At 40.8% G+C, this 133747-nt stretch overlaps 1 protein-coding gene across 3 annotated transcripts; it reads right to left on the reverse strand.

Moving 5' to 3' along the window:
• Positions 1-1358: 1358 nt before the first annotated feature.
• On the reverse strand, positions 1359-75316 carry ARHGAP29 (Rho GTPase activating protein 29). 3 transcript variants are annotated; one of them, XM_063135996.1, is made up of 24 exons: positions 75194-75316; positions 71539-71880; positions 42457-42600; positions 30651-30747; positions 29898-29970; positions 25401-25467; positions 24782-24919; positions 24459-24523; positions 23906-24016; positions 23721-23801; positions 22637-22822; positions 22269-22406; positions 20569-20759; positions 16696-16883; positions 13434-13562; positions 13211-13309; positions 11432-11595; positions 11017-11205; positions 10762-10899; positions 6253-6485; positions 5634-5958; positions 5415-5523; positions 5086-5181; positions 1359-3371 (listed from the first exon to the last, which is right to left on the reverse strand). In XM_063135996.1, the coding sequence occupies exons 2-24, from the start codon at positions 71798-71800 to the stop codon at positions 2482-2484; spliced, it is 4113 nt and encodes a 1370-aa protein (XP_062992066.1). In that variant the 5' UTR covers positions 71801-71880; positions 75194-75316; the 3' UTR covers positions 1359-2481. The 3 variants fall into 3 exon arrangements, with proteins under 3 accessions (XP_062992066.1, XP_062992075.1, XP_062992084.1); XM_063136005.1 differs by having other exon boundaries at positions 75129-75208; XM_063136014.1 differs by lacking the exon at positions 75194-75316 and adding an exon at positions 74946-74967.
• Between the last annotated feature and the right edge of the window lie 58431 nt (positions 75317-133747).

Raw genomic sequence — 133747 nt, forward strand, 5'->3', positions numbered from 1 at the left:
GTTTATCCTGGGATCATCCAGGGTTCGCCCCTGCCTGAGCACTGGATCCCCTGTGTGTCACCTAGATGAACAGGTTTGACCCCTGGACGATCCAGGGATAAACCTTAGGTCTAGCTATGGCCTTTGTTGATGTGCAGTAAATGGGGGCTGCTTTTGGAAAGTGTCTTAGAAGTATCCACTTGTGCTGCATGTGATAGCCAAATTGTTCAATGGAGCTAATTGCCACACATATGCTACACCAATATTAAACTAGCAGGTTAACTTCTGGCTCAATTCCAAGCCCTTTCTTTGATTTTGAAAACAGCTAAACAGCCTGGGTATCTAAAGGACTGTCTTTTCCCACCTGAAGTGCCCATCAATTAAAAAATTCCTGAGAGGCTCTTGTCTAGGTGCTGCCACCATCAAAGTATAGGCATGTGTTCCTGTAGTGACATCTAAACTATGGAACTTCTTTCCCAGATATGTTTGCTTGGCACCATTATTGCCATCTTTTAGATATCTGGTGAAGTCTGTCCTGTTCGCATATGCCTTGTAATAGCATAGAAGTCTGAGCTATTTGCCATTTATCTGTTATTTTCTTTCAGTTTTTGCTGGATTTGTCTATTGTTTTTTTTTTAAAAAAAACCCTGCTGTTTTTTACTTTTTTATTGTTGTGTCTGTTGCATTTTAATGTAGGCATTTAACTGAAGTATTTTGCAAAGGGTGGGGTAGAATTATCCTCAATAACTAAATATAAATGGAGACTGGTAGACCAATTCCATTGGGCTACTAACTTTCTGTCTAGCTCTCAAGCAATGATTATCAGATTAGGGCTTTACAGGGCCACTATGCACACTCTCCTAAGGTCACGTCACTCTTGAGTGTACTGGCTTTTTACTTGCCAGTACACTCAATTTACAATAAAGTAAGTTACACTATGTAATACCTCTTATAATTCATATGACGCGTTAGCAGTGGCAGCGGCAGCCTGTTTCACCACACAACTGCGGCAATGGCCACAAGCATAACCAAGCTGTAATGTTAAGAGTTTCTCCCCTCTGGTAGGAGACTATTTTTCAACGTGTCAAAAAACCTTCAGCCCTCTTCAGCCAAACTATTTCCAATTCTGATGATGTTGCAGTCTTTGCAATATAAAGTGACCCTCTGTCTGCTATAATGTCTGCAAGTAGATTTTCTGCAAACATTAACGCAGAATAGAAAGTTTAGGCAGTATGAATATTCATGAATCCTATGGGATAAGATAGATTTTATACCCACTTGATATGGTACTGACATTTCCCATTCCTATTTTGAAATGACCAGTAAAAGCAGATTTAAAGGAACACTTTCCCATTATTTTCTGTTCTCCTTTTAAAAATTCCTCATAATATTAATACCATTTTAATGTTCAATGAAAACAAATCCTTCTATACAGAATAATTTTCAAGAAACAAATGTATTAATATACAATATATTATATTAATGTATAAGCAGTTCTATATTGAATAAGATGAAGGGCTTTGTAGAATACATGGAGTCAGTGAAATGTTAACATATTAATGTACGTTTTTAAAGCAAACAGTGTACATATAAAAGCAATTTCATATAAAGTGAAAAATCACTTGATGCCCTTACTAAATGCTGACTTTTGGATTATTTTTACCTATTTCAGCATGCCTCAGATCTATGTTCTTCATCTACACCAAGCAATAAAAGGAGCTAACCTCAGCAATGGGGAAATGCTAGCTTATTAGTAATTAGGAATGGCTGTACCACTTCCACAAGTTATCCTTTTTTTACTGAAAGGCAACTGAATCAGCTAGCTTTTGTGCATTTAAACCACTTGATAACTGGATGAGAAAGCTTTTTAAATATTTTTGTAGTAAAGCGCAATAAAGCATCTTTTCTGTACAAGTAACTCAAGTGACAACATAAATTGTAAAAAAAAATGGACAGAAATAAAATGTATTGTATACCTGTCACACACAATATACAAAGGCCATGTTGTCCAGTGCTCAATCTATTCAGGAGTATTTCATTGCACAAAGTAGGGAAAAACTGAATACACACACTTAGAGCATGCTTCAAGCTTTGGTTTATTCTTAAATTAAGTAGCTGTATTTCATAACCTGCAGTCTTAGTAAATCATTTATTCTGAATAAGCAGCTCCTTTCATTGCTCCACCCAAACATAAGTTGGCTTCCACAAGCAAGAGTACAATTCCATAAATGGAATTAGGTTTATAGGGTTTTTTGACCTCCTATTAGCTGGTTCTATATTTGGAATGCTTTTAAATACTCTTGAGAAAAATCTAATGAATTAAAACAGAACAAAACTTAACTTCATTATTCTTCACAGCTTTTTTTTTTTTATATCCCATAGTTTAAAAAGTCTGTACAGGTATATATAAAAATAATTCCAATATGGCACAAATGTGAAAGTCTCTACAAAAGTAGTCCCCCTTGAAAAGTTCTGTAACAGTTCCAGAAAAGTTCCACTGCCCTATACAAAGTGAGCTTCCCTGTGTTCCAGTTCTTGCATCCGCTTTGGCCTTAATCTCTGGTAAGTGGGTTTCAAGTCCGTTGGGGAAAGGGTTTCAGAGCTGGCTTTTTGTTGTTTTACATGCTGGCTAGAGGATCCCAGGGAGCATTGGGCAAGCCCAGGGTTTGCCACTAGCTTTGGAATCTCATCTTTGATTACTGGTGCACAGGGTTTGGGTGCAGAACCGTCATCATTTGGTTTGGCCTTACTGTTGGGTGGCGGTTTATAAAATGTCCCTGGTGGTGGTTGCAACGTTCTCGGTGTTCTGAAAGCAGCAAGAGGATTAGAGTCTGGGGAATGCCCTTCTACTGTTGTCCTTGCAGCCCTGACAGGTACTGTATATGGCTTATTGGGAAGTATGGCATTTACTGAATTGTTAACAAGACCGCTAGATGTAGGTAAGGCACATGTGTTGACAGACTCTTGTGTCCGATTTTCTTGGGGTATATTAGTCACAATCATTGCTGTCCTTGCAGTCATATCATACTGTTTATACTGCTTGTCCCAAGTTTTTTTCAGAATCTGTGGATCATAACAAGAAAGCCTGCAGCCAGGATTAACCGCTGGTAGTGATTGAGTCTCAGAAACTTCTTCAATAACAGGACTTTTCCCAAGCTTTTCTGGATTTCGACCTGCACTTCGGGAGTTTCTTTCATTCAAAACACAGGGAGGAAGCATTTGGCCAAGAGGTAAACTCACAGGACGAACAACTGGCTTTGTCCTTTGAGAGCGTAACTGAACTTTGGCTATTTGACGATTTGGTCTTAATAATTGACTAACTTTAACACCATCTTCAATTTGAGGGAGAGATTGCTCATTGTCTTGAACCAAAACTGAAGCCACAGTGTTGCCTAGGAAGGAAACAGATTGGTTTTGACTGACAGTTTGACATCAGAAAACATCAGCTTTGAATAAAATCAGCTAGAAACCAAGCCAATCTCTAGACAGCAGCTAAAGGAAGCAAAGTATGTTTTAGGGGGCCATATCTCCAAGAGGGCAGGCAGGCTTGCATATCTCAACAAAAGCACCGATAACTGCTCTAAGATCATATTCGTTTAAGGCAACTGGAGCAGCACATGGATTAAAAGGGAATTTAACTTCACCTTTCAGCAGGGTCCACATCACAATCATTCTCAAGTGCATTGTCATTAGATGCGAAAAGTATTAATATCATTTGGGAGCTCACTGTCTGATTTTGGCATAATGAAAATCAAATGCATCTCTCTCTTGAATAGGACTGTTCCTGACCATGTGCAAAAAATGCTCCTCAGACGGGTGCAGCGGCAAGTTACCAATGTATTGCAGAAAATAGTGTTGGAGGAAAATGAGACAAAAAACAGAAAGAAACAGAAAAAAGAAGCCCTTTATACACCATAGCACAACCTGATACTTTGTCATACAACGTGTCATTAAAACAAATGGTTGTGCTCCATCCGGAAGGAAGCTGAAGGCTATCATTCTTAAACTATTGTGTTGAGAATTATGTTTTGTTGTTTTAACTGCTGGACATACTGGTTTTTAAAGCATCAAACAGCTGAAGGCCCACTGAGAAACTATTCTTCACCATGCTGATTATCATTAGTCCAAAGGCAGGCCTGCAGAATCAACACATGCAGAAATGTTCAGATAAGTGACTGTAGCACCCAATCTCTGTGCTAGCTTTGGACTTGTACCCTTATTTCCAGTTTAGCACTATGCTGCTATATGGGGGAGGCTGTAATCTAAACAATTCTAGATACCAATTATTCAATGAATAAAACCCAATAACTATGATAAATCAGCCTGGGAAGAATCAGATGGCTCTTCTGGGAAAGGAAGCTTTTTACAGACATAGACAAGACCTACACTACTGCTTTATAGCGGTACTGACAACTGTTGGGGCCCATGACACATTCCATATACCATTTTCAAACCACTTTCAAAGTTATATCCTGCTTGGAATAGATCTAGCCATAGAAAAAGGCTAAGAAGTAATATAAATAAATCTGGCCAGGCTGTAAAAATAAGTATTGCTTGAAGCAACTGCTCTGACATTCTCTTGCCCCTCTCCACATCCATTCTCTTAAAGAAAAAGTGACCAACAAGTCATATATGTGCACAGGATTATTTACATTATTTTAGAGATATCCAATATAATGCAAGTGGGTCATTTGACAATTTTCTCTTGGTATAGGCCTATATATGCTTTTGAATTGCACAGTTCTCAAAAGGGTAGCTAATTATTAGCTATATGTATACAGAACAAAAATAGCTATAAGTTTAAGTCACTTGAGATATGTCAATCACAAAGCATTGCTTCACTGAACTACAGGAGTTACTGACTCTTGCAATGAGTTAATAACCCAAAAAGCATCTTTTAAAGGTTTCATAACTATTTTAAATGCAGGGATGTTCTTTCTGATTAAAAATTATAATTTGTGACAGTTCTGAGCCTATAAGCAACTGAGAATATTTTTCATGGAGAACTTACACCAGGTATTGACTTCTAGGTTGTATCTGAACATACAGAAACTAGTAGACTAGCAGGATTGACTTTATAAAACTGTTGTAATTAAGAAAACTGACCTGTTTCTTTTGTAGGTGTACTGTGGTTTTCCAGAATTGCAGCAGGAGAATTTCTCCTTCCAAGATTCTGTTTAATTCCACGTTCACAGTTACATTCTAGGAAAGAATAGGAAAGTAGCAAACAATGTAAGCAGTTAGACCTCAATGGGAAACTCTAGTACAATGGTCATTTCAGGCTGGACGCATTTTAATACTGCTCTGTAGTTTCCATAGGAAGCATCAATATTTGTCCCATTAACACAGTGCGATATGTAATGAACATCTGAATCAGAGTTCTGCTTCATTTGTACACCTACCTATTGTAATGTACCAAAACCACAAACACTAACCTGTCACAAGTGCATCAGAATTTCTGTAGGTGTCTTTGCTACCATCTGGTTCGTCAAGCAACACACCTATTTCTGAATCTTTCCTCTCATTTTGGACTAGCTGGATGCTCTGTCAATAGCAGAAAGATTAGAAATGAAACTTGAGGTTAAAAAATCTGAATAAAATAGTGCAAATACAATGCTATTAATAAAAGTTATTGTTCCACACCAAGCACTCACTTCTTTTACAGCAACTTCCTTCACACCACAGGGTGGTGTTTTTCTTTGCTGACAGGGTTCTCTGTCTTCCGCTGATAAAATATTTTTAGCAGAAGGAGCATTGTCTTCTGACCGTGATGCAGCCGATAGAGGCTGCAGTGAAATGTCAAAGATTTTCTCATAGTATGTAATGAGGAGCTCCACCACCCGTGCCTGATATGGATAGTCCACAAGTGAAGAGAGAGAAAGTGTAGCATCTGTCTGACGTGGTCTGATCAGAGTTGGACCAAATATAATGCCAAGGTTGCTCGCAGACATCTTATTTTCATCAGATTGTTCGGAAACCCTATATAAAAGAACAGCAAATCCAGAGAAGTTTTGAGTGTCTCAAATATTACTGTCAACAAAAATGGTATTATTAACTACAAACCAACACAAATCAAATTTCCACATTAATTTTAAAATTAATATGCTGAAAATGAGAAGAGATCGAATTAAGTCAGTGGATTCACACCACCAGCTAGGAAAAGAACAGAAATACTGCTCACTGTAAGAAATGCACAAATATTTATTGTTAATAAATAAATGTATAAAACGTATTTTTTGAATGTATGTGTAAGTTGACTTGAAGTTTCCTTACCTGTGTAGATGTCCTAAAAGAAACTGGAGTGTGTTATAGTTCGGTGCAGGCAGCAGTTTCAGGAGATCTTTGATTTTAAGAATGATCCTATTCAGTTCAATACATACTGATTGCCTTTTTTTTGATCTGGGGCTCATTTTTTTCATATCCATTTCCTCATTAATATTTTGGCTCTCTTTTGCAAGCCCAATGAATTCATTATAAAGCCGAAACAAAATCAAAGGTTCAGGGAGCTGAGGAAAGAACACCAGATATTTAAGTCTGCAATTTTAGCTAAATTCAACTTATTTCCTTCCTATCACCTGCTGCTATCTAATCTAGTTCCTTTTGTTTCTGGAAGGCTTCTGAGCCTTATTCTTACTGATCTAATCCAACCTCTGCATAATTAGCACACTGCAAGCAAACCACATAGCATTTATTGGTAAAGTAAGAACCCCCGGTTGTTGTGGATTCTTAAAACTGCACTATATAAAACAGTACAGAAACAAGACCGCTAAAGGTTTTGATATTAGTAGTAGTTTTTTTACAATGCCAAATTTGGTCTTTGAATATCTTGTTAAAAAACACCTTAAGAGTTTCATTTGATTTTCAAATGAAAGGATAGTTAATCATTAATTAGTTAAATCACAGAGCAAGAGAACTGTGAGCCTCAAAAGTAGTTAGAGTTTAGACTGAGCAGAGAAACCCATGCTCAGCTTCGAACACAGCTGACTGAGTGACCTTCTTAGTGCCTACCCAGCAGCCTTGTTGTGAGAATGCGCAATGTTGCCCTCACCTCCTTGAAGGGTAGTATAAAAATGAAATATACATAAAATAAAAATAAAGCTCCGAGTGTGTAAAAACATTCATTGTCATTTTTTTCATATAAGAAAAACCTAAGAGTTTAATTTTGCTACTTTCCTAGAACTGCAACAACACAGCTAAAAGATTATGAGCTTTGTTGGTGAGAAAGGTACAGAAGCTTGTTAAAAGGGAACTTGTTTTGTCCATTTGCAATAGTGCTGTGAGGAAACTTGCTGTCCTAATGTTCTACAATTGTTTTGGACAGAGGGCTTGATTTGCCCCCTCTCCAAATGTCCAAAGTACTGTGTAGGAATTTTAGTTGTATTTTAAAAGGCCCTTTGTACTATAAAAGGGTTCTGGCAGCTGTACAAAAAAGCATTTAAAGATCAATTCAGGACTCAGACTAGCCCCGTGCTACTACATGTAAATGCAGACTAGTGACAGAAGAGTTGAAAATGATTACTACTTTCAAATTTGAATTCTGGTTAAACAGTCTAACCCAAATCATTGTCAAATACCATGCAATTTCTTAAGAGACACAAACAAACTTGTTTAATTGTGCATTCAATCTGGTTTCCTCTATAAACCCCCAGAATTCTGAAGTGAATTCTGCACACCTGCCACTAACTCACAAATAGGGTATATGTTCCTAAGCTATTAATTTCTCTGTCCCTATAACATATTTTCAGTATGCTTCCTACTTAATTTAAGACAGTACATCAAAGATGACCCTCGTGGATTTTTCAAGAATATAAAATGCTACCATCAGACAGTATACTGAGTACGCGCATACATCACACCCGCTTGGCCTTTAGCAAGTTAGGTGTTATTTCTTACCTATACAACTTCTCAAAGAACAGCTTCAGTAAACAAACAGCAAGTGCTTTTTAACCTACAACAACTTGCCCCACAAGTAACATTTCCTTAAGTATGCTTCTTGGGTGGTGGAAGTCACTCTGCCTCAGCAATTCAGTTATGTTAAATCTCTCCAAAATCCAGAGCCAGTCAGATGTGTTGCCTTATTTTAATGGTTAGCTGTGACCCAGCAAATGCAATTTAAGACAATATTTCTCATAGTGGCCAGAAAGATCTTAATTACAGGTTACAAGCCTCTGTCTGACACCAGACACACAAGAATCAGCATTCTTTCTGCACAGACCTAAACAAATCTCTGCTAAATTGGTAGCAAAACAGGAAATAGAAGTGCCTATATTTAAACAGGCATTCTAGATTTTCATTTATTTTGTTTTTAAGTAATGCACTTGCATATCCTGCTTCGACATGGGACCTCTCATCCAAATAAATGGTCAGGTCCAGATTGCCTGCTTAGCTTTAGCAATAATGTATTTCCAGCTATGCTCACTGGTATGTTTTACGTTTTCATTGAAAAGAAGCTCTATGTTTGTTTGTTTATTACATTTCCATATTGCCTAATAACTGAAGCTCTCTGGGCAGTTCACAACAATTAAAGCCATAGAATACAACATGGTAAAATATAAAAGTTTAAAAGTACAGATCCTGGATTCAATCTGGTTTCCTCTATAAAGCCCCTGATTTCTACAGTATAAAATAAACATAAGAACCAAAATAAAACCTAGCAGCAGTGCAAATATTTAAAATAAAGTAACAAATTTAAAACAACAGAAACTGAGAGACTAATACACCTGGGAAAATAAGGTCTTCATCTGGTGCCAAAAAGAGCACAATGTAGGCATCAGATGAGCCTCCCTGGGAAGCTGATTCCACAATCGGGGTGCCACAACAGGAAATTCCCTCTACTGAATGAACAGAGTGCTGAACTAGATGGACCCTTGGTCTGAGCCAGCATCAGCATCTGATGTTTTTATGTTCTTACCCACCAGCATTTCTGCATTCTCAGATGGCTCTTAGTTTCTAAAGACATGGCCAAAAATGGCACAGGACTGAAAAGAACAACCTTCTCCAACCTACAGGGGAGACATTGTAGCGCAGTGATAGATGCACAAGGTCCCCGGTTTGATCCCCGGCAGTATCTCCAGGTAAGGCTGGGAAAACTCCTGCTGGAAACCCTGGAAAGCCACTGCTGCCAATCAGTGTCTACAATACTGGGCTAGTATTGTAGACACCCACTCACTTCCTTTGGGAGGGGGGGGCTCCCAGAGAAGGATGGCTGAAGATGATCATATGGTCCAGGCAGGTATATAGGGGAGGAGCAATTTGGACTTTGAATGCTAATACCAGTACTTTAAAGTGGGCCTGGAAATGGACTGGAAACCAGTACACATGGAAAAGTACTAGCGTAAAATGATCACGTTGGCCAGTCCCTGTTAACAATCCTTGCTAACAATCTTGTTAAAATACAACTCAGATTTTGAAAGTGAAGCTAATTTGAAATCAAGCATTGATGCAAGCTATATTGCAACTCTGAGACTGGTACACTGGAACCACCAGCATTAGCCCAGGATCCACTTCCATGCCCCACTGCAAGGTAATAGGGGAGTGATCTTTTTGGCCCATAGACCAAAAATCTAAATCAGTTTAGGAGTATTACCTGGCCCTCCCCCATCCTTTAGTTAAGTGTAACAAGGCAGCAACAGTTTCAAGGATGAACCATTTATTAAAGTATTATCAAACAATGAAACGGAACAGAACAAAACAGAACACTGCCAGTTCTAAAGTTATTTTTGGCATATAGTGGGGAATTCAACACAAGTAAAAATAAAATTATGAAAATCCAGTTATTTCAGCAATAATGCTTTTTATAGGGCTTCTTTAAATGAATGATCTATAGTACACTTGTGACTGGCCACTCAGAAGTTTGCGGGTCATTTTGATGACGCTATGAGCCTCCTGTGCGTCTCCTGCTCCATTTCCCGGTTTTAGCAATAAAAAATAATCCAACAATATGTCGGGATTTGTCAGAATTTCCTGCTTTGTGCAGGCAAAGTGCGCTATAAAATGCCCACTAGAGGGTGCTTTCCCATTGAAGTGCATTGAACTTTTCAGTTGCAAGTAAACACAGAATTGTAAATTGCTTCAAGCTTAACCATTGTTCATTTTTCAGTTTCTCCCAATAGTGACAATTCTGTGCATAAATAAGGTATGGCATTTGGCACAATTATTGAAAATTAGTGAGTTCATAAGCAATGGTGAACAGCAGAATCTTAAATTTGTAATAAAGTGGGGTGCTTTTATTGATTACTGGAATATTTTTTTTAACAGAAATTAACATGTAACCATGCTTTCCTATAATGTCATTATAGGCTAAAGGCATTTGATATGTTGCACATTGCTTTTGATATGAATTTTATATTTATTTATTAAAACATTTGTATCCCATCCTATTATCACTGGGATCTCAGGGTGGCGTACAGATAAAATCAGAACATATTTTATTTATTAAAACATTTGATATGTTGTGGACCGATTATGATGTCTATTTATATTAATAAAAATGATAATCAAATAATTACAAATAATAATATGGCTAATCCTTTCGTATTAGCCCAGGCCCCATCCCTATGCTGCCCACAAAGTAGTAGGGTAGCAATCGTTTTAGCCCACAGACCAAAAGTGTAATGTTTCAGGAGTATTACCTGTCCTTTGAGTGTAAGCAACAAGACAGCAAGGATGAACTCTCCCACCAAATGCCTCAACACTAAGTGTCATACAATCATCACTTCAATAAGTTTCTCAACTACACTGTCTAATTTGCTAGTCAGAGTTAAGAGCATTATGCATATTTACCTGACGAAGATATAATTTAAGGACATTACTTATATCATGTGCATAGAGTTCAGATAATTCCACCAAGTCCTTTCCATTTTCAAATGCTTGACAAAGCTTTTCAACCCTCGATTTGGCTCCATTCACACGGTATATACCCTTAAACACGAGAAATAGTCATAAGTAATTGCAAAACACAAGAAATACTCATGAGTAATTGCAAAGCCAAGTAGTATTTTTTTAGAGATGGCTGTAATAATGTTACTGCATCTTTACCTTTACATTCAGGGCTCTGCTTTCAATTTCAGATGTGCACTTTTTTATGATGAAGGGGATGCCATCCGGGGTATTTTTAGCAGCTTGAGTGAATTCTACTCCAAATAGATGAAGTCTTCCATGAAGCTTTTTGTGCCCGCACTGAATAGCTAAAGTCTCCAAGCATTTCTTGTGACAGGCAAGTGAACACTAAAAGAGACACAACAGAAAATAAATTTCAGAAAGGGCAAGGCTATCGAACCTCTACTGTTCATATAATCACATCTCCAGAGCACCTCACAGTGACAGAGCCCTTTAAACAACAGGGAAATGAGAGCAAGTCATACTATTAATTAGTTTTCATATAATGTGACTGCAGTAACAGAGCCTCCCACAAGGCTTTATAAGGAAATAAGATGGTGCTTGTATTTCCTACCTCTTCACATTCTGCTCCATGGAATACTACCAGACTATCACATTCTCTGCATTTAGATGGAGCCCTCAGCTTCCGCAGTTTATGTGTTTGTGCTGCCTTAGACAGAAGAGTGTTTCGAAAAGGTCCAGGTGAGCTGGCAATTTCGGATGCTAGATCGTTTAAACCTTGGAACACAAAATTTTGCTATTAGTTCTTTAATGTACTATGAAAAAATGTTGTAACAGTAAAATAAGTTTTTTCATGCACTGAGACATATGATTATATGTTCCATAAAATGTCATTGAGATCTCTGTTATAATAACAAATCATAGGTTGCCAAGTCAAATCAAGCCACCTACAATTTTTGTTCATATGTTAATATCCAAATCACCTGTTCAAAAAGATTATCTGAGCTGGTTTCCACACAGCTTAAAGGCTATCATGAGATAAACGTTTGTGTAGATTCGAGTCTGCTTCATTAGATGCAAAGGTGTTATCCTGAGCTGCAAGTATATGGTGTGTGTTTGTGGGCGTGGTGGTGGTGGTGGAGAAGGAAACAACCCTTGCCTTCTCCTGCAAACACATGCACTGTGTGTCTATATACCCGTAGCTCAGAATTACACATTAAGCATTGGACGAAGGGGACTCTGTTGTTTTTGCTGCAACAGACTAACATTAGGTTAACATAATGTTTCAGAATGCAAAATGCTCACTGCACAGAGAAAGCAAGCATGTCAGGAAAACAGTAGCCTATAACTTTTTTCTGACACTGTGTCCAAGTTCAAACATTCCAATAAATCACACTAAACTTAGTGTGCTGAGAAAGATCTGCAGTGAGCCTTGGGGCTTGCTCATCCCTTCCTAACCTATTTTCCTTTTGCACAGCTATGAGAAGCTTTCACTTTGACAGCAGCAGCTCTCATATAATTCAATTAAGTGACATATAAAGCTTAAGAAAACCAAAGCAAGGACTTTGCCTTGGCCCAAAGCAAAGTACGTCTTGCCTGAAGTTGCTTGAAGTGGACTGAAGCAAAGTGCTCCCCCTGCCCCCCCCCCATGCACACCCACCAACACCTGAAGGACCTAAGTGAGTTCCAAAGCATTTTTTTCCCTGTGTACTCTCCTGCTAAACAGCACCAGTCCGACACTATTTCAATATTTTAAGAGAGGCTTAAAAAACTAGGTATGTACACATACACGTCCGCATGCATGCACACAGCCCTATCTCCAAAAGTATCTTGCAAGTCTCCACTCACATGCTCTGGAGAAAGGCCTGGACATGAGACCATAATCCTGAGCAAGCATGTGGAAGAATGCAACCTTAGAAGGATTGTGGAACAACTGTATCATTTAATAATTCTTTGGAATCGCTCACAATTTTGTACTCCTGCTTTTGGAAAAGTTAATCTTTAGTTAAGTCATGCATTTCTACATGCTTAAACATCATTGTAGGCTTTGAAGTCTTCTGCCAACACATTACCCAAGCCAGAAGGGAAGCTGCTTACTTCTTTTTACCCTGTTATCAAACAGGTGTTTAGCAGATGCATTAGCATTATGCCTGATCAGCTAAGCTTCAATTTTTCTAAATTGCAGAAGAAAGTTCCAGCCCCTACTGAAATGTATTCTCTAAGCTTAACATAATCTACTTCTTTGATCCAACAAGGCAAACATTCCAGTTATCTCATCTGTCCTCCTGTCTCATCTAAACAAAATTCAAGGAGCGCATTCTAATATGATTATCACTGCAAAGTCTACTTATGACAAATGTTGAGTTCAGCTTAGAACTCTAAGGTACATTACCACAGTCTGAAGGTGAGGGTGGTTCTCTCTCATCAAGATCATCTGCAGATGACATGGTACCGGTAGATGGTGTTCGGGGAAGCCTTCTTTTAAAGTCACCTAAACAAAGAGACAAAATGTTTCAAGCTTTTAAAAAGTCCACCTATCCAATTCCATTTAATACAAGCATAATCCAAAAGCTTGATACTGATTATTAGTGTTTAAAGAGGAATGTCCTTTATACCTGGACTTGCAGATGGAGAGTCTACAGATCGTGATTCACTGCTTCCTCCTGCACTTTCAGAATCACTGCACATTCCTCCACTTTGATTACCAACTGACCATGATCTGAAAGGCGGTGGCCCTCGCACAGCTTTAAGGAGAAATAAAGATTGTGGGTTTAATGACTTCAGGATCCTCTTCAGATAAAAAGCATCTCCCCACCATCACTTCTTGTAGCTAAGACACTTTCCCCCAACCTTTTATTAAAATTGGAGGCATTCTTCACTGTTAACATCCAAAGAGGTTTATTAGAGAATGTAGAAGAGTAATAACATGTTCCCTCTCTTTATGTGAGCCACTAAATGGACTTTCTGGCAGCAGATGATATTGCTGCATCTGTTCATTGGAATGAATTGAATTGTATCTAAAGCAGCTACATGGCAAATTGAACTGCAAGGCCAGAGTAGTGAATCATTCAGAGATGCAGCTATGGATACTTTGGCTCACAGGAGACTTCCATTGTTGGGTTTGTTTTCCACAGCACAGAAGCAGTTCTCTTGTGGCATAATAGTGTGCCCAATAACACAGTTTGGGAATGACTAAACTGATGTCTAAACAAAAGACATACAAACCTAAGAAGTGCCCTGATGCTGGATCAGACCAAGGCTCCAGCTAGTCCAGCACTCTGTTCACACAGGGGCCAACCAGCCATCGACCAGGGACCAACAAGGCAGGACATGGTGCAACAGCACCCTCCCACCCATGTTATTATTATTATTATAATTATTATTATTATTATTTATATAGCACCATCAATGTACATGGTGCTGTACAGAGTAAAACAGTAAATAGCAAGACTCTGCCGCATAGGCTTACATTCTAATAAAATCATAGTAAAACAATAAGGAGGGGAAGAGAATGCAAACAGGCACAGGGTAGGGTAAGCAGGCACAGCAACTGGTGCACGCACCAACCCCTTTTTAAAGCCATCCAAATTGGTGGCCATCACTACATCTTGTGGTAGTGAGTTCCATAATTTAACTATGTGCTGTGTGAAGAAATACTTCTTATTTGCCCTGGATCTCCCACCAGTCAGCTTCATGGGATGACCCTGGGTTCTAGTATTTTGAGAGAGGGAGAAAAATGTCTCCCTATCCACATTCTCCATACTATGCATAATTTTGTACACCTCTATCATGTCTCCCCTTAGCCTCCTTTTTTCCAAGCAAAACAATCCCAGTTAATGTAACCTTCCCTCATAGGGGAGATGCTCCAGCCCCTTAATCATTTTAGTTGCCCCCTTTCCAGTTCTAGAATATCCTTTTTTAGGTGTGGTGACCGGAACTGTATACAGTATTCTAAGTGTGGTCGCACCATAAATTTGTATAAAGGCAGTATGATACTGGCAGTTTTATTTTCAATTCCTTTTCTTATAATGCCTAACGTGGAGTTTGCCTTCTTTACAGTGGCTACACACTAGGTGGACATTTTCATTGAGCTGTCCACCAAAATCCCAAGATCTTTCTTGTTCAGCCACCGCCAGCTCAGATCCCATTAGGTTATACTTGAAGTTGGGTTCTCCCCCCCAACGTGCATCATCTTACACTTGCTTACATTGAACTGCATCTGCCATTTGGATGCCCACTCTCCCAGCTTGGAGAGATCCCTTTGTGTTTTAACAATCTTAAATAATTTGGTGTTGTCAGCAAACTTGGCCACCTCACTGCTCACTCCTAATTCCAGATCATTTATGAATAAGTTGAAAAGAATTGGCCCCAATACCGATCCCTGTGGGACCCCACTATTTACTTCCCTCCATCGGGAGAATTGACCATTTCTTCCTACTCTCTGTTTTCTGTTCTCTAACCAGTTACTGATTCCATGACTACTAAGTTTGTTCAGGAGTCTGGTGGGGGACTTTATCAAAAGCCTTTTGGAAGTCCAAGTAAACAATATCTACTGTCTACATGTTTGTTGACACTCTGAAAGAATTCTAGTAGATTAGTGAGACAGGACTTGCCTTTGCGGAAGCCATGTTGATTCTTCTTCAGCAGGACCTGCCCTTCTATATGCTTACTAATTTTGTCTTTAATAATGCTTTCGACAAATTTACTTGGAACAGATGTCAAGCTAACCGGCCTATAATTTCCTGGACCCCCCTGGATCCCTTTTTGAAAACTGTTGTTACATTGGCCATCTTCCAGTCTTCTGGTACAGAGGCTGGACATGTTGCATATTTTTGTGAGGAGGTCCACATTTTCATATTTGAGTTCTTTGAGAACTCTAGGATGGATACCATCTAGGCCTGGTGGTTTATTTGCTTTCAGTTTGTGAATAAGGTTGATAACTTCATCTTTAGTCACCACTATTTGCCTCAGTTCTTCAGACTCCCTTCCTGAAAACATCAGTTCAGGCACAGGCATCTGTCCTGTATCTTCTGCAGTGAACACCGATGCAAAGAATTCATTCAGCTTCTCTGCAATTTTCCTGTCCTCCTTTAGTACTCCCTTAACTCCATTGGCATCCAACAGTCCAACTGCTTCCCTGCTTCTGATATATTTAAACAATTCTTTATTGTTGCACTTGATATTATTAGTGATGTGCTCTTCAAAATGTTTTTTTGCATCTCTTATTATTTGCTTGCATCTCCTTTGTGCCAGCTTGTGCTCCCTTTTATTTTCCAAGACTTCCATCAGACCACACATATAAAAAGTCACATAAAAAAATTGAAGCCTAAGAACATAAAAAGAGCCCTGTTAGATCAGACCAAAGGTCCATCAAGTCCAGCATCCAGCTTCACACAATTTCCAACTAGATGCTTCCAGAAATCCCACAAGGGGGGGGGGGGGGACTTGATATTCTTTTCCAGAAACTGCTAGTCTGAGGCAAATTTCTTCTGAACTGGGAGGCTCCAAATGTAGCCATCATGTCTAATAGCCATCAGTAGACCCAACCTCCATGAAAGAACCCAAATATAAACAAAATATTCTATTATTAAAATATGAACCTCTCAACGTTTTCTACATTTACTGCTTGACTTTTTGCCTCATTTGATGACATTAGAACGAAGGTATTCAGCTTCTAGTCATACTTGTATCTGGTTTGCTGACATAGCGATTGTTAAAACTAAAAAGCATTAAATTGTCAAATGGCAACGTCTAAAATTAAATTAAATTATGAGCCTTTATCCATTATGATATATCTGAGTGTTGGCAAGAGGTTACTGTAGTGTATGGTTAAAGATAACTACTTAACCATGCAGATTTTGATTTTAAGTTTCTTACCAGAGATATCTATGCTGCTTGAAGATCTTTTTTCTCCAATCTTTTGAGAGCGATGACAGTTTGGACTTGCAATGTCTTCTAGTGACTGAGTAGGAAAATCTCCTGAACACTGAGATAGGTTTCCTTGTGATGCATGGATATTGTTTCCTTGTGATGTACGGATATTGTTTGCTCTTTTACTGAAAACCCTGCAGAGGGGAAAAAGCAATCCTTTGGAACTCGCAATGTACTCGCAAAAATGAAAACACAACCTACATTCCCTTCAAGACACGGTAATCATAAATATAAAGACACTAGTAAGGCACACTGAAGTCAGTGATTTAGTTCTAAGTAAGCAATGTAGGACAAGGCCATTAGTCATAATTTATTAAGATCCAGACTACAAAGTCAGATGCATCAGAGAACATGGTGGTGATGCATCAATATGAATACTGAAGGCTGTACGGTTGTTGCTGCTTTTTGTTTTGTCTCCGAATATTAAGGCAATTACAACAACATTGGTAAAAAAAAAACCACAAACACTGCATTACATCAAAGAACAAGAGCAGAAAATATTTATTAGTTTTGGACATGAAGATTCTTTGCAATGGGGGGGGACAATTTTTCCTCCAATATTTTATTCTTGAACGTAAGTTTTTTAAGCTTACAGCATTTAACCATGAGCATAGCAATTTATTGTTACAGGTTGATTAAATCAGTGTTTGAAGTACAAGATATTCCAATTCTTCATGATACATGTATATTTTGGTTATCAAACGTGATCTCAAATATGACATTTGTATCTTAACATTAGATTAAAATAATACAACATCCTGAAAACAGGTAACATACTTTCAGTCTATTCATGAATATATTACAGAGGTTTAGCAGTGGAAGAGCTCATCAAGTGTTAATGAAACTGGAACTGTTTGAAAAACATGTTTAAATAAACTGAACTTATAACTTGGGACAAGGCTATTTGAAAAACTACAACTAGAAACTAAATTCTTCCATTATGAGCTTGCATGGTTTTGAGATTCTCAGGATAGATTCTTCTTTTGTTCCACCACCATCAGAGCTACATTTGGTGGGAATGTGAGAGAGAGCTTTCTTCTCATTGGTTGCTCTCAGGCAATAGAGCTCCCTACCAAGGCAGGCCAGGCTAGCTCCATCTTTGTTGCCCTTCTCCTGGCAAAGGCATTTTTATTCAGACAGGCTTTGGATTTTAAAATGACTTGTTTTAATGGGTGGGTGCTGTTTATTTCTTTGTTCATTTATGTGCTTCGTTGATTTGCATTTGTTTAATTATAATTGCATATTTCATCTTAATTTTAATGTTGTTAGACATCTGAGCATTATTATTAGTGGAAAGGTGGGAAATAAATGCCATAATTAAATACATTAGGTAAATACAGTTTGCAGATCAAGTCATTTATATCTGATAAAACCTTATACTTATACTTTGAATGTTTTTAATTTTTGTGAACCGCCAAGAGAGCTCTGGCTATTGGGCGGTATAGAAATGTAATAAATAAATAAATAAATAATAGATGTAACTGTTGAATCATGGTACAATAATGTTGTTACAGTCTTAAGTGTTCTGTCATTTTATCAAAGGCATTTCCCCATAACCATTGACCCCAGAGTGTTTGACATTGCCTTATTTACTTTTGGGTCGCTATGTAGCTCTGTGTCATAATTGCAAAGTGTGCTACACTAATCTGTGCCACCTTAACTTGTTTTCAGGATATTTATTCATATGGTTAACAAACATGAGAAAAGAAAGGATTCAAAGCTGTCAGTAATTCACTGCCCCTGCTCCCCACTTTCCCCTAGATTTCAGTGTTTGTTCTATTCCTTGATTATGACAACAAATCCAATGTTGAAACTTGTGAAAGGATTATAATCTTGTTGCCAAAGCTACTCAACAGTAAACTGCAGTAATTTGAATATATCAGGATGTATTAACACATGGTAGCACAGGATTATCAACACATGGTAATACCTCAGCAAAATCTGGGAAATGTTGGATAGAAAATAATGTGTACACACACACAGAGAGAGACAGAGAGAGAGTGAGTGTCAGGATGTTCATCATTATCTGCCTGAAATTTTCTTCTCATTCTAGAGAAGTCTTGCAAAACATGAAAGCCTGCATCTTCCTTTCTCAAGAAAAAATGAACTTCTGCTTTCATTATATACTAATAGTGATCTCAATTCTGTGGGTACCAGAAAAAGAGCCAATGAGGACTGATCACACTCATTGGTCATAGAATGTTGATTAATGGTTAGAGTGAGGAGCTGGAAAGCTGGGAGAAATGGAGCATGGAATAGAGTATCCTGAACATAAACACTCCACACTACAATATTTTGCTTCAGTTACCACTTATATCAAACTATTGTGCTAGTTAAGCATTAATGAACAGAAAATGATTTTGGAAACCTCTACATTGACCTCATCTCCTACATAAATTTGCCAACACTGAAGTATAACGTATTTGCATGAGTACAATACCTGGCAATACCCAACAAGCGACTGTTATGTATTTCATCCTGGTATAATCAAAATTTCATTGCTGACAAAGCTGCTCATGCGCAATGCAGTCTTACTCCACTGATACTGGGAATGAGGAGAACAGCAGCATAAAAAATACAATTACTGTTGACCAATATGCTTAGGTCAGGAGTGATAGCGAACAGGGCAACTATTATCCATACCTGAATGTGCCCTGAGCAAAGGGCACCTAGCTATACAAATGGTATTCCAACCACCTAAAAGGAAAGCTTGTGGTTCTGTGTTCCAGCCAATCAGCAACACTCTCCTCCAGGATAATGTAAGATTTAAGGGGATAAATGAAGACCTTCCACTCACCCATCTCAATTTTCCATTTCTTTTCCAACCAACACTCAATATTACATGACTACTGACCATGCTCAGTCCTCATTGGACTGTCTTTGTTTTTGTCCCTTTAATTTTTTTAAATATATATTTGTACTTTTTCAACCTTGAGGGTTATATGCTGATAATTCAGTGTGAGTGTGTGTGAGTGTGTGTGTGTGTGTGTGTGTGTGTGTGTGTGAGAGAGAGAGAGAGAGAGAGAGAGAGAGAGAGAGAGAGAGAGAGAGAGAGAGACTCTGCTTTGGCTTCAATCCTGTCCCTCAACTAAAATTTGCTATTTGAGAGAGTGATTTTAATCCATTAAAGAATTTGTGGTGATTGCAGTGTTGAAGACTTTGGTACTACACCCACCAGAAGGCCATCTGGCAGTTACTAGCTTACTTTGCCTGCCTGTCACAGAAGAGCCTCTGGTCGTGATTGGCTAAGCAGCCCTGATCAGGGCAGGCAGAAAATCTTAGGAAAAGAGCAGACAAACAAGGGCCTAGGAAAACTAGGAGTACTTCTCCATGAGAAAGAGGAAGGCATTTGAGGCAGGGAGTGAAAAACTAGGAGAGAAGAACAGACAGGAGAAGTGCATATTTGGCTTCAGGCCTACCTGTGTTGTTTATATAGCACCTGTATACATAAAACCTAACATATCAGCATAATGATTTCTAGGCATAAGACATGGAGAAGATTGTTCAGCAACAGGCATAGGAACAGTGGTAAGCTACTGACTGGAGATCCAACTTGAGTGGCAGTTGAGATAATGTGTCCGCATTTTCATTAGATACACAAAATTCTGAACTCTGCTCTTTGTTATGCAAGCTCACCTGTCTTTCGGCCCCATTTCCATTCATTTCCCACCATTTATTGGGCATCCCACCAGTAGTTCAACAATGCTTAACTTATTAAAATGACAAGTTCTTTTTCTTTTCTTTTCGACTATCTACATTCCTCTGGCATTTTGTTCACATTTACTGTCAAATAAGCAAAGATCATATCTGAGTTCTCACCCTCCAACCTGGGAGCTCTGCATTTCAAAGGAGCCAGATTCAATGGGAACATCATCTTTTGGCAATTTCTTCACAAATTCAGAGAACTTCTGTCCTGGATCATACAGCTTGGCACTCTCACAGAGGGATTGACAGTTAACTGGTAGAGACACAACTTGGGCATGCTGCATCTGGAACAGGTTAACTGTTGCCTGTGTGGAAGATAGTTAAGGTATTTAAAGAATATATGTTTTAAATATCCCCTGCCTGCATCTCTAAATACTTACAAAATATAGTTCATAACTGATCTAGGCAGGTATTCAAACCCAAACTAAACTGCATGCTACCAATCACATTTACAGCTTTCGTCTGTCATAAGTTGCTCAACTTTTAATGACATATACCCATTCCTATTTGAATAATTTTTAAAAAAACATACTTCTATTATTTGAGAAAGCATATAGATGAAATATATATATTATCTTTATATAGCCTCTTTTGTGGAAATGGAGGAATTGTGAATTCTGCCAGTGTTGGCATTGGCTTAGATCCAAAGAAGTACGAATGAAACTCTGTTCAGAAAACAAATCATTCTCATCTCCTACAAGTTAACTCAATTTGCATGTCCAGAAATCTTAAGTAAGAAGAGTTGGCTATTTTTGCTACTTCGATTAGAGGAATAGCAAAAAACCCATAGTGTCCCATAAGATATTATCGTTCTTTTTAATGGAGTGCTATTCAAGCATTCAGTAGCCTAAGTCATACATAAAGGAAACCATGATTTCCCATTAAGTGTACAAGCTGCTTTAACTTTCAGACTTGTGCACACCATCCTCTTTCGCATACCAGGAGGCGATAGGAATTCTAATTTTAAACTACCTGTTATTATGTCTGGTTTAAATGTTGGTTTGAGAGCCAGCCATGATCTCAAAGAATGGCTTGGTCTTGGCTTGTTCTCCCCTGCAACCACACAATTCCAAGTACAGTGTCACAGAGAACTCTAGATTGTCCAAACAGGTGCAGACAAGGAGAGTGAAGGACAATGCTTGTTGCAGTTTATTCCCATTATAGGAAACCATGGTTTCCCATTACCTCTAAACTGGGCCAGTGGCTGATAAAACAATCAGATATGCACCAGACAGTTCTCCAAATACTAGAGTAGAGGATGAACAAGCCATTGACTTTGTATTCTGACACCCTGTCCCTGCAAAGCTTCCCTTTACATTTCCTGTTTAGCATAAACCATCCCTTTGCCATGGCATCTCAATTGGCAACCTATAGCTAGGGCTTACCTTCCAAACCAGAATCTGAAACCATGGTTTAAAGAGGCTTTCTAATATTGGTTTCGAGAACATACACTAATCCCAGTTTGCCAATTCAAATGCTATGTCAAACTATAATTAGCGCTAAAATAAAAAAAGGAGAAAGAATTAAGTAAGAGAGGAAGGAGTGCACAATTCTATTGATTGTTTATGATCTATTATACAATGATTTGGAAGTTTGTCAGAGGGTTGCATCCAATGTTAATCCTATTTAGGGTAGACCTATTGAAATGAATGAAACTTAAGTTAAACTAAGATTGGATACAACCCAATATAATTGTCTTATTCAATGTACTTGAAGTTTTGACAGTAAGCCTTCATAGAGAAATATACCAAATAGTCATCACAATGCTATGGTATTCCAACCTTAATAGTTAAAGAGTGATGAAGCATTCTTACAGCTTTAAGCGTGAGGTCACACTGATAAACTAGTTCCCGGAGCTGTGTTAAAATATCACTTTTGAAATTTTCTAGATCATTTCTTTTTTCTTCAACTTCAGCCATGCTGGCTTTGAAATGTTCATTGGCTTCTTCAACCTACAAAAATTAAATATGTAGAAGATGAGTGATGGCAGAAATAGTTTCTATTAAGTCATCCCCCTCTGAAAAAAAAGCATCATATCTTAAGTAGCCCTTAATAAAAGGACTTCGTAAAGCATACGACTCAGATAACAACGATCAGCAAATATTACCTACATAGCAAATCTTTACAAGAACTAGCGTAAGAATGTCTCTCTCTGCTGACTTATATAAAGAGGTTTTCTTACTTTTTGGAGAGCCTCCTCTTCCAGTTTTCGTTTCTTCTCTAGTTTGCTGGCATCTTTAATAGTACCTCCATTGGAGGTCAGATGCTCCTCCTCAGCACGAACAGCTGATGATTTTGCTTTTTCATATTCATCTTGCCGCTGAATATATAATAGCTTTGCTTTTTTTACAGCAGATTCCAGTTCTTGCTATTCATTCCAAAAGAATATATCTTTATATTAGCATTTCCATGTTGTAGCACAAACTAATATTTAATATTATCATACTTCTCTAACTCTAAACTTTTTTTAAAAAAATGTTATTAATGATATATGGCAGGGGTCACCAATGCGACACCCGCGGGTACCATGACATCCACAGAGACTTCCAACAGTGCCCACAAAGCTCTCTACTCCCTGCCTACTTCAAAAAAATAGTTTTTAATACAAACCTTGAAAAACATTAGGGTGCCAAGTTCTCCTTTGTGTTCCTTCACCTGCTGCGGATCTGCTGGTGGCAGGCAAGCAGAGAAGGAAAGAGCTGCTTTCCAGCCCTGTCCAATCTTCTTCTGCCCACACTGACCTTTCCTTTTTGCTCTCTCCCCCTACTCCCAGCCTCTAGCTTTGCTATTTCTCTCCCTCTAACCCTTTTCCTCGCTATTTCTCTGCTTTACTAGTCTCTAGCTTTGCTCTCTTTTTCTCCTACCCCTTTGCCTTGCTATTCTCCCCTCCCTCCCAGCTTCTAGCATCGCTAATTCCCTCCTCTTTAGCTCACCTTTAACTACTGCGCCCCCCTCAGCAGCCATTATGTGACTAGCCACATCCACCACGGAAGCCATTTTGTGGAGGCACCCACCACAGTTTCTCAAATTCCCAAATGGGGCCACAGGTCCAAAAATGTTGGGGACCCATGATGTATGGGAAGGATAAGACAATGTGATCTTTATGCCATGAAAGGAAAAGAGAATGGGTATGTAGGATTTTGTTATAAACATGTAAACTTTTTCATGTTGAACATATCCATAATGAATACTCTGTAGGCAAGTTTTAAAGGCTCTTTAGAATTCTTGATCGTTATACAAGATATATAATATGCACAGACACCAACCATTTTCTTTTGTTCTCGTTGCCAGAGGTCCTTGATCTCCTTCCTTTGTTTATCCAATTCACTTTTTCTTCCAAGGAGAGGCTAAAGAAGAGAAATCCAAAGAGTGTTTGTGGAAGGAAAAGAAAATGGCTAAAATATGCCTGCAAGCTATGCATCTAAAAACACTTCTATACATTTTTCTTTACCTGAACAAATTTATTTGTTTGTAGAGCTGATGCTGTTTGTTGCCAAAGCTGACTGTTCTCTATGTCGTTTTGAAATGCATTTATGAATATTGACTGGAATGGCATGTAATCCTAAAATGGAAGACAAGAAAACCAGTAAGTTTCTAGATTAGTGCATTATCCATCTATATCAAAATTCTACCCACCGCTGATTTAAATGAAGTGGTATTCTAAAAAAGATCCATGCCATAACATTGTAATGTTAAATACTTTAACCATCCTTCTTTCTATTAAAAACATGCTTAGTTTTTTTTTAAAAAGAGACAGAATTGTACTTGCAAATTCAACTCAATTATAGAACATAAAACTGTTGCTATTTCAAACAAGATTGCCTACACTTTGTCATGTTCACATATCAAAATATTCTCCAGAATCAAAGAAAATGCAAAGGAATTTAATCTAATTCTACTTGAGAAAATAGCAGCGAGGCAAGATTCAATAAGATTTTTAGCATTAACAAAAATAAAGTCTGTGCATAATGTTTTTACTGCATTTCCGTTAACTGAACACTCACCTGGGGTCCAACAATAGCCTTAGTCGTTTCTGCTATTTTTGCCAGGCTTTTAGCACACTCCATTTCTGTAGGGAAAGACCAGTTTCACATAGTTAGTGAAAGCAGTGACAGCAAATACAAACTTATCTGTAATCTTCATTTAGTAAGATGGACGCTATTTTACTGCAATCTTTCAGTCACAGGAAACAGGCTATGGTTCCATTCATTTCAGTGAACAGCTTCTAATTTAGAAATCACATTACTGACAGTCTGTAGCACAACCCTGACAAGAGATTTAATTCCATCATGACAAAGCTCATTAGGTGCCAGAAAGAACCACTCACCCAAGTTAAGCTTTTTCTCTACCCATGCAACTATGTCCTTCGTATATTTTGACCACGCTTTAGCATAGGATAGAGCCGATTCAATTCCATTATCATTTCTTCGGAGAACATTATCAATTTCTTCAGCTCTAAGATGACCTGAAAATAAAGTGTCAAATGCGAAAAAGTGAATTTTAGACATGACCACACAGCAACAGCAAAGCCAGTATCGGCCAACTGTGAAGACTAAAGCAGCTCTGATCTTGAGATTCTCTTTAATGCTGGTTGACAATAAACAGAACTGACAGGGCTTTAAGAACAAATTAAAGGGTCATAGAACTATATCTTAGCAAATGATACAGCCATAATAAAACTTCCATAACGACCTAATAGGCAACAAAATCTGTTTGAACAGCTGAAGTTCATTCTACCACTATTGTACACATGTTTTGTGATTTCAGCGATACTTAATTCAATCCTAAACTGACAACTTTGAAATTCCAGTAATTTCCTCTTTTAATATATTATGATTAGCTCAAACGTAGTATTTACAGCTATTTTAATATTTTATTAGCCTTGATCATTTCAAATCTAAAATAATAACATGATACAAAATCTCTGTACGTGTAAGAATGCTTACCTGTCCCTTGATCATCATCCCTTTCATGCAGTGATCCTCCAGAATCCACAGAAAGGTTTTCAAAAGACTGGCATGCAATAAAATACAGCCTGTTACCATCAACTAAACAAACATATAATTAAACACTTAACATATGCTACATGGCTCCTCCCCGCTGGCCTCCCATACTTAATCAGTCATTCTGACACAGCAAGAGAATGGAGTGGAATGCACTCATGCCTAATAACTTCAATCCCCTTTTACATTCACAATGGTTGAAGAGGCCAAGATAATTTAGATACCAGAGAACCCTTTACATGTGTCAAACATTTTCAAACAGCCTTTTAAAGCTTTGATGGAACTGGTTACTTGACAAAAGGAGGTAACGTTTCCCCCACAGAAAAATGGTTAATTTATGAATGGACTTTATGCACAGACAAAGCATGACCCCAAATACATTTTAGACTTTACACAATAAGCCTGAAAGTGGCTTTCAACACCAAAAGCATAATATCCTGCTTGTGCAAAGTCGATGGTGTTCTGGCCATTTATCTCTGCTTAGTGAGAAAGATGTCCAAATGTCCATTACAATGCAACAGAGGAGAATACAGCCTCACAAAAATTAGGAATACACAAAACTGGACAAAACCACTCATGAAGAAGTGACTCGCTGCTAGTACTCATTACTTTAAGAAAAATGCTAGATAATCAATGCTACATGGAGATGGACAGTGAGGAAGAGCAAAACCTATTAAGCATAAAAATAAGCTTTTTAAAAAATCAGAAAATAATAGAGGCACTGAGGATGAGGTTAATTGTGCCAATTGCAACTAAACTTCAACAGGTGGTTGTGGCACTTGGGCAAACAAATTATATGCAGAAATCCCAGTAGCAATAAATAGACTTTCTAATGAAAGTATTATATTTCCCTGGCAACAATATAATGCTTGTCAAATATAATATCCCCACAATAGAAGCTAATCTTGATGGAAAGATGCGTGTGCACTATAAACAAATACAACATGAATGCATGTTTATTATTTCAGTAGAAAGATAGAGTCCGGTTAACACACAAGGTCCCAAACACCTGCGAGTTAAGCTCATTATGAATACTTATCAGTTGCATACACCTTTCAGTCAATCAGGGAAATTCTCAGTGTGACAGTAGGTAAAAAGATTAGCTTCTTTCCCAACCAGTACACTAGAAAACTGCCTCTGGATGGAGACAGGTAATATTTTCAGCGCTGAAGGTGGCAGAGCATTGTTGCTCACAGTGTGTACATTCAACCTGTCATCAGTTCTGTTTGGATGTAATGGCAGCGACCAGCAGCAAATTGTAGGTTAATTAACTCATGAATTGCGGGAATGTGTGCCGTACCTAAGGCATGTGTGAGCAGTTTCTTGTTTGTATTAATAACCCTTGAATGCTGCATTAGTGAGAAAAATGTCCAAATGTCCATTACAGTGCAACAGCACATTTAAGGATTATTTCTATGGTGTCCAAACAGAGGTACATGGGGTTGATCATGGGTGAAGCAACCCCAAATTAACCCAAGAACAAGCCACTGTTAATGTAAATAGGAAGTGGCTCAGGTATGGCTCATGTCCCTGCAATTTGTGCGTTAATTAACCCACGATTTGCTGCCGGACACCATTACATTCAAACAGGATCATTGACAGCTTCATATGTCCTTTGTAGTACTTTGAAACAACAACAACACCTATTTGATTAGAGACAGCAGTTACAAAAGGAACAAAACTATGCCTATATTAATATTACCTTCAACTACCAAAAAATATTGTCTGTCTCCAGTCTATCTTGTCAAGTTGACTTGAACTCTGTGCCTAGATGACTTCCCAACAAAACAGTAATGCTACACTGTAAAAAGACTAGCACACTATAATTCATTGCCATTATATGTGAAGCCAGAACATTTAACTGAATGAATTCAGTATTAAATATTGAAATATCAGGTACTATCACACAGGAATACCCTTGATAGTGCAATATTGTATCCTGTGTAAGATACATAAGGGTTTCTTGACTTCTACCCTGAAAGACAGCCGATGATGATGATGATATAAGGGGCATTAAGGAGAGCATGTGCCGGAAACATAGCACCACTGTCTAGACATGGAGACATAGTTCATGTCCTATTTGTTCCCTTAAGTGTCTCCATAAACTACTAATCACCTGTCAAGAGTTATGATAATGTAACTATAGATACACCGTCTATATGTTTTGGATGGTCGACTTCACATACTGAAGTGTTTATATATCCAAGCAATATTAGCAGCAAGGCTTAGACATAAGCTACTTTTAAATGGTTCTGATGTAGGTGTATCAAATGTACCCTGTGAGTCCTTTCAGGGCCCCACTTTAGATTAAATATAAAATAGGGCAAAATTAGAGTAAATTTAATGCAGCTGTGTACTGTTCAGCAGCACCACATACAAAACAAACTATGCAGAACAGGACACAGTCTCAAAACAGATCTTCCAAATCATATGCAAACTGCAAAATTCCTCATACTTTTATAGTAGTACTTTCTACACTTTTATTGAAATATCATTAAGTTGTGATCACGTTTTAGAAAAAGTTTAATATATATGCAAATATAGGGAGAATTATTTCTTATATCTCCTATAATGGCAGAACTCTCATTCATTATTTCTGGTTTGGGTGATAAATAGCAACAATTTTAAAAAATGCTTTCTGGATTTATTTCACCCTGAATTGTTTGGCCTGCTGCCAAGGAAGAAGCCTCGGAAGTCCATGATTCTTGATATTCACTTGTTTCATATTGTGCTCTCTTACAATGTCCCTTGAAAAAGACACACCTCTTACAACTGTTTAGTCAATGAAGTTTGGTTTTGTCTGTTGTTTGCTGCCCAACTTAAGGATACTTCTTTGGGTCTATGTCCAGTGCATGCAAAAACATGCATGGTGGCTGTGGGAAGCTTGTACCCTGATCATATGGCCCATGTGTCCTTTGCTACGCTCCGGCTTAAAATTACACAGTGTGAGCCCTTCAGCTGCTGCTATTTTCCTAAGAGTTTTGTAGTGCAGTGTGTATCATATACATATTGGTGAATATGTATATGATACCCAGCATTCTCTCTTTTTCATCAGATTCCAAGAAAATTGTGAAGGAAACTCAGTTGTTGTCTGGAAGCAGTGACCTACTGGGGCTTGACAAACTGAAGCTTAATTCAGACAAGATGGAGGCACAGTGAACTAACCAATTCAGAATTAATTGCACTACCTGTATTGAATAGGGCTTTATGCCTCCTCAAGAATTAGATCTTTAGCTTGTGAGTGCTATTGGACCCACCACTGTTCCAGGATGCACAGATGGCAGCTGAGGCCAGGTGTGTTTCCACACAACTTTGGCTAGTGTGCCAGCTGCAGCCATTCCTGGAAAAGGCAGTTCTTGCTAATGTTAGACTTGTCTTTGTCAAATCCAGATTAGATCACTGCAATGTGCTATACAGACAGGGCTGACTTTAAAGAGTGCCACATTCTGCACCAATTAAAACTTCAGGAACTGGCTGAGGCCTATTGGATTTTTTTTTCACATTATGTCTTTATCATATCATCTTCACTGGATGCTGGCCATTCTTACAGCTTTAGGCAAAGTGTTATTTTTGACCTTTCAAACCCTAATCTGTTTCAGATCTGAATATCTGAAGAGCTACCGCCTCCCCTCAAACCCACTGATACTTAAACCTTTACTGGAGACACTACCCTGAATCCCAACCAAAATTAAGCAATGTTATGTCCCACTGAGCTCAATAAGAGAGATTTAAATACATTCTTAACTCTATTGACATGGATGGGTTAATGGACCTAAGCCGTGCTGGCTAGGGCATGTTGGGAATTTTGGGACTGTTTTCTGTCTAAACATACATAGGATTGCACCCTTAATCACTTTTCTGCATGTACTAGATTTTAGATTCTGGCTGCGTGAATCACTTAAAACAGTAAGACTTTCCTTATACTTTCAGTATTGTTCTAGAAAGAAATTTCAGTACTGAATCTACGAATCATCAATGTGATCCTATCTTCAAGTCATTTATTTATTAGAATTATTTATATCATGCCTTTCAGGATTTATCAAGAACTGCTAAGACAGTCAAAGCTTAATGAGGGCTTGCAAGTAAACATTTCTCTTGCTTTGAAGATCCCTTTTAAATTCAACACAATTTGACATGACAAGTTATTTACAGCTTCTTACTTTAGGTCTACTTGGCCCAAACACCTTAACTACTGTAGCATAACATAATAAAGACACCCCTGCAAAGTAAAGTACAGTAATTTAGCCCTTACATACATTTATATCTGGGTCCTTTCACACATTTACATCCCACAAAATAGGATGTATATGCTATGCATTAGCTTATTTCTACAACACATTTTTTTTCATTTTTAAACTAACCCTGCTGGATATTCTAGTGATGCTATCTGCTTTAACAGTATCACTAAAAACAAAACATATTTAACATTTTTCATCGTACCTGGCTTTGTCGAGATACAGGAAGACCCAATGCTGAGCCATTGTCCACATCTCCCATAAGGAAGTCGGAAACACTACAGTGAGAACCAGAAAAGAATTAAGTTATGCTCTGGCTTCTTATACAAGAACAAAATGTCTGTATCAAACACTCAGATCAGAAAACCATATGGGAATGATTCAGTGTCTAGTTTAAGCAGACTTCAGTTTGTAATGATAGGTGCTCTATCTATTCTTTACTTACTTGCTGAACTACTTTGCTACTAATGAGAACTACTTTGACAGTTAGGTAAGTTCCAAGATGTGGTTCACTGATGTCTGAGTCAAACAAACCTGGCTTTGAATGAAAAAAAAAGTTACATTTTCCCAGCCACCGGCTAGCCATGACCTCCTTTTGGAAAAGAGCAGGACACCTATGCAATTTTTAGAGAAAAATGGAAAGAGCTCTGATACTATTTCAAGGAGGAGCCAGTCAGAAATAATTGTGAGGAAGCACTTTGCAAGAAACAACTAGGAAGAGACTGAAATGGAGTTCCTCAACCAGACAGCTTTACGAATGCCCTTTCCCCCCCAGTATCATAACATCATCTACAGTAAGTGGCTCAAAACATGATTGGTGGGAGAGAGGGAGATTAAAGACCAACCAATAAGCAGTAAAGATAAAATTCAGAAGGGTCAGGTCACAGAAGGGGTTTGGATAAGGTGAGACTGGGGTTTTTCCAGAAACAAACGACACTGTCAAATCTCTTTTACTTACATGTTGCCAAAAGTGAATGCCAATGTTTCAATAGAAGAGAATATTTCACTTAAGACTTCTCGTTTGTTTTCTTCATTAACTTCCTTGAAGTTCACAGCTAAAAGAGCAAACAAAGAAGTATTGTACATCTATCAGACTGTACTTTCACAGGGCATGAAACTGCTCCCATAGTCGACCACAGAGTCATTTATATGACCTATTAAAATAATAAATAAGGGACATGATGGTAATTATCCAGTTGATGACTGGAGGATCTTGGGTGCCTAATTTCCTAGAATGTCTATAAATCCTAGTGGATTTATAGGACAGTGGATCCTAGGCATCTAAATATTGTTTTCGACATGGTTTGGCATGAATCTGCCTCAATATTTCCTGGAGATTGCTATCTATGCTTTATAGCTGTATTTAAACAACATGAGACTCTCTCCAGGAGTGCTCCCATGTCAAGATAAACATATTTGAAAATACCAAGTGCACAACAAAATGAGTCTTAGCACTTATGAAACACTTATAACTACTTAACACAAATGACTTAAGAACTGTCTATATCATATGACAAGGTAAAGAAAATACACAAAAAGATCTATCCACAGTAGCACTTTCAAGAGACAGGAAAATATACTACAATCAATATGAAGGAATAAGGCCCCAAACCCTTTTTCCATGTGGCAAAGTACTGAGCAGTTGTGTCCCTCTCCAGTTGCTATTGGCCCAAAATTATAGACACATAGGAGATCCAGCCCAAGATCTGTCATCTCATCTACATTGTATTCAGTAAAGTTTTGCTACTTAGAAAGAAAGACACATATTTGGACTAAATACATAAAGGAAACTAATGTTAAAATAATGTGCATTTAGCATTCCTCAAAAAGAAGGTGTGTTTTATTTATTTCAGCATTTTTATCCCACCCTTTAGCCGAAAAGGCTCTCAAGGCGGCTTACAAAAATATTTCTTAAGACAGTCCCTGCCCACAGGCTTACAATCTAAAAAACATGACGCAAAAGGAAAGAGGATTGGGAGGGAGGGGAGGAAAAGCAAATTCAGGCACTAGATTCTTAGTTGATTAGTAAATGTGCACAAAATTATTCAACAGACAGGTCGTTACTATAAAATTTGTGTTCTTCCATAAATCAGGAACTTCATGACTGGATTGAAATTTTAACTGCTCATAGTTTGCTATATAAGAGGAAGGAAAGTTTGAAGATTACATGTCAGTCTGAACAGCAGGTGGTGATTGGGCTACAACAGTCTTGGTGTTATGGTATTACAGAGGATAGTCCCCTACTTGACATTCTGTCAGAGGACACTCCATGGATTTAAAGGCAACCTCTGTTTGAAGTTTAAAGATGAAAAGGCATACAAAGGCAGAACAGGGGCCTTGAAGATGCCCCATCAACATTTCGCAACTGGGGAGAGCAGACTGAGCAGCCACACCACAGAGATGATCTGGTCACAGTTTTCCCCAGTAGGGTGAGATGTATTGTATTTATTTCTATTTAAATTCTAGTAGTATTTCTAAATTTGAATCTATACATATAAATTAGCACATGCAAATATATGCAAACCTGCACCTTTTATCCTCTTTTTGAGTGATGCATAAATGTCCACCCTATATGGTATGCCCCCTCTCTGCCTTGGAGAGTTTTGCGAAGGGTTCTTAGTGATTTAGGAGGTTGGCTGGAAAAACCAGTTCTAGTCTCCTCAATCTCCAAGGGAACTCTTCTTCACCAATTTCCCTTTACAAAGTCCCTTCCCAAAAAAATGCAGCCTCCATTTTTTCACAGATATCTGCTTGAAAATAACCATTTCATCCTTTGCATAACCTCTTCTCTCTCCCAGACACTAAGACAATAGAAGTTTAATTCTAATATGTCAATAAAAATATTGAAATGGGCAAGAAATATTGTTTAATTTAAGTAGAGGTTTGATAGCCCTTGAAATGTGAAATTTGTTAGGAATAAATTTACTTCAAACAAGATCACATCATTAATTGTGCAAAACTGAGCTTCCTGCCAGGTGTATAAACACAAATAGATAACCAAAGCAATGCATATAGTAATCCGGATATTCCAGATTTCCTCTGTGAAAGGAAAAGTTTTTCTAGTAAATTGATACGAATTAACTCCCTAGTATTATATAATACCATGGTAGGTTAATAAGCTGCTCAAACTATATAGATATGGGCAGATATTCTAACTGTGGTGTTAGAAGTTTCACGACTCATTCTCTGCCTTGAAAACAAATCCTTCAGAATTCAGTGAAACCACTGAAACCATTTCCGTTAAACTTTAAATTCTAATATTTAGTATCTAAACATTAGGGTGTAGTCATGAACTCTATTGAACTGACCGGTGTTTTCAGAAAGACTAGCAAATGCAAAATTATCAAACAAGCCATATATCATTAATGACTTTATCGAGTACTACTAGACCTAGATCATATGCTTATCCTGTACAATATGAAAACAATGTACTCCCCTAGAGAAAATTATAACTGCACATCGCAATAGTCTCAGAACAAATACATAAGATCTGAATTTATAATTTGATATTTGTAAATGAATTTCCAGGAACAATTGTTTTACGCAAACTTAATGATTAGGTAAACAATTAACTGAGGAATTTAAGAGGAGGAAAAGAAAAAGCATATTATACAATTCGTTTTGTATTGTTTCATCCTCATGACATGCAACAAGTAGAAAAATAACACTATTCTATTCTAGGAACAATTCTTTGTTTGTTATACACTGATGAACCATTTTTGGAAATAAATGCTAGTGATTCCAATAGAAGTTGATTCCAGTAAATGTATTTGGACTGAATTACTATGCTTATATGAAATATCAGAAGTGAATTTCCTTCCAAGTGATGTGAAAATTGTGCGTTTATATTTTATATAGTCTAATACAACACACACACAAACGTACAATCATCTATATCAAAAATAAAGTACAAAATCCCTACCTTCTTTCCAAAACACTTCCATCCAAAGACTCCTAAAGTCTTCCTCTCAGCCATTACTGGCATACTGATATTACTTAACATCAGCTTTGAGCAGTCTTTCCCCAGGACATCCTGGCTGCACACAATAGCCCTGACAACAATGAGCAGTAGTATTGTTTCCATGTCTGGAAATGGCAACTATCTATACAGTTACATTTTCAACTGAGCACACAACTTAATGGAAATGGGAAGGATTAATGTAAACACATGGCTCCAACCACCACCAATAAAACAAAACCATCATTTTTGGACTTATAACAATGTATCTCATCAGTCTAAAAGGAATATCTACCATCCTATGAAATATGTTTTCTAACTGGAATTACAAATATTCATGGATTTAAAATTATGCAATGAAGTACATTTCTAGGTTAGACAGAATTCTTTCCAGGGCCAAGGATCTCAGAAGCTTGATCTTACAGCATTCTGCAATTGTAATTTGATTACTGCTTGTTAGAAAAGCAAATTTGTTTTCCTTCGCTGGCATTCTAAAGGTTTCTTAGTAGCTTCAAATTTTGTAAACCAAGATGTTAAACATGACTGGATTCTCCCTAATTACATAAAATGTTTTTGAATATGTGTAACAGGATGTTTTGGAGGAAAAAGTAGATACAAGTAGAACATAACGAAAGGGGAATATAGAAGGGAGCGGCAGGGCAGTGGAATTACTAATTTTGGAACAAGCCACAAGCCACAAGCCTCATATTCCTTCCCTAAGACCCCTACGTCAAATTCTTCACTGAAGTTTTGTTTTGTGATTTTTAAGCCTTGGATCTTATGCCAGTCACCTGAAACATTTACCTCCTCACAATGTTGCAAAGTAAATGTTCTCAGGAGTTGCAATTTAGTTCACAATCAATATCTTAACTCTCCCAAGTCTCTCTATTTTTATGCAGTAACCACAACATACACGTAGGTAACCAAATGAAAACATAAACTCTCTTTTCCATGCGATGTGTTTTATATTTTATTTCTGCAACACTTCTTAGTTCAGGAGAATACTCTTAAATGCAAATGTCACTTGAAAGTTGTTAAGAAGTATCATCTGGTGCTGACAGGGCCAGATAATTAGCTACATTTTATTTGGCTAAATTAAGTTTTATTATCACGTGGAGCTGATACAAAGATGTCTACTTGCACCCAAATCCTAAACACATTGTTTGAAAATAGACCCTGACTTCAGTGGGCCTAATTGCAAAGTAACACTTTTAAGACTACAGGTTCAGTATGTGGACAGTATTCTACAAGCTTGTATGCATGAATAAAAACTGTTAATTGATTCTTCAAGCAATGCGCTAGCACTGAGCAACATGCATAACTTTCTAGAGCTAGGCAAAAGAGTTTTAGTGGGAAGCTCATTTCCAGTCTTCTTCCCACACAATTCCTCACAGAATGCCACACTGGCTATATAAGAAAGCAACAGAACAAGAGTAAATCAACAATGGCACCTGCACTAGGGAAGGTAGATGTGTTGTGTGACTGTACTGGGAAAATGGGTGTGTCGTTTAACTGCATTGTAGAATGTGCATAGAAATCCATTAGTACTGAGCCAGTTTGCAGCAGAGATTGATTAATTGATGAAAGTAAACACAAAAAGTGCTGAGTTGACACCAGTAGACTCTTCTTGGGATCAGATAAGACGAGGGTCTTGCAGTGGGCTCCCCACCCGATGAGAGAAGCATCGGTAGTAATGGTCACCGACGGTGCTTCTTGTAGAAAGGGAACTCCTTCCAGGAGGTTTCCCATCGAGAGCCACCATTTCAAGGATGCTCGCACCTGCCTCGGTATCGAGAGGTAGGTCTTGCGGGCGTTGCGTCGAAGGTCGAACGTCCTCAGGAACCACCCCTGAAGGACTCTCATTCGCAGCCTCGCGAATCTGATGACAGCAGTAGTAGCTGCCATCAGGCCCAGCAATCTCTGAATTGTCCATGCCGAGGGTTTTGCTTGGGTCTCGATATCGAGGATAAGATCTCGAATAGTCCTTGCTCTTGCCATAGGAAGGTATGCTCTTCCGTCCCGAGACGTTAGAGTCACCCCTATAAAGTCTATTGTCCTTTGAGGAGTTAGTGTGGATTTCTCCTCGTTGACCCATAGTCCTAAGGAGTCTAGAAGGTTGACAGTCGTGACTATGCTGTCCTGGAGCGTGTAGCTGTTCTCCGCCACCAGAAGCCAGTCGTCTATGTATGGATAAATGTGGATTTCTTTTTGTCGTAGATGCGCGCATACAACCGCCATCACCTTCGTGAAGACCCTCGGTGCTGTCGCGAGGCCGAAGGGAAGAACGGTAAACTGGAACTGTTAGGCGCCGATGGCGAAACGCAGGTAAGCTTGATGCGACTTCCTGATGGAGATAAGGAAGTACGCATCCTTCAGGCCTACCACCGCAAACCACACCCCCGTATGCAACAGCTGAAGAATAGAGGCAACTGTTGTCATACGGAACTTCTTCGGGGTGATGTACTTGTTCAATTGCCTTAAGTCCATGATCGGTCGAAGACCCCCCATCCTTCTTCAGGACCGTGAAGTAGCGCGAAAAGAACCCCTGGTTGATGTCGTCTGCGGGTAGGGGCGAGATGGCTCCCTTCGCTAGCAAAGTTTGTACCTCGATTAGCAGAGGAGGGGATGGCGCTGTTACTTTCACCCCCGAAGAAGGAGGAAGGGTATCGAACTCGATGGCATACCCCGTCTCGATGATGGTGAGCACCCAGGAGTCAGATGTTATGGACTCCCACTGATGGTACATGGGTGCTAGACGGTTGGTAAAGGGTAGTAGGCCTGGGGCAGGGAAGTCAAAGGCGCTGCCTTTTGGTAAAGTCCGGCTGACGTCTGTTCTGTTGGTAACGGCCTTGATAGGGCCTCTTTCTTTGAAGCTGCTGCTGCTTGGGCGGCTGCTTGTCATATTGGGGTCGCTGCTGTAACTGCTGGTAAGGCTGCCTTGTCCAACGCCTCTGTTTGTATTGGGGCTGAGGTTGCAAAAACCCCATCTTTCTAGCCATTGTGTGGGCTTTGTATATTGAGTCCAAGGACTCATCAGTCTTGGTGTTAAAGAGGCCCTTGCCATCGAAGGGCAGACTCTCTATCCTTGTTTTAGTTTCATTCGCCAAGTTGGCCGACCTCAGCCAAGCATGGCGTCGAAGTGCTACTGAGCTCATCATAGACTTTGAATGTGAGTCTGTCTGATGCCTTGCGGAATTCAGCTGTAACCTCGCTATGGCTGTGGCCTCGGATTGAAAAATCCTCGCCAGCTCGTGTTTGTCATCGGGGAGATGGTCACAAAGTGTGCCTATTTTTTCCCATAGAAAAATCTGATATCGCGCCATGGTAGCTTCATAAGCTGAGGTGCGTATTCCTAGTGATGAAGAGGCGTAGACTCTTCTGCCAAGGTAGTCTAATTTCCTACCTTCCCTGTCAACAGGGGCTGAATGTATTTTCTGAGATCTGCCCTGAGCAGACTCGACGATTACGGAGTTTGGTTTAGGGTGTTGGAACAAAAACTCTGCGTTTGTCTCTTGAATCTTATACATTGCCTCCAACCTCTTAGAAGTTGGTTGAGCAGCGCATGGTGTCTTCCAAGAAATTTGTGCCATGCGTTTCAAGGTAGGAGGAAAGGGAATAGCGATGGTAGAGCTCGCCTCCGTTTTCAATACGTCGTAAATCGGATCATCTTCCACTTCCTCAGGTTGATCGATGTCGAGGCACAGGGACTGCGCCATCCTGAGGACGTGATCTGAAAAACTACCCATGTCCTCCGACGGGGAAGCGGGATCATGGGTGTTCACTATGTCCTCTGGTGACGGCATCGATGGTGCGACCGACACCAACGAGTCTGAATCAGATCGGTACTCTTCATCAGGTGAGTTCGAAGTGGTAGGTTGCATTGCTACCTGGATTGGCTGCAATGCCTGTTCGTGGTGCGGTACCGAAGATGCCGCCGTAACCCTCGGTATCGACGTCTCCGTTATAGCACGATGCCTTGATGGTGTCGGGGCCCGAGGTGAGGAGACTTGAATGACCCTGGTAGGTGGAGGAGGGTAAGCGTAGTGTTCCTCCTGTCTGCATTCATCTGGAAAGTATTCCTGGGGCCGGTAATACTCCCAGTCGTAAAGGTCTTGTCTATGGTATCCCGAGAACTGGGAAACTCAATTGTAGTCCGGTTGAGCGGGTGCAGGCCTCTGTCGATAAGCTGGTGGCGCTGGTACCGTGGGTTGAGCTCCTCGTTCTTGAGAGGTAGCACATGGTACCGAAATGGCCGACGTCAAGTTGCGGATCTCCCCCTCCGACATAGAGCTTATTGAGGTCGGTATGGGGTTCGGTATTGGTATATTTTCTGGTACTGAGGCTTGCGCCGGTACCATAGTCGATATCGATGCGGTAAGAGGCCTGGGCGATACCGTTGTTACGGTCGCGGCCTTAGAGGATGAACCTTTTTCGGCGTCCTTCCTCCTCTTCTTCTTCTTTTTAGTTTGTTCTGCCGATTTTGGGGTCCGAGCCTTTTTTGCAATCTTTTTGGCTGTGGACACCGCTAGGGATCGGCCTAGCGTCAGGGGTATGGCCCTGTTTTCTGCCATCATCTCCTCGGTTATAACAAAGGACTGAATTTCAGGGGTGCGGTCCCTGCTCATTGTCCTCGAGGAGGATTTTTGTATGTGCTTCTGAGGCGCGGGTTCCGTAGCCTTCAGGGCTTTTTCCCAAAGCACAGAACGAAGTCTATCCGCTCTATTTTTGCGGGTTTGCTTCGTGAATGCCATGCAGTGGTGGCACTGCTGGACCTTGTGACCTTCTCCTAGACACACCACACAAAGAGAGTGCCCATCTTTTGGTGGTAATTTAGCGCTGCACTTGACGCATTTTCTGAAAGGGGCCTTCACGGCCATGCGCCTGAGGATCGCTCAGAGGAAAAGAGAAAGAAAGATATATATATAATAGAATTATATATATATATATATATATATATATATATATATGGAGAAGAGAAAAAGAGAAAGAAGAAAATATCTAAAAGGGTCCAAGAGAATAGCAGAAGAAAGGATTTTAAAGAGAAAACGCTAGAGGCACGGTTTCTAGGTCAGCGCACAATGGCGGACGACGAAGAACTGAGGTAAGGGCAGGAACCCCAGGGACATGCGCGGTAGCGTGGGGGAGGGGTTCCCGCCAAAAACGTTTCCCTAAGCTATAGTAGGTTCCGGTTCAGGTCTCCGCGCAGGCGTAGAGCCCATATGTGTGATGCATAGAGACCACGATGAAGAACTGAGATGTGCGGAACCTCTGGCCTGTGGGTCTAATCTAGCTTGTGGAGTTTCCCTATCCAGTTTGTGAAGGCTTGGGCTCCCTTTCAAAGCTCCAGCCACTGGAGACTAGTGGGGAGAGGAATCCCCACTGTTATCTCAGATTAATAGGAGGAGGTTACAGCAGGGATTTCCCTGCATGCCACTCCCTGCCAATTAGGAGGGAGGCAGCATGCCAAATTCTTTGCCCACTCTGCATCCTCCCTAATGGGAGAAGTCATGGGGCAGGTGACACCGCTCTGACTAAGTACTAGACTAGATGGACCCTTGGTCTGATCTAGCATGGCTCTTATGGGTTTTGCTATGACTTTCCCAGAGCAATTTCCAAAATGATGGAATTTGGGGCTGGAAGGAAAAAAAGGGCACAATTTTCCAACTACAGCCAATATAAATTATCTAGCAGTTTAGACAGGGACAGAAACTTATATAGCTCCCTGGATTTGGTGTCCCAGGGATGTAGTCGTGGCTGTAATAGTAATAGCCTCTGGGTGACCAATGCCCAGGGGAAGACTTTCTCGATCCTGAGGAGATATGAACAAAGTGTACTTAGGGACTATGCTATGGAGAGGTCCGACCCCAATTCCTAGGACAACAAGATGTGTAATCACTGTTCGGGAGGGATGTAGCCCCTCCTTCAGATGTCAACCCAATAACCTGAAACTCACTTGAATTCTTTACCACTACCCATCTGGGACCAGGTGCCAAACCAAAAAAAGAGAAGAAATGGCTTGGTTTTTCAGGACTGGCTGAAGGGAAAACAAATCCTGGGTATCTAGTACAGGTTGGGTTTGACGGGTTTCAAGTAGAGGTCTGAGACAAAGGCTTATGCATGATCATCTACCTTATGAAAATGTCAAACAAGTGTGCAGCTGCTGTAAGATGGCATATTCCATGTTGTGATCATCAGGAAAGGATAATTAGGAAAGAAATTGAAAATAAAACTGCCATTACCATAATGCCCTTATACAAACTTGGTATGCTATGTACAATTCTGATCAGCATCTCAAACATTGTATTGTAGAGCTGGGAAAAGTGCAGAAAAGGACAACCAAAATGAACAAGTTGGAGTAATTTTCCTAAGTTTACCATGTCTGAGGTGTTTTAGCTCAGAAAAAAAAATGTGAGTAAGGGAGTACGTAAGAGGTATGGAGAAAAACTAGAATCCAGGGTCACCAATAAAGCTAAAGTAGAAGATTCTGGACAGAGAAAAGGAAGTTCTTCACAAGGTGCATAGTTAAACTATAGAATTCACTACCACAAGATGTAGTAATAGCCATGAACATGAATGGTTTTTTTAAAAGAGGATTAGACAAATTCATGAGGCATAAGTCTATTGATGGCTACTTGTCACAATGGCTATATATTAATTCTAGTCTCAGAAGTGTATACCTCTTTATACCAGTTGCTGGGGAATACGAGCAGATGGCCTGCTATTGTATTCATGTCCTGCTTGTGTAATTCCCATAGGCATCTGTGAGAACAGAATGGTGGACTAGATAGGCCTTTGGTTTGATCCAACACAATTGTTTTTATGTTTTTTCTTCTTTTGAGATTCTGAAGCAACAGAAGAAAAACAATGCTTAACTTCAGATTTCTGACTGACAGGTCAGGTCAGGATTCTTGCCCAATGTTGAGGGAATCACCTGCACAGAGAAGTCTGAAGCAGACTTAGATACTAAACCTGTTGGTATTTATTATGGTAAGAGCCATGTCTGATAGCAAGAGTGCACTTACTTCCATGAAGAGGTGTGTGTCTTAACCCTGCTCTTGTAGCAATGCTTGTAGCTGAGATTAGTGGTTTTGGCATACCTGCTGGATGAAACACTGACACATTTCCATTACGTAACCCTTACCAAGGCAGAGGCCATGCCTGTCAGGGGGAGTGGGATAACTTGCTACCAAAAGGGGAACATCATAAGCAATCACTTGCTAGTGGTGAAGGAGACCATGGCAGACAATGGACCCAAAACACAAACATACAAAGAAGACTGGAGTAGAAAAGAGAACCAAGAAAGAAATAAAGAAAAAAAGGGTTGAGCTCTCTCAGAGGAAAAGGAAAGCAAAATTTCCTCCTGATACTACTACTGTGGCACTCAACAGGGAGCTGAGCTGGAGATGGGAGCCATGCCATTTGAGCATGCCTACCAAGGGCTTGAGTAGGGTTCCCACCAAAACCTTTCTGCCTAGTTCTAGAAAGTTCCAAATGTTGCTCTGCATAGGCGCAGAACTTTATCTGGGACTGTCCTGAGACCATGAAAAACCTTCTAATTATTTTGAAACAACTCATTTTAGCCTTATTAGAACCAGGGACTGTGCTTGAGTCTAGTAACTCTTGCTTAGATCAAACTTAGTAAAACTGGGCATTCCTATACATGCATATTAAAAACCCTTGAAAACTGGCTGATACAGGAAGATCCTTGAGTAGTAGTACCTGTTGATAATACTAGTTTCACAACTCAGTTACACAACATACAGTTGTTTTTGCACTTGTGGTTTCACTTTCTCACTGAAGTTATGCAATAACTGTTCCTCCAATAAGCTGACATAAGTGCATACATCTACCTTCAAACTAACTCAATACTGTACATACAAGTTATCAACATATCAACTGAATCAAGTATGGTAAAATCTATTTGAAATGCATAGATAATACTCACAACTTTTAATGACAACATGTACACAAATGGACTGGTTGCTTTAATTTTTAACTGTAAATGCATTTTTTTAAAAAAATCGAACAATTCATGTGTATTGATTCTGAACATGGCTGTGAACGTAGAACTAGTAGGTTGAGACATTAAATACAGTGCCCTTGAGAATGTATGTAAACAAGCTAAACCTTGCACTAGAGAGCTGTTAAAACTAAGGCCACAGCTAGACCTAAGGTTTATCCTGGGATTATCCAGGGTTCGCCCCTGCCTGAGCACTGGACCCCGTGTGTGTCACCTAGATAAACAAGTTTGACCCCTGGACGATCCAGGCATAAACTTTAGGTCTAGCTATGGCCAAAGTTAAGAGAATGAGCTGTAAAGTCCCTAGTTCTAAAATCAGCTCAGCTATGAACTTATTGGATAGCTTTAAATATGAAACTTCCAATCTGTAACACAGGGATAATACTGGTATATATCATAGAGTAGTTGTTTGATTTTTGAGAATATTATATATGAAGCATCTTGGCCATCAAGGGAAAGTGTTATATAAATGTTAAATATTATTACTATTACAAAGCAGCTTGGTGAATGAACAAGTTGGAAGAAAATTCCACATGGACTTTTGCTAAAAGTATTCAATGGGTTGACATGCATATACGCTGGAGAACATAAGGAGTCAGATTACTCAGGATATCTGTGACGAAGGGGTTTACATCATTTCTTTCTTTCTTTTTTATTTGAGGTTTTATGAAGGGTGGGGGGGGGAACCAGCAGCACCATCTTCATTATTTGCTCTTGCATCACAGATCAACTATTCTTTCCAGTTTATATCTAGTTCCAAAAATCCAATGTGCTCCTTTTCCTTACCTTTCACTTTTGCGATGACTGTTCCTGCAGCACTTAGAATATCAACTGAATTGAGACTCTGGTGTTTGTTAATTATGGCCTTTAGCACACGCAGTAACTCGCCCAAACGTTCGTGAACAACATGATGAAGACAACCTTGATTTTCTGAAAGGAAAATTGTAAACTATTTAGAAGCTATAAACATTATCTGTATAAAGTTCCACAAATATGACAGATATTTCTTCAATTAGACTTATTTATTTCCATAGGATTTTAATGCATCTAATTTGTTTGAATTGCACCTGAATTATTTATTATTAAGCACTTAATTATTTATACAACATGGTATGGTGTATTGGCTAGTGTTGGATTGAAAGTCAGGAGATCTGGGTTCTAGTCCCTACTCAGCCATGGAAACCTACTGGGTGACTTTGGACCAGACACAGATTCTCAGCCCAACCTACCTCACAGGGTTGTTGTTGTTGTGAGGATAAAATGGAGAGAAGGAAGATTGTGTACAACACCTTGAGTTCTTTGGAGGAAAAAAGGCGGGATATTAATGCAATAAATAAATTTAATCAAAAGCATCACTAAAGGGGAATTTATCTGGATATACTGCTGGAAACAACCAGTGGATATATCTTGCTTTAGCTGCTGTGTTTAAGGTAGTTTCCAAAAACTAATCTGTCCCAATTAAATATGCATAGAGTTATTTATATTCAATATCTTTGAAATGGATAAAAAATTCAATTTAGCACCCAACTAAGAAACTTAGTTGATGTGAAGCTAGAATAGCACAATCAATCAGTTCAAATCTTAGCTCAACTAGACAAGTCACTTTCCCATCCTCATATGGCTGTGAGGATTAATGAAGAATTCTGATAGAAGTAATAATATAATGAGTGGTAGCCATTCTGAGATAAAATATGATGGCTTGGATCCAAAGGGCCACCCATGGTATTCCAGGTACGTGCTGGGTTCTTCCTACAGCCCTTCCCCGTGCCCCTGAAATGTATTGCTGAAGGGCAATGCCATTGCTGAAGAGAATAGACAATGAGCAAGTTCACATGTCATGCTAAACCACCCTGCAAATAAACCATGGTGGGTTCGTTGTTCATGGAACAATGCATGGTACCCCTGGCAGATGATCAGGCTTGCCAAAGCTTGTTCTCCCCTTCCTTCCCCCTCAGTCCTCCAGCCGACTCTGGCATGTATCCCAGGCGCCTTTGCAGCAGAACCTGTCTTGTCTCCTTGTCTGGCCCCCTCCCCTCTCCAATTGCTACACCTTTTCATTCCCCAGGGTATTTTTTTCAATGTCTCAAAAATGCGCAAATGGAGGTCATAATTCTCCCCCCCCTTACTTCTTCTGTCAGTCTTTTGCAAGTGCACACTTATGGCTGTCTGATAAGTGTAGTCTTGGCTGGCTGATTTCCTTGTTTGTTTCAGCTGTCAAAGGCAGCAGGGAACTGAAGTAGGTAACATACAAGGAAAATGACAGGACACAAATGCATAGAGGTTAGGTAAGTTTGTACACAGTTGCAAAGGATTGGGGGAGAAATAATAGTAAGAGAAGAGAGAGACCAAGTAGCGCAATTCAGAAGCACTGAAAAGGGGGGGGGATCCAAAGGAGTAAGTACATCAAAAGCAGTTTGGGGACAGTATCTCCCCCTTGGCAAAGTTATCTTCTTGCTTTTAAGTGTTGAATTGACACTTCTCATGTCTTCCACTTTTTCAACACTTCCCCAACTTTCCAGCTAGTCCAGAAAAGAGAAATATTAACACCCCCTTTTTCATAGTTCCTTTTCAGAGCAGTTATGCTTCAGCATCAGTAGAAGAACAGTCACTGGTGAGAGTGCAAAGAGCAAGCGGCAAGGGCTTTTTTTTGTCACTCCTACCAAGTGGCTCTGTAGCCCATCCCCATAACCCATGATAAAATTGGAATCCCAGGATCAAACAACACAATGACCATAGGCATGATAAACCCTACAACAAGCCATGGCTTGTTTGCAAAAAATAAGCCACTCTACAGAAAACGTGCCAAGCTCAGACAACACGACAAACCATTATGGCTAACTGCCCATGGTGGGTTGTGTCATGTGAACCCATTCAATATTGGGGCTAGAAGGATCCACAGTCTGACTATATGGACATATAATAAGGCAGCATTATATATCCATGCAGGATGATATATGAATAAAAGATTTGTGGTAAAATCCTACGCAGAAGTCAGTTGTATTGAAATCTATGTGAATTACTCCCAGGTCAGTGTGTTTAGGACAGCAGCCTTAATGAATTTCTAAAATAATTGGCAGTGTAACTACACAGAAAACATTTTAACACTCTGTAAATTTAAAATATTGGTTTTAGTCTTTTAGTTCCACAAATTACTAATCAGTTACATATACAACACGACTTATAATTTAGTCTAAACTTTATTAAAGGAAGTTAGAGTTTCATGACAGGAACGTAAAGGTGAGACAGTCCAAATCCTGACATAATGTAGATCCATTATATTCAAAGCACCCTGATGACCTAATTCTCTTTCCCATTTGTGTATCACAAAAGACAGGAAAGAACATGGTATGCTGTACTGGAAGTTTCTGTCAGTGCTGCAGAGACTGAAGTACATGCTCATCTATTGTTTTCTACAAAACATATCTTCAAAATTTAAATCTGGCAAGCACTAGAAGGATGATCATATTATGTTAAAGGGGGAAGGCAAAAAGAATACAATTACTAACCCAGCCCATAGAAAAGGAAGCATGTAAGTACTGAGATATTTGCACATGTCCAGAACAGTCAATATACTTAAGTATCCAATCATAATAGCTTTGGTTAGGTACGAAGGGATCTAACAGAATTCACGAAGTGCACTCCCTCATATTCTTGTGATGTGAAGGTAGGACAACAGTACAACATGGTGTAGAATAATTAGATCAGTGAAATTTTAAATCATATTTTTAAACTGCAGTCCTAGATTAAAGTTATATACAAACCAGCACTTCATTTCATGCATGTCTCACACTATTCCAACATACACCTTTCATCTTTTTTGAAAATAGATGTTCTTTCAACATTCAGGGCTTGTGTTTCAGGCTATTACCTTAACGAATGCTGAATTCTGACAATTACACCCCATACCACTTATGCTGTCCCAAAGGAGTCAGGGAGAAGTAGAGATCTTGAGATTGGACTATGAAGCAGCCAGGTTTAATTTCTGGTGAAAAGTTGAAAAAGTTTGGCAGGCTCTTTAAGCCTTTACACACCTATAAAATGATACAAATTCATTTAAAATAAAACAAATCTCTAATAAGAAAAAATGGGACAGAGTATGCAACTTCTGTCCTGTCAGTCATGCAAAACCTTGTAGCAGTACTTTATCAACTGTAGGCTTCTGAGACTATGAGATGTCAAACATGGAATAACATGAAAGTAAGATATATAGGGAGGACCAACATTCAGCTTTAGGATTTCTGTACAGCAGCTGTCTAGAAGTGGGGATGTTGACAGGTACAGACTATAATGTTACTATATTGAGGGAGTTTTAATTAGCTGTGCTTGACAAAATGTCCACATTACACAGTGATTAAAAGGAGTTCCAATGTTGAAACTGTAGCTATCCCAAAATACAAGTTTTTGTATATTGAGATGCCAGTGACGTTCACTGTGCTAAGACCCAGAAGTCAGATTCTAAAGCCCATAATGCTGAAAAATGAGATGAACATTAAAAGCTCCAGAATTCTTCTGCAGTTCAGTTTAAAATCAAAGTTGGAGAAGAACCCATGGTTTAAGTCCTGCCTTGAAGAGCTACTCCCAGGAAAGCTGCTGCTCAGGAATCAAAAGCACACCTCCTGCTGGTATCCCACTTGACTCAAGGGTCCTCTGCGTGGCAGGGGGTATTTTCCTTAGGTAGCACTTTCCCAGAGTGCTCAGCTCTCTTGAAATAGCATTGCATCGTATTCAAAGGAAGATTTTAAAAAATTCTAGTAAAACAGATAAGTGGATCAGAAAGACCTTCACAAAACTGGTTCAAAACAGTTTTTCTACAAACTTACTCAACAGCCTTTGTTTAAAAGAACATATGGAAAATATTCACTTTCTTTGGTAGCAAAAGCAAAGTGTAAAAGAGGTAATGCCAAGAGGAAAAAAGTCATAAAAACTAAAGTTGTATTGCTTTCCAATTTGCCTTGCCAGCTTACCTCTTCCTTTATTCAACAAACTAGATTTAGCACAAAATGAAGCCACTCCTGAATGATTCTTGAAAATAAAAACAAAGAGCAACATAATAGGCACAAAACAACCTTACAATTTAAGAGATTAAAGCAAGAGTCTGGGAAGAAAATAGTAAAATATTAACATCCACCTCTAAATAGAGATATTTAGCTCTCATAACTCTTGTTTCCAGCATCTGAAGTTGGAATGTTATATAACACATCTACATAAAATATTGCCCATGTGGAAATTTACCATGGGGAAGACAGAAAAAAAATGTTTATCACAAACAGATTAAAGAGTATTAGAAGGGTTTGACTTTTTCCATTAACATGTCACAAATGTTTCAGCAGGCTTTTACCTCAAAAAACAATGATCAAATGGCACTAAATGGCATCTTCAAAAGCTGTTAAGATTCACTACTTATTTTTCAGTTCCAGACACAGAAGCCCCAAATTTCCCACTGTTTAATCTATCCATTCATTTTTGGTGTCAAAGACATAATTTATGTCTTTTCTAATTTAAAACATTTTCTCAAGGGAATCTCTTTCCCACTTATAATAATGGTCTCGGTTATAGATTCTGCCCATCCAAACACAAAATAATGTTCCATAATCAAGCTTGTCAGTTTCAATACAACTTCCTGCCAAGTCAGTTTCAATTACATTACATACAGTTGAGAAAGGCACTGTTGTGTCAACTGGGTCTTCTTTTGTTAGGCCATTTATGAGACCCAAATATTCCATGAGAAAGTATGTTCTAATTATTTTTAAGGAACTGGTTATAAAACCAATTAGATGTATAAGTTACATATCTGATGTCAGTAAGTCAAAAAAAGCCACCACATTTATTAATCTTCCATTAGTTATATCCATTCCATTATTTGTCTTTATAATGTGCCATTTTTTATTAACTGCTCTCCACTTTTGCCTAAAGGAAGATCGATATACATTCTTACATTTTTAGTTTAGTTTCAAAATTAATTTTACATATCTTTCTGGTTTCAGCTCCATGAGAAGGATATCCATGTGTAGCTTTTTGACAGCTGAGAACATTCTCCATATGTAATTGTAACTGGAAGGAAACCACAAAGCAAAGCACAACTACCTAGAAAAGTGTGGCATCTACAAAGCGATCTGAAATACATCTGCTTAATTTTCTCTTTTAAAAAATATTTCTTATATCTCACTCTTATATCAGGCTCCCAGTGGTCTCCCATTCAAGGAATGAATCAGATCCAAACATTCTTAACTTCAACAATACTGCAGCATCAGGCACTCCCAGACCATTTAGCCCTCATTATTCATTTTCCTTAATTTGCCTCCTTGTTATGCCTTACAATAGTAATAATCTGTAAATCAGTTTAATGCATTAGTCTTATATACTATACCAGCCTTCACTAACCTAGTGACCTCTAGATGTTTTGCACTACAACTCCCATCACCTACAGCCAGCATGCCAAAGGACACCTTAGGGAAGGCTGCACTATATCAACAAAATAAATTCCATCCCAGCAGAATTCCAGCCAGATTCTGTATCAGTTTCTGCCCACTTCAGCTAAATGCCTACTATGTAAGGCCTCTACGTGTTTCAAAGCACTAATGCCTTATTATCTATTTAAAATATTTCTATGCTCCATTTAAGGAGGAAAACCCTTATTGCATAAGGCAGCTTATGCAATAAAGTCCCATAACAATGACAAGCACCCTAAATTAATAAAAACTACATATATCAACAGTAAAACGTATAGTTCAGATAGTAATAGAATCTAAAACAGAATTGAAGTTAAAGACCCAGAACTAAGATACACTCAGGTCAGAGGGGAAAAAAGTAAGTTTTCAGGGAAGTTCTGGCCTGGACAGCATTGACTGGGCTTACTCTAGCATCAGGTGTTGGGGAATGCTGGCAGGGTCTGATCAACCTGGCACAGCGGCACCAAGGGCCCCTGTGTAGACCACAGCAGGAACAGTTTAGATCCCTCCTAACCTCTCCAGGTGAAAGGGAGGGTCCGCCCTTCTCCACAGAATCATAGCATATGCAGATAACATATCAACACACAGCAGTGTTAAAGTCCTTTGGCCAAGTTCACTCCAGTTGGGGCCCCAGTATTTCATAGATATATGTCCCCCTCCCAAATGTGGGGTCCTGGATAATCTGTGGAACATCCCCACTGGATTTTACTCAATCCTAATGAAAAGCATAGTATAGGAACACTCCCTTCCTTCCTGTACTCCAGCAACTCAGAAAGCATTCTGTGATCAGTGAGCTAGCAATCAAGTTAAATAAAACCTTTCACGGTAAACCGCCCAGAGAGCTCCGGCTGTGGGGCGGTATATAAATGTAATAAAAATAAATAAATAAATAAATATAGTTCAGTTCTGAAGCTTCTGGTCAGTTGGACATTTCGCCTTAAAAGTTAAGAATTGTTTTTATGTTGAACCTATGAATTTCAGTTCACCTACTTTTTAGAATGCACCATCCCTAATTTCCTTGAAATTGCACTCATCTCCACTTGAGTCTTAATTACCATAGGCTCAGCACACCTTAAATCATTCCCCACAGAATTTGCATTCTAGATGCTTTAGCATATCTGTGACATTCGTCAATATTTTTCAACATCCAGTCATCTAGCCTCTGGGTTGTTGTGTTTGAGAATTGTACGTGACCATTCCACGTTTAATTCAAAGCTCGGAGTTACTACAAAATTGCCAATTTTAGTATATTCCAAGTCTCAGCACCTTAACTATCATGTCACCCCTTATTCACAAAGCTAGACATGAAGAAGTTCGAATTCAGAAATTATAAGTAATTATTAAAAAGGAATCAGAAACAGACAGCTGAAACTGGGTTCTTGGAAATATTAGAAAATTAATATTTCAATATAACTGAAATATCAGCACCGGAGCAAACAAAACTCAAAGTAGACCACTTTTACTTGAAATAGAAATTGCATAAAAAAACATTTAGGATGGTTCTATGTTTGTATTATGAAACTCCCCAATGAGCATCGCAGACTAAGCAAAATTGATGAATTGTGTTGCTGCTGTCTGACACTGATCTGCCACTACTGGAAAAAATCCAAGTTTTAACTCATCACACACTATTTCCATAATGACAGCATACATACACACTACTGAATATTCTCTTGAAGATCAGGGAACATGAACTTATAACATACATTGCTAGTCTAAAGCCACCTACACTGTTCCTGTATGGTTACTTAGAGGAGGAAAGTACATTAACTGTTTTGTTTACTCAAAGTTTATAAAGGCTGAAAGATAGTTTTCCAGCACATAGCAAGTTATTATATCATGGAAAAGGCTGGGCTGAATATATTTCTTTAACATGCTATTTTTGTGTGTATAGGGAAAATTTATATGGGGAAGGGCAAAAACATGACCCTCCCCCCACTTGATATGGAACAGTCCAGAAAAAGCTTCAACTGATTCTGCTAAATATTTGCAATGACCCTCAGAAAGTAAGGCTGGCAAAGAACTATGCCCAAAACCCTCAACAAGTACTAACATATACTGATCCAACTCAGTTAATACACAGAGACAAGAGGCTAAGACCGAAGGGGAAGATCTCATAAAGCTAGAGTAGCACATCTAGAGCACAGAAGACATGACTACAGGGTTTCTGAAATCATGAGACTTCTATATTTCCCCCCCTAAAATAAAATTTGTTATTCTTTCTACATAACATTTTCATTTATCTTAAGATACCTTCAACATTTAAAGATTTTTGGATATATCTGATCACTTCTTTGATTGTCCAAAACTTGGGAGGTGGAAGGAGAGAGAAAAAGTTCTGCCATAGCATAGTCACAAATCTAAGACAACCCACACAAGCCATGGACTAGCCAATGCTATACCCTGCTACAGACACAAAGGGCTTTCTGTATGAGGCACTTGTTGTCAGAGTTGTTTATAGGCTCTTTAAAAGATGTAATAATCCTGAATCTTTTGATTCTGGGGCTAATGAGCACTTTCACCAAGTTGTTTTTCCCCAAACAGGGAAAACGAGGCATTTAATTGAGAAAGTAAAAGAAACCGCTTTTTAAAAACTTATTTGCACTATTCCACTATATACTACATTGCCACCTAGAGGTCATGTAGCAGAAAAGTAGGAAACGAAACATTATTTGTGTAGTGTCCAATTCTGTGACAAAACCAAAAATAGGGTTGATAAAAATCAATGATTTGAATTTTAAAAAAATGGATTTTAAAAAATTTAAATCAGATTTCAAAATTTTCTTAAAACAATTTGCAAAAAAGAGCCTAGATCAAAGATATCATGAATACTAATTATAAAACTTCTAATTATATTCTATGAATATGTTAACAGAAGTTTATAGAAATAGGAGGTAATCTAATCAGTCCTATTCTGCACTGCGGGTGGTGTACAGAAGTGCATGCCCATGTTCACTCTCTGTATCTCAGCCTTGCCCCTCTCTAAGTGCAAAGATAGAGAAGGTCAATGAATAGAGAATTTGTGGAGATGGAGTAGATCTTAATAAGGACAAGTCTGGATATAAATGAAAGGGATAGGTGAGGGGGAATAGAAAGTGAAACAAAAATGAACATATTCATGCAGTCCTGACTCCTGAGGGAACTTCTGCTGCATGCATCCTCCACTATAGAAGGGAAATACCTAGCATAGCAGCAGCAGGCCATAAGAGAGACCCCAACTGGGAATATTTTATTTCTGTACCCGCTATTGGTTGAAATTCTCTATATTTTTAAGGAACTTTACATTTTTCTAAAAACTAAAATAATTAACCATTCAGATCCATATGCATATTCTGTTTATGTTGTTTACTGAAGACAACTAACTAGAAGAGTAATTATTAATACAATTCAAAAGCCTTTTGGGTGGTGATAATTCTGACACATCATGACAAAAATATTACGATTAATTGAACAGTTGATGCAATTATCATCCCATTTTTTTTACAAAAATTAACATGAAAACAATTCAGAATAATTGCTTAGTGTGTACCTACCTTCTAATGAAACCTACATCTAAAAAAAGTATTCAGGTTATGTTATATTAAACAATAAAGTACTACTAAAAATAATGATTAAATAGACTCTTTCTCACTGGTGATTATCCTGTGAGTTGAATAATTAATATTAAGTCATTCAAAGGAGCAGTTTAAATAATGATTTAAATCAAATCAACCCTAACCAAAACCAATACAGCAGATTAACAGTCTCATGTAGAAAAGCTCAAAGTATTTCATTTATTATTAGCATGGCCAATATACTTCTTCATGCTCTTCCCATCCCTGCCTGGTTGAAATAGAGAGAATCAGCTATAGCAGGAAAAGAAGGGAGAGCAACACCAATCGTAGGCCAACAATTAATGTTTAGTCATTTGGTTGGATTATGTCTTATATAATTTTAAAAAATCAAAGAGTGTTAATAAAAATTATGGGTGGGAGGTTCTATGCTACAAGTGGCACTCTCCCTTCTCTGACAGAAGAGGGAAAGCCTCTTCTAAGGCAGTGCCTGCTGCAAAACATGTGGACATTTGCATGTTTTGCAAACATGCAAAACATACAAAGAAATGTATGCACATTTAAAGTCATACAGTTAATCCTTCTTCCCCCACCACAGCTGTGATGCAATAGTCAGATCTAAGAAGTTCTACCACGCATTTGTTTTAAGCAGCTGATTACAAAGAAAAAACAACACACCAAAGTCAGTGTAATTACTTCAAAAGCATATCATCTTGTATTCTATTTCTGGTCTTCAGGGGAGACTGCCTGTGCTTATGTAGCCAAAACAGCAACAGACTCACACAAGAGATACAGTAGACTCTAGGGAACTCTGATGTTTGCAGAAATACAAAAATCATTAGGAAAAAACATGATGGCAGGACCATCTCCACAAAAAAGCCCAATGATGACTGAGCATACTTAGCGGACATGGAATTCTGATTGACTATTAAAGGAGGAAAGTCCAGAAAGCTGTGCATGGGAGGCAATGGAATGGAGTGGCAGGAAAAGGAAGTTGGAAGAAGACATGAACAAATATCGAAAAGGTAAGAGAAAAACATCTCATTGTTAGTAATTTCCTATTTCACGCTGAGAAGTCCAGGGATGGAACAAGAGCTGACCACAGAAACCAATGGAGAAATCCAAGACTTTCATGCAGCTGGGATTGGGCATTAATATGTCCACCCCCTGCAAAACCAAAGGAAGCAACAAAAGAATTTTCCTGCTCCTTCTAATGCAGTTCTATTATTAATTATTATTATTATTATTATTATTAATAATAATAATAATAATAATACGTAACCTTAAGCAAATTTCAAAGCAAATGCTGTTAATCGTCTCTATACTGCAAGTTAGAAGGGGCTGGGAGAAAGTGGCTTATGACAGTCTTGTACTGTATTTCACACTAAATGCTACTGTGCCCAGTAGAGCAACACTGACTTGCATGAAGATTCACTAGAACATTTAAATGTTCAAAACCGAGAAATGACAAATGAAGTAAGGCCCAAGTTAGAGCACAGATAGTCTTTGACATTAATTTTTGTTTTTTTTTCCAACCCCCTGGCTACAGGCTCAGGTAACACAGCAAGGGATACACTGCAATCTTATATGGTGAAGCCCTGTTTGTTCCTTTTGTTCCCAAAGTTCAGAGTTGAGTGTGGATCCTTACATAGCCATAACCGTCCATGCACAAGGCGGTGATGCAGCTTTAGGTGAATTCCATGGTTGGCAGAAGAACAAAAACATTTTTTTAGGAAGAAACTCTAATGGGGGTAAAAACCTCCAAATCTGCCAAATGAAGACTGAGTATCCTGGGGTCAGCTGGGGGATGAAAAACCAAGGGGAAGGAGAAGTGAAATTGAGTATCCTGAAAGAGGGCATGGTGAGCTGGCACCCAGAACAGGAACACTTCACATTGCAACGTTTTGCTGCAGGGACCACTTGTTAATATACCTAGATTGCAAATTAGAACGCTAGAAATTTGAATAAATGCTACTAAAATAGAACAATGCCAGTATTAGATTATTCAATTCAGGTATGTTGTAAATTCTTCTTTAACAGGAATTTTGCTATATTTCCAAAGATTCAGTGAAATAGGTTTCATAGATTAGTATCCAACAGGACGCTCCTGCACCTGCAGATTCCCTTTCACTAGTGGTAGATCCCACTGATTCTGCTGTGCAAGTGGGATCCACCGCCTATGCAATGGAGGTTCAGCGTTTCCAAGAGGAAGCCCCGAAATGAGTGGAAAGACACACATCTGGATCGGAACATGTTGGCGGAACTCCCTTATGCAAGCTTCCCTTCTAGAAACAAGTGTTTCTGCTCATGTCAGGTTTGCCCCAGAAGCACAAAATTGCCATTTGTGAAGTGGTGGGGGCCACTTGTGCAATGGAATTGGCAGGGCACAAAAGTATTGGCAGTGGTGTAAGCATCTGGCTGGATGTTGCCCATATTGTTTTGAAATTTGAAAACATTTTAAGTGAACTCTCGGGTTTTATTCAATACCCATGTTATAGTTTGCTATGAATTAATATAAGCTACCCAACCACTTTGATTCCTTAAGGAAGTTCTGTACTTTAAACCTTAAAAAGAGGACTTTATTTTCTTTTGCATTAAAATCCCTCTCATGCATATAAAAAGTATTACTGAACACCAGGCAAACAAACTTTACCAGAAAAACAGGGCTTTTTTTTATTTACAAAAATACAGATAGTGAGTTAGGACAAAAGGAAAGAATTTTCTCACTAACTGTAAAAAAACACAACTGAAAGCTGCCTTGTAGTAATGTTACCGGAACATCCAAACAGCCAAAGTCTTACGCAGTAAGTGCCCTATTGTCAGAAAGAAATAGTCAGGAAGCTCAGCTGATCTAGCATGAAATTTTTACTGCTCTTTGTTTCTGTAATCCCTTTATTTACTTGAATTGTCAATTACTGGAACATATTTTACTTAAGTAGTGAGGGAACAATTTTGCAAGTATTCTACCTCTCCAGAGTACACAAGAATGCAAGACATCAATTCATCAATTGTTTACTTTGCTTTCCAGCATTTGCTGGCAGAGGAAGTACTATAAAATGAGAATCATTTCATAATACACTTAAATGTAGTAGCCATTTGAAACAGACGTTTTATTTCTATAAGTGGTGCTTTCTGGTGCATTTAAATTCTTAATGGACCTTTTCAAGTTTATATCTTTATTTGCAATTACATTTCAGAAGGGAAATCACGTACTTTGTTTAACTTGTAAACTTACTACAGATTTGTTTAGATGCCTGAACATGTTAAAGGTTTGATAACTTCAACTTATTTATTTATTCAGTTACTTATAGATTTCAGTGTGCCCTGCACAAAAGTAATTAGCCAATGAAGCTATACCTCATGAGAAATCATCCAATCATGAAACTGCTTTAAGAACTGGATCAAAGGATGACCTAGTCCAGCAATTTCCTTTCAGCAGTAGCCAAACAGATGCCTTTAGATCAGCCTTCCCCAACCAGGTGCCCTCCAGATGGCACTGTACTGCAACTCCCATCAAGAACACCCAATGAGACTCAAAATGTGCTTCACAAATCTGCTGAAGCTGCTTGGAACTGCCATGCTTATTTCTTTTACTGATATAAAAAAATCATCATACCGCACTATTCACGTGGGAACATCTACATAGGCTGACAGATTTGTAAAGTTCAATATGTCAATCCTACAGATTTGTGAGTACACATTCATGAATTCAGTTGTCAGAAGCAATTTTCAAATATAGAAATCAGTGATGATCTGACTGCACTGGATCAACAAGTGTTTCCGTACTTCAGCCAAAATATTATGACTATAACTTAAAAAATTTTTAAAGGTGCAGCAACAAGTGATACTCTAAAATTGCGCATAGGTATCTTTAACACTTGTAAAAGTAGTTCTTAGTTTTCCGCTAGAAAGTTAGCATTCCAAGCAAGGCAACTTGCAAAAATCAGCAAGCCAGTTCTTTCATATTCACATTTAAATTTATGGAGTAATTCTCAGCTGGGAGGAAAAACATCTTTGAAAAAAAAACATTGCCACAAAGCAGCTTTTCATCAATCTATTTCAATATGCTCTATGCCTCATTCCTTCAGCTTCTTGCATTTTATAAGCCTTGAAATTCTAGTCTCATCTAACCAACATGCATTTGTGCAAGCTAAGCAATATAATCCACCATTTAATTGCTGTTGTTGCTTTTTAAAGTCTGGTTAAAAATACTATTACTACTAAGGAGTCATTACTGGAGGTTCGTTTACCTGGTATGTAGTTCAATATACCATGCATGACAAGAATTCTAATGAAAAAGAAAACAAAGCCCCCCTTTTCAAGGTTTAAAGTACAGAACTTGCTTAAGGAATTAAAGTAGTTGGGTAGCTTATATTAATTCATAGCAAACTAAAATTAGTTGTTCACTTTGACTCCTAAACCTTAGGAGTTGCATATTAGACACATTTTTATAGTAGAATCAGTATTATGAGCACTGTGTGGTAGTAGCTCAGCACCAATTGTCATATGTTATACACCATGATGTAAGACTATTTTTCCTCTTTCCTTTCCATCCCTTTTTCTTGTGTGCTGTGTCATTTTAGATGGCAAATGTGGGGGTAGGGACTAATTACATGTAAGCTGCTCCGAGATCCTTTTTGGCTGAGGAGCAGGATAAAAATACTTTGTTGATGATGATAATCATAATAATAATGTCCCATTTCTGTAGCGTTACTTCCAAGCTGCAAATATAGGGCATAATCCAGTCAATTATGCATGGAAGATTCCCAAGGTCTCAACAGAGTCTTGCTTTCCCTGCTTAAGCAGGCACAGGAAGCAAAATGATATGTTAGATGAATGGGAGGTCTGTGCCTGCCTCCCATATCCCCAATTCTATCCTCCCTCCCTGTATCCCTCTCTGATACAAGTTACCCAGACATTGCATTAATGTACACCAAGCAGAGTGGAAGGACTGCATGGGGATATGAGAGGAGTGAGCAGTCTTTCAATTGACTCTACCACTGTACTGCACTCACTATAGACACTAAATTTTACCCGTATATTTGAAACACTTGCTTAGATTACAAATACTATTTGATATTCCTTTTATTTCAGTATAGTTTAAAAGCTTTTAAGTGTTAACGAACTTTACCAAAAGCCTGCCAAAATCTGAACACACTGCTAGGCTGAATGGCCAATATAAAACTGCAAAAAAAAAGCAATATGGCTTCTAGTGCCATATTGCTTAAGTATGTGTTTCATTTTTAAGGGTAAAAACAGATGTTCAAGATCCATTGGTTTCAAAGGCAGAGTTAAGTACATGTTTAACTGTCAGCTATAGAAATCAATGGCAAAAGTTCTAATATTTAGCTGGATAGAGTTCAAAGTTCTTTTAATTTTTTTAGATTGGGATCCAAAGACCTTCATGTGCAAGCAGAAAACACTTCCACTTGATGAGAAGGGGCTCCAAATTCTCCTTTCCAAATGCTGCCCTTTGTGCCACACTGAATTCCATTCCAGATGAACTGTCTCTCTACCTTCAGGAATATTTTTTTTCAGTACTGCAATTGAAAGGGATCATGGCCAAAGGATGGCAATTCCCGTTTGGATTATGGCCAAAATTTGTTTTTTAAATTTATATGCCAAAGTACACATGTATCTTAACAAAAACATACATACATAACAAAACAATAATGCAACTACATAATTAGTTTAATAATTTAATAATAATTTATTCTTAGATAATCAAAGAACATCCATTTACTTTTAGATTGATCATCACATTCAAGATATTAAAATAAGGCAAAGTAGAAAAATAGATGTTTCAGTCAGAACATTTGAATCCAAAGTTGCAGACTTTGCTTTCAAATGCGGTATATAGTGTTAGATGCAGTATATGGCATGGGATTCACACATATAAAACTAATAAATGTTGACCAATTAACAGTACAACTTTTCCACTTTTGCCTTTTTCTCACATTCCTATGTAATAAGACATTTAAGCTATTATGGCACAATCCCAAATTTTGTCATCCATTCTTTTATGTTGGGTATATCTAGTATCTCCCAATATCTTGTGTTAAGAAGTCTAGCAACCACAGTCATAACCAACAAGTTCATCATTCTTCCTATGGTGGAATGACAAAAGGTGGTGGTGGGGGAACCAAAGTGATCCCTAGATTCTTTTCATCAATATTTTATATTCTAGTTTGTAGGGGGTGTGTGTTGTTTTTTGATTTGGGTAATCGACAAAGTCTGGTTCGGAAGCTGACCTAGCCACAGTGCGACATTCCCTGGTTACTGTAATGCGCTCTGTGCAGCTGTCCTTGAAAATGATTCAGAAACTGCAATTGACAGAAAATGTAACCACTAAAATGTTTGTGAGTGCTAGGCACTTGGATCTATTCTGTATCACTTATATTGACTACCTGTCAGTGACTGGGCCAAATTCATGGTGCTGGTTTTGGTCTTTATTTATTTATTTATTTATTTATTTATAATATTTTTATCCCGCACCTCAGCCAAAAGGCTCTCGGAGAGGCTTACAATGTATCAATAAAGAAGACAGTCCCTACCCTCAGGCTTACATTCTAAAAAAAGACATGACACACAAGGAAAAGTGGATGGGGAGGGAAGAGGGAGAAAATAAAAAGAAATGAAGGAGACTGTTTAAAGCCCTAAATGGTTTGGGACCACATTATCTGAAGGCACGGCCGGTGCCAGACTATCTTGTGCTCTAGGCAAGGCGAGCTACTTGCACCTCCCCCCCAAAATTGCCAACTTCAATTCAGCTGTTCAAGAAGAGTTTCTGAACTATTATATTTTCCTTTTATTATGTTTTTTTCTTAAAACAGCTAATTTGTATGAAACTGTGATCCTTAAAGGGCAGCACTGCTCCCCTCTGAGGTCTGCGCTCTAGGTGGCTGCCTAGTTGGCCTAATGGCAGCGCCAGCCCTGTCTGAAGGACCATCTACTCCTGGATGAGCTTGGCCAAGCATTAAGACAGCATCAGATGCTCAATTCTGGTTCATCAGCAAGAGCCATCAAGGCTGGCAGGTACTTTCTGAGAGCTTTTTGAGTGGTGGCCACACACCTTTGGAACTCTGCCCCTAGGGAGATATGGATGGCCTCCTCACTGCTGGCTTTTTAAAAAACAACCCTGGAGAAATTTATTCCAGTCTGCATTTGGTGCTTAAAAAACAGCTGCTATTCCTGCGATTGTTATATTAACGTCTTTGCAATATTGTATGCTGCCTTGCGAGGGCAGTGTGCCCTGAAAGGCAAGTTAAGAGTCTTTGAAATAAACAAATCCATCTCTTATGATAAATCCCCAGTTATTTTTACATTTTTAACACACCATCAGGCTATAAACATTGTTTATTCTATGACTCTTATCGGTATGATAAACCATTTTATTTTTAAGTGATTATCTCAAATATTCAGGACAATGTTAAACCACGATGACCATAAATATTCGTAGACTGACAATTCAGTGTTAATTTCAGTATCTCAAGCCCAATTAATCACGATTCCTTGAACTATCCCATTTCACATTCATAATGTAGAAAAAGCCTAAATATTTAGACAACAATGTGCAATTAATGTACAGCCACGCTAATTCAAATCCAAAATCTACAGGATTTTATTTGCAGAATCTGTTCTAGTTTTGATAAGATTGCAGGATGCATCTTTTCAGGATACAAGATACAAACGTAATTATCTTCCAAAATTACTTAAACCTTTCACACACTTTATTTTTAGCCATTTTTCCTGTATGCTTTTCCATTTTCGGCCTAAGCAACTGAATAAATGAAGAAGCTATTTTCTGACAGCCCACCTAAGCACAGACCACACAAAGCAAGGATTATTGGATTACAGAATGTTAATAAAGAAGTGGACTTTGCCTTGTGAACCTTTTAAAGTATTATCTCACTGCCAAAGGTGGCCCAGGATATTTTGGTGCCTGAAGTAAAAAAAAACCAAAGCTGATAAAAAATAAGCTAAACAATTGAAGACTTGAAATCACATAATGGTATTCTATCATTTGCTGGTTGAGGATGTCCCACCCTGCCTAATAGCAAGGTCAGCCCTTTTTACTGTTTTCGCAGTAATAATTTTCAGAAACTGTGCATAATCCTTTATTTTTAGAGGATGGCTGATATTTTCAAATCTACATGTGTAATACCCATGATATATGAACAAAATATATGAACAAATAGTAACTGGAATAGTAACATAGTAATAGGTCCAGCATGATGGAATTAGTTCACAAATTACTAGTTGATATTTCAAGCCAAACTACACTTTACATGCAAATATGTTTAACTGTGTATTGGTGAAGCCCTGCTACATGAACCAAAATTTCATCCGGTCTAGAGATACAAGACTCCGGCTGCATAATAATAATAATAATAATAATAATAATAATAATAATAATTTTTTATTTATTACCCGCCTCTCCACTTGGATCGAGGCTGGGAACAACAGTGGATATAAAACACATAAAAACTGATTAATTTCTGCATTCAGACATCATGATAGCCCATGATGGGTTAATAAGCTACTCACAGTAGTTTGTTTTTTAAATAGCCCATGATCCCCAGCTACACAAGCAGACTTATTAAGCTACTGTGTGTAGTCTGACTCAACACACACACACACCGTCCTGTGAGTCCTCCCACACAAGCAGTAGCACTGTTTCACCTCTGAAGCACTGGAAGTTTGCAGGATTGGGACAAAAGTTCTTTCATAGCTTCCCCCAGTCAGGAGGCCCCCAATCCACCATCAAAACTCTGTGGCATCACTCACCAAGGAGGGAAAACCCTGAGTGGCCAGAAAACCTTGTGGGTTTGAAGGATCAGGACCAAGTTCCACCCACACCATCTCCTAGTCAGGAGACATCCAATCCACCATCAAACCCCTGTGCATTTACTCCAGAGGAACAAAAAAAAACCAGGTGAACCAAAAAACAGGAGACAGTTAAGATGGCACATGGTTTTAACTGTTTTTAAATTATATATTGTTTTAACTTGGTTCATGGTTTAATTTGTTTTTAACTGTGCATATTTATTGTTTTATACTGTATGCTTTTATCTGTAAGCTGCCCTGCTATCTTAATGATATAGGGCGGGATACAAACGTTTTAAATAAATACCATGGATGGAGGTTTGCAGGATTGCGACCAAACCTCATAGCCAGCAGCCTCTACTAAGGAGGCATCTAATGTATTAGGGAAGTCAGCACACTAACTGCAAAATCAGCAAAAATCCCAGATTCACGTGAACAAGAAATCTTCCCATTTCAGTTTCTGTATTGGTAAAATTATAATACCTGGCATGGTATACCTTACAAATGTAAAATAATCTCCATCTGATTCTAAACCCATTGACTCTGATTCTGGGTTTCTTGAATGATAACTTTTTTGTTTTTTGAAAATAGCATCGGCTATTGGGCAGTATAAAAATGTAATAAATAAAGTAAATAAAATAAACTCACTTTTATGAGTTGACTACAATCAGAGAAGCTGTTCAATATATAAACAGTTTCAAAGTGATTTCTCGCCTCTTAAGTCCTAACTATACATTACATAGAAATGTGCGTAACTGCAGCCTAATGGCACTAAAAAAATTAAAATGTGAAACATGGGCTATCAAACTTTTCCCCTTAACTGGTCCTGCATGGCTTCTCTTCCTATAGAGTTTCAAATACACATTTGAAACCTAAGAATGAAAAGCTACTAGAGAAAAGCAATTTCAAGCAGGGAAACAAAAAGTAGGGAGGAGCTGAGACCTCCAATTTTCTGCTTTGAATCATCTCCTTATGAAACAGCAACCTTAGGGTATAGCTGCCTACATTTGTGGTTAGGCTGTAGAGAGGAGACAAATTCCACTGTTGATAATGAATTGTCTTTCGCCAGTTGAAAGAGATCTACTTGAGCCTTCAAGCTAAATTATTTAAAAATAAGGCTGTTTTATCTTTATGCCTACAATTTAATGCCACGTATCTCAACATTGAGAACTCAAATTCAAGACTTTTTAACATGTGTATCCCATCCTTTTCCAAAGGTTCTGAGTTCCAAATTTCATTGTAAAAACAGAATTGAAATACAGATCTCAGGCCTACAATATTGCACAGATTACCCAAATGTTAACACTTGTCAGCAGTAAAGTATCCATGTAGAATTTTAACTAGCTAAGTATCAGAAGACAAGCTAAAAACCTATCAAATTTAAAAGGAAGGGGAGATATGAATTCCAATCATTTCCCCAACTTAACACTCGTAAAGCCCTTGCAAACCAGGGTTAGGCAATCTTTTTAGGCCATGAGCACATTCAGCAATTTGATAAAGTGTCCTGGGAACCACTACAAAATAGCTCCCATGGAAGGGGTGGCAAAGGACAAGTAACCTGGCCAAAAGAATGAGTACAAGGCAGAGGTGGAATCTGCAATAGTGATGTGGGTTTTCCAGAAATTCTTCCAATGAAAATTACTTGATTTGCGTATGGTCAATTGCAAAGGAAAAATTTCTATTTGACACTCTAGAGCATGGGTGGACAACTTGCACTCACAGCACCACATTGCCTACTCCTGTTGTAAACAATGCAAGAGCATTGCAGGAGTTGCTTTCCTATAACTTCATCCAACAGGCTCCTATAACATTCAAACTTGATTGGCCTTTCTCATGTGGTTGCAATCCTTTTAAACTTTACAGGACAACAGTGGGATGAACCCACAGAAAAGTGCCTCCTATGGCACTAAAGTTCAAAAGGACTCCAAAACATTTACTCTTCACAAAGCATTTTCCAGAATAACTACATTTTAACAGCTGATTAAATGTTCAGCTGTTTTACATTACATTTTAACAACTGAAATGTTCAGTAACAGGCAATATCAACTTCCAAGAGATCTTCCAGGCAGAATTGGGCAAATGAGACTTTGATGACTTAGATTATAAAGCTAAAAATCCCACAAGGCTTAAGGTAACAATTGTTCCTCTAATTAACTATATAAATTTAGTTATGACAACTTAAATCACTAAATCTGTAGGTATAAAATGATTATAATTCTTTTAAACGATACCTAAAATGCTGAAAGTGGCATGGAGAAATGTAATGGCTTGAGAACCCTGCAATCAAATTCCATTCAAGAATTACAGTCATTTGGCCAGTCACATGCCATGGTGGCAAATTGTGGTTTAATTAACTGGCTCAATGACTTAAGCCATGATGTTTCTCTACACCACTTACAAGTCCTTTCAGCACTTAGGAATTACTTTAAAGAACTATATTCATTTTATATATACACATTAACACATGATTTGCCAGTCTGCAGATCAGGTGCAGCTTGTTTCTGTAAACAACCTCCAATTGGGGCAATCAAAGGTTGTGAGCATGATGTGTAAACCCAGACCACTGAGTCATTTAAGGGCTATACAACACAGTGGTTAACACAACAACAAACTATTGGTTAACTGCTGGGTTGTTTAGCCCATAAACAACCCAGCGGTTCAGGTTCAAATGCCATGCTAACTTACAGAAACCAGAAGCAGCTTATACATGGTGCACATCCCTGTGAATCGTTGGTTAAATAGCCTACAATTTGCTGCCATGATGTGCAAACTGGGTCATTAGATGACCTTGGGCCAATCACTCTTTTAGCTTAATTTACCTCATAGGACCAACCATCTGAATGGAAATTTTTCAGTGGACTTTCACACATGATGCAGCGATATTGCATCATATTTCTATGGACAACCAACATTTATTTACTCAATGTATTTATAAACCACCCTTCAATATGAGTGCACAATTAAAATAACAGGTACAATAACTCACACAAATCAATAAGAGGAAGGAACAGCAGCCACAATATAGTAAAGCATTTAAACCTCTTTTATTAAATAAAACTATGTAGTTAAATAAAACAATTTTTATTTGTTCAGACCAAACCTTTGTGGAACACAGAAAAATCTGAGCTAGTTTTACAATATCACTCTTTACATTGCTTGTCTCTTAGACAGCATGTATCTTAGTTTTGCATACTACTCCCCAGTGTGAGTTGGCCAGTGCAATGTAAATATCATAACAGGCCTTGATGAGTTATGTTTAGTAAAGGCCTTAATCTGGACTCACTCTACTTTCCAGGCCCATTGGACCCACAGGATGTTCTATCACTTCCCCTGTTTTCAAATTGATATCTTGTGATTTCTTGAAGGGTCATGACAGGTAGTGTGTTAAGACAAATTATATACATTCACTGAAATAACCCTGGACATCAAATGCCAGTCCAAATATTTAGCCCAGAACTCTTCCCTCATTTAATGAAACTGGCTGCTTGGTCACTGTCAGGTTGAGTACACATTTAGACTACATGCAACATAGACCTACTTACAGTTTTAATTAACGAAGCCTAGAAGTAGCAAGATTGAAGATCTCAGTTCTCCAAAACAGATTTTACATTCTTTGAATAAATGTTGCACAATAATCAAAATGAAAGTGAGTAAAAAATGATGTCACTCCTCTGCCATGATTCAGAACTCATAGGCATAATCCAGCTAAAACTAAATAGGGGTGTGCTCCGCTCCGTTTCGGATCCCCGAATCCGAAGGGGGCCAATCTGGACCTCCTAAACCCAGTTCAAGAGTGAATCGGGGGAGGTCCAGATCGATCCAAAGCTGCCCAGCGCGGAGGCAGGTAAGTGGGAAAGGGGGGCAAAATGGCATCCGAATATTGCTCTGGACCTCTGGATCTCGCTCTGGATCCAGAGTGGGGCGGGGACAGGCATGCACAGCCCTACTTCTAAATCATTCTAAAGGGGAATTAGAAGTGTTTTTATTTCTCCTGAAACAGTAGAATTTAAAAATACTTAGTTTCAGCTTGATTATTCCCTAACAGCACAATCCAATGTGTCTACTTAGAAGTGAACTCAATTCAGTTTAATGGGGTTTGCTCCCAAGTCAGTTAACCTAAGTGTCTAAGTGTGTATTTATATTTGAAGAGAAGTTAAACAGAGATTATTTCAGAGAGATATCATCCTTAGTAAAAGTGCATAAAAATTGTCTTAAAGCCATGACTTTAAGACTTTGCATAAGGTCTTTGCATAGATAACATCCAGAGTTCCTCAATCGAGTTGAAAATGCCTTATAACTACTACAGACACAAATAAAAACAAATCCACTCCTCAGAGTGCACCATGTTTCAGATGTCTAACTGACAACTTTTGGGGGGTGGGTGGCGTGGGAGCTAAAGACTATAAACTTTTAATGTAATTCTCAGTTCTATTTAATTCATCTTAAAAAAAATAAAGAGAAAGGACCAGTATTTGCTGCAATGTAAAAGTGATAATACAATGGAGTAATGAGACTTAAAATATAAGTGTTTCTTCCAATAATAAAACTGTTTAAAAACAAACTTAAGTCAACAAAAATTAAAGCTCTTCCGTAGGAGCTGATTTTGAACACTCTCATGCACTTGCTCAAGAAACATATCCCTACCAACTGTTGATCTTTGACACTATAGCAACAAATGAACATTTGTTCTGAAGGAATGCAGAGTATGTGAAGGGGGAAGGGATGTGGTCACAACTTTAAGTCAGCCAGCTAGACTTAACAAAAAAGTTAATTGGAACTACAGGTTATCAGCTACATTACATGTAATTTGCAAGTAATTTTGATAGATTTAAGCACAAAATTTGAGTCACTGAAACAATTACATAAATTTTACTGGAAACAGAATTTGATTATAGATTATAATTTAAAATTATGATAGAGATTGTATTCTGTGTAGTTTAGACATCTGAACTTAAAAGATTGTGCAGACCTTGACATTTTACTAACATGTACATGAACATATGGTATCCACAGGCAATTCTCCAGCTGACTATATAGGGAACCACTAATGTTTGATAGGCTTGTGAGCCAACCATTGTTTCTAATAGCTAGCAAGGTTCAACATTCATGCTTTCTGTTCAACAGCTGCAATTTATGGCCCTTTGGATCCATTGCATGGTGACGGGGTTTATAGAGGAATGGTGGGCAGGGGATGTATGTATTTGTAGTAAGCCTTCAACCCATCACATTGTTCCTGCATCCCAGCCCAAGATTGCTGCCATTTTGAAAGAGGCACACACTATCTCCCTATGTTGCTCTCTGCTGATTAAAATTACATTTTTGGCTATCACTAGCAACCATATTTGTGGACCATGGATAGATCTAGTAGGCTTGACTTTCTTTATCAAGATTGATATAATTGATATAGTAAATTAGATGTGTGTGATGCATCTGTCCGGCGAGGTGATGTTTGCCCTGTCTTGGACGGGGTTGCACTCTCCCTAAAGGATCGGGTCCGTAGTCTGGGGGTGCTCTTGGATCCAGAACTGTCACTTGAGGCACAAAGAGCACCTTTTATCAGCTTGGGCTGATATACCAACTGCGCCCTTATCTGGACAGAGATAGCCTAGCTACAGTTATCCAATGCTTTATACATGGGGCTGCCTTTGAAAACGGTCTGGAAACGTCAACTGGTACAAAACAGGGCAGCCCGTTTACTAACAGGGACTGGCCGTCGAGACCACATCACACCAGTCCTTTTCCAGCTTCATTGGCTACCAGTCCAGGTCCCGGCCCGATTCAAAGTGCTGGTATTAACATTTAAAGCCCTAAACAGCTTGGGGCCAGGCTAGCTGAAGGAACGCCTCCTCCCATATGTATCTGCCCGGACCCTAAGGTCATCCTCAGGGGTCCTTCTCCGCGTGTCCCTGCCAAAGGAAGTGAGGCAGGTGGCTACCAGGAGGAGGGCCTTCTCTGCTGTGGCACCCCAGCTGTGGAATGAGCTCCCTAAGGAGGTTCGCTTGGCACCTACGTTATATTCTCTCAGATGCCAGGTGAAGACCTTTTTATTCTCCCAGCATTTTAACAGTCCATAAATAACTTTTAACTTGGTGTTTTAAATTTGTAATTTTGCATTGCTGCTGTTTTTATCTGGTTGAGCTTTTATATTATGGTTTTATACTGTTGTTTTATACTTTGAATGGTTTTAATTTCTGTGTACCACCCAGAGCGCTCCAGCTATTGGGCAGTATAGAAATGCAATAAAGAAATAAATAAACTATACCAGGAGTGGGCAACCTGGCACTCTCCAGATATTTTGGCCTACAACTCCCATCATTCTTTACCACTGGTTATGCTGGCTAAGACTGATGGGAGTTGCACTCCAACAACATCTGGAGTGCCTCACATTCCCTACCCTATATATTTTACCTAGAATATTGGTAGGCAATCCACAGCTGCATACAGCACTTGGAGGCCCTCAGACTGGCCAACATAGATGCCCAATCTCCTGCCACCAAATTTTGCCTGTCACTCCAAGCCCGCCGTTCAGCAGGCTGGGAAAAGTGCAGTTTTCACAGGTTCAGCCTTCTTATACATTGGCCTCCCCATGCAAATCACGCTTCACCAGTCCAAATAGCTGAGCAAAGGGTTTGGGGGAACATGACTGAGATGGGGAAGATGGCATATAGGGAAGACTAATCCTTCTGATGAATGAACAATTGTGTGTGTGTGAATGAATGAATGAATGCGGGAAAGGTATACGTGACACAGTCTGTGTGTACCAGAGACAGAGAAAGAAAAGTGTTATGTGTATGTATGAAAAGGGGAGGAAAGGCTGTAAGGAGTGTGTATGAACAGGAGGCAGGGGAACTATGCCTACCACATGTGTCCCTTGGGGGCAAATAGATTGCCAACCCCTACCTAGAAGATACAAGCGAACAAAAACAAGGCTTTACAGGCTTCTGCAGGGGAAATTACAGGAGGGCACACCCCACATCTTAGAAACAGCCCTTCAAGGGCAGATACCAGCATCATAAGAAGGGATGGAAACAGAAATATTTTGATAACGTTCGTAAAAACATACAATTCAGGAAACAGTGTATGTACTCCTCCTTTTTCCTTGCTTTAATGCTTCTCTATGCCCGGATTAATATTACCGAGGTAATATTTTGAGTGACATGAAGCATACCAAAAAGCTGTATAGTCTGACTGTATTACACAACCTCGGTATCTTATAAAGCTCCAACAACATGGGGTTTGCCTCATCAAATCACTATTTCCAATGCTATAGCCATAGGAAAGCAGAACAGGACAACATTACAATTTTGCTAAACTGCAAAATTGATTATTATTTATGGTAACATCAGGTCACATCCAAGCACAGTGATCAGTAGGTTTACCTTCTACCCTTTTTAGTGGGGAATATTAACACGACTAAAGAAACCCAGTTAATAAACTGATCATGAGAAACATGTTGATCAGCATATAAATCCATTGGATGCACTTGTATACACCATTCAGCAGCATTAGACCACAGTGAATAAGATTTTTTACCTGCTTCATACCGAAAAGCTGAGGACAAACAACATTTAACCTAATTTCACTAGACTAGAATTAAAAAACATAAAACCATTGAAGTTAATAGTTAAACTCGTTGGAACTTCCTGTCCCTATTTTTCCACCACTACTCAGTTTATTCAAGAGCCTTCAGCACCAGTAAAATACATAAAGCACAGTAGTAAGCTTGAATGAGGAAAAACAATACTCAAATCCCTATTTTGGTATTAAGTTCACTAAATGAAGTCACTACCTTTCACTCTAAATTTACCTCACTATATTGTTATACTACAACACTGATTAGAGCTACCTGGAAGAAGGGTGGAATATAAATATAACTAACGAAAACTTTAGAAGTACTTTTTCCAGCTACAGGGAATATTGCCATTCATAAAGGCACAAGGAAACAAAAATTTTCATTAATTTAAAATACATATTTTTAAATGAATATTTCAGAGGAATTGTGTACAAGTGTATTTTAAGGGAAATGGTATACAATTTAAAAGACAGAATGGACTTATGGTTGGATTTCATTGCGGATTGCTGAAAAGTCAGAATGGATCGAATACATGTAAAATGTAAGAACAGAAATAGATTGATCCATCCATTCCTATAATTGCCATCATCCCTGACCATTGGCTAGTGCTGATGAGAAATGGAGTCCAAAACATTTGAAAGGACCAAGGATGGGGAAGGCTGTCCTTAAACTATAGTTTAGCATAAGAACAAGCCACAGCAAGCTTTTAGCTTGTCTACTCCAGCCCTTTCTGTGCAGCCACAAGGAAGATTCACAACTTTTGACATCTGCTTGTGCTTAAACACAACTTATGTCCTCTGCATCAACAAACTGCAATTAGTGTTAACTATGGGTTGTTTAAAACAAGCCAACTTGAACCAGTGGTTTCAAACAGACCATATTTACCATTTAACACAGTTTGTCAGTTTGGATGACACCACAAGCTGTGATTAAGCAAAAGCTGAGGTGAAAGCTTCCAAACTTCTCACCGTCACTGTACAAGAGGAACGACGAGCACAAGAACCTCCCCACCTGCAGCTCTCTCTTATGACACTTGAACCAGGCAATGTCCCATATGTATCGCTCTAATTCAACACTTGAGCTTACACCAGTACTAGACAAAGCAGGTAATTCAATTTATTTTATACTATGCAGTTGCTGGAATTGTAGCTGTTGAGAAATAATAGGCTTATAAACTAAGCTTCATGAAAACCAATACACAGATAAGCAGAGAATGTGAGTATAGCTGCAAGTATAGCAGAGAATGCATGTATAGCTGACTCAGATATGCTAAGAGGCTGAAACTTGTCTCTATGGATAGTTTGCATTCTAATGACATGACTCTCACTTTAATAGTAGGTTATTATTGGTGTGAACACTGTTTCAGGATACAAGATGGAGAATTTATTATGGTAGTACTATTTTTGCCCACAGCACAGATGTCCCCAGGATAGTAAGGTATGCACTAATTATAAGCTCTGAAGTCCTACAAAAGGAAAGAAGTGCACCAGGACGTAGTATTTATGTTAGGATATTATAATTCAAATAAATCTTGTTCTTTATCCAGTAGGATAGTATTAGAGTCATTCAACTGTTTCACGCAGCCCAACTACAGCTATTTAGAAATTGAAGTAGTTGGTTACTTTAAGATACACCGCTCAGAAGCATGATTCTGATTTTAGAAGTTATTTACAAGGTTAAGTATGCCTAATTTAGTGTAACAGGCAAAAACACTAACCATACCTTGACACGAAAGTAGGATTTTAACATATAAAATCAAAACTTTAAGGCTACACTTATTGACAGTGTGAGAAGTGAAAATATACTATGATTGCTCAAAAGCAAACTCACTGGGCATTTTCTTCTGTGGAACTACAGCTCTAAAATGCACAATGCTTGCTTCAAATCTGCTTCACAAGCAGAAAAAGAAGAAATATTCCTAGAAAGGAATTTATGCCAGGTTAGGGGTTACCAGCTTATTTACCCATGTTATGAATATTATATTCCATGAAGTATTTGAGACTGCTCTGTAATTTTCTAAAAGATGCAGTTATTACTCTGCAAAGAATACAATAAAGAATCAGTATTCCCACCTGGAAGCCACAACTGAAATATTGTAGAGGTGACATTTATTCCTATCTCAATTTGTTTTCTCTTTGCATATGAAGACCGCACTTAACTGATCATCCATCTTCACTCATTTTTCTGGACAACTGCTTAACATTGCATGAAAAATACAAATTTCTTCAAAATCTGTTTTCTAAGAACCAACACTGCTTAATTCAATTTGAAAAAGGAAAATAACTGATATTTAGTTGGTTACCACAGATATGGTCACCACAGATTTGTCTTACAGATTAAGTCACACAATCTAAATCATTGATACTACTGCATGACATGAGCAGAAGGAAATATAACCAGCTTCCTCATTACAAACTTACATCAGAATTCAAAGAATGGAAGCAACTAGTGATAAATGCTTTATGTATCCTTCAAAACAATGGGAAGATAAACCTCATCATGGTCCAATTTGGACATAATGCTAAACCACAGGTTAGTGTTATGAGAATGAGCTGCAGTGAGCCTCAGGCTCTCATGCCGTACCTTCCCCTTCCAGCACAGCTGCAAGTAGATTTGAAGCTTCCACTTCCATTTTAGATTAGCCAGTTGCCAGAACCTCAGTAACCATTGTCTTAACTATGGCTACTGGAAACAAGCCAGTTTTGTAAATCACGGTTTGAAGTTGGCTTTTCCCTACTAACCATAGTTAAGATTAAGTTTCCATGTTGTCCAAACCTGATGAACTGTGCTCAATGTCTTCCTCACAGCTGCATCAGAGGCAGTGTGAAGAGTGTGATTCATTTTTGTAACGCTAAACTATAGTTTAGCAGTACACCTGAACCAGCCCAATGTAATTTAGTTCAGATGTTAGAAAACCTTCTCTGCTGTTTAACAAAAGATTGTGCTACTTCCTCCCTATGAGAAAATCAAAGTCTAGGACCCAAAAGAATGGTTGCGAATCTGAGCAAACAAATTTGCTGTTTCCACCTGCTGGTAGTAAGTAGCAAAATAGTATTGCTCAGGTGTCTTTTAGTAGTAGTTCAGGCAATTAACACTAGCCAACTAAACTGCCAGAACTACGGTAATAAGGGAAACCTATTCACATATAAAACACTACTGAACTACAAAAGTTAGTTGGTGAAAAAACACTAGTGGTATAGTCTAATACAATCTATTTCAAAGACAGCCCTTGTTGTTTTTACGTAGAAACTCATCATTGCGGAGTTTTAATTTAACATATGTGCCAATTTGCAAAACAACTTGCACAATGCTTCACAGAGGAAGTTAGCAAAGTGAAAACCACCACTTCCTGTATACAACAAACATACCCAAGAAAAGTTTCCCACTGTTCCTACTATGCATTTTTGTCTCACATTTTACAGAGTAAGAAATTTGCTACAAGTGTACATTTCAAACCAGAGGAACACACCTTCTGAAAAAATGGCTTCTTTCAAGTAAAGTAGAACGTCTGCAAATTTTCTGACATCATTCACCAACTGCATGATGTACTCTGGATCCACAACAGTGCTGTCATAGCAGTCAGAGTTGGAGCTAATGCTGCTCAGAGAACTGCTCTTGGTGCTGCGCCCCATCCCCCAGTTTCCTGAATTAGAGATGGTGAAGAAATTGGAGGTAGACAGCTTGGTTAATCCTAAACCACGCTTGTTGCCGCCACCGTTCTGTCGCAACATCCCAGCCACTGCAGAGCTTATGAAATTTCCAGAGTTAACATTCAGTGTTACTTAGGGTCCATCTGCCAAGCAAAATTGTTCTGAGGAAAGAAAAACAAATACAAATATGATTCAGCTGGGGAAAAAACAGGAATGGAAGTAAGCATGAATTTTAAACATTAATCAAATGCTAAATTGCTGGACTCATTTTATTATTAAACAAGTTCATCAATTAAGAGAATGAGAATAGCCCACATTCACAAAATGTCTTAAAAGAACATGTTTGAAAATCTATTCCCCAAGACGTTACCCTAAAAATTTACACCTTATCAAGCCATTTTCTTCTAAGCGTTATTTCAAGTTACAATTTTAAAAGGTATACATTGGAGTCACATTGTTATCTGCTGAAACTGTTAACATCTAAAGCATACACCCTTCTTTTTCCACAGCAACTGGTCTGGGCTCATACTTCCATGGAATACACAAAGTAAAAATGCACGTGCTTCAGACTTAACAGCTTTAGCAGGTACATTACATGACTTAATATATACCTGTTAAAATGGTAACATGTGTAGCAACTGCAATAACCTAAAATTGTGGGTTTCAATTAAGGAGAAGGGAAACAGATCTTTGAGGGAGCAAGTCCTATGGCCCCTAGACACGAGATACTGGGGGTTCCCTCTCCAAAGTCAGAGACAGTGTTCTGACCTCAGAAGGGGGAAAGAAGAAGACTGGAGAAGTCAGGATACGAGCTATCCTGAGGCCTCTCCAGTCCCCTTTCCTGCACCTCTGAAGAACTGCTGCTAGATGGGGGGAAAAACCTGTCTAGTGAAAAATGCAGGGAAGGAGGATGGAAAGGCAATGATCAGAAGCCTCCAAGTTCAGGGGGTTCTGATCATCAAGGCTGCAATCAATAGGAATGTGCCCTAAACCAAACTATTATGAACTTTGCTTACACATGTTTCAATTAATTGGTGCATATGTCACAATCATTTCAATACTGTTTTCTTCTAGGAACATTTTAATACATACTGTGAAGTATTTAAGATGAACTAGTCTTGCTTTTAAAACATTTTTTATTCTTGAAATGTGAAGTAAAATATAAACCTCATTTGTATTTTAAGGAGATGCTAAGATTGAGTTATCAGCAGGTAAATAACAAATTGGTCAATGCTGCAATGTGTGCATCTCCCACAGTTTTACAAACAAGGCAATACTTGAAAACTATGATCTTGTTGAAAAACAACTAATTTTGGTTTACATACAGAGATCTTATTAATATTCTGAAGAAATACGGTTAAACAAATAATTTTGATTGCTTTTCTTTTACAGTTAATATTTGAAAATGTGTGTCGCCTTCCTCCTACTCAAAAATTGGAAGTGTTCCAGATAATGGAATATTTCCACTCAGCATTATACTATAAATATCTTTGCAGCTACTTAATCTTTGCTTAAAAGCAACATGCATAATACTGCACACTGAGAAATGTCCAGAAAGTATGAAAACAAGCCATGTCAACAAGGTAAAGTGGTTCATTGAACCCTATGGGAAGATCATCCCAGGTGAAGTTTTCTTTAAACTGGGTTATGCAAAAGCTTTGTGCAACCTCTCGAAGTTCCCATATGCATTTTTGCAGCCAGAAAGCTGTTCTGCAATCTTATTCTTCCACTTAACCATTTCCTTCTTTTAAAATATAATGAGTATAAGTGACACAAGCAGAACTTGCTAAACACAGGGATCTTTTGTAGCTTTGTATCCTGAAGCCTTGATAGCTTGTAGTTAGAGCCACATTCATCTTCAAATATTTAAAATGCTTCCTCTCATGAACAAGAACCATGCTGGATCAGACCAAGGGTCCATCTAGTCTAGCACTCTGTTCACACAATTGGAAATCACTCTCACAGACAACATTAAAAATAGCAGCTATTCAGTTTTGAGATTTTGAAACTTGTTTTACAATCAATCACCTTCAGGGTCTACACTACATTAACTATCTTTCCCAGAACCACACAGCAGAAACAGCCCTGGGCATTACTGCAGCTATTACCTCAGATTTGAGATATAGATGGTTTATTCAATTCAAAACTTTCATCTAGATTTTGTTAAAACACTTCAATCTCACTGGTCATACACTTTATCAGACAACCTTTGCCTAGACAATTAAGTATTTCATGATTTCCCCAAAGGAGATAGGCTCTATAGTTAATATTGGACTGATCTTCTACAATGTAAAGTTCCCATGTTCAATCAGAAGTCAGTCCCCCTGGCTTCAGTGCACTCGTTCTCCCCCCGCAGAACCCACCAAATGCCTACAGAGTTACTGCCCAGTTCTCATAACCCATGTTCAGAGTTACTTTATTAGAAGCAGAACTCAGGACAGGTGTTGGAAGGAACTGAGGTTTTCCCCATGAGTCTAAAGCAAGTAAGGTAGAAGGAATTGGCAATGTTTTTATTAAAAGAGAAAGGAGGTGACAAAACTCATAGGAGTACAGAAATTGTTGATAAACATATGCTTGAGAGAGAGAAAAACCCTCCCGATTTGAGCGAGAGAGGTGCCTGAGCGCCCCCCCCCGCCCCCTTCAGAGGAATATCTGGCATTCCTAGCAAGGCGCGCGCGCTCTGCCCCCACCCTCCCCTCCCTCTAAGCTACAACAGGCAGTCAAGGGCCCCCTTCAACGGCCCATGCATGTGCAGCCAGCTGCCAAATCGCACGTCCTCCTCCTCCCACTGCTGCTCATACCCAGGATTTAAATACAATCGAAAGGAGACGCTCGGGCTACAAACACAGAGACAGAGGAAAGCCCGGGGGGGGGGGGGAGAACGCAATGGACTAAGTAGCAGCTAAGCGAAAAGACGATGGGGTGTAAGAAACTGGGGGGGGGAGAAAAGGGGAGGTGGAAATAGGCCTCCCCTTGCTAGCCAAGGCCCCCTCCCTCCCCAAAATATAATCTGAGAAGACTCTGAGGGGCACAAATCGAGGAGGCGTTCCGTTTGGGAACAACAAAACACCCACATCCCAAACTACCGAGGATAGGTGGAGGAGAAAGTTGTCAAGAATGACCCCATGCCCCACAGAACGACGCACTCCGACCCAGAGGTTGGCGTTTGGGGTGGGAGCAGCTCCTCTCCTCACCCGCAGCCACTCGCTCCCAGCCCGTGGTTTACCTCACGGCGCGCAACTACAGCTCCATGTGGGAGTTGTGCGCCCTGAAGAGAAACACCGAAGGAAGGACGGCGAGAGGGGTGTGTGTGTGTGTGTGTGTGTTGGGTGTGTGGGGGAGAATGAAGGCTGAGGGAGGGGTGGGGAGGGGAGGAAAGGGACGCGAAGGGGTTGACAGACGTCGTTACCTGACTCTCCAGACCCAACCCCCGCCAAACGCGCGCCGTTCACAGCTGAATTCAGTTGTCCTTACCCGACTGGCCGAAAGTGAGGAGGGGGGGAGAGAGAGAGAGAAAAGAAAACGCAGCCCTATAGCCGGCCCGAGGACGCTCTCGGCGGCTCCGAATCCTCGGGCGCCAGGAGCCGCAGCAGCCGCCACATCCCCTCCGCCCATTGAACCCTCCCCTTCCCCTCTCTCTCTCTCTCTCACACACACACAACACACTGCTAGAGTGGCCAACGCCGTCGCCACCCGCACAACCCAACCCCTCCCCAGCCCCGCCCCGCAGCAGCCCTGCCCGCCCCTCTCGAAGCGCCGACTTCCATTGGGCAGCTTCGCGCACCCGGGGCGTGGCTGAAGCTGAGGAGGCGGCAGGTACGGGCGGAGAGGAGAGGGGATGGGTGAATTCCCTGGCTTCTTGAGGCGCCCTCGCGTACCGCTCAGACGGTGCCGAGTGTAGTTGGCCTGGGTTTGTTTTATCTACGTCGCCCCCACGTGTGAACGCGAACGCCTAGCACGCGTCTTTGTTCTCCAGATCTATTATAGACAACTCTGAGGGTGGGGGTGGAAAGGGGTGGAGCCACACACTCCAGTGGTTGCAGCTGACCCGATTTTCTGGTGCCTGTCTTTGGTATGGTAAGCCACGCCCTTGGTTTGTCCCGTTTCAATTTGGGTGGAAGATTTTCGATTAGGTGCCTTTTTGAAAATTTCCTTCCGAAGATTAAATCTATGAGTGGTTGCATGTGTAGGGCACAAGCATGCAAATGCAGATGTACTTCGCTCGCTTGTACTGTACGACACACAAGTGCCTAGCACATGTGTTGTAGAATCAAAGAACTATATAATCTATTCCCTGCTCCTGGCAGGAAATCCAGAGACAGCATCTTCAAAAAGCTGTCCAGAAGGCCCCCAGCAAGAGAGAGCCCACTAACCCTTCTGGAACACTAAAACATAGCATTTTAGTGCATAGCTTGCACTTCACATATGGCAGATGAGGATCATTGTGACCAGATACCGTATTATAGAACTATTCTGTTTCTCTAACAGACCTATGACATAAATACCTTCTTTACATTTAAATCAGGGTGGGATGGGCAAATGAATAGGGTAAAATACAGCCTTCCCCAATCTGGGGTCTCCCAGATGCCTTGGCTTATAACTCCCATTAACTCTGATCATTGGCCTTGTTGAGTGGGGCTGATGAGAATTGGAGTCCAACAACAACAGGGAGGATGCTGGTCCGAGAAGGCCTGTAAATGAACGCAGCTAGGTGAAGAGATTTCTACAACATGCAATGGTTGGGCACTTTGGGGTGGGCCTAGGAATATTACAAGTAACCAAGCCTGTTCCAATGCATTTTTCAGTGTAATGTTAAGAAAATGGAGTGATCTCCTATATTCTCGTTGCACCATAGCTTACCATGGTACCCAAAGATTCAGCTATTCTATTGCAGCTGTATGCTCTAGGCTAGAAGTGGCTCACTATGTGTATTTGTGGTGTTGGATGAGCTCAAATGATAAGAAATTATTTGGGGGCTAGAATTTTATTTTGCCACACAAACTGAGCCTCTTGTTGAGTGGCCAGGCTCCATAGTTCCATAATAAATCTGTTACATAGGATGCTGGTACATGTCAGGTCAGGCAATTTGTTCATCTATTAAAATTAAGGTGTTGTACTAATAAATATGGACATTTACATGCATGTTATATTTAAAAAAACAATAAAACAAGTTATGTAGCATTGAAGAGTGGAGGTGTTTTTTTTCCAACCCTATGCAAGATGTACTTTGGGTTGTGAAGCATTTTGATTAAAAGTTGGGAGACCTCCAGAAGCTACACAACATTGCCTCTGGGCCTGAGATCAGCTTGTGAAGGTTAACACCTGATTTTAAATCATGTAAGCTTCCTAGCCATCTTGGGAGGCCATCTTTGGATTCCCCTTACAATTGTACAATGACCAGCTTCCCTGTTAACTTGGAGCTTTGAATGTTAGCAGTGATCTTTTAAGATCCTGGCCTTGGGCATGTCTGCACCGGATGATATCCTGGGGATTGTCCCTGTGCATCCACATGACGCACAGGATCCTGGGAGCAGGGAGGGAAGATCCCTGCATTTCCCCAGGATATCACCATACCCTTTCTTAGCAGATTTTCCCGTGGTCCCGGGACGATCCCAAGGATCAAGGGTGGAATGGCTGCCCATCCTGGCTTCTTCCCTCTTCCCAGCGAGTAGCAGGGGTCATCAGAGGGAAGGAGCCGGGATGGAAAGAGTCCAGGACTATCAGGGCAGCTCTATCAGGGCTATATAACACCGATTGTGGCCCGCTTGCATTGGTTGCCTATATGTTTCCAAGCCCAATTCAAGGTGCTGGTTTTAACCTATAAAGCCCTACATGGCTTGGGACCGCAATGCCTGATGGAACGCCTCTCCCGACATGAACCTACCCGTACACTGCGCTCAACATCTAAGGTCCTCCTCCGAGTGCCTACTCTGAGGGAAGCTTGGAGGATGGCAACAAGGGAGAGGGCCTTCTCGGTGGTGGCTCCCTGACTGTGGAATGATCTCCCCGATGAGACTCACCTGGCACAAACATTGTTAACTTTTCGGCACCAGGTCAAGACTTTTCTCTTCTCCCAGGCATTTTAACAGCATTTAACAATGTTAAGTTTGTTTTTAATGGACCCCAGAATTGTTGTTTTAAAGGGATACTGTTGTTTTAAATTTTGTATACTTTTTAATGTTTACCATTTTTAACTGTTGTAAACCGCCCAGAGAGCTTTGGCTGTGGGGTGGTATATAAATGTAATAAATAAATAAATAAATAAATCGGGTTGGGGTGGGAAGCGGGGTCGGGGCGGTTTTTTAAAAAACTTTTGCACTGGAGCGCTCCAGCTCAGGGCTTTTTTTTTTTAAAAAAAATGGTGGGCGCGATGTCCTCCTTACTCCCTGGACGTTGTACGCCACGTGTGAACCCAGAGGGAGGATCTCGTGATCAGCATATCACGAAATCCTCCCCCCTCCCTCCCGGAACACCGGGAGGCGTAGGCATGCCTAGGGTGACCATATGAAGAGGAGGACAGGGCTCCTGTATCTTTAACAGTTGCATAGAAAAGGGAATTTCAGCAGGAGTCATTTGTATATATGGCGAACCTGGTGAAATTCCCTCTTCATCACCACAGTTAAAGCTGCAGGAACTCCTGCAGCTTTAACTGTGGTGATGAAGAGGGAATTTCACCAGGTTCGACATATATACAAATGACTCCTGCTGAAATTCCCTTTTCTATGCAACTGTTAAAGATACAGGAGCCCTGTCCTCCTTTTCATATGGTCACCCTAGACATGCCCCTTTTCTCAAGAATCTGCTGCTTAGTACTGGAAGTGTGCTACTCTTCATGCTGAGTATAGCTAGAAATATGAGAGGAATCATTCCATTCTTCAGTTTTGCTGCTTTGGTCAGCCTTCTCCAGTGCAGTTCCCTCTAGCTGTGTTGGACTCCAATTCCTATCAAGTCATAGGACACACAACTCATGTGATACTGAACAAATAAACTCATAGGCTGTTCGGATGACACGCTAATCAACAGTTGTTTCTCATTCTGTTCCTATTAACACCCCCACGCCCCATTGATTAGTGTGTTGTCTGAACTGAGCCATGTTGTTCTCTTGTTTAATCTACCTTCCCACTATTGCAGGGGTGGGTAGAAAATAGATCTGGATCTAGTGGTAGATCTCTGCATTATTTGCAGTAGATCTCCAAGGATTTCGGACTCCTGTTTCCTTAACAATGGGAGCAACAAAAAGACTTCCCTCAGACCATAAATTATACTACTGAAATGAAGAAAGCTTGGGGTAATCAGGAGCAGGTTATTGTATGAACGGACTGGAAAGCACCATGCTGGAGAAGGCTGACGTTGGCTAATGATTTGGTTCAACTCCCCAGCAGAATTTCAGACTTACTAGCTGGTGAAAGCTGCCATGAGTTCAAGCGGACATTTTTGTTATTGTTTCAAGAGTTCCTGTAATAGACTTTCCATCCTTTCATTTCCTTTTCATAGTGTTTGCAAAATAACATGATCCACTCAGCAAGCTTTAATTAAGGACATCCCTTGTTTTGTTTTGTTTCCTGATCCAGAGTCAGCTGCAGATAGGTCCTCTTCTCAGCTAGATGGTTGTTGCTAGCATCCAGCCATATCTGAGTAAAACTGTTAAGACCAGTTGCTCTGAAGGTGTCAATGAAACACAAGTACGTATACAGCTATTTGCAAGGCACAAGTCGGTGACGGAGGGCAAAGGCATGCAGAGGAGCAGTGTGAATTGAATGGAAGGGGCCTGTGGTAAAAGGTCAAAGGCTGGGACAGGCGGACCACCTAAGCAGTGAATAGTGGACCTGTTTAACCAACAATAAAAGGAGTGTTTGTACTTTGGGGGCTGTTGTAGTGGCATTGTTAGCTATGCTGGTCATGCATCAGTGAAGATTGGATGAGTAAGGATTGTACCATAGTCTTGCTTGAAACAGGCCTACTTGAAAACTTACTGCCGTTAATCTATCAAGAGCAATAGAAGCACATATTGTCATTAACATTAAAGACCCAGGAAGGTAGAGGAGGGTTGAACTCCAGGATCTTCCGATTAGGAAATGAAAAGGAATTGTACGGCAGGTATAGAATGTCAGGGGCCAAATACAGCCCTCCTGGCGTTCTCCAGATGGCCCCCCTCCCACCCAAACACCGGTCATTTGTTGGTTTCCTGGCTTCTGTGCAGTTTCTTTTCCATTCTAAATGGTTGAAGTGCCTCTTCTAAAGCTTAGTTACTAGCGGTAAGAGCTTTAAGCTGCAATATGCCCGGGGGGGGGGGGGTTGTGTTTTTTAGCACTTGGGACCCCTTTGCCTTTAAAATTACCCCATTTGTCTTTGGCCCTGCTCACCATTGGAATGTGGCCTCTGAAAACTTTTACAAAATGTAATTAATTCCTTGGGCTGAAAGAGGTTCTGCATGTTTGTCTACAGAATAATAGGATATATTAACATTGTCATTATTATTAATCAATATACATGGGGCTTTATAGTTTGTTCCCCAGCACTATCAAACCAGTGCACTGCTGGATTGCAGGTTTCATCTTCTAGTTCAAGGCATAGGACACACACACAACACATGTGAAACTGAACTGAACTCATATTCTTCTCTTGTTTAATCTACCCTCCCTCTGTTGAGGGATGGATAGAACTTAGATCTGGAGTTACTGGTAGATCTCTGGGTGATTTGCAGTAGATCTCCAAGAATTTCTGATTCCTGTTTCTTTAACAATGGGAGCAACAAAAGGACTCCCCTTCCACCCTAAATTATACTGCTGAAATGAAGAAAGCTTGAGGAAATCAGGAGTAGGTTATTGTGTAGATGGACTATGAGCTTTATTCAGTTCTGGTACTCAAAACAATTCCTTGGGTTCAGAATTCTTTAGTTCTAAGTGTATGTCTTTTGTGCCACGATCTAGTAAAAAAAAAAAAAGTAGATCTTGCAAGCCTAAAGACTGCCCACCCCTGTTCTATTGTTTGCCCCATGTTGACTTCTGGATTGTAAGTTCATTGGCACGTGGACCTTTCTTGTTATCATTCTGTAAAAATGGTACTATAACCCAGCAATTCCTCATTGCAGCGTGTCAAGCAGCTTTTCACATAAGTAGCTGTTGATGAATATCTGTATGTGTAACACCATCAACTTTGCAGTACTTATCCAGGCCACATTGAATTTGTATGGTGCATTTGATATAGATAGAGATGCGCATCTCCATAGCAACCGTTTCTACTCTACCTACGCAGCGGCAAGCACCTCAACTAAATCAGCTGGTTGAGCTTTCAAGGCACCTTACCAAAAAAAACCCAGCAATACTTTCAAATACAATAAGCAATGTGAAATTATACATAATATAAGTTGTTCACAACTGGTTTTCTGCTATAGAGATGGACCGAGGCCAATGGTGAACAAGAGAACAGAGATAGGTTTGTACTTGGTGCATGCAAAGTTGCTAACCATCTGGAGTTCTGAGATTTGTAGGTTTAGAGGAGGGATGGGCAATTTATGGACTTCCAGGTGTTTTGAAATACAACTCCTATCAGCCCTAGCCAGTGGTGTAGGATGATGGAAGTTGCAGGCCAAAAACATCTGGAGGGCCACAAGTTGTCCACCTCTGGTTTAGAATCTTAACATTCAGAGTGCACATTCAGCCAGTGGATTTTAGTGGGAAACGTTTTCCAGAAATTTGCATCAGCTCATAATCCTAAACATACTTTTCTGGAAATTAGCACCACATAAATCTGGGACTTACTGCCAATAAGTCTTTGTACTTAAGTTAGGTGTATTTGACATTCTGACTCAGTGTATATTGGGCATTACAATGCTCCCAGGCTGTAATTATTTGCTTTACTCATAAATTCAACCGATATGTATAGTTGCTGGTGAAGTAAAGCATTGCAAAGCCAAGACAAACTTATTAATTTTACTCACAAGGTCAAGGATGTCCCCAGACTTTGTCCTCTTTAACAAACAACAGTCTTGTACTGGTGAAAATGGGGCTACATGTAATTTCCACAAAACCACTGTATTTTGCACCCTTGGAAATCAAGGACTTAAAGCAAAGCCCAATTTTCAAAATATGGCATTGTGGTTTAAGACTATATTTTCAACCTTGCAAATTGAAGGGCTACACCTGTTTTCTGTTTGTACACATTAGAATTTAATGAAAGATGCCAATACAAATTATGCCATTGATTATTTCTATAGTACTGGTTTATATGACTCAGAACAAATATGTCTGAACCCTTAGAAACAAATATTTATGCTTATTTTAACCATAGTTTTCCACATTGCTTTCCTTTCCTTTCCTTTCCTGTGTAACTCTTTGCCTAAATTAAGGCTTATGTAAATGTATAAATCCATGGCTGGGCTGCAAGCTATCACATCTGCTGATAGTAAACCTAGAGGAAGAACAAATAAAAGATGCACAATATAGAAAGGTTCAGAAGGATTTGGCTCTGTCAGATTATTGGTCCGGCAGATACTCAAATTAAGTCAGAGTAAACAAATGTACAATAATTTAGTGTGAGAGCAAGGAATAAGGCAAGGCACAAGTGACACAATTACCTATGTTATAGGCAGGAAAAGGATTGGAAGGTAATTGTGGAAAAAGTAATTGAAATCATCAATACCCTCTTGACCCTCTAGTACTTTTAGTTCGGTTCTCCCAATAAAAAGCACAAGAGTTCAAAGTCTGTTGTTTTAAGTTATCCACACTGCAATCCTATGCATACATACCAAGAAGTAAGTCGCATTGGTGTGCGTGCGTGTGTATAGCATTGTACTGCCAGTTTTGGTTACATTTCTTGTCTAGCACTGGAAATGGTGACGTATGTAATCCTGCAGATGCTAAACAATTACTTTATTTTGCATAATTTATGCTACTCCGTTCAAATGGTTAACCTTCAAAGTAACGATTCCCGTGGAAATTGTTACTTTGAAATGTCCTATGCATGTTTACTCAGAGGTAAATTCCATTGTGTTCAATAGTACTTACTTCCAAGTAGGTATGGATAGCAGTGCAGCCTTAATTTTCTTGTCACAAGAGCTGTGGCACCATTTTATTTCAATGCTTTGGTGTTTGTAGATGATGATTTGGTCAGCCCAGTCTTATTTCTACACTGAATGACTTCTATTTCCAGTTTAGGATTTCCACATCTTTGTGACAATGAATTTTCACAGCAAGATCCCAAGCGATCTAGTAGCTTGTTTTTGAGCCATTGTAGCAGTATTTGATTTCTGATTCTTCCATGTTCCATTATGTTTCTTCTTTGTCATCATCTGTGAGTTGCAAAGCTTATTTTTAAAATTCAAGGTTCCAGTGTCAAGGGCATGGCATGGAGTGGGAGCTGGGTCTTGGACAGTACAATTACCACAAGTAAACCCACCGTTCATCAGGCCACAACACAAATAGCAGAAAAAATATTCCTCAGCAGAGCCCAGCAGTAATTTTACCAGCTGGTCCAACAATAAATTTATCATACTCTGAAATTTCTGGCTATTTTTCATACAAGAAACAGAATTCATTCTAGAAACCAGGCAAGGGATCTGAAAAGGTGGTAGAAAAAAACAAAGTTGCCAAATAACTATAGAAATAGGCAGCTACAGGTACGTTCCTAATAGACATTGGCCTGGTTCTGATGATCGTATCTCAGTCTTTTGCCCACCTCCTCCATTCTTGCGCCACCCTCCCTCCCTGGTGCACTGTGGTAAGCCAAGAAGTCTTCAGTTAACTGGTTTGAAGTTGATGATCATGATTTGTTCTGGTTGATTTTTACTTACAAGAGTAATTTGGGAGTGGGTTTCCCCCCACCATATCCTGGTATAATATATTTTTACTGCATTTTTAATTTCATCTTGCAAAGGAAAGGAGAATGTAGTAAATTTCCCAATGAGTGAGCATTATGTCTAAGCAGGAATTTAACCATTGGACTTTTGTGTCTATGGAGAAAAGCACATGAAGATGTCAAGGTAATATGGCTCATAAAAAATATTTGAAGGAAAAAATAAGACATGAATCATTGTTTTTGGAGATGCAAACATGTGGTAACAGCCCTGCTGGATTTGATCAATATTCCATTTGGATCTGACTTTTTGACCATGTACATATCTTAATATGTGAGGAGCTTTATGCAAAGCTTGCAGATGGGACATTTAGGTAAACAGAATGTCAAGAAGAGAAGCAGAAATGACACAAGGAGCTGGACAAGGCATTTGAGAAATTTCAAGGTGGAGCTAATAGGAATTTAGTAAATCTCTACAGAAATGCCAGAAGCTCTTCAGTTTCCTGATATCCATTTGCTGCCTTCTGCAGTACGGACAACATAAGAGATATGAAACTGCTGCCACTTGGTGTTTCTTTGTTCTCTGAAAGTCTAACATAGCCCAATGAATGATGTGACATCATCACTGTGAACTTCCCTACATGAGTGATTTATTGCACACTCATGATTAGCCATTCACAGAAGCTTGTGGGTCCTTTACATGATACTGTCAACCTGCAGGATATCTCCCATACTTTCCCCCAACAAACTCACTTTTTAAAAAAGTGATAATGTGGTATTTAAAATAATTGAGGGACTAATTACACCACTAGACAGCACTGTTTCATTGAACTTTATGGAGCATTGCCCAGAAGGGGAAGTTTTCAATTTCAAATCACTTGGTAGTGAACATAGAAAGACCTTGGGGGTGGGGAGAAAGCTTGGTAAGGGTGCAGGTTTTTCCTTAATGTTGAGACGTCCTCTGTGACTGTCCTTCCAGCCAGTGATGTGAGGCAGAGGGGTGGGGGTGGGGGTACACAGTGCAATTATGTGGTATGAGATGTTGGGAAGAAAGTTATGGAGCGATGGCAGCTTCCTTAACTCCCAGTCATCCCCTGGCTAGGAATTATGGGAAATGCTGTCCAACACATCTGGAGGGCACCAGGTTGAGAAGGCTGTCTCATACCATTCAGTTCAGTCCTTAATGAGAACCAAGTACTAGGATGGATGTTTTGAGCTTCCTAATCTCAACAGTTGGTTGTATTTTTCCCCATTTTGCAAATATATCCAGTCCTTTTTCAAATTTCAGTTATCCCTGTTTTGTTAGCAATTATTTCCACAGCTCAAACACGCAAGGTCCTCTTTTAAGTCTGCAGTGTGTAAAGTTCCAGGGGGTCCTTTTTAGCTTCCTGTTCACAAGTCCCCAACCGATTTGAACTTTTTAATGTTTTTAATACATTTCTAGACTTCTTGTTTCTAGACCCGATGAGTTTTAAGGAAAGAAACACTAACAAGAGGGTCTTTCAATTAACTTTATGGTCCATCTCAAATTTCAAAGGAAGTATTTCTTCACACAATCCATAATTAATCCATGGAATTTGCTACCACAAGCTGTGATGATGGCCACTAAATCAAATACCTTTAACCTTTGTAACCTGCCCAGAGAGCTTCGCGTATGGGGTGGTATATAATTGTAATAAATACTTTAATTTTTTATTTATTACATTTATCTCCCACCTTTTTTCCTCCAAGGAACCCAAGTACATAATCCTCCTCCTCTCCATATTATCCTCACAACAACAACCCTGTGACGTAGGTTGGGCTGAGAGTCTGTGACTGGCCCAAGTCACCCAGTGGTTTTCCATGGCCAAGTGGGGACTAGAACCCGGATCTCCCGACTCCCAGTCCAGCACCTTAGCCACTACTCCACACTGGCTCACCAAATAAAATAAATAAAAATGGAGATTGGGGGGAGTCTATTAACCACCTCCCAGTATGATGGCTACATGGAGTCTCCAGGTTCCAAGTCAGTATGCCAGGGTGTTGAACCTTTTTTAGCCCAAGGGCCAAATCCCATTTTGGAGACGCACTCGAGGGCTGCATTCCAATGGTGGGCAGGGCTGAAGACAAAAGGGGCGTGACCGAAATGCCAGCATATTTTAACTTGCAGCTGTTACTGGCAGTAAGTCAGCCTTAGACATTTCAACCTTTTAAAGTGTGTGTGGGGGGGGAAGGATTCACAAAAGCCAAGAAACCGTCAAATGATCGATAGTCAGGGGCCATTTGGGAAATCGTGGACAGTCAGATTGGAACCTCAGGAAGGGTGGATTTGACCCTGGGCTTGAGTTTCTACACCAGCAGCCAGGGAGAAATAATCTAACACAGTTGCACTCATGTCCTGCTTAAAAGGCCAGAGGCATCCTGTTGGCCTCTCTGAGATGCAGAATGCTGAACTATTATTATTATTATTATATTTATTTGTATTCCGCCTTTTGCCCAATGCTGGGCCTCAAGGCGGCCTTACAAAGTTTAAAATATACAAGGGGGGGGAGAGAAACAAAACCATAAACATTTAAAATACACAACAAAATTATAAGACATTAACATAGATGGAGGGCCAGATTATCCTCCAAAGGCCTGCTGGAACAAACAAGTTTTAGCCTGCTTCCGATGGACCCTAGGTCTGATCCAGCAGGTATCTCCTTAACATTTATTTCTGAATGCCAAAGTTGCATCTGTTAAGTAAGGGACATTGTATCCACACACACTTATCCTGAAGACAGGCAACCCATTTTGTTTCAAATACATTTTTAAAAGATGAGAGCTCAATTAATCACTGAAAGAATGGATCTGGACAGCCCTCGTGTTCTGTGGCGTTTGCATAGGTTTTCATAGGTTTTTACATTCCACCAAGCTGATAAGGAATTCCAAACTCCCATCTACAAACTGGGCTCTGCTTGTAGAAAATGTTAAATATTTTATTAACCCAGAGGGTGTTGAACAGCAGCTTCTTCCACTCTGTACTGTTCGTGCAAGCAAAATTCTGATCAAAAGAAAAAAGGCCACTATTCATAGTAACGTTCCCTTGCACGATGCTGCTAACGTGAACGGGAGATGCACAAAAGTTCTTGCATGGCTATTATTAATTTCAGTAGGATTTGTGCTGGAGAACTTCCTTACTTGATTGTGCTGAATATATTTATGCAGGGCCAGCGCTACCATTAGGCAAACTAGACAGCCACCTAGGGCACAGACCTCAGAGGGATGCAGTACTAACCTTTAAGGGTCACAGATTTATACAAATTAGCTGTTTTAAGAAAAAACATAATAAAAGGAAAACATAATAGTTCAGAAACTCTTCTTGAACAGCTGAATCAAAGTTGGCAATTTGTGTGTGTGTGTGTGTGTGTGTGTGTGCGCGCGCACAAGTAGCTTGCCTAGCCTAGAGCGCAAAATAGTCTGGCACCGGCCCTGTCTGTCTGTGTATGTATGAATTTTACACAAATGTTGCTAAAGCACATAACCAGTACCATTTAAACAACAATAAGAGATGAAGTAGAGAGAAGCAGCAAGACAAGCTGTTTTCCCAACGCGGCTGTTCCATTTTGCACACCTTTAATTTTTATTATTTTTGGAGGCTCTGTACTTTTCCTGCACCTGCACTATGCTGGAGTGAACATCAATCCATAAAAACGAGACAAGCCAAAAAGCAAATCCTCCCCCTCCTTCCTCCATTCCACCCCCCCCCTTTTACATAAAAGACAAAAAACAAAACTGGTTCTCAGGAGAAGGGTGGGGGAGGTCAGGACAAAACATGCAGTAAGAAGACTTGTTTTTTATGCCAATCTCAACTATTTTGTTTGGCACTCAACCTCAAATTCTTTGCGCGGGCTCAATATTGTGCTGGAACATGCACAAATGGAACGGTAACTAAGGAGCAGACTAGCATGTTAATACTCCGTGTAAGGCAAAATGAACTCATCTCCAGCAAAATGTGACAAATGTCTATGATGTGTTTAAAGCACATTGTGAGTGTCCTGTAGCACTTTTGTCATTCAGAAAGTAGCTGCTTAGTTTGCAAGGGGAACATTAGCTCCAATGAGAATCTGAAAATTGCTAAGATCCAAGCAGTGAAATACGGCAGAAGGGCAGTGAGGCCCAAGTCTCATACATTTCTTATGTGCTATTATGAAACTGGGAGGGGTGGGACTTCCCTCCATGGGTTCTCCACCAGTCCGGATGAGCCGCCTCAAACACTCTTGTCTACCCAGATACTTTGGTTTTTCTTGAGCCCTGTTACCAAGATCTTTTCCCTTCAGCCTAGCCCTAGGAAAAAGGCAACAAGAAAGGTGCTTTGGATTTTCCTTCCCAAAGCCCAGAAACACAGAACTTAACAAAATCCCTTTAAAAATTCTAAAAATACAAGCAGTAAACAAGAGCTCTAAAAACTCTTCACATGGGGAAGATAGCAAGGAATTCCTTTTAAGATAACAACCAAATATTCAAATGCAGAACAGATTATTTGGGGTGAGGGATGAGGCAACAATCACACATATTCACAGAATTCCAAATAACTGACACGAGAATAGTTGTTTTAAATGGATATTGTTGTTTTTTATACTTTTGGTGAGAGCTTCGGCCATGGGGCAGTATATAAATTAAATAAATAAATAAAATAAAACAACTAATCAGATTACCCGCTTGAGTAGAGTCTTAGGATCCAGAACATATGCCGAGTTCCTTGCAAAGAGGATGGTCTGAGAAAGAGCAGCATGTGCCAAAGTTTTAAAAAATATTTCAGTAGAAATCTAGCCTATGATCCATACAGAAAGGATGCTTAACTCCCATTAACCTCAGTGGCATTTAGGCAGCCTAAATGTGTGCAGGATTGCAGCCATAATTAAAGTTTATGTATTTATTTATTGCATTTTTATACTGCCCAATAGCCGAAGCTGCTTCTAGAGACTCAACTTCAGGGCTGCAGAACTCACCAGCTTGGGAACTCATGACAGCTGCTGTCAGGGACTGAAAGAGGAAGCTTTGATGTCACCTGGAACTAAACAGTTGCTATTTTGAGGGAACCTGTGACCTACAGAGAATCTATTAGAATGGCTTCCAGCTACAAAAGCCAGAAGCTGGTAGTAGATCAGAATATCTTAGAGCTGTCACTTTGTTCCCCCACCACCACCAAAAAACACCTGACTTTTAACAGCTGCATGGCAGGCAGAAATTCAGCAGATAGTGCTTTCCCCTGAATATAGTGGCACAAGTGACTAAGAGCTTTAGCAGTTCAATTTATACTTTCTTGGCACTGTTAAAGGTACAGGAAACCTGATGGGGGGAATGTAACAACTTTGGAGTAAGGAATAAATTGGCGAGGTCCCTGCTCAGTGCAAAATGTGAATGCAAAGTAAAATGCAAGCCCTAGGTGTTACCCTTTAGAATTGAAAATGTGAACAAGGATGTAATCCACTGGCAAGCAAGTCAGTTTTTGAATACCTTTACCCATGATTAAAGTTGCTAATGATCACCAGCAATTATTATTACACCCTGATTTGCATATATCCAAAAGTAAATAAAAGAACCCCAATTTAGATATCAACAAATGCAGCCATTAGCCATAACATCGCCCAGGTGCCAACATATAACCAGAGATTTTATTCTTTTCCTTGACCTACTAAATTCCATTAAATGGATTGCATTCTGGGTGAAGTATTTCCCTTGATAAAAGCACTTTGTCCAATACCCCCCTACCTAGTCCTTGTACCACTGAGGAATGTGAATGAAATGAGTGATTAGTTTCCATGTCATCCTGCTTACATCTTCATCTTAAAAACAAACAAACCCACAAACCCTCTAATTTGTCTTTTTTGCAGACCAGTAGTCTGATCTTCAGATATCTGATCAGCAACTGCATGCTAGCGAAGTTCTTTCTGGAGAAAGCCCAAGCTGTGCTATACCCACAGGACTTTTAGGCTGGAGGCAAGATATTCCACCCCACCCCCGAGGATTCAAGGTAGTTTGAAACAGATTGTTGTCCATGGTGTGTACTCTCATCCCACTTTCGCCTCTAGGAAGGCAGCAGGTTTTGCAGGTTGTTGTTGTGTTTCATAAACCTGCAAAACCTGTTTGATCAGAGGTGACAGTGGGACAAAGGAAATATGGGTGGACTCCATGGGAAGCAAAACTTCTCTCAGTCCATTTTCAATTCTCTGAAATGCTACAGTTTATTTCTAGCCTTAGACCTCATTCACACACACTGAGCAATGTGGAAGACACATCCCTATGACACTCTTTGACATGCCCATGGTATGTGACACACATCCACACATACCACAGCCACGTGAAAAAAACAGAGCAGGGATTAATAGCAGGGACCAGAAACTCTAAACATATAACACCATTTCTGGACTGTGTGCACTGCCTGCCTGTACATTTCCGAGCCCAATTCAAGGTGCTAGCTTTGACCTATAAAGCCCTACATGACTTGGGACCCCAATACCTGATGGAGCATCTCTCCTAGTATGAACCTACCCATACATTACAATCAACATCTGAGGCCCTCCTCTGATTGCCTCCTCTGGGGGAGATTTGGAGGATGGCAACAAGGGAGAGGACCTTCTTGGTAATGGCCCCTGATTGCGGAATGCTCTCCCCAGTGAGGTCCACCTGGCACCAACATGGTAATCTTTTCAATGCCAGGTAAGACTCCTAGGCATTTGACAGTATATGAAAAGGCTTTTTAACACGTCCCAGAATTTTTCTTGTTGATTGTTTAGAACTGTTGTTATATTTTTGCATCTTTATATTGTTATATTAAATTTTAGGGTTTTGATCTTTATAACCTGTCCACAGAACTTTTGCTACTGAGCAGTATAGAAATATAATAAATGAAATGAAGTGACAGCTCAGTGTGTGAAGAGAGGCTTACAGTGCAATCAAATCCTACACACATCTACGAGGAAATAAGTCCCATGGAGTTCAGCGGAGCTCTTCTGGCTAACTGTGTATAGCAGCCTTCGCCAATCTGATAACCTCCAAAAGTTTTGGAACACAACTCCCAGCATTCCTGACTATTGGCCTTGCTGGCTGGACCTGATGCGAATTGAAGTCCAAATCATGTGGAAGGCACCAGATTGGGGAAGGCTGGTGTATATTGTGGATTCAAAGGAATTTCATAGTGTGTTGGCTCAGACCCCACCTCTGCCTTGTACTCAGTCTTTTGGGCAACTCACTTGTCCTTTGCCTCACTTGTCCTTTGGCTGGTCGGTTACAGAAGGTGGTGCTTGGGGAACATTACTCGGCCCCGTGGACTCTCAAGTATGGGGTCCCGCAGGGGTCGGTTTTGTCCCCCATGTTGTTTAACATTTACATGAAGCCGCTGGGGGCGGTCATCCGGAGCTTTGGAGTGTGCTGTCATCAGTATGCTGACGACACGCAGCTCTATTTCTCCTTTTCATCTTCAGCAGGAGAGGCTGTGGATGTGTTGAATCGGTGCCTGGCTGCGACAATGGACTGGATGAGGGCTAATAAACTGAGACTCAATCCAGACAAGACTGAGATGCTGTTAGTAGGTGATTCCACTGACAGGATGGGGGGTGTTCTACCGGTTCTGGATGGGATTGCACTCACCCTGAAGGAGCAGGTTCGTAGCTTGGGGGTTCTTTTAGACCCATCATTGTCACTTGAGGCTCAGGTGACCTCAGTGGCACGGAGTGCCTTCTACAAACTCCGGTTGGTGGCCCAGCTACGCCCCTATCTAGACAGGGATAACCTGGCTTCAGTTGTCCATGCTCTGGTAACCTCCAAGTTAGATTACTGCAATGCGCTCTACATAGGGCTGCCTTTGAAGACGGTTCGGAAGCTGCAGCTCGTGCAAAATGCAGTGGCCAGATTGATTTCGGGAACCAGAAGGTTTGACCATATAACACCTGCTCTGGTCCGCTTGCACTGGCTGCCTGTATGTTTCCGAGCCCAATTCAAGGTGCTGGTTTTGACCTATAAAGCCTTACACGGCTTGGGACCACAATACCTGATGGAACGCCTCTCCCGACGTGAATATACCCGGTCACTACGTTCAACATCTAAGGTCCTCCTCCAGGTGCCTACTCCGAGAGAGGCTCGGAGTGTGGCAACAAGGGATAGGGCCTTTTCGGTGGTGGCCCCCAGACTGTGGAATGATCTCCCTGATGAGGCTCGCCTGGCACCAACACTGCTATCTTTCCGGCGCCAGGTTAAGACTTTCCTCTTTGCCCAGGCATATGGCGGCACATCCTAATTACCCACATGTTTAGTTTTTAATCGTTTTTTAATGCTTTATGTATTATGCTCTGTGTTTTAGAGTTTTAAATTTTGTATACTTGTTTTTACCTCAATTTTAGAATTTCTGTAAACCGCCCAGAGAGCCCTGGCTATGGGAGCGGTATATAAGTTTAATAAATAAATAAATAAAACCCTTCCATGGCAGCCATTTTGTGGTGGTGCCCACAATAGTTTCTCAAATTGCCAAATGTGCTCACAGCCCCAAAAGATTACTTACCCTGGTGTATAGGATTGCAGCCCTACAGTGCAGTTCTATACATATCTACTTAGAAGTAAGCCCCATTGTGTTCAATGGGACGTACTCCCAGATAAGTGTTTATAGGACTGCAAACTAAGACAAGTAGATTTCTTAAGTGCTGAAGAAATGTGGGGCTCATACGGAAACTCCTGTTTGGCAGCAATGATAAATCTTCTTCACATCCGTAGGGTGTTTGTGAACACAACTTTGTGTATCTTCATCAACTCCTGCCTTGCTCCCTCCTCCTGTTACATTAGCTGCCAACATCGTATTAAGGCCCCTGATGATGCACAGAAGGCAGTAATCTAGTGGAGAGAATAAAGCAAGTGAGCAATATTTGTGCTGGTCTCAAGATTATCGTGGAATGTTAGCATAAGAAGTCATGATGTCCCCATAGCTTGCATCAGCACTCTTGCATCACTTGAATCTGTGGACTGGACTGCTCACAGGTTAGTTATCATTTACTTATTCTAAATATTTTCATATAGCCCTTCAATAAAAATCCCCAGCATATTTTTAGTATGTATCTCAGAGTATACATAAGAACAGGTTGTGACGTCTGCTATTAACACATTGGTCATGTTTGCACAAAACAATTACTTAGGAATCCTGGCTTATTAAACCACAATTCATTCCTGCTTTGGTTCTCCTGCTTGCGTGAGAAGGTAAACAAACCAGACATACTTAGTATTTTGTCTGAACCAGAATTATGGATGATTGTGCCCAAACTAGCCAGAATCATAATTAGCTTTAAACCAGTGTTTATTGTTAGCTTATGAATCTGTCTTGTTTGGGTGCAATAAATCAAAATTCCAGGTTCAGACGTAATGCTAAACTATCCCTGGCAGGATCTACATTACTGGTTTAAAACAGTTTATAACAGTAGTGATAAATATTGAGGCCCAGGACACACTCTGTATACAGTTTTCAATCTGTTTTCAAAGTGTCATATCCTGCTTGGTGTAGATCTGGCCCCTATCTGGTTTGTTTATCTGCTCACATAAGTGAAAGCGGAAGCAAACAGGCTGTTTGCATTAGTACACAGTTTCTGCACATTGTGGTTTAATAAGACAGGATTCGTGATTTATTGTTACACGCAAACATGGCTATTTTGTTTCTAGGTGGTCTTCATGACAACATTGCATGAATATTAACCTAGTGGGGGGAAACAGTCGAGTCTGGTATAAGAAACACCTATTCTCTCTTGGAAAAAAAACCTTTGGAGACATTAGTTACACCTCCCATTTCACAACAGTGGTACTCTTTCCTTCGGTCTTGCTCTTAGAACAAGTGGCTGGACAAACTGCATTGTAGGAGTAGGAGAGCTGGTGTGAAACTAAGAGGATACCCAGGGACCTCTCTGCAGGGTGACAAGGTGGGGGCATTGGACAGAGGCCCAAGAACAGCAAAGGAAGAAGTGCCCAAAGTACCACCATTCTCCTTTTGGATGGGGCACACAAAAAGCTTAAAGGCAAGGTGAAAGCATTCTCTTTCCATATCTCACCTCTTTCAGCTTAAAGGTGTGTTGCATAAGGGCCAGACAAACCCTAGGGCAGGGGTGAACAAGATGTGGCCTCCAGATGTTTTCGCCTCTACAACACAATGATGTGCATGAACGTATTGGACATGGACAGTACAAGAGAAGGATTAGAATCAGAAAAAACTGTTGGGAGGAACACTGTCCACCATTGTGAGAACAGGATTCAGGTGGAGAGAGGGTGCAAGTGTCTTCCCAAAACATTTTCCTGAGCGCCGCTGGGTTTAATGCAATTTTCTTGATTTCATTGTTTACCTAGTATGTATATTCCAAATCAAGATGAACAGAATAGGCTTTGAAATTAAAAACAACAGCAGAAAGCCCTCCGCAGTAATAACGTGCATTTGCTTTTGCTATCAAACAATGGGCCAATATTTTGTTGAGACATCAATGACTCAATTTTGTTTCCTGCAAGTTTCCATTAGCAAACAGGAATCTAGATTACTTTTGCCAGGAGGCATTAATTTGTGTTACACCAGCACATCAGGGCACCAATCAGCTTCTTTCTTTCTATTTTTTTTTTAACTTGGAGAGAATGTTCAGCCAAGTGGAGTTGAAAGGGTATCAGAACAGCCGCATTGATTGTGAAGGCTTGTGGTGGTAAAAAGGACAGAAATTTCTTTTTTTTATCTCAAAGCTCTGAGCAGAAATTACAGCTATTTTCAGGACTTTGATTTCCCCCCACCCCGCTTCTTGGCAATAGTCCTTTGCCACATAACTGAATCTGTGTGGGTTTCGGCGCTTGGTTACATAACTCTGTTTCTCTACATACAATAATTAGACATTTTCTGTGTATGTTCAAGGCCTTGTGTCACACACCCAGTGTGTAGGATCTTTTTGACAAGATGTTGTCCTACTAGCAACACAAGACTTGCGTCATAGATCTGGTGCTGATGGGATGTTGCCAATCTCTTAACCACAGTTTGTGGTCTCTTGCGCTCTCTGTCTTCTTCCTCTTCTGCATTAAGCAGAGGAGGGACCTACGGCCCTTCATATGTTACTGGCTTACAACTCCCATCATCCCTGATCATTCGCCAGGCTGGCTGGGGCTGATGGATGTTGGAGTTCAGCAATATATGGATCCCCACCCTTGTCATAAAGCCACTTTCCTTTCACTTGTGTTAACCCTGTGAGGTTAACAAGTAAAAGGTGAGATATACATTGATTAAATAAATAAAAAAAACCATGGTGTAATAGTATTACATGTGCATGCACTAGCATCAATCCTGGTTAATATTAAGCAGGATAACAGAACATACTAATTAAGAAGGAAGCCATGGTTAGTGCTGTTGCGGTGCAGACACGTAACGTTTTGATTTTTTAAATTTGTTTTATTTATTGCATTTCTATACTGCCCAATAGCCAAAGCTATTGTCAATGTGGTGGGTGGGTGGGATCACCATCTTTCCCTCCGCTAGTGCATGCAATGCTCTTGAAATTACTGTGTGGCAGTTGTACAATTTTCACAGAAACCTATCAAAAAGCACATAGGGTATTTCAACGCAAGAGGCGCCTAGCCCTTCCTTAATAGATTTTCTGCATTAAAAAAAAAAAAAGATGGAAGAAGCAGTGGGAAAACACGGAAGGGTTACAAGTTGAAGACGATGATGTCTGGACTCCCTTTAAAAATTCTAGGAGTGAGGCATGGTGATGGCACAATAAAAGCTTCATCTAGAAACACACCTAGTCCCTGTGCCAGCCAGGTATGCAACATCCAAAGAGCTGCTTTATTTAAAATTTTAATTCTCTCTTCTTTTAACGTGAGTGCTGCGGCAACATGGTATTGGGTGCACTCACGCAACGCTCTGTGTTGAAGTTCAAACACCAGCAATGTTTTCAGCCTTTCCTGCCCCCTCCTTCACCCTGTCTTAAAACTCTTTTTCTTTCATTCTTGCCGGGAATCTGCCAGGTACAGGCAGCCCCACTTGTGTGAAGCCAGCGCTGTGAATACATGAAACTTTGACCGGGGTAAACGGTGAGACCTGTCATCAGCACCCGGCACGGAGAGGCTAATCCGGAAGGCCCAGTGAGTCGAACGACAGCGTCCCTTAAAAACCACAACACTTTCACGGACTGGCACTGGGGAGAGAAGTACAGGGCACTATTTGGACCGTGCTCCTGAAATACACTACGTTGGGGCTGGAACCCAGAGGCACTGAGGGTAAGGAAGGTGGTGGTGGTGGTAGCGCTTCTCCTCACAGCATTGGTATCAAAGAGTACTAGGTGTCTTTCAGTGCTGGTGTCTATCTCTGCTGCCCTATGATGGGAACCCATCAGAGAGGACCTTGCCCAGGGTCTCCTCAAACCTGGCACCAGCCCTGTGTACACTAACACTGCCCAGCATACACAGGAATAAATAGAGCCAGCTCCTCTTGAAATACATATACATACACAGGAATAAATATATCCTCCCCCTTGGAGGTCTCCTGGGGCCATTTGTCTTTTGTTCAGGGTGGCCTTGGCTATTCAGTAGGGGTGGCGTTCAATGGGGCTACAGGCCTTTTCAGTATGAACACCTAGGATGGCCATGCCTCCTAAATTCAACAGAGGTCCATCCTCTGTTTGAACGGCTGTGTGGTCCAAGTCCCATTTAGAGTTCCTTCCTATGGCCCTTTGATTCTAAGAAGGGAGAGTGAGCAAGGGTCTTGAACTTGTCCATCTGCACTTAGCATCTGGAAAGCAGATTGAACAGGTCACCTTGGCATAGTCTTCTACATTGTGATGTCTATGTAAATTATAGCAATTATTTCTGAATTAGCATATGCAACATTTATCTTTTGTCCTCTGATTTTTTAAAACAAAATTTGGGAGTGTCAATGTGTAAGTAGCTATGCTATGCACATCCTCTTGTTAGCTGGGTGAAAAATCATCCCACTCTCTAGACTCCAAGCTCTAGAATTTCAACTATTACACAACTATACTGTCTCCAGAACACATGTCAAGTCATTTTCATTACATTTTCTGTTTAACTTATAACATTTTAAAAACATAAACTAACTCCCTAAATCTGCATTCCTTTTTATAAACAAAGTTGTGGGATTTCAAGAATGCAAGGCCCCTAATCTGCCATTTACCACAAAGCTCAATCTTTATAACTAAACTTTTTGTGAGCCTTACTTTTCCTGTGGCAGAAACCCACCCGCTAAAGTCTTCAGTACATAGCACTAATCATTCCAATTTAGGTATCAGTACAGCTGCTCTGAAATTGCTTTGCAAGACTCCAGGCATTTGACTGTGTAAAGTCCCCCAATCTTTCAACATCTTATCATGAAAACATTGCAAATGTACGTAACTCCTTCTAATCCAACCTTACCACCTCAGGTTTATGGCAGGTCTATTAATCAGTCATTACTGAGGGTTAGGAAGCTCCCATTTCATCACAACAGTTCCTGCATCTATCAGTCAATTGTCTTTTTTTCTTCTTAGTATTTGGTTAATTACGTTTGACTAAGTGTGTCACAGACTATGATGCTTCACGATAGCAAGTATACTAGAAGCCTGAAGCTAAACTGGCTGGTGAGTAAAAACCATACGTTAACATTCAATACTTTTCCCACCACATGTTTGTCCTCCCTGCCCCCAAGTCACAGTGCTTTGTGGATGATGACAGCAAAGACTGGCAGAATCCTTCCTTCTTTTCAGCACAGGAACCTTCGTAGGGTTTCACCTCAGAAGACATTTTACTGCCTGAGACAAAGGATAAGATGGTGCCCACTCCCCATTCTGTGTACAGAGGCTGACCGCACCGGCCGTTGAATCTAACCTCAACACTGGTGATGGGACAGCGTCCTCCGCTACACCCAAGAGCGGAGGGGGGTACAGATCGGCCCATGTGACACACACAGCTCTGTCCACAACACCCTGATACCCCTTAGCATCCACTGCCTGAAGCAGCTGCCTCACTCTGCCTAATAGTAGGGCCAGTCCAGCTTGTTGCTTCTTAGCCAAACCCACAGTTCCTGACTCCCTTTCTCAGTCCTATGTGTTTCCCACTGCCTTCCTTGATTTTATTTTTGGTTTGCATTTCTGACTTTGTATTTTATGATTTGGAGTACTTTTACTGTAAGCTGCCTTGAGTACTGTGAAGTACGCACAATGTGTTATAGGGAGACTTGCGTCACCTCAGTAAAATATAGCTAAAGATGTTGTGTGTCACTGTTGTATTCGTATTTTCCTGCTCCCTACAAGCAACAACCGATAAACAATTCCGAAACTAGATGGAGCAGTAACCACGATGAATTCCCAATTAAGTTGCACTTAAGTTGTAAAGAGGAAATGCACCAAAAAACATGAGGGAAAAGATTTGCATAAAAAAGTATAAGCAGATTAGTATACAAGATGCACATTTGTTAATTGAAATTAAAATGCAATACATCTCACCTTAATGAGGAAGACTGCGACAAGATCAGTTGGCTGTCCAGATGCTTACTGCTGATGGATATCGTCAGGGCCCCAGACCTCCCTTTAAATTGGATTTGCACTGGGCAGCCCTTCAAACAGAGAACATCTTCAAATAGAGGACTGTCCTCTGAGAGCCATTCATATAGAGGACTGTCATCTGTAAAATAGGATACATGACCACCCTAATATGCTGCTCTTCTTACAGATTCCCTAGCAACACCCTGTGAGATTTGAACCACAGGATCGTAAATATGTCACCATTCCTTGTTCCGTCCCTTCCCTTCAGCTGTCTTGCCTCTGGGCTCTCTGCCCCTTCAGTTCCCAACCTCCTGGGGCCTCCTCCCACTAGGGTAGGCATGGCTGGCCATCTTCTAGGGCCCCACACCCCAGCAGGGGCCTACTGAGAAGAGCACCTTGGAGTTGCTCCTCCTGCTTGTTCACCTACTTCTCATTCTGGCCCAGGCAATCGTGGTGGTGAGTTGTGTGGTGTAATGTTCTTTTAAGATAAAGTGTGTCTCAGCACAGCTGAACTGTATTTAAGTAATCAAGGTTGCGGGGTTAGTCTGTTCCCTGTATTCAGAGTGTGCTGCTGTTTGTCTGGACGCTGGTCTGCAAATAGAGAAATAAACATTGTTTGCCATACAGGAGCCTCGATTGCTTTAGACTCTCTTCCACAAATCCCTCGTAAGAACCCGACATTACATGGTGTCAGAAGTTGGAGTGGGTTGTGTTTTTGTTTTCTATCTACAGTTGAGAGTTTGTTTGTTTTAGCTGAAGATATTGATTCATTCTGGCCTCCGCCTCCACTCGTAAGAACCCAACATTAGAAGTTGTCTGTCAAGCAAGCAAGCGATAGCTAGGGTGACGACAGGGCTCCTGTATCTTTAACAGTTGTATAGAAATGGGAATTTTAGCAGGTGCCATTTGTATGCCTTCAGCACCTGGTGAAATTCCCCCTTCATCACAACAGTTAAAGTTGCAGGAGCCCTGCCCTCTTTTGTATGAGGTCAAGGCAGGGCTCATGCAGCTTTAACTGTTGTGACGAAGAGAGAATTTCACCAGGTGCTGAAGACATACAAATGACACCTGCTGAAATACCCTTCTCAGTACAACTGTTAAAGATACAGGAGCCCTGTCCTCCTTTTCATATGGTCACCCTACGATAGCAATAATGAGAAAGAAAATGAAGAGCAATAGTAGCTGATGGCAATGGTGGTGAAAAGGTACACTCACTGAGGGAGGGGGTCATTGTGTGTGTGTTGCCCAAGGGTAAGGTAAGGGGGTGGGGGGGTTGGCCTACCTGGCGCCGCCGTCCATGCGGCGATGGCGGTGGCAGAGCCATGTAAGGGGACAGGGAGGAGGGAGGCTTACCTGCATCCATCGCAGTCATCAATTGAGGCACTGGTTGAAGCTGGAAGTGAAGGCCGAGGCCTCTTCCGGCTTCAAGCTGGGGCCTCAATTGAAACCCGCGATGACAGACACAGGTAAGGGGCGGTTACCTGGCAGCGCCACCGCCGCCCATGTGATGATGGCGGCGAAGCCGGATCGCACTCTGTGGAGCGGAGCGGGGATGGGCGGATCGGGCCCGATCCGGATTTTCCGGATCAGGCCACGAAGCAGATCGGGGGATCCGTGCACAGCTCTAGTGTATTAGATGACTAGTGGCCTGTAACCAATGGCCTGATTGATAAATGCCCAATATCCCCCACCGCACACAGTAGACCAACATAGACTATCTCTACGTTGTCTCTTTCACCCATCTTTTTCTTCCTCTCTCACACTATCCTAAACCCACCCCTCATTTTCCCTATTCCATCCTGTTCTCTCTTCCTCCCACCAGCACTCAGTCCTACCCATTTCCCCATTTGTAATCCATCCTGAAAATGTTTGTTATTGGGCAGATTAAAAATATAATAATAAAAAAATAAGCATTGCCCCCCCCCCCCAACTGGGATCTGATACTGGAAATATGGGAAATGCCAGTTACAGTGCAATCCGATACATGCCTGCACAAATGAACTTACTCCTTGGTGTGTGAGTAGGACTGCAGCATTAGTGGCGATGGCGAACAGAATGAGCTCTGAGCCATTTTGAACTCAGTAAATGGCCTTTGGTAAACTGCTACGTCTCTAACTCTGCTCATCCGTTTGTATAGGGAAATTAGTGGAAAGAGAAAGGGTTACACATCCCACTCCCACCAGCCAATTCTCTGCAACTCCTGGGTGATGGTGGTAACAAATGCGAGACTGGTAAATCTGTGTTAGCTTTGTAATATATTCATTTATTATTTTAGTATTACACTTTTTTCCTCCAAGGAACCCAATGTAGTTTACATGGCCCTCCTCCTCTCCGTTTTATCCTCACAACAACAAACCTGTGAGGTAGGTTGGGCTTAGAATCTGTGTTCCCACGTGGCTTCATTGCCAGGTGGGAACAAGAACGTGGATCTCCTGAGTCCCAGTGCAACATTCTAGCCACTACAGCTCTACCTTTAATATTCTGCTCTTAATCACAGCATTAATCATTCTTCTTCTTCTTCGTCTTCTAAAAAGAATAAATAACTTTCACATAGAATTTAAGAGCTACTGTGAACGCTGCCCCAAACACAGTTCCTAGGTGGTAGCCAATAACAGGAAATGTGGTGTTGCTAACTGCTTTGAAATCAAGTCCCTGGATTGTGATTAGGCATTGAGCCATGCAGCGCAGGTGAGACTCTTTGTATTTTCCAGGAGGAAAGATGGATGCCTGAAGGCTTCTGCTGGGTTTAAATGTAAAACAATTACAGAATTTGTAATTTCATAGCCACATTAAACAATGCAATCCAGCTAGGGTTAAGAAGGGGGGTGAGTGTGTTGTGGGTATCAGAACAAGGCAAAACTGCTAAAATGTCTCATATTCTAGTGTAACAGAACAAAAGCTCCTTTTTCTTGGGTTAGAGAATAGACATTTTTGCTGACTGCTAGCAAGCTTCAGTAAGAAAAACCAGGACACATTCCTGCCTTCCCTTATAACCAGCTAGTAGTTGCTCCAAGCACATTCCAGATCTGCTAGGATACCTTAAGTGTCTTCACCTGGATGATCGTGCCAACATTCCTGTTGAGCTATTATGGAGCAGAGCATGCTCTCCTGGTTTTTCCAAACTGCCACTGCCAAGCTTCAATGGGAATTATACACACCTACATTTCTGTACAATTCCATGGGTTCTCTTATCTACTAATGATGTATAAGATGTCTGCATGAAAATGCTCCCCTTAGTGATATACTCAGAGTAATAATTTCAGTGCAACCCATGATGAGAGATTAGAACCGAAGAGAATATGCAAGTTGTAGCAATATAACACTAGGTTGTGGTTTGCTTAAACTGCATGTTTTGTAATTAATTATAGCTATTCCATGCAGGTTTGTCCAGAACATAAACAACTCCTGTTTAATATCTGACTGTAAGCCTTCAATCCTCAAAAACATCTACTGCAAAGGGGCAAATAGGGAATCACTGTAAAATAAGCAGTTTAGAGGACTGTAACCGTGGGCTATGGGTTGGGCCATACCACCTTGGAATGCAATGCCACTTTCAGGGCTCTCTTGCCAACCATAAATCGTGTTGGAATGACTGGTGTAATTTTCCCACCACTGAGCTTGATGGTGTTGTGATAACACACAGCAGAAGATGCCAAGAGATATATAAAGCATTATTAGAGATCAGTCCACAGCCAGCTCCACCATCCTGAAAGAGGAAAGTCCATCCAAACCATAAAATCGTCCCCCCCCCCGCTTCCCCAACATCTTCTATTCATGTTTCAGAAGCTAAGATGATGCAACTCCTCACTTATCAGGGAGCCTGGATTCCTGCAACTACTGGAGGCATGTGAGGGGTGAGGAAGCGAGCTGTGGTGGAACTTCGCAGCTGCGGTTCCACCTTGGGAGTTTCCAAGTCGCTGGCCTGGGCTTGGTTGGACAGCCAATCAGAGCTCTGATTGAATCAGTGGGGGCATGACTAATGGGGTGGACCTTCTCCCTCCAGTCTGCCTCAAACCTATATAAGTTGACCCAAGTCACAGTGGTGGGCACTGCCATCACACACTTCCCCTCCCACCCACACACACCCTGGGAAGTGATTTCATCTTGTTAGCGAGACATTTAGCCGCCAGTTAATGGGGCTGGGGAAGAGTTTCACCTGCACATGCAACTAGCATGGCTATGCAGGGGGATTTGCCTTCCTTGTAGCAAGACAATGGTTGTTTAGATGTATTGCAGGTGTTATACACCTTGTGCTTGTTTTCATGATAATTATTAAGTCACAAGTTTCTGGTGTGGATGGTGCTGGGCAGGATCCATTGTTCGGGGGGACTGGGCTCCCCACAGTGAGGAACCCCTTAAGGGATCTTAGGGCTGTGGCTTTAAAGCTCAGCGTAGCACAGGGGCCACACAGCCAGCACTCAAGAGAGGTTCTCATGTGAGCGATTTGTGCCACCTTGGTCCACAAACTCCTACCTCCCCCACTTACGCACCCGGGACATGGGCGTGTTGGTGATATTGGTCAACAGACCAGGTGCTCAATGGCTGGATCCATGCCCTATACTCCTGCCAATATCCTATTCAAACTATAACCAATTAAAGTGGGGCCAATTATTAGCTCCTTTAAAACTTCCGTGTTGGTCTTTTGCCCTCTCTCCCTGCTTTGGCCCATATCCCAACTAGAAGCAGCTTGCACAAAGAATACTAATAAAAAACTCCACAGGGTAACCAAACACATCAATGGAATCGCTGTATCAAAATGGAAAACTGTAATGTCTTCTGAGGCCTATCGGAGGGGGCGGGATTCTGGCCAAAATGGGTCCCCACACCACTTTCTCTCCTTCATGTACTGGTTGCTCATTCCCCAGGCATCAGGAAGATAATAAACAGCTCCCTTTTGCTTTTGTAAAAACAAAAAACTTTTCAGAGGTTGAGGTTTTGTAACCTCAGTTTAAAAAAAAAAAAGGAAGGAAGGGGAACCTGATCATTTCCTCCTAGCCATGTGGTTGATGCCCCTTCCCTTTTCAGGCAGCAACGGTGGCAGTCTCTGCAGTGTCTTTATTTTCTTGTCTTTTTTAAAAAAAACTTTTTAACATTGTGGGCATACTGCTGTGGGGCGAATCTCCAGGTAATCACAGCCACCATCTTAATTTCCCAGAGTGCCTCTGGGAAGTGCCTTGTGGGCTGATGGGCACTTGCACGGTGGGAAATTAAAATGGTGGAGGTGACTGTCTGGAGCTTTGCTCTGCAGCAACGTGCCCGCTCTGTCTGAACAAAACTTTACAAGAAGAAAAGAGAGGTAACTGTTGTGGCAATGGCCCTGTAGTCTGGCCCTCGCAGGACTACTGAAACCTAATGAGGGTGCAATCCTATGCATGTTTAGACAGCAAAAAGTCCTACAACTCCCAGCATTGCAGGACTTTTTCTGTCTAAATATGCATAGGATTGCACCTTTAGTTGTTTTAAAATAGTTAAGGAGGGGAATCAAAATATTTATAACTTTCAAAACAGATTTTTTCCAACTATCCAACAGCATTAATCACTTCTTTGCCATTTAATTTTGACATCTTAAGGTGGCTACCATTAAAATAAGGCAAGATTATAAAAATAATCTGCCTCAGTCTTATCAGGAAAGGTTGAAGGAATGGTGCATGTTTATCCTGGGGGCTGGCTATACATTCTCAAAGCTCCGCGGTGGCTGTGAATCTGTGTTGCATCAGTAATATGACGCAGCAGCAGAATCGCAGCCACTGCGGGGCTTTTCTGCGAAGCTGCATGGTAAAAAAAAGTTGGGGACTTACCTCAGCCCTTTTGCTGGGAGCGAGGTCATCCCAGCTCTTCTGCCTCTGACTTCGCTCCATCGTTGATTCGGGAGGCATTCTGGAGAATGGCGTCTGGTGATTGGTCACTGGAAGCCAGGAAGAGGGTGGATGGTGGTGGCTCCAATATCTGGATGACTGCCAGAAACCCTACACTCCTTCCTTGGCATGGGTGTTACCCTATGCTACCCTGCAGGACCGAAACCGCAGGGTTTAGGGGAAAAGCGGCACCAACTCAGCACCGTGAAGACAGCCCTCAGGAAAGGAGAAGACACAGGAAGGACATAAGAGCAGCAAATATCTAAAGGGCTATCACATAGAAGGGGGGAAAGACTTGTTAATTTCTACCCAAGAGGGCAGGGCAAGATTTAGGGGGCTTAAGATACAGGATAATTGATTTCAATCGAATATTAGGAGAACCCCCTTGATGATAGAGGCAGCTGTCCATCATGGGTGCTGTAGTTCTGGATTTCCTGGACTGGATTTTCTGTTCCTGTCATGGTCTGGATGGCCTACAAGGCTCTCTCAAACTCTATGGTTCATTATAACTCAGAAAAGAGGATTTCATTTCATTTATTACATTTCTATACTGCTCAATAAGCTTTGGCTACTGAGCAGTATAGAAAAAATACAATATTGTGCATAATATAAAAACAGTTTACCAGCAAACATGTAAACAGAGCAGACACATAAACACACACACACACACACCATTCTGTGACGTGATTAAAAACCTATCATAAGCTGCCAGATGCCTGGGAGTGCAGGAAGGTCTTAACCTGGCACCAAAAACAATGTTGGCACCAGGCAGGCCTTGTTGGGGAGTTCATTCCATAATAGGGGGCACCACTGAGAACGGCTTCTCCCTTGTTGCCACCCTTGGAGAAGGTACCTAGAAGAGGGTGTTATATGATGAGCATAGCATACAGGTAGGTTCATTCTGGGAGAGTCGTTATGTCAGGTTAAATGTAAGATGTACCAGAACAATGACAAAGGGAGTTACTTTGATAGTCATATGCCTGCTTCAGCAAATAAATAACCCATCACAGTGAAAATGACTATCCACCAACTATTCCTGTTGCAAAGCCTTCATTTATTCAAATGAATTAATTTTATTTTTATAGCATCTAGTGTTCTGGCAAATTAAATAATAATAATAATAATAATAATAATAATAATAATAATAATAATAAGTAGTAGTAGTAGTAGTAGTAGTAGTAGTTTAAACAATTAGGAAAATATACCAAAACAAAAACCTAGCAGTATCAAAATAGAAATAAAACTACCACTGGAAAAAAGGAAACATACCACACTGAAACTATCTAGCAGCAATATAGTATCATTGTTCTTCAAAGGTAGTGTAGCCATATGTCCTACTTTAAAGAGGACAGACACCCTTTTGAAAGGTTCTCAAGTCTAGTTTAAAGATAAAGAACTATCAGCAGGGAGACCAGGGGGACACTCTATACATTCTGGAAGCCCCCGGGGTGTTCTCCAAATCCACACTGTGTTGGTTATACGACACAGGCACCGATTCAGAATCACCCCCAGGACAAAGAGCCGAAGATCAGCAGCAGGAAAGTCGGGGACTTAACCTGACTTTTCCTGCCCAAGCAAGGTCAGTGCAGTTCTTCTGCCATCTGTCTGTGCTCTGGTGCTGCTCCAGGGATGTTCTGGGTGGAAGGTGACCCCCCCATTGGTCGCGAGGAGCCGCGGGAGGAGGAGGAGGGGGCCAGCCTAATGGCTGCCAGAAAGCCTGTGTTGCCTCCCCCAATGAGGATTATTCACTGCCACCCTGTACCAGCAATACTGACAGCCCCCAGCAGAGGCACCATAGAGTTGCCCATCAATAGTTAGCATCTAGACTCCAGACTGAGCAGGCATACAGGTCACCTGGTCAGAGTCTTCCCCACTCTAGTGAGATGTATTAGATCTCTATTTAAATTATAGGGATGGATCCAACCATTGTGTGAGCAGAAGTCTACAAGTGCAATGGGATTTCTCCATCCTCTTTTCCCTGCCGTCAGCTCCCCACATGCACCCCAAATTTGCCCTGCAGGATCCAACAACCCCCTTGGAGCAGATTTGGGGGTTGCAAGGGATTGCATGTGGGAGAAGTAAATCCATTCTGCCAGCAGTTTCCTATAACTGGAATGACACAATTGGATACAACTCATAGTTTTTATACTGTTGTTTTTATGTTTTTGATGGTTTTTAAATTTTGTATAATTTTTAATGTTTACCATTCTTAACTGTTGTAAACCGCCCAGAGAGCTTTGGCTGTGGGGCAGTATATAAATGTAATAAATAATAATAATAATAATAATAATAATAATAATAATAATAATAATAATTCTTAATGTGTATCTATACATATAAATTAGCACATGGATGTTTTATGCTGATCTATGTCATCCTTTGACCTCTTTTTTGGCAATGTGTAAGTGGCCACCCTACCCAACAGCCTTCAGAAACAATTGTGCTTTTGACATCTGCCAATAAGCAAGCAATGATTGATCCAGGCATTCCAGGATGGAGGGAATTCCTGAGTGAAAGTTGCATGGTAGTTGTACTTGGTGGATGCAACCCCAGTCTCTTGTAATCCTATTGTTCCAACTCAGTGTACCCAGACTTTGTCAAATAAAACAGCTCTCAAATTGATAACTCTGAAATTGAAAAAAAATATCAACAGCACAAATTGTTTGGCATCATCAGCGTTTACTTTTTTAACATATTCCTATTCTTTACAATTATGGAACTACTTATGAATGTCTTGTATCAGATAATTAAACATTTAAATAGGCAGCTTTATAAGTGTATTTTCAATAATTTATAGCTTCACAGTGTGCAATGCGACAACATAGATTAAAAAATGCCAACTGCATGAACACCCGGAAAAATTACGTCAAAAAATAACTTGCCAGCTAACATAAGTAAAGATCGCACAACTTCAAGGAAATGAATGGAAATGTTCACTTCCAGATAGCACTCGTTGGTTGCTATCATTCATATCAACTACTGCCTTCTCTAATTTTGTACACTTCCAGAACAGGTCAGGTCAGTGGAACTCACAGAAGGGAGGTCCTCTGGAAATGAACATTTCCACTTGTTTCTGGGGTTAATTTTAGAAGTACAAAATCCCTTTGGACCAGCGGTAGGTCCTGCAAGCACAATGGAGGTAGCAGAGGCAGAGTGGCCCTGTCAGATACTGCCCACGGGGTTGTCTTTCTAGACTGGAAAAATGCTCTAGCCATACTGACTTTTCTTGGGAGGGTGGGAATTGCAATACCCACAGGTGTTACATAACTAACACTTAAGAGTAACGGTGCAAGGCAACTCAAATGCAAAGCAAAGCAAACCAAAAAATACTGACAGAATTGTGTGGGGTGGTGGTGGACCCAACAAGTTTGTATTCAAGCTAAACCCCATTTAAGAGAAATTGAAATTCTGAGGGAGCTTTTAGTTTTCATGACTAAGGCCTGAATTTAAATGTCTAAGGCTACAATCCTATACCACCTTACCTGAGAATAAATCTTATTGAACTCAATAGGACTTACTTCTGAGCAGACATGTTTAAGACAACACTGTAAAGCAGCAATCCTGAGCATGCCTATTTGGGAGTAAATCAGCAGATCTTATTTCTGAATAAACAAGCATCAAATTTCACTATAATTGTGATAGCTTGCAACTGTTGAATTGCTCAAAATTATGAATGTAAAGGAGAAGTTCAAAAATCTATATAATTTAATACCTATATTAGGCCATCTTAAAAGATCAAGGTAATACATGATATGGATATTGAATATTTAACAAAAACAATTTTGATTTTTTTTCCAGATGGTTACAAAACAAAAAAAACGTTTTTTGTACAAGAAGTGGTTCAGCTGATCATTTAGAGAAGCGGCTGAAAAATGAAATAAAGTACACCTCGTCAGTCCCATATTAAAAGTATACCAGGAAGGCAGAGCTAAATCACATTTCTAGGGTGTGGAGAATGACACCAGGAAATTAAGGATATCTGCAATTCCATTTGAACACAGCGTGATAGCCCCAAACTCCAGACTAAATGGGTTACACCCTCTAATCCTGAAAGAGATGGTTACAGAGATTAGCAGTGCCTAGCCAACCTTTTGATGGCTTCTTTAAGGGGACTGTGGGGGTGGGAAAAGTGAGATAAAAGACAAAATATACATACTATTCCCTAAGGAAAGACTTCAGTATGGTGGAACCAGGAAACAGGATTTCTAAAAAAAAACCTTACCACAGCAAGCATAGGATTCTAGGAACACCCAGACACACATCTTAATAGATACAAGGAGAGTAAAAAACGGTCAACATAGATCCAGAAGGGATCCATGTTGACCATTTCGCTGCCTTATAATGCACAAGATTAACATTTTTGAAACTCAGATCGAAGAACAGCAAGGCTACAAAACGTTTCTGGGTTTGGGTAATGAACTACAAAAAGGAAATGGTTTTTGCGGCTAGCTAACAACACATTGTTCTGGCAAACACTTTTGGGACAGGCAGGAAGGAAAATACGTTGAATGGATAGCATGACAATGTTGCACTGAAATGTGTGCTTGCTGTTAAAAAACTATGTCAAGCCAGACCAAAAAAAAAATGTGCATACACGCACACATGCACGCACACTTATGGATGCAAGCCTGTGCATGCTGGCTGGGGAAGTTGCAGGACCTTCGTTCATCTAAGCATGCATAGGACCGTGCCCGAAGAGATTTAAATTACAAACGGAGTTGGTAAAATTCAGCTATGGGTAAAGAGCCAAACTAAATATTATGTTATGATGGTAACTTGTATTTTAAGCTCTGGTGTGTGGGTGTGGGTGTGGGTGTGTGGATGGGTGTATAGGGGGCAGTCAGGACTCAGACTCCCACCCACTGCTTTCCGCCTTGTGTGATTTGCCCATTTGGCACAACCCATGCTGCATGACATATCTGCAACCTCTATTTAGGTATCTGCAACTGTAACATATATTTCAGCTTGGTAAAGGTTCTGTTTTCTTAATAGGAACCCTCTGAATGTACATGCTGAAGCTCTGGGTCATCTCTAGCGAAGTAGTGAGATTTGGATTAGAAATTAAGATGGTAGAGGTAAAGGAGGTTTTATTTACAGATAAAGGGCCTGTTCAGAAGACACCTTAAACCATGGCTTTAACCACAATGAATAAGGCTTTTTGCTTTATTCACCATGGTCAAAGCCATGGGCAGGATCTACACTACTTCTTATAATGGTTATGACAACTGTTCAGGCCCAGGACACATTACAAATACAGTATTCATACCGTTTTAAACGTGTTATATCCTGCTTGGTGTAGATCGGCCCCTAGAAGGTGTCTTCTGAACACAGCCCAGTTTTCTGGCTTAACCACTGTGGTTAAAGCCATGGTTTTAAGGTGTCTTCTGAATGGGGCCAAAGGTATCAGCATCTCCTGTTGCCTTATTGAATAATATCACACGTACACAAAAGAACAACACAACACAACCATGCTTGTGAGGCAGGGCATGTTCCTGCAGGCAGCATGTTTGACTTTAATAAGGATGGGTGAGTTCAACATCAGAGACAGTATAGTGCAGAGCGGATAAACTGTTTGCACATGGCCCAGGAAGACCTGGCCTCCAATCAGATCCAGCCTTACCATTAGAGATATTGAGGCAACCACCTCAAGTGGCAGATGTTGGGGGGGCAGCAGCAGCAGTCCTCTGGCTAGTCTTCCTGAGCCCCTTGGCTTTTCCCAACTTGGACTATCCCCCAAAGCCAGTCTGTTGCCCCCAGGTGTAGAGGAGGAACTATTCTGTTGCCAGTATTGAAGTAAGATTCAACTGCCAACCCAGCCGGCTTCTGTCCATGGAACAGGGTGGGGGAGGGGAATCTTGTCCTTTGCCTCAGGCAATAAAATGTCCTGGGCCAGCCCTAGTTCCAGTCACTGCTCACCCATGAAGTTTGGGCAAATGTATTCTCTTCCCTGTCAGCATGACCTGCCTCTCTCACATGGCTTTGTAAGGATAAAATGGGATAACTTAATTATGGTGCCCTGAGTTCTTTGGCAGATACAAACATGATGTGAACTCATCTGTGGGATGAATCATTGCATACTCTAGAGCATTTTGAGGATTACATTTTTATTGTGTCCTTCCTCTCGGGAGCTCAGGGTGGTGCATTTTTTCTCCCGCACTCATGTGATTCTCATGATAATCCTGTGAGGTAGGTTAGGATAAGAGGTAGTGATGAGCCCAAGATTACCCAGAAAACTTGTGACCGAGAAGGATTTGAATCAGAGTCTCCTTGGATCTAGTGCAACAACTATACCATCTCTACACGGCTACGCTGGCTCTCGGTTGCAATCTTTCCACCTCAGTTCCTCAACTATAATATTGTTATCACACCATATCACGCCAGTCCTTCTACAACTTCATTGGCTGCCAGTCCAGGTCCGGGCCCGATTCAAAGTTCTTGTATTAACATTCAAAGCCCTAAACGGTTTGGGGCCAGGTTATTTGAAGAAACGCCTCCTCCCATATGTGCCTGCCCGGACCTTAAGATCATCCACAGGGGCCCTTCTCCATGAGCCCCTGCCAAAGGAAGTGAGGCAGGTGGCTACTAGGAGGAGGGCTTTCTCTGCTGTGGCACCCTGGTTGTGGAATGAGCGCCCCCGAGAGGTTCGCTTGGTGCCTACAGTGTACTCCTTTCATCGTCAGCTGAAGACCTTTTTATTTTCTCAGTATTTTAACACTTAATTTAACTTAAATTTAAACTTTGCTGTTTTAATTCCATATTTTAACCTACATCAATTTTTGCTGTGTGGTTTTAATCCTGGTTGTGCTTTTTACATTGTATTTTGTATTCGTGTTTTTAAATTGTTGGTTGCTTTTATGCTCTTCATGGTTTTAATTTTTGTGAACCGCCTAGAGAGCTTCGGCTATTGGGTGGTATAAAAATGTAATAAATAAATAAATAAATAAATAAAAATAAGTTTCTGCCTATGGGGTGGGGTATCAAAGCCACATTTCTCCATTTCTGAGACCTTGGAGCAATCTTAGGCAAGTCCCTCCTGTGCTTCGCCCCAGCCCACTGCGGCCACCTACTTACAGCAAGGCCTTTGAGCGTAACCTTGGGTTTCTTTTCTGCAGCTTCCTTTTTCAGCAGGCTCTAGCCAATAGCCAGGTGCATCTGGAGACTCCTGGCACCCCCAAATGGGTGTTGGGGCCCATAGCTACCGAGCTCCAACCCAGCAATGTCAGGGGAGGGTAGAAGGATATGCCACGGCCCAGTGCCTGCGGTTCCCAACATGGCACCATGGACACCAATGTGTCTGCAGACACCTCCCTCGTCACCTGCCAGGCTCCTTTCTACTTCCGTTTATTTATTTAACTGGGAGGGAGGGAAGTGCCATCTCCAGCACTATCTTTATTTCTAGGAATGCCTCCGGGCCTCTTTGAAAAATAAATGGCAAACCTCAGCGCTTTGTTTTCAGGTCTGCCCAGTCACCAAGAAAAAAGAAAAAGGTAAGCCGGGGAGTAGTGCCATAGAAGGCTAGATAGCTGGCAAGGAGTGATGGGAGGTGTTTTGTCTCTGCTCTATGTGTAGTTTAGTGTGTGTGTGTGTGTGTGTGTGTTAGCTTGCATGCTTGTTTTTGGTGAAGTGTGTGTTTTGCCTGGGATTGGGGCAGGGTGTGTGGTGCGTGCATGTTTCGCCTGGCATCTTTTTGTGTGTAGTGTTTGTATTTTGGCTGTGTGGTGTGGCTGTGTGTCTTGCCTATGTGTGTGAGCTCATCCCCCATTTCTGCCTTGCACCTTAGATTCTTGGGCAAGTTACTTTTATTGTAGAGCTGCATCACACCTACCTTTTTAATCCGGTTCTCATCCGCAGTTTCCCCCTCTGTTTCCTTAGCGAGTCGAGTGCTGTGTGTTGTTGCGCTCTTTCAGCTGATGTAACTTTTCACCTGGAGTGCTACTATGCTGGTGAACTCTTCTGCCTCGCCCCCTACAATTTATTATTTAAAAAAAAAAAAATTATTTCTGCGCAAATACAATAGCACGGCAGCCTGAAACTGTGCAATTATGGTAAAACAACACACTATACTTTCCTGAGTTCATATTAAACAAACTCCAAGGAAGGGAGGCCATTTGTAGGAAGCAGGAGGGAGTGCATGGGCCGAGACTGTTGCTGCTGCTTGGCTTGGGAAAGGTTTACAGGGGAGGAGGAGCAAACGTGCACCACACCGGTGCCTCGCTCCATTTCTAAAAAAAACCCAAACGTTAACTGCAAAACTTCGCAGTTCTAGGGAAGCGCAGAGGTGAACCACCACCACCCCTGTCCCAGTGCATTTTCCGCATTTCTTTTAAGGTGAAAATGTACCCCTGGTAGTGCCTACTCAGGAGTAAGAACATAGAGTTAAATGGGACCTCTCTCCGTCCCCCACCGCCCCACCCTCCTCTTTTATCAGTGAGACCACCCTTAGACACACACGCCCCCAACAAAGAACAGGATGGTCTGATAGAGCAAGGACATCAATACAGGAGGGAGGAGCACATTTAATTTACATGGAGGGGGAAAAGCAGATTTTCCCTGCTCCAAAATGAAACGAAAAATGGAGGGGAAGAAGTGAAATGACAATGTCATTTGAGTACCGCGTTGCAAAACCACATACCAGGCACGGCGAGCGCGCAATAAATCACTGGTATGATGGATCTCATAGTCTCACAAGTTTGTCTTCTGAGAAATGAGTGTTTTGTGACTGGCCACATTCACCATGGAAGCCATTTTGTGCATGAGCAAGTGTCCCACCATTTTGGGATAGTGTTCTTCATACATATATACACACACCCAGCTGCAGGGGAGCGATTTCTCTGAGATATGTGTGTGTGAATTCTTAAAAATGGCAATAAACCATTCTATTTTTCATCCCTTTAATGCTGCTGAGTTAACTATATTTAAGCATTTCATGCCAAAAAATGTTTATCTAGTAAGATGTTTACCTAGTACAGACCTAGTAAGATATTGTGAGCATTTCTACATGAGGCTTTTATTGCATGCTCATGACTGGTCACTCAGGAAGTTTGCGGGTCCTTTACATAATGTTGTCAATCTCCAGAGCATCTCCCACACTTTTTCAGCCTTATCCCACTTTTTAAAAGGTAGGAGATAAGCTGATAACAATGTGAAATATTGGCAGTGTATAATGGCATTGTGCTATAATACAGCCACTAGGTGGTGCTGTATAAAGAAACTAAGTAGAACATTGCCAAGAAAGGAAGTTTTCAATTCAAATCACGTGTCTGCTGGGTAAAGGAGCCCATTAATCCTGCAAAGAAACAGGAAGCTGAAAGCCTCAATTAGGATGTGGGATTTCAGCCTGGTGTGGTCAAGCCCTGAATCTCTGAGATTGTAACTGTTATTCTGTATACTGGAGCAAACTGGAGTGCTGCAAGAAGACTGCATGTTTAGACAGGAATAAGACCAACAACTCCCAGCACTGTAGTTGTGGACTGCCCTCCACAAGGGGGCACATCTGATGCCAAGACTGTTACCTTTTAGTTGTTACCCCAGTGAAAACGTGTTATACACTTGGGCATTTTCTATATTGCTGCTAGCTCTTTTATCTGATGTCAGCTGAAGCATTTCATGTATTGTAGATTGGATTTTGTATTGTTTGAAGGCAACCTGGAATAAAATTTCATTGGGGGCAGAATAAAAATAATAATCCATCAAACGGATCCTGTGGGCACAAAACAGTTGCCCAGACAGATTGCTTGCTATGTTCCTGCATAATTCAACGCTCTGGTTTTGCCTCACACTGGCGTGTGAAGTGGGTGGTGGTAATTTTTTGATTGGGGCTGATGGGAGTTGGAGTCAATATCTGGAGGGCCAACATGTTCCTTACCCCTGTTGTTGTGTTCCTTTAATCAGGAGGCCACTCACACTAATACACCAGGCAAGCGGTGGGGGAGGCATTCCTTACTCTTTCATATTCTAAAGGTACACCTTCTGTAAGTGTACTTCCAATTTCTGACTCAGAAGAAAAATAAATATTGACAGGTCTGGGAAACAGAGCTTGAAAATGTTTACAAGTGTAGTCTTCTGGTGCCATCTAGTGATTAAACGTAGGAACTGAATGACTTTTGAAATAATTGCCTTCAGCTAGGGTGACCATATTTTGGAAACCAAAAAGGAGGACAACATGGTCGGCCCCCAAGGGGGCGTGTCCAGCACCAAGGGGGTGTGCCCACCCAAACATAGCCTTGGTCACATGTCTGATTTTACAGCACACATTTAAGACAAATCTCTTCTACGTAACATCTTAATGTTAAAATCACTGAAATAAAGAACAAGTGAGAGATTCAATGTATCTGAAATTAACTTCACTTACTCCTACTTTTGTAGGTTTTGCTGTACTTTGAAGCTTTTGCTATACTCTGTGTGTTACATTCTCCCCTTCCGTCAAATATCTTTTCTGACTGTATCTTCACTCATTGCAAGCTGCTGTTGTTGTTAACAGGGTTTGCTACTGGCCGGCCGGATGGCTGGCTTTTTTTAATTTCAATTTTTTAAAAAAGCTTGTGTATAATTGTCACACGTTTCTCTACTCTAACATTAGGGTGGGTGTTGTGGCAGTGAACACTACTTTGCCCATCCACCCTTCTCACTTATATACGTTAGCTTCTCAAGGCTTGTGTGTTGGCACCACTGCGCACATCCAGACTTTGGACTCCTGTCTTCTTCCTGAACAAACATGCGACTCTGAGACCCTCTTCCTAATGCCCTGCGTTTCATGCCAGCACCATGGGGATAAGTTACAATAGATGTCTCTGGGCTGTCTGTGCAGCCTCTGTTGTCTCTCACTCTAAGTCATTGCAGACAAACCAAAGCCTCCAGCCTCAAACAATCAATCTGTCTCTCTCTCTCTCCGCCCCCAAAGTCTCCCAATGGTCTAGCTAGGCTGCACACTTGCGACTTGGGATATTGCTTATTGCAGGTTATTGCTTGGTCATGTCTGGTGACTCTTACATCATCATCATCATCATCATCATCATTATTATTATATCTCGCCTTTTGCCCAATACTTTAAAAACCTCTGCCACCAGCCACCAGCCACCTCCTCTCCTCTTGCACAACTTTGATGCACTCTTAAAACACTCTGCACGGCAAGCCAGCCTCAGGGCCAAGCTACAGGTGCATCTGGGTTGCCTTCAGCCTCTCTCTGCCTTATGCCAGCCTGCCAACATTTCCAGCCTCAAATAATCCCCCACCCCCCTCTCTCTGCCAAAGTCTCCCAACGGTCCAGCCAGGCTGTGCACTTGTACCCTGTGGCTGGGGGTAGGGCAACAGCTTATGGCTTGGTTGCATCCGATGACTCTTGTTTTTTTTAAAAAAACTCCACCGCCAGCCGCCTCTGCCTGCACCAAAACTAGACTCTGAGACACTCTTAAAAAGGCTCTGTGTGGTACACCAGCCTCTCAAGGCTCAGCTACAGCCATCTCTGAGTTGTGTCTTCAGTCTGTCTCTAAGAGATATGCCAGCCAGCCAAAGCCACAAATCTATCTATTTTTCTCTGGTATGCATTTCAAATGTTCTGCATTGCATCCCAGCAGTGCAGTCAGAGCCTTGCTCACAAGTGTACAAAGTGAAGTGGAAGGGAAGTGGTAGTGAAGCAAAGCAATGATATGCCAGGTTCCAACATTTGCAGCAACAGGGCATCCACAAAGAAGAGAGCCTCTCTCTCGACTGGCACCCTACTGTTGGTCGTGAGAGCTTTTCTCTAAAGATGACCCTTCATCGCCCATGATGTGGAAATTTGAGAAAAAGGCCTATGGGTCATTCTTTTTTGCCCCGTGGGCGGCTTTGACTGACCTCTCCTTTTCCACATTTTGATTTGTGGATGCCTTGCCTCTGCTAAGCTCCAGGTACCCGACTGCACACCAAATCTGCAACAGGAAAGGTGTCCTGCTTGCCCAGGACTTCTTACCTAAAGACTGGAGATCCCCTTAATGCCAGGGGCTGAAACTGCTCAATGTGCAACATCCCAAAGAGGAGGTTTGACAACCTGAGTTTGAAGGATATGGCTCCAGCAGTTTTAAAAAACAATAATTTTAAAACTTTGAACTTTTAAAAAAATCCTTAAAAAACAATGGATGAACAGATCTGATTCAAACTTGGCATGGCTAAATCTCTCCTTAAGAGCTATCATGGTGCCAACTTTCAGCCCTTTATCTTTAAAAATGTCATATTAAAAAAATAATTTTAAAACCTCAAACTTTAAAAAAAATCCTAAAACTCAATGAATGGACAGATCTGTTTCAATCTTGGCATATCTAAAGTCCTTGTTAAGAGCAATCATGGTGCCAAGTTTCATCTCTTTATCTTTAAAAATAACATTTTTTTTAAAAAAATTAAATCCTCAAATTTTAAAAAATTCCTAAAAATCAATGAATGAACAGATCTGTTTCAAATTTGGTATGGCTAAAGCTCTACCTAAAAGCTATCATGGTGCCAACTTTCAGCTCTTTATCTTTAAAAATTGCAGTTTAAAAATAATAATTTTAAAACCTCAATTTTTAAAAAATTCCTAAAAAAATCAATGGATGAACGGATCTGTTTCAAATTTGGTGTGGCTAAAGCTCTACCTAAATCCTATTATGGTGTGAAGTTTCATCTCTTTATCTTTAAAAATGACGATTTTAAAAACAATAGTTTTAAAACCTCAATTTAAAAAAAATCCCTAAAAAATAAATGGATCAACGGATCTGATTCAAATTTAGCATGACTAAAGCCCTTCCTAAGAGCTACCATTGTGCCAAGTTTCATGTCTTTAGCTTTAAAAATGACGGAGTTATAAGCATTTTTGTTAATTCCCATTACAGCTGCCCTTTGGGGGGAAATCCGGATTTCCCCTCCCCCTCCCGGATTTGTCAACAAAAACCCGGACAAATCCAGGCAAATCCGGTCATATGGTCACCCTACCTTCAGCCTTGATTTTCAGCAGTTTTGAATGGTTGTTGGGCAGCATATTTCTATGCGTATTCACTCAGAAATCCCACTATGTTTAACGGAGATTACTCTTTACTAAGTGTGCATAGAATAGCAGGGGTTTGTGAGGGGAATCTAAGGGGGAAAAACCAAACAAACCCTAAACAGTCCAATGAGGATTGAACATGTGGAATGTTTAGAGGAGAAGAACCAAAAACCAAGGAGAAGGGGAGATGGGATGCAGGGAGTTGTTGCAGGTCCCAGTATCCACTTGTATCATTTATTTCAAATGGCAGTTTAAAAACAAGACACTGGAATGATCCTGTATGTGAGCTAAACATGCCAGGTGGTGTCCCCCCCCCCCCCCCGCAATCTTTTCTTCTTTCTTCTGAATGTTGTTAGTTCAGAAGCAAAGATGCTTTTTTTAAGTCTTGCAATTGGCTGGTTGAAATGCAAACTCATTTTCATAGCACTGTTCAATTCAATAGTCACAGGTTTCATTTTCCATGTGGAATAGGTTCAACAGGAAATCAGCTGTGGCAGCTGATGCAGCTTTCTCAGAACTAACGTTGAACAACAATGAGGGTTGGATGCTTGCACCAAATGAATTTAGACTTCCTGCAATCTTTACAATGATGCTATTCAACTGTGCATGTTTTTTTTTGTATGATTGTAGGTCACACTTCAGCAGTAACATCTTCCTGTTTGTAGAGGATAAATCCTTCAAAAACATTGCTCAAAATGCATGCTCACAAAATGGCATTGTGCCCACCCATGTCTGGCAGATTCTGAGCCAGTGAATGCTACTTATTCCTGTTAGATAATGTACATGTCTAGCACTGTCACGTCAACAGTGGATCTTGAGAAATTTTGCTCTGTTTTGACATATGGACAGAATTCCTTGTTTAAAGTCATTTGTAATGCTAAGGTGAGTCTCTTCTACATCCAACTCTACTACTCCTTTCCACCCAATTCCAAGGAAGCAGTTTCTGTGCTAAACCAGTGTTTGTTGGCAGTAATGGATTGGATGAGGGCGAACAAATTGAAGCTCAACCCAGATAAGACAGAGGTGCTCCTGGTCAGTCGAAAGGCAGATCAGGGAATAGGGATTCAGCTTGTGTTGGATGGGGTTACACTCCCCCTGAAGACACAGGTCCGCAGCTTGGGTGTACTTCTGGATTCAGCCCTGAGCCTGGATGCTCAGGTTTCGGTGGTGGCCAGGAGTTCATTTGCACAGTTAAAGCTAGCGCGCCAGCTGCGCCCGTTCCTAGAGATGTTGGACCTGGCCACGGTGACACATGCCTTAGTTACATCCCGATTGGATTACTGTAACACGCTCTACGTGGGGTTGCCTTTGAAGAGTGTTCGGAAACTCCAGCTGGTTCAAAGAGCTGCAACCAGATTGTTGACCGGGGCTGGTTACAGGGAGCACACAACTCCCCTGTTAAAACAGCTCCACTGGCTTCCAGTCTGTTTCCGGGCACAATTCAAAGTGCTGGTTATGACCTATAAAGCTCTATATGGTTCGGGTCCAGGTTATTTGAAAGAACGTATTCTCCCTTATGAGCCTGCCCGTGCTTTGAGATCTTCTGGAGAGGCCCTTCTTTCAGTCCCACCTTCTTCACAGGCACGCTTGGTGGGAACATGGGAGAGGGCCTTCTCGGTGGCTGCTCCAGTGCTCTGGAACTCTCTTCCCGGGGAAGCTAGGCTGGCTCCCTCCTTGATGGGCTTTCGGAAGCAGGCTAAAACTTTTTTGTTCAAGCAGGCCTTTGGAGAATAATCCAGCCCTCCATCTATGTTAATGTCTTATAATTTTTTTAATTGTTTATTGTTTTGTTTCCATCCCCCCACCAATGTATATTTTAAACTTTGTAAGGCTGCCTTGAGGCCCAGCATTGGGCAAAAGGCGGGATACTAATACTACTACTACTAATAATAATAATACATCCAGCATGTTGTCCTGCTGTCAGAAAAGTCATCTCACAGTTTGACTAATTGCAAACAAAGAACAAGCTGGAATCTGACCAAAACAATGTGCAAAGAAGTTACCAGTGTGCATGGTGTGAATGAAAAATGTGAATAAGTTTGAGGTGGGTAAACCAGTTCTGTGCCATTTCCCCATGCTAATGAGAATTCTACATATGCATTAATGGCTTCCTTCCCCTATTTTCTCAGTTGAATCTTCCTTTGTGTAGGTTGCAGAGATGTCACATAAATAATAACGCACCTTGACTATTTCAGAAGGGACATCATAGCTACAATAGAATGTACTGAAATATAAGATTTCCATAGTTCAGCTGCAATTATGAGAGGTTGTACCATTTTAACATCTGTTATAGTGCATACCTCTTATGAAGCCATTCAGAGCCCCATCACACGAGCATTATAGTCTGCTGTTGCAGTGCATTGTATGCAAAGGACTCAGATGACGTTGACCATGTCCTGCTGTGACTGCGGTTCTTCCCCCCACCTCTTAGCGACATTTTTTGGTGTGTGGAAAGTCCGGCTGTTCCAGTAATGCGAAAGCACACCACTCAAACTTCAACATGTATTTTCATCCATCATTTTCAATCCAATGTTCTGTGGTTGTGTTTTCAAGGGGCAGTATTGCTGACGAAAGTGTGTTCAAGGGGCGGTATTGATGACAAATGAGAGGGGAGTGCCTTTTCTCCAGCGGGTGTTTTTAAATTCCTCCTCTCCTGTTTCTTGGCTGCTGGGTTGAACAAAAAAAAGTCTATTGTACTTGCATTCCTCCACCTTTGGGGGGGGGGAGCAAGAGGGGGATGCATTGGTAACTTTAGAGAGTGGGGGGAGTGAGGAAGAGTGTTCCTCACCTTCATTCCTTAGGAGGCTGGGAGAAGCTACCTGGCATTAAATTTGCATGTGGGTTATAAGCAGTCCCTCTGGAGCAAGAAGAGGTCCCATTGAACTCTATGTTCTTACTCCTTAGTAGGCATTTTCACCTTAAAAGAAATTTGGAAAATGCACCCTTCTTGCCAGCAGTGCACTCATTTTTAAAGATAAAGAGATCAAAATTGGCACAGTGATAGCTCTTAAGGAGGGTTTTCAGTATGAACAATTTGAATCAGATTGGATCATCTCTTGATTTTAAGAGATTTTTAAAATGGAAATTAAACAAAGGCTTACATCTGCGTAAGTTATAAAGATAAAGAGATCCAAATTGGCACAGTGATAGCCCTTAAGGGGGGCTTTCAGCATCCCAAATTTGAATCAGATTGGGTTACTCCTTGATTTTTAATGATTTTTTAAATCCGCCCCTTAAAGCCTTTTCCTCATAGTCCACCAGTGCAAAGGATCATAGGATCGATCTTCCATGGCTTTGATCATGCGAAGCTGTACATCTTCAAGTTCATAAGCTACAGATCTGCTGGTTCCCTTACTGAAAAGTAAATCCCATTGATTTCAACTGCTAAAATCACATGCAGGCTTACCTTTGAGTAAACCCCATTGAACAGAGAGAGTCTTACTTCTGAGTAAACACATATAGAACTGATTTTTAATAGTGTGGCCACTCAGAAGCTTTCTTTTTTAAGTCTTAAAACAGCAAACTGGAAAGAAGTGCGCTGGGAACACTGCATTCTCTGGCAGCTGATAGTAGTTGCATTGGCGTGCGCACAGGGGGTGCAGAGGGTTCCATTGAACCCCCTAATGTGCTGCGGCCCAGGCCTGAGGAGGCAAACTTCCAAGCGACGCCACTCTGAAAATCGTTGGCTTTCAGTTTAGTGCCGGAGCTGGCTCTCCTCTCTTCACTTTTTACCTCTTTGGCCCCCTTTCGGATTGAGGCAGTTGCCGTGGCGAAGCCACGCGGTGTAGGTTAATAGCAGGTGGGAGCCAATTGCCGAGCAGCCGTGGCGTGGAGTGAGTGAGTGACTGTCCCCGCCCCTGCCCGGGGAGGTGAGGCTTCTTGACCCGGTGGTCTGCGTGGGGGAAACAGGGCGCCAAGTGGGCGCTGCTGCTGCTGCCCTTGTGCAGGAGCTCATCACCAGCGTCAAGTTCGACCTGCAGGCTGGAGAAGCAACAGCGGTGAAGCAACAGCTCAGGGTACAGCCACTGCCCTTCCCGGCCATGGTCATAAGGGGATGAGGGAAGGAGGGAGGGAAGGGAGAGCCAAGGCACAGACTGACCCATGCGCCAATCCACTACCCTACCAGGCTTGGGAACCACTTTCCTTGCCTTTTAATGATTAATGTTATGATTCTCTTCCTTTTGTTCATTTAGGGCGCGATCCTATGTCGGTTTAGACAGGAAAGAAAGCCCTACTACAGCTCCCAGCATGCCCCAGCCAGCATGTTTACTTCTGAGTAGACATGCATAGGGCTGCACTGGAGGTGGCCCTTTGGTCTCATGCAGCAGGGCTCTTCTTAGGGTTAAGGTTAGAACTAGGCCCAAGAGCTTGTGCTTTTGTGAAGTCAGCTTGAGTTAGGGTGCAATCCTATAGAAAGAAAAAAGTCCTACAGCTCCCAGCATGTCCCAGCCAGCATAGAAGCCTGGGGCATGCTGGAAGTATTAGGACTTTTTTCTGTCTAAACAGGCATAGGATTGAATAAAAGAGGATGTATTAAAAAGGGGAAGAGTGAATGAAGAGTGGCATGAAGATTGCAACCCTAGTCATAATTTACTGTTACTTAATGTATATATTTATATGGCCTATATAGTTTGGTCTCAAGGTGTCTTAAATCTGCACAAAAATGAAACATAGAATATCAAAGGGTAATTGGCACCAAATTTACAACAACAAAAAACACCAAAATACAGAATCCAGAGAGGGGATAAAGTCTCATTGAACTTGGTTGGGCTTTCTTCTGAGGAAGCAGGTGTAGGATCACTCTATAAATCTTTGCAGTGAAATCCTGGAGTTGTCTAGTAATCTCCAATGATTTCAATGAAACTTAATCCCAGGTAAATGTACATAGGGTGTTCCATGTTGCCATCATGACTAGTAGCTGTTCACAGATGTCTTCTCTTCCATAAATAAACCCTAGGCCGGCCAGCGGTGGGGCTTACAGTCAGGGGCCTACACTGTTCCTAGCTCTACAATATTTATTTTTCAAGCCATTCTTTTGGTAAATATGGTATGTGTGTCTCTTGTGTCACTTTAAAACAGAGTTGCAGCACAATCCTATGTATGTCTACTCAGAAGTAAGCCCCACTGAGATCAATCAAACTTACTCTGAGGTAAATGTGCACCGGATGCAGCCTGAAAATGAAGCGAGGATGAAGAAAGGACAGGAGAAAAAGAATTGTAGAAATAGAATAGCAAGGTAACTGTGGGATATTTAACCATATTTAAAGACAATAAGTACATCCCACACTGGGATATTTAACCATATTTAAAGACAATAAGTACAGCAAAATTAGTGCCCCTCTACTTCAGTCCCAATCAAATAATTACAACAGTGAACCAGCCAGGTCTTCCATAGGAAAACTCTGCACCAGGTGATAGTTATTTTTAAATTTTAATTAAAAATATATTATCCTTTCCTATTAACAAAATGGTACTTACTCCTAAGTAAGTGTGTCCCACTGAAGAAGGAAATCCTATTTGATTCCTGTATTCCTGTTAGTGTGACATGATAAGTTAAAGGCACAATTTTATGCATGTTTAGACAGAAAAAAGTCCTTCAACTCCTAGAATCCTCTAGCCAGCATGGCTGGCTGGGGTATGCTGAGAATTGTAGGACTTCTTATACAGTATGTGGGTATGTGGTGTGGTTTGGCTTGAATTGCTTGTGTCTGGATTTCCTTTCTGGACTGGACTTGCTGGTTACATGACCCACAAGGCCAGGTTGTGGTATAGTCCTCTTCTTCTTTTGTGTTCAAAAGCTGTAAAGTATCCTGTGAGATCTGGAAGACTCACAACTTTATAATGGCATAATAAGCTGTTGTCCACTGGCCTCAAGTGCCAAAATGACTTTACTGGCTTGGCACTGTGAGTTTGGGGGTGGGGTGGGGGGTCATGTCATTTGCTATTCCGCTTTGGGCAGCAAAATGTCTTGGACCAGCCCTGGCAAGAGCTGGCTATAATTTAGATACTGAACAACATGCATTGGGTTTCCTAGGTGTACAGGGCCCAGGTGTCTCAGGCAGGATCTACACTACTGTTTTCATAGAATCATAGAATCATAGAGTTGGAAGAGGTCTATAAGGCCATCAAGTCCTGCTCAATGCAGGAATCCACCTTAAAGCATCTCTGACAGGTGGTTGTCCAGCTGCTTCTTGAATGCCTCTAGTGTGGGAGAGCCCACAACCTTCCTAGGTAACTGGTTCTACTGTCATACTGCTCTAACAGTCAGGAGGTTTTTCCTGATGTCCAGCTGGAATCTGACTTCCTGTAACTTGAGCCCATTATTCCGTGTCCTGCACTCTGGGATGATCGAGAAGAGATCCTGGCCCTCCTGTGTGTGCCAATCTTTCAAGTATTTGAGGAGTGTTATGTCTCCCCTCAGGCTTCTCCTCAAGGCTAAACATTACCTCTGTTTCCTCTCCCCTCTGGGACACTCATACCTCTCCTGTCTGCACCCTCTCTCCCTCTTCTACCCCCACACATAGGGGCATTTCTCTCTCTTCTTTCCCCAGGGCTCCCCCTACGCCAATCCTCTTCTTCTGCCCTTATTTTATTTAGAGTATTTTTATTTAGAGTATTTTTATCCCGCACCTCAGCCTAAAAGGCTCCCGGAGCAGCTTACAATTGATCAGTAAAGAAGAGTGATGTGCCCTTGTGACGGTTTCCCATCCTCTCTTTTCTCCTTCATCTCCTGTCTTCTGCCAATAGCCCCTTCGCGGCCTTCCAGAGATGCCCCTAGTTCCAGATCTCCTACACTCCCCCAAGTTCTCCAAATCTTGCTAGCTAGCCCTCTCTTATGCTAGGCTCGCAGCCACCCCTCGTCCTCACTATATTCACCCCAGAAGTCTCTCTCCTGGACCTCATTCCAAATTCTTTGCTCAGCAGCACACAGGGCAATCTTTTAAAATCATTATTAGGGCATTTTATGTATGGTGTATTCTCTGTATGGTGCTGGAACTTAAGATGACACTCATTGTTGTTAATGTGATAGAATCTGTTTTAAATGTGAATCTGTTTTAGAAAGTTTGGATTAGGTCATTATCTGATTAAATTTAAAGAAGGTGAAAATTGACTGTATCTTTATATATGCCTGGTTATTACTACAGCAAAAAAAAAGTATTCAGAGTCTCTGTTTCAAAATGTGTATTTTTAAAGTACAGATTACTTGTAAATAACAAAAATACAGTTTACTTCAGTTTTCGTTTATTTCGTTTGTTTGATGAGTGAAAAAAGTCCTTTATTACTGTATATTCAATCAATGTTTACCTTAAAAAAAACAACCCCTGGCTGAACCCCCTAATAAAATGTGCTGCGCACGCCTATGAGTAGTTGTAGTTGATTAATGAGTTAATGTATGGGTAAACGTTGCATGTGGGTTATGAACCGCCCAGAGAGCTTTGGCTATTGGGCGGTATAGAAATGCAATAAATAAATAAATAAATAAACAAGCAGTCATTCTGGAGCAAAAAGTATTGCTTCGTTTGGAAATGTTTCACACCAGCTGTAAGAGGCACCCGCCCTGTCCTGGGAGATACACCGCAGCTGGAGATTTCAGAAGTAGTTTTATTAAAAGCTATGTATGCAATGTGCCTAAGCCTCCAGGCAGCAATGGTTAGCCAAGCCTTGTGAATATACATTGCCAGTACTTAGGGGAGAAAGAGTTCTTTTCCAAAACTGTTTGGTAACAAGAGAAGCTACTCCCAATGAAAAAAGCAGTGCAAGACCTGGGTGTCAGTAAGGATGAATGGAGGGAGAGTTGTCCAACTTCCAACAACCAATAAAATGTAAGGGCGGGGGCAATGGCGAAAACAACAAGGTCAGAGTAAACCTCAGCGGGATAACAGTGATGCGCAGCATGCAGTACTGGAAAGGTGTAAAGATGCTTGGAACATACAAGCACACAGGTGTAAGTCTGCAAGTTTTCATATGCTATGGAAATGAGGGTGGATAATTCGAGGGTAAACCAGGGCAAATGTGCAGAAGTGATGGAGCTTTCAGCGATCCTTCAGCAAACACTCCAGCTTCTGTCAGGATATGGACCAGAACTGTCACTTGAGGCACAGGTGAACTCAGTGGCAAAGAGCACCTTTTATCAGCTTAGATTGATATACCAACTGCACCCTTATCTGGAGATAGCTGAGCTACAGTTATCCATGCTCTGATAACCTCTCGTTTGGATTACTGCAAAGTCTTATACGTGGGGCTGCCTTTGAAAACGGTCCGGAAACTTCAACTGGTACAAAACGGGGCAGCACGTTTACTAACAGGGACTGGCCAACAAGATCGTATCACACCAATCCTCTTCCAACTTCATTGGCTGCCAGTCCAGATTCAGAGTGCTGGTATTATCATTTAAAGCCCTAAACAGCTTGGGGCCAGGCTAGCTGAAGGAATGTCTCCTCCCATATCTATCTGCCTGGACCCTAAGATCATCCTCAGGGGGTCCTTCTCTGTGAGCACCTGCCAAAGGAAATGAGGCAGGTGGCTACCAGGAGGAGGGCCTTCTCTGCTGTGGCACCCCGGCTGTGGAATGAGCTCCCTAAGGAGGTTCGCTTGGCACCTACATTATATTCTCTCAGATGCCAGGTGAAGACCTTTTTATTCTCTCATTATTTTAAGAGTATATAAATTTTATTTATTTATTTATTTATTTAAAACATTTATATCCCGCCCTATATCAATAATATCTCAGGGCGGCGTACAAATTTTCACTTTGTTGTTTTAAATTTGTATTTTAAATGTGTATTTCTGAACTGCTGCTGATTTTATCCTGGTTGTGTTTTTATATTGTATCTTATATCATGTTTTTATACTGTTTGTTTTATATTTTAAATGGTTTTTAATTTGTGAAAACCGCCCAGAGAGCTTCGGCTTTTGGGTGGTATAAAAATGAAATAAATAAATAATAAATAAATGGATCCCTTCGGATTCCTCAACAAACTTTCTTACTGCCATGAAATATGCCAGCCAGATGTGAAATCCACCTAGCATTATGAACAACTTGTCAGACTCTGGATTGTTGTCTGCCTCCATGTATTGCGTGTGCAAGTTTTACAATAGCCAAATCATATATCACTACGATATACTTTTGCTGGCCCTTTTCAGCTATGTTGAGGGAACTTTTCATTGTTTTGTCCACAACTTGTGGTGATATCGAGGACAGGCTAACTTGTGGAAGAGATGTACTTTTCTGTTTAGAAGCTGATCCACCAAAACTTTGGAATTCCAATCAGTCCACATTGGAATTCCCTCTATCTGAAGTGTCAGTATTATTATCCATATAGAGCTAAGCACAATGAAATCTCCATATTTATCTGGAATTACAGTTCATGTGCAGTCACCTTGATATTCCCAGTTCTTTCCTTTATAGTTCCAGTTCCAGACAACAAGTGATGAGAGAGGTCTTCTAATTTTTGCTATTGAGGGATTCTGCAAAGTTTCGATTAGGGGTGTGCACGGACCCCCAATCCGCTACTCTTCCAGATTCGCAACTTCTGGATCGGGTCCGCTCCACTCCACCTATGGTCCGCTCCGCTTCGCTGCGGAGCTCTGGATCCGGATCGGAGCTCTGCTTCCCCCCCCCATAGACTTGCATTGAAATCCAAAAACGCCTACAACTTTTTTTCTGTTTACATTAGAAACCTCAAACTCGGCACCATGATAGCATATCCATGTATACACATGCATGCCAATCCTCAAGCAAATCCAAGTATCCCCTGATTATTGGGGGATTTTTGAAAATTGGACACCCCATTTTCAGAAATGGGATTTACTCTGACATTTTGACAGATAAAAACTTGGAAGCATGCACCCTCACAGATGTCATCTAGATCCACATTCATGGCAAGTTTCAAGCAAATCCCATCATCCCTTGATTTTTGGTGGGGGGTTTCCCTTTTAACTCACCCCAATTCAAGTTCCATGCTAGAACTCCCATCAATTTTCACGTTAGAAACGTCAAATTAGGCACCATGACACCTGATCCATGTATACACATGCATGCCAAGCCTCTAGCAAATCCAAGCCTCCCCTGATTATTGGGTTTTTTTAAAAAAATCTGACACCACAGTATCTCAGGGATTTTTTAAAGCTGCAGACAGCTCAATGGGCTTTATTCATGGCCATTTCAAAGGAAATCCCAACATGCCATGAATTGGGGAGTAGATAAACCTAAATATGAATCTTCTTCCACACTTGAAAAATTTATTTGGAACTTCAAAAAGTCTAAGTGAGCGCAGGAAGGACTTATCCCCTGAGTCAAAGCAACACACACACAAACCTTTTTATTTGCATTGAAGACCTTTTTATTCACTCAGTATTTTAACACTTGATTTTAACTTAAATTTAAATTTTACTGTTTTAACTCTGTATTTTAATCTTATAATCAACTTTGCTGTGTGGTTTTATCCTGGTTGCGTTTTTTATACTGTATTTCGTAATTGTGTTTTTAACCTGTTGGATGTTTTTTGTGGTTTTAATTTTTGTGAACCGCCCAGAGAGCTTCGGCTATTGGGCGGTATAAAAATGTAATAAATAAATAAATAAATAAATAAACAAACCATCCCTGCAAGGCAGGCACAGAGGAGGACAGGCAGCATTGGGAGCAAGCATGTCGGAGGCTTGTGGGGTTGAACCACAAAGCCCATCATGTAGTACAGCTCCCAGGCACCAGGCGGGCAGAGAGGCAGGCAGAGATATGCCATAGATCTATGGGAAAGTCAGTCCCAGCAGATACCCCAAAACAACAGCACCCAGTTGGAGGCAGGAAGGCAGGCATGGAGCAGACATTTCTGGGGGCACAACGAAGTAAGCCAAGGATTTTTTCAAAGCCAGTAATGCAAACCATCCCTGTGAGGCGGGAGCAGCACAGAGAGTCGCCTTTTCTTTTGCATCCCATAACTAGGAGGGGCTAGGAGGATAAGAGTAAAGCTTTCTGATCCTTGCTTCAGAGTTGATTGACTGCATTGTGATCACAGCCATTATTAAACAACAACAAAATAATAACGTTAATAATAGCAGTACTAATTAATATTAATAGCAATAATAATAACAACAACAACAATAAGGAGTTGAACCACAATGAAAGCCTGCCTGACTTCACTGAAGAGGAAAAGCCAGGAGAACTTGGGCTATGGGGTATGTAAATATAAAATGTAATAAATAAATAAACAAAGGAGGGGTGGAATTAAAAGCAGCAGTGTTGTGGACGTGCCCAGCAGGAGGGGGAATTATGCTAATTTGACTGGCCCTAATTAAGTACCAGTCTTTAAGAAGCTACCTGACACTTCAACTCATGACAGGCATAGCTTCTCTACTGGTTAATCTTTGGAGGGTTCTGATGACCCTCCAAGGACAGGAGTGTGTGCACTGGGCACATCCACATGCCCTAGGGGACCTCATCCCCTTGTACCAAATCTATTAAGTTGTTCACCAAGGTTAGGGTGGGTAGCAGTGCTGTGTTTCCTATCTGTTATTTATTTGCTCAGTATATGATTTCAGGTTGTGTTTGTGCGTTTGGTGGGGCTACTGTTTAAAAAAAACACTGGGAAAACTCCGTTCAGAGACTAAGAAAGAAAAGTTTCCCAGTATCCCAAGTTACTAAGTATTCCATTTTGCTTATCCCCCCTCCAACTTTGGGATTGGAGGATGCTTCATCAGGTGATCATGATTGGGAGTTGAATCTGCCTTTCAGCACTTCAAAAAGGTACCTCTCCCGCTTTTTTTACCCTATTTTTTTAAAAAAAAATAGCAAGCAAACCACAGCACACAGAGTGCTGAAAATAAGCTCAAAATGACCCCCACCCATGATTCTCTAAGCACAGTGAGTTTCAAATAGATTGAAAAACAAAAAAGTTATCCACTAATATTTTCTGCAATGCCTATCCCATGGGCGAAAAAATAAAAAATGGCGGGCGGAGCGATCCGCTTATGGTTGCTTCTCTTCGCCATGCTTCTCCAGCCCCCCGATCCGCTTCTCCTCTGCCTGTAGCGGAGGCGGATCACCCCGATCCGCTTCTCCGATCCAAGGAGAAGCGGATCACACCCCTAGTTTTGATCATTTGCTCTTCCAAGGGCAGAGGCAACTCTATATTATGGGCAAGGAGTCAGAAATCCCTCCTCCTAGTCCTTAAAAGAACCCCTAGATTCCATTCTAGGAAGTTGGTTTTTTACTTGATAAAACATAGCATTCTTCATCTTCTCCCATCATCCATTCAAACATGCTTGCTGAGCTTCTGAGTATGTCTGATGGTTGCACATGTTCAGAATGTTCGTCCAGTTAGCTTTATTATCAGTGTAATAGGAGTAGCAGCAGCAAAAGCTGAGCAGCAGGGAAATGATTTTACCGCCCACTGCAAGCTAAGCAATGAATGGCTCATCTAACCTCTCTAGGGAGGGAGTTCCAAAATCGAGGTGCTGTCAGAGAAAAGGCCCTGTTCTGCATTGCTACCAAACGACATAATTATCGGCCCCAGAAAGCAGTTGGGGAGAGGGGCGACTGCCTCCTAACGAGACCAGCAGTTGCTCATAAATTTTGGAAACACCACAACTTCTGTAAGAGGTCTAGATAAGTCAAAACCATTTTGACATGGTCTCTTGAACAGAGGACACAGGGAAAGAATGAAGCTAGAATTAAATGACTCTGGTCATAGCTAGACCTAAGGTTTATCCCTGGATCGTCGAGGGGGTCAAACCTGTTCATCTAGGTGACACACAGGGGATCCAGTGCTCAGGCAGGGGCAAACCCTGGATGATCCCAGGATAAACCTTAGTTCTAGCTGTGGCCTCTGTTGCTGACAACCCCAAAGAGGAAAATATGCATAGGGGAAGGCTATGGGGAGTACTGCACAGCCACTTCAATGAGTAAATGTTTTTTTAAAAAAATCTTCGAAATGCAACTGGGCAGTGAAATAACATATTTAAAAGTTTGAGAGATTGGTATCTGCATCAAACACCCCTTCCCTTTACACCCCCCATGCTGTTAGGCTGGTAGACGCTAGCTATACAGTTGATCTCCTGGGACACTGCTTCCATGCCTGGCTATGACAGAGGACTCCCTCCACACACAATATGACTCTTCAGAGGGCAGGTGCTCTGGAGAGCCCCACCGGTCACTCTCACGCTGCAGGAAATACCATAGTGGGAGAGTAGCTAGCAGTGGTCTCTGGGGCACCTGCTGGAGGAGGCAATTAGCCTCATGGTGGTGGGGGCAAAGCAATTTACCACCCCCTGCTCTGCTGTCTTAGGCGGGGACTTCACCACACCTCATGAGAAGGCCGGCCCTGCTGGGGAGGGCATTCCACCAATGAGGCACTACAAATGAAAAGGCCCACTCACAACTGACCACCTGCCAAATCTCAGTAGGCAACGGGATACAGAGCAAGGCTTCTGATGACAATTTCAATGAAGACACGAATAAGAACATGTAGGAAGAGGTAGTCCTTTGGATATTGTTGGCTAAAACCAGCACCATGAATTGAGTTCAGAAACAAACGAGAAGCCAGTGAAGCTTGTACAATACTGGCATAATATGATCATAACAGTTCCAAACAGTACACCATATTTGTACTAACCAATCATCTTTCCATATCATCAAAGGCAGCCCCACGTACAACGTATTGTAGTAATCTAGATGGGACATTAGCAGGGCATGGATCACTGAAGCAAGGCTATCTCCATTCAGATAGGGATGTATTTTATGGTTTTAAAGTTGTTGTGGGGGAGCTTTGGTAATGGGAGGTATAGAAATGTAAAAATAAAAATGAATGAATGAAATGAATAGTTGCCATTCTCAGGCATTGCCCAACCAAAGATTGTCGCCTTAAGCAAGCTGCTGCCACCACCCTGCTTCTTCTGGGTGTTGTCTGATGGTGGGGTCTTGTGGCTCCACCTCCCTGCTCTTGCTTGGCTGTGGATCCCCCCTTCTGCGCAGTGGCAGCGATGTATGGCTTCTCCTCCTGTACGGTGGTGACAACACCAGGATGGGCAAACTCACCCATGCATCTCCCATCAATCCCCCACCAGCCAGCCCTGTTCATTGAGTGACAGCTTTGTGGGCACCCAGCCCCTCAGCGAGCTGCCACTTCTCTGCAAAGATGGTGGCTCAGCAAGGGGATGCACAGATTGAGGGTCCCCCTCCCTGTTCTTGTGTAGCGGCAGCTGCTTCTCCTCCATCGGCTGGCTGGGAGACTCGGCCGAACTAATGAGAGAGGTATCATGATATTTTGGCTGAGTCTTTGTGCCAGGAGCCCCACAGCTGGAACAGAAGGAGGGAGGGACCGGCCAAGGGAGGGAGAGGATGCTGGCCCTGGCGAGCCACAAGCATTTGACCTGCTGGCCAAGCAGGCAGGCAGCTAGGGAGAGAGGGAGTGGCCAACCAAGAAGTGGTGAGCCCTTTGGTTGGGGAAGGCAGAACAATTTGCCTGCTCTTGCCATTCTGCTCTCCCTGCTGTGTCTGCATTCTGCTGCTTCATTGTAGGGCCAGCCCTGGCTATGCTAGCCTGATACAAGGCACTCTGTTCCACAGAGGACATTACAGTCTAGTGATAGAGATAGATCCACAAGCACCCCAGGGCTATGAGTGTGATCATTTAGGGGAAATAGAACTCCCATCCATAACAACTCGATAGGCAAACCACCAACTACCGGTACCTCCATCTGGTCTAGAATGAGCTTCAATTTGTTGGCCTTCACCTAGTCCCTGTTTTATAACCAAGCAGTTAAACTCTGCCAGAGGGATTCTCCACACCTTTAACACCTTTCTCTATATGAAGAAATTCTGCTGTTCCATAAACTCCACATTGGCTTCTAGGTGTAGGAGGGACTACATAAGGCACAGTTCTGGGGTGGATGGGAAAATAGCTCTTTAGAACCGATTATGCTGTGGGAAAAAGCTTAAAATCCTCCTACACAGAGTGCAGATGACACAATACTGAATGCCCTGAAGCTAAGACACAAATACAGTAGCTTCCCTTAGTGAAAAGTAATTACTTGAATGTCTGCTTTTTCTTGAGTTGTGCTTATTTTCTTAACTTTTATTGAAATACCGTGTTTGCCTTTTTCAAAATAAGGAGAGGGGATGCTGTATCAAGAAGACAATACATCTTGAATTATAGTGCATCATGAGGAATAAATTCATTAACATAATATAATCCCTTTTACCTTATTTTATTTATTTATTTTTATTTAAAACATTTTTATAGCGCCGCCTCACCATTTCTGGCATCGAGGCGCTTTACAATACCATATAAAACAATTCCATTAAAACCCTCCACCCACATTAAGACATTTAGCCAAGAAACTAGGGTGACCCTATGAAAACGAGGACAGGGCTCCTGTATCTTCCAACTGTTTTGTTTCTGGTATATACCAGGACTTGCTATTGGGGATCATCAGATGAGTGTTTTATAGCATACTTGTTACTGGGCTGCCTCCCATGCATCTCCCACTCTTTCTGGCCTTCTTTCCATGACAAAAAAACACACTGGTAAGTCTGATTTATTTTTAGAAACAGAACTTGCCACAATTGGCTGCTGTGTGCAGGAGAAGCGGCGTGATAAAAATAGCCACTGAATGGGCCATGTGGTCGTTGTTTACTTCCTCTTTCTTCTTCATTGAGAAAGAGGACGTATTGTGCGACAGAAGCGGGGGCGGAGAAGCGATGGTATGGAACCATGACCCTTCTCCGTGAGCCCCTGCCAAAGGAAGTGAGGCAGGTGGCTACTAGGAGGAGGGCTTTCTCCGCTGTGGCACCCCGGTTGTGGAATGAGCTCCCCAGAGAGGTCCGCCTGGCGCCTACACTGTACTGCTTTCATCACCAGCTGAAGACCTTTTTATTCTCTCAGTATTTTAACACTTAATTTTAACTAAAATTTAAATTTTACTGTTTTAACTCTGTATTTTAATCTTATATCAATTTTGCTGCGTGGTTTTATCCTGGTTGTGCTTTTCATACTGTATTTTGTATTTGTGCTTTTAACCTGTTGGTTGTTTTATCATGGTTTTAATTTTTGTGAACCGCCCAGAGAGCTTCGGCTATTGGGCGGTATAAAAATGTAATAAATAAATAAATAAATAAATAAAAATAAATAAATCCTCCCTCCCCCGCCATCTGATGAAGCTCTTAAACTTGTTTCTTTCTCCTCCGTGATGCCTGAACAGAATAAAGGAGTCATTCAAGGGGTTTTTGGGGAAGCGGGAGTGGAAGCACGGGAAACAAGATTTTAATTTTTGTGAACCACCCAGGCAGCTTTGGCTATTGGGCGGTATAAAAATGTAATAAATAAATAAATAAACAAGGTTTAAATAAATTCTGTATAACAATTCCTTATTACATAGGATCATTAAACAGGTCACTGATATAGGTGCTCCTAAGCAAAAAGCACATGTTACAAAACATGAGGAAGGGTGAGTGTGGTCCCATTCTGCCTTACTTAAAGGGTGTCCCACAACAGGAAGATGGATTATGGATATTGTGACTGTGCACTTCATCAGATAAGTGTTTTATTGCACGCTCATTACTGGCCGTTCACGGTTTTTCGCAGGTCTTTTTGATGGTGACATCCACCTCCTGCTCGTCTCCTGCTCCTTTTGGTCTTCTTTCCACAACAAAATAGACTCCGGTAAATCTGTGGTTTTTTTGTGTGTGGGGGGGAGGGGAATGAAATGTGCTGCCATTTCTTGCTGTGTGCAGGAAAAGCAGCGGATAAAAATGCTCACTGAATGCGCCACATGGTCATTGGTTACTTCCTCTTTCTTCCCCCATGTGAAGAAAGAGGAAGTATCATGGGACAGAAGCAAGGGGAAAGCAACAGTAAGGAAGTGCAATATTCCTCATGTCTGTTGACGCCCTGTA

Source organism: Elgaria multicarinata, chromosome 1 (assembly GCF_023053635.1).
Source record: "Elgaria multicarinata webbii isolate HBS135686 ecotype San Diego chromosome 1, rElgMul1.1.pri, whole genome shotgun sequence".
Lineage (NCBI taxonomy): Eukaryota > Metazoa > Chordata > Lepidosauria > Squamata > Anguidae > Elgaria > Elgaria multicarinata.

Bases quoted from the DNA above. Each gene is read 5' to 3' on its own strand.
- ARHGAP29 (XM_063135996.1), bottom strand. From the start codon at position 71,800: ATGTTGCGACAGAACGGTGGCGGCAACAAGCGTGGTTTAGGATTAACC. The intron at 30,748-42,456 runs GTAAGGAAAAGG...TTGCTCTTTTAG, and splicing joins AGTCATCGCAAAAGTGAAAG to CTGTGAACTTCAAGGAAGTT. The intron at 20,760-22,268 runs GTAAGAATGCTT...TCTTCCACACAG, and splicing joins GTGACCTCACGCTTAAAGCT to GCAACAGTTAACCTGTTCCA.